Source organism: Hyla sarda, chromosome 6, assembly GCF_029499605.1.
Source record: "Hyla sarda isolate aHylSar1 chromosome 6, aHylSar1.hap1, whole genome shotgun sequence".
NCBI classification, from domain to species: domain Eukaryota; kingdom Metazoa; phylum Chordata; class Amphibia; order Anura; family Hylidae; genus Hyla; species Hyla sarda.
The window spans coordinates 270,253,358-270,397,536 of NC_079194.1; positions in this window are offsets into that span (position 1 = coordinate 270,253,358).

Below are 144,179 nucleotides of genomic sequence, written 5' to 3' on the forward strand. Positions count from 1 at the left end.
TTTAAACGTATTAATTTTCCTGCATGTAGTTATGATTTTTTCCAGAAGTCCGACAAAATCAAACCTATATAAGTAGGGTATCATTTTAATCATATGGACCTACAGAATAAAGAGAATGTGTAATTTTTACCGAAAAATGTACTACGTAGAAACTGAAGCCCCCAAAAGTTACAAAACAGCGTTTTTTTATTTTTATTTTGTCGCACAATGATTTTTTTTTTTCTGTTTCACCGTAGATTTTTGGGCAAAATGACTGATGTCATTACAAAGTAGAATTGGTGGCACAAAAAATAAGCCATCATATGGATTTTTAGGTGCAAAATTGAAAGAGTTACGATTTTTTAAAGGCAAGGAGCAAAAAACGAAAATGCAAAAACGGAAAAGCCCCCGGTCCTTAAGGGGTTAAGTACCAGAATGCGAGGACCTACCTGTACGCCCTCTATCCCCAACTGGTTAATACAATTATGACATATCCCATAAGAAGCACTGCATCTAGAAACATATTGGTGTTTCCCCTTCTGCTCTTTGCTTTCGTTGCTCCTCTGCGGTACATTTTTACATGCGGTATGGGATTTGATTGATCTATTACCGCCTCCTTTTGGAGAGAGGTGATGAGGTTTTTGGCAGACAACTTAGATTTTCCTTTTATTCTAATGCCTATGTTGTGCTTATTGGGAGTTATTAATGGGGTTGTTTATGGTTCCCATAGACTCTTATTAATTTGGTTTCTTCTCTTTTGTGCCCGTAAGGTAGTTGTGATGACCTGGAAGGATGCTTTCCATCCTCCTCTGTCCAGATGGCTTATCTTGGTCAACAAATATGTCCCGCTGTATCAGGCATTCTATGTGAGTCGCAAATGTCCCAAGAAAATTGATAAGGTGTGGACCCCCTGGCTTTTACTTGATACGTCGGCTGAGCCTCCAACTAGGTTGTTCCAGTAGGTGTCATATGCTGCAGTGCTGCTTTGATATGGGGTGCTGGGGGGGGGGGGGGGAAATGCCGGGATGTGTGTGATGTGCTTGTTTTTTGTCTGTCTGTGTTGGGCTTTCCTTCCTCTGGGTGCCGGCCCTGGCCATTACCTCCGGTTGAGTGTATGTCCGCTCCTTACTTAGTACTCAGCTTTTGTAATGCCACTTGTATTCCCCCTATTCTTCTCTATGGAGGTTGTTAATCTTGTTGGTACTTTATTTTGGTTTAAAATTGCAAAAGTTTATAAATAAATACTTAAAAAAAAAATAAATAAATAAAAGAAGCACTGCATCTAGAGGAGAATCCCTTTGTGCATGTGAAACCCCTTGAATTTTGTATGGAATCCCACACTGGTTGTATGGCTTCTTACTAGGAAGCCATACAGCCACCATGTACAGAACTCTGCAGTCTTATTGCTGTATATTCACCAAATTCCTCCATTGAATTATAGCATTTAAGACTTGTGATGCTGAAATACCCCAATATACAGTGCCAAAATTATAGCCTTTAGGACAACCCTTCCACAATATGTGTCAAGTCAGAACTGTCAATAGCATCCCAAAGAGGAAGGTCAGTCGCTACGTCCTTAAAGTCATGAAGCCGCTTAACTATTGTCCACACTTGTGAGGCCAGGCGATGTAAAGGTAAAAGTCTACCACTCCCGGAGGAAGGCCTGTCTAACCAGGCCCTTAAATGGGTCTGATGAGCATAATAGGCAAGGTGGTGCTCCGAGTTGGGTAGTGGTTCTGTCCTAACCCATGAGTGAATCAAACTCAATTGTCCAGCCAAGTAATACAACTGGAAGTCAGGGAGGGCATAACCCGCCCGGGCCTTCATGCGCTGCAAGGTCGCCAACTTCAGTTTAGAACGGGAATTGCCTCAGATAAATGAAGGTAAAAGCGAGTGGAGAGACTTAAAGAAGGACATGGGCACAGGGGTAGCGGCATGCTCCAAGATATAAAGACATTTAAGCAAGATGATCATTTTGATCAAATTTATCCGGCCCGGGACAGACAGAGGTAAACTACCCCAGACCTTGAACTTGTAAATGGGAAATTTTTAAATCAACTCTAAATAACTATACAGCTAAATATGTACCAAAGGGGAACAAATATAAACGATTAAAACTAAATCCTATATGGCTGACAAATGATGTTAAAAGAGCAATAAACAACAAAAAAATGGCTTTTAAAAAATACAAATCTGATAGGTCAGATATAACATTTAAACAGTACAAGGAGCTTAATAAAGTCTGTAAAAATGTAATAAAAACAGCAAAAAATCTAAATGAGAGACAGGTGGCCAAAGAAAGCAAAACTAATCCTAAATATTTTTTTAGATATATAAATACGAAAAAAACAAGGACAGAGCATGTAGGACCCTTTAATAATGATAATGGGGAGGTTGTCACAGGCGATCAAGAGAAGGCGGAGCTACTGAATGGGTTCTTTAGTTCTGTATATATTATGGAAAAAGGAGTGGCTGACATTGGACAGGTCAGTGCTGGTAACACATCATGTAATGTACTGAACTGGCTTAATGTAGAGATGGTACAAGGTAAGTTAAGTAATATAAATGTAAGCAAATCTCCAGGACCAGATGGACTACACCCAAGAGTTCTTAGAGAGGTAAGTTCAGTAATATCTGTACCCTTGTTCATGATATTTAGAGATTCTCTGGTGTCTGGTATTGTGCCAAGGGACTGGCACAAGGCGAATGTGATACCAATCTTCAAAAAGGGCTCTAGGTCTTCCCCAGGGAATTATAGACCGGTAAGTCTAACGTGCATTGTGGGTTAATTGTTTGAAGGACTTATAAGGGATTACATACAGGAATACATAGGGGATAATAGTATTATAAGTGATAACCAGCATGGGTTTACTAAGGATAGAAGTTGTCAAACCAATCTAATTTGCTTTTATGAAGATGTGAGTAGAAGCCTTGACAGAGGAATGGCTATGGATATAGTGTTTCTGGATTTTGCTAAAGCATTTGATACTGTCCCTCATAGTCCTCTGACAGGTAAGTTAAGGTCTTTGGGCTTGGAAACTTTAGTTTGTAACTGGATTGAACACTGGCTCATGGATCGTACCCAGAGAGTGGTGGTCAATAATTCGTACTCTGATTGGTCCCCGGTTATTAGTGGTGTACCCCAAGGTTCAGTACTGGGCCCGCTGTTGTTTAATTTATTTATCAATGATATAGAGGATGGCATTAGCAGCTCTGTTTCTATCTTTGCAGATGACACCAAGCTTTGTAGCACGGTACAGTCTATAGAGGATGTGTATAGGTTACAAGATGACTTGGATAGACTAAGTGTCTGGGCATCCACTTGGCAAATGAGGTTTAAAGTGGATAAATGTAAAGTTATGCATCTGGGTACTAATAACCTGCATGCGTCGTATGTCTTAGGGGGGGATTAAACTGGCAGAGTCACTGGTAGAGAAGGATCTGGGTGTACTTGTAGATCCCAGACTACAGAATAGCATGCAATGTCAGGCTGCTGCTTCCAAAGCCGTCAGAATATTGTCATGTATAAAAAGAGGCATGGACTCGAGGGACAGGGACATAATACTCCCCCTTTATAAAGCATTGGTACGGCCTCACCTGGAATATGCTGTTCAGTTTTGGTCGCCTGTCTATAAAAGGGACACTGTGGAGCTGGAAAGGGTGCAGAGACGTGCAACTAAACTAATATGGGGCATGGAACATTTTAGCTACGAGGAGTTAAAGGAGTTACAATTGTTTAGTCTTGAGAAGAGATGTTTAAGGGGGCATATAAAAAACGTATATAAGTATATAAATGGCCCATACAAAAAATATGGAGAAAAACTGTTCCAGGTTAAACCCTCCACCCCCCCAAAGGACGAGGGGGCACTCCCTCCGTCTGGAGAAGAAAAGGTTTAGTCTAAAGGGGCGACACGCCTTCTTTACCATAAGAACTGTGAATTTATGGAACAGTCTACCTCAGGAACTGGTCACAGCAGGAACAATTAATAGCTTTAAAACAGGGTTAGATACATTCCTGGAACAAAATAACATTAATGCTTATGCAGAATTATAAAACAACATCCCTTCCCCTTATCCCCTTACACCCTTCCCTTCAATTCCCTGGTTGAACTTGATGGACGTATGTCTTTTTTCAACCAAACTAACTATGTAGTGTAAAAAAATTGAGATTTTGATTTTTTTTCCTCCATTTTTCTGCTATTCCTGTGAAACACCTAAAGGGATAAATTTTTTTAATGTAATTTTGAATACTTTGAGGGGTCCATTATAGGGGATTTCCAACCTTAAGACTCTCATAATCACTTCAAAACTTAACTGGTCCCTGAAAAATTCTGATTTTGAAATTTGTAAAAAATTGGAAAATTGCTGCCATACTTTGAAGCCCTCTGATGTCTTCAAAAAGTATAAAAATGTAAACTTTATGATGCCAACATAAAGTTAACATATTGTATATGTGCAGGGCCGGTTTTAGTCTTAGTGTGGCCCTAGGCAAAATCAAAAGTGGGGCCCCAAAAGTCGTAATATTGCACTAACCAGATTTGCACATTTTAAGTCACTTCAAATACCATAAAAATATCTAAAAAGCAATTGAAAAGTCCCATCAAAACAAAAATGGTACCGATAAAAACCACAAATCACAGCGCAAAAAATGATCCTCATACATCCCCATATACAGAAAAATAAGAGTTATAGGGATCAGAATAGTACAGTTTTATATTTTTGTATAGTCCCCCCACATTAGGTTGGCAGTATAGTTCCCCCACGTTAGGTTGGCAGCATAGTTCCCCCAACATTAGGTTGGCAGCATAGTTCCCCCCACATTAGGTTGGCAGTATAGTTCCCCCACATTAGGTTGGCAGTATAGTTCCCCCACATTAGGTTGGCAGTATTGTTCCCCACATTAGGTTGTAGTTCCCCCACATTAGGTCCCTCCTCTCCCCCTGCTTTTTCTATTTTTCATATTTCCTTACCTGGTCGCGCTCGCAGAATCAGGTAATGTGGCGGGTCTTGTGGGCTGTGTGGATAATATGATCAGTGACGTCTCCTGCCGGCTCCTCTCCGTGGCGTCAGGGATGTCACTCATCATTTCCTGCAGCTGGACTGCTAAACTTAAGCAGCCGGCGCTGCAGGGAATGAGGTGTGACGTCTCTGACGCCGTGCAGAGGAGCCGGCAGTAGACGTCACTCATCATATTATCCACACAGCCCACAAGACCCGCCGCATTACCTGAGCCTGCCGGCCAGGTAAGGAAATATGAAAAATAGAAAAAGCAGGAGAAGTGTCCAGGCAGCCGGCAGGGGGCCCCCTGGGGGATGGGGGCCCTAGGCAATTGCCTGGTTTGCCCCACCCTCATGCCGGCCCTGTATACATGTAATTTATTTGACATGTTCCTTTTCCTTACAAGCAGAGTGCTTCAAAGTTAGAAAAATGCTAAATTTTCAATTTTTTCCTGAAATTTTTGAATTTTTCACCAAAAAATTATGCAAGTATCGACGAAAATTTACCACTAACATAAAGTAGAATATGTCATGAAAAAACTATCTCAGAATCAAATTTATAAGTAAAAGCATCCCAGAGATATTAATGCATAAAGTGATCGAGGTCAGATTTGAAAAAAATGCTCCTGTCCTTAGGGTCATAATGGGTTCCGTCCCCAAGGGGTTAATGTAAAATATGCACAAAATCTGAGGGAGATAAATAAAAACTAATTCTCAGACAGTGTATACTTCGATGACGCAGTCTGAAAAATGTGCCAGATTTGCACAGGCTGTGTAAAAATCTGGTGCATCTTTAGAATGTCTAGTCTAAGTTTGCAGCATCTATTAGTTTTTTGTTTTATGGCAAAAGTGTGTTTCAAAATCTGGCATAAGTGTCTTATAACAGTCACTTTCTGCAGGGAGTTAGAGCAATCAGCTTTTGCATGCTTTGCAGAAATGCTATTTCGACCAGTCATTCTCCAACTGTGGGGGAAGGTGATCTTCACTTTTGCAGAAGGACCGTTTTAGCTGCCTGCAGCAAGTGACGCATCCAAGACTTCTTAAATGTGGCTGAGGACATATCAAACATGAACAAGGTAGCCTTAGGGGAGTCAGGGACCACCACCCCCCTGATTGCACGGACCATGGCAAGGATGGTTTACCAAAAAGTACGAAGGGAGGGGCATGGCCATCTGACCTGTTTTTTGGCTCATCTTAATGGCCAAAGGCCATATCAGCTTAGGAAGAGCAGAGGATGTTCTAGCCATGGGGGCAGTGTCACTGTGGCCGCACAATTTAGCAGCAAGATCCTGGCTGTAAAACATAGCGGAGACCCTACTGTAACTGCTGGGAATGGAGAAGAGTCTGTTCCTACCAGCTCAACCCCTTATAGGCTGAGGTCAATAGCAACTGCATGTAAGGCATTTGACAGAGTAAGGGAATTCCATCTTACCATTGACACGCTGCAATTTAAAGTGAACACCAAGCCTGCCATAGTTGTATGCCTATTAGGATGTGGAAGGCTGCTTTCACACTATAAAATTCATCCGTTTTAAAGATCCGTTTGATGTTCCATTATGAAAACCCTGAAAATCATCCATTAAACGTCCGTTAGAAAATCCCATTATAGTCTATGGGATTTTTACATTATCCGCTTTAATAACGGACATTATTTTGTGACGGAAGATAGTAACGGGAGAAATAGTGCATGCACAATTTCTTCCGTTCATTCTCCCGTAACAAAATAAAGTCCGTTATTAATAACGGACTATAACGGATTAAAACGGATAATGTAAAAATCCGATAGACTATAATGGGATTTTCTAACGGACGTTTAATGGCCGATTTTCAGGATTTTCATAACGGAACATCAAACGGATCTTTAAAACGGATGAATTTTATAGTGTGAAAGCAGCCTAATACTGACAGACAATAATTTGGTATACTAAGTATATGAGTGATCAATGATCACAATGTAAAGTAACTTAGAGGGGCAAAAAAAAGTAATGTAAATAAAAACTATGATAAAAAATAAACTTTTTATGGCATACGAAGTGACCAAACCTATGCAATTCTGGACTTTGGAACATTTTAACGTATACTTAATTTACCGTGTGGTTTAATTAATTAAAGTTGTATTTTATTTCTCATTAAACTTGTGTTCGTTTTAAGATTATACAAGAACAAAAACAGCCGAAGAAAACACTGTAGTACGAATACCGCCTGCAATGTAACAAGCAGATGGCATAAGAACATAATGGGAGCATTAGAAAACAAAGTTTGACTGCAAGCAAAATCTAAACAGGGAGCATCTAGGGAGAGCATCTCTTGGGGTCCGGGGGTGGCTCTGCTGTCCCTCCACCCAGAAAAATTGTTACATTCTAGTCTACTTATTAGTTTTCACGTACTTTCTATTGCTAGAGTGTCTATAGCTAAAAATTGGAAGTCTCGGGACATGGCATCAATAACTGAGATTAGGAACCGTCTTCTTCATACGTGCACTATGGAAACTATGATATTAGATAGACTGCAGATGTCCAGGTCTAAATGTAGCCACATACCTTGTGTGGTCAGGATTGAAGGAGGGCTTACAGGTATGATGTATGATTGTTAGTGAGGTAGACAACCCTTACTTGTTGCTTAATATTTTACTGTCGCTTTTCCATTACGATTTCAAATGAGTTCCACGTACCTTTCTTTTATGTTATATCGGCTCATGTTCCGCTAGTGTTATTGTTTTTTATTTATTTCTTCCCTTTTCTTTTTCTTATTACCTTGGGACCTGCGTGTCCGAAATGTTTTGTAAAATATCCTTGCTGTATAAATAAAATATTGAATAAAAAAGAATATAACAGTTGCCACTTTCATAAATGGAAGAAAAACATTCCATTTGGCCAGTTTTACAGACTACGCAGAAATTGAACAAAATTAACAGATTTTGTAACACAAAGCAAAATTATGAAGAAGAGGTTTATGGAAAAAGGCTACCCAAAGACAATAATCCAAGATGCCTACCAGAAAGCATATACATCTAACAGTGGCACAAGAGGGGAAAAAAATGGAAATAAATCCAAGATATCTAATAGAGAAGAAAAAGGAGGTGAAAAATTCAGGTTTAACTTCATTACAGATTCTGCTGCAAAGAGGTACAAAATTAACGAAATAATAGAAAAACATTGGAAAGTTTTAATACAGGATCCAATTCTTAAAGAAACTTTGCCAAAAATATCAAAATATCAAAAATCAAAAATATGGTAGCCCCAAACCGCTTAAGTGGAGAAAAACAACCAAGAACGGAAACGGGGAATATCAATGAAAATGGCTGTTATAAATGTAGAGCAAAAACCTGTAAATCAAACGGGAGAGGACTTCAAAATTAAGAGCAAACTAGACTGTAACGCATCAGTTGTAATCTATTTAATCGAGTGTGGATGCCATTTGCAATATATAGGATGCACCTCTCAGACATTGAAAAACCGTATGAGCGGGCACCGCTATAATGTGACACACAAATTTCTGAAACAGTGTGTGTCCAGGCATGCAGCAGAAAAACATGATAGTAATTTTGGAGATTTGAAAGTCACTACGATTGAACAAATACCAGAAGACAGCAATGATAGATTCGGAAATTTATGCCCGAGGGAATCTTTCTGGATATATAAAATGAATTCATCATCTCCACTGGGTTTGAATGAAAACATTGATAACGTTTAAAACAACACACAACTGACAAACCTATATACACCATAGAGTTTAAATCCGTATATAGTTATGATCACAAATAAATACAACCAGGGACGTGCACACATAGGAGTGAAAGGGGGCTGGAGCCCCTGCCCTTTTCCTAACCTGCCCCTCTAGTGCCCTCACAAAAGGAGCTGCAGACTCAGGGTGACAGGTGAAGTAAAAAGGATCCGTTGCTGGGGAGATTTGTATGGGGTTTAATGGAGGGTGCTGTGCCCTCCCTGCAGCAAGGGGCGCCACTCACCCTGTCATTATCTGCCATTTATCTGCTTCTCTCCACACGAAGGAGACAGAAGCAAAGGAGGCAGAGAGAAGCCCCGCCCATAGCATGTCCGCCCACAAACTTCAGTCTATGCAGCCCTTACTGTAAGTAACTGTAAAAATATGTGTGTGTGTGTGTATGTATATATGTGAGTGATTGTATGTCAGTGTGTGTGTATGTATATATGTGAGTGATTGTATGTCAGTGTGTGTGTATGTGTATATATGAGTGATTGTATGTCAGTGTGTGTGTATATGTATATATGTGTGTGATTGTATGTAAGTGGGTGTGTATGTATATATGTGAGTGATTGTATGTCAGTGTGTGTGTATGTATATATGTGAGTGATTGTATGTCAGTGTGTGTGTGTGTGTGTGTATATGTGAGTGATTGTATGTCAGTGTGTGTGTATGTATATATGTGTGTGTATATGTATGTTTGTGATTGTATGTCAGTGTGTGTGTATGTATATATGTGAGTGATTGTATGTCAGTGTGTGTATGTATATATGTGAGTGATTGTATGTCAGTGTGTGTGTGTATATATATGTGAGTGATTGTATGTCAGTGTGTGTGTGTGTGTGTGTGTGTATATATGTGAGTGATTGTATGTCAGTGTGTGTGTATATGTATATATGTGAGTGATTGTATGTCAGTGTGTGTGTATGTATATATGTGAGTGATTGTATGTCAGTGTGTGTGTATGTATATATGTGAGTGATTGTATGTCAGTGTGTGTGTGTATATATGTGAGTGATTGTATGTCAGTGTGTGTGTGTATATATGTGAGTGATTGTATGTCAGTGTGTGTGTATGTATATATGTGAGTGATTGCATGTCAATGTGTGTGTATGTATATATGTGTGTGATTGTATGTCAGTATGTATATATGTGAGTGATTGTATGTCAGTGTGTGTGTATATGTATATATGTGAGTGATTGCATGTCAGTGTGTGTGTATGTATATATGTGAGTGATTGTATGTCAGTGTGTGTATGTATATATGTGAGTGATTGTATGTCAGTGTGTGTGTGTGTGTGTATGTATATATGTGAGTGATTGTATGTCAGTGTGTGTGTATATGTATATATGTGAGTGATTGTATGTCAGTGTGTGTATATGTATATATGTGAGTGATTGTATGTCAGTGTGTGTATGTATATATGTGAGTGATTGTATGTCAGTGTGTGTGTATGTGTATATATGAGTGATTGTATGTCAGTGTGTGTGTATATGTATATATGTGAGTGATTATATGTCAGTGTGTGTGTATATGTATATATGTGTGTGATTGTATGTAAGTGGGTGTGTATGTATATATGTGAGTGATTGTATGTCAGTGTGTGTGTATGTATATATGTGAGTGATTGTATGTCAGTGTGTGTGTGTGTGTGTGTATATATGTGAGTGATTGTATGTCAGTGTGTGTGTATGTATATATGTGTGTGTATATGTATGTTTGTGATTGTATGTCAGTGTGTGTGTATGTATATATGTGAGTGATTGTATGTCAGTGTGTGTATGTATATATGTGAGTGATTGTATGTCAGTATGTGTGTGTGTATATATGCGAGTGATTGTATGTCAGTGTGTGTGTGTGTGTGTATATATGTGAGTGATTGTATGTCAGTGTGTGTGTATATGTATATATGTGAATGATTGTATGTCAGTGTGTGTGTATGTATATATGTGAGGGATTGTATGTCAGTGTGTGTGTATGTATATATGTGAGTGATTGTATGTCAGTGTGTGTGTGTATATATGTGAGTGATTGTATGTCAGTGTGTGTGTATGTATATATGTGAGTGATTGCATGTCAGTGTGTGTATATGTATATATGTGAGTGATTGTATGTCAGTGTGTGTGTATATGTATATATGTGAGTGATTGCATGTCAGTGTGTGTGTATGTATATATGTGAGTGATTGTATGTCAGTGTGTGTATGTATATATGTGAGTGATTGTATGTCAGTGTGTGTGTGTGTGTATGTATATATGTGAGTGATTGTATGTCAGTGTGTGTGTATGTATATATGTGAGTGATTGTATGTCAGTGTGTGTGTATATGTATATATGTGAGTGATTGTATGTCAGTGTGTGTATATGTGTCACGATTCGGCTTCCAGGTAGTGGATCCTCTGTGTCAGCGAGGGATTGGCGTGGACCGTGCTGGTGGACCGGTTCTAAGAGGCTACTGGTGTTCACCAGAGCCCGCCGCAAAGCGGGATGGTCTTGCTGCGGCAGTAGCAACCAGGTCGTATCCACTAGCAACGGCTCTACCTCGCTGACTGCTGAGAAGGCGTGGGACAGAAGGACTAGGCAGAGGCAAGGTCAGACGTAGCAGAAGGTCGGGGGCAGGCGGCAAGGTTCGTAGTCAGGATGGATAGCAGAAGTTCAGGTAACACAGGCTTTGGACACACTAAACGCTTTCACTGGCACAAGGCAACAAGATCCGACAGGGGAGTACAGGGGCAGTGAGCAGATATAGCCAGGGAGCAGATGGAAGCAAATTAAGCTAATTGGGCCAGGCACCAATCATTGGTGCACTGGCCCTTTAAGTCTCAGAGAGCTGGCGCGCCCTAGAGAGCGGAGCCGCGCGCGCCAGCACAAGACAGCAGGGGACCGGGACGGGTAAGTGACCTGGGATGCGATTCGCGAGCGGGCGCGTCCCGCTGTGCGAATCGCATCCCCGACGGCCATGACAGTACAGCGCTCCCGGTCAGCGGGACTGACCGGGGCGCTGCAGGGAGAAAGACGCGTGAGCGCTCCGGGGAGGAGCGGGGACCCGGAGCGCTAGGCGTAACAATATGTATATATGTGAGTGATTGTATGTCAGTGTGTGTGTATGTATATATGTGAGTGATTGTATGTCAGTGTGTGTGTATGTATATATGTGAGTGATTGTATGTCAGTGTGTGTATATGTATATATGTGAGTGATTATATGTCAGTGTGTGTGTATATGTATATATGTGTGTGATTGTATGTAAGTGTGTGTGTATGTATATATGTGAGTGATTGTATGTCAGTGTGTGTATATGTATATATGTGAGTGATTATATGTCAGTGTGTGTGTATATGTATATATGTGTGTGATTGTATGTAAGTGTGTGTGTATGTATATATGTGAGTGATTGTATGTCAGTGTGTGTGTATGTATATATGTGAGTGATTGTATGTCAGTGTGTGTGTATGTATATATGTGTGTGATTGTATGTCAGTGTGTGTGTATGTATATATGTGAGTGATTGTATGTCAGTGTGTGTGTATATGTATGTTTGTGATTGTATGTCAGTGTGTGTGTATGTATATATGTGAGTGATTGTATGTCAGAGTGTGTGTGTGTATATATGTGAGTGATTGTATGTCAGTGTGTGTGTATATATGTGAGTGATTGTATGTCAGTGTGTGTGTATGTATATATGTGAGTGATTGTATGTCAGTGTGTGTGTATGTATATATGTGAGTGATTGTATGTCAGTGTGTGTGTATGTATATATGTGAGTGATTGTATGTCAGTGTGTGTGTGTATATATGTGAGTGATTGTATGTCAGTGTGTGTGTGTATGTATATATGTGAGTGATTGTATGTCAGTGTGTGTATGTATATATGTGAGTGATTGTATGTCAGTGTGTGTGTGTGTGTGTATGTATATATGTGAGTGATTGTATGTCAGTGTGTGTATGTATATATGTGAGTGATTGTATGTCAGTGTGTGTGTATATGTATATATGTGAGTGATTGTATGTCAGTGTGTGTGCATATGTATATATGTGAGTGATTGTATGTCAGTGTGTGTATGTATATATGTGTGTGATTGTATGTCAGTATGTATATATGTGAGTGATTGTATGTCAGTGTGTGTGTGTATGTATATATGTGAGTGATTGTATGTCAGTGTGTGTATGTATATATGTGAGTGATTGTATGTCAGTGTGTGTATATGTATATATGTGAGTGATTGTATGTCAGTGTGTGTGTGTATATGGATATATGTGAGTGATTGTATGTCAGTGTGTGTATGTATATATGTGAGTGATTGTATGTCAGTGTGTGTGTATGTGTATATATGAGTGATTGTATGTCAGTGTGTGTATATGTATATATGTGAGTGATTATATGTCAGTGTGTGTGTATATGTATATATGTGTGTGATTGTATGTAAGTGTGTGTGTATGTATATATGTGAGTGATTTTATGTCAGTGTGTGTGTATATATATATGTATGTGAGTGATTGTATGTCAGTGTGTGTGTATGTATATATGTGAGTGATTGTATGTCAGTGTGTGTGTATGTATATATGTGTGTGATTGTATGTCAGTGTGTGTGTATGTATATATGTGAGTGATTGTATGTCAGTGTGTGTATGTATATATGTGAGTGATTGTATGTCAGTGTGTGTGTGTATATATGTGAGTGATTGTATGTCAGTGTGTGTGTGTATATATATGTGAGTGATTGTATGTCAGTGTGTGTGTATGTATATATGTGTGTGATTGTATGTCAGTGTGTGTGTATGTATATATGTGAGTGATTGTATGTCAGTGTGTGTGTATGTATATATGTGTGTGATTGTATGTCAGTGTGTGTGTATGTATATATGTGAGTGATTGTATGTCAGTGTGTGTATGTATATATGTGAGTGATTGTATGTCAGTGTGTGTGTGTATATATGTGAGTGATTGTATGTCAGTGTGTGTATGTATATATGTGAGTGATTGTATGTCAGTGTGTGTATGTATATATGTGAGTGATTGTATGTCAGTGTGTGTGTATGTATATATGTGAGTGATTGTATGTCAGTGTGTGTGTATGTATATATGTGAGTGATTGTATGTCAGTGTGTGTGTGTATATATGTGAGTGATTGTATGTCAGTGTGTGTTTATGTATATATGTGAGTGATTGTATGTCAGTGTGTGTGTATGTATATATGTGTGTGATTGTATGTCAGTATGTATATATGTGAGTGATTGTATGTCAGTGTGTGTATATGTATATATATGAGTGATTGTATATCAGTGTGTGTGTACGTATATATGTGAATGATTGTATGTCAGTGTGTGTATGTATATATGTGAGTGATTGTATGCCAGTGTGTGTGTGTGTATGTATATATGTGAGTGATTGTATGTCAGTGTGTGTGTATGTATATATGTGAGTGATTGTATGTCAGTGTGTGTGTATGTATATATGTGAGTGATTGTATGTCAGTGTGTGTGTATGTATATATGTGAGTGATTGTTTGTCAGTGTGTGTGTATGTATATATGTGAGTGATTGTATGTCAGTGTGTGTGTATGTATATATGTGAGTGATTATATGACAGTGTGTGTGTGTATGTGTATATATGAGTAATTGTATGTCAGTGTGTGTGTATATGTGTATATGTGAGTGATTATATGTCAGTGTGTGTGTATATGTATATATGTGTGTGATTGTATGTAAGTGTGTGTGTGTATGTATATATGTGAGTGATTGTATGTCAGTGTGTGTGTATATATATATGTGAGTGATTGTATGTCAGTGTGTGTGCATGTATATATGTGTGTGATTGTATGTCAGTGTGTGTGTATGTACATATGTGAGTGATTGTATGTCAGTGTGTGTGCATGTATATATGTGTGTGATTGTATGTCAGTGTGTGTGTATGTATATATGTGAGTGATTGTATGTCAGTGTGTGTGTACATGTATGTTTGTGATTGTATGTCAGTGTGTGTGTATTTATATATGTGAGTGATTGTATGTCAGTGTGTGTATGTATATATGTGAGTGATTGTATGTCAGTGTGTGTGTGTGTATATATGTGAGTGATTGTATGTCAGTGTGTGTGTGTATATGTGTGAGTGATTGTATGTCAGTGTGTGTGTGTGTGTATATATGTGAGTGATTGTATGTCAGTGTGTGTATGTATATATGTGAGTGATTGTATGTCAGTGTGTGTATGTATATATGTGAGTGATTGTATGTCAGTGTGTGTGTGTGTGTGTGTATACATGTGAGTGATTGTATGTCAGTGTGTGTGTATGTATATATGTGAGTGATTGTATGTCAGTGTGTGTGTATATGTATATATGTGAGTGATTGTATGTCAGTGTGTGTGTATGTATATATGTGAGTGATTGTATGTCAGTGTGTGTATGTATATATGTGAGTGATTGTATGTCAGTGTGTGTGTATGTATATATGTGAGTGATTGTATGTCAGTGTGTGTGTATATGTATATATATGAGTGATTGTATGTCAGTGTGTGTATATGTATATATGTGAATGATTGTATGTCAGTGTGTGTGTATGTATATATGTGAGTGATTGTATGTCAGTGTGTGTGTATGTATATATGTGAGTGATTGTATGTCAGTGTGTGTGTATGTATATATGTGAGTGATTGTATGTCAGTGTGTGTGTATGTATATATGTGAGTGATTGTATGTCAGTGTGTGTGTATGTATATATGTGAGTGATTGTATGTCAGTGTGTGTGTATATGTATATATGTGAGTGATTGTATGTCAGTGTGTGTGTATGTATATGTGAGTGATTGTATGTCAGTGTGTGTGTGTGTGTGTGTATGTATACATATATGTGAGTGATTGTATGTCAGTGTGTGTGTGTATGTATATATGTGAGTGATTGCATGTCAGTGTGTGTATATGTATATATGTGAGTGATTGTATGTCAGTGTGTGTGTATGTATATATGTGGGTGATTGTATGTCAGTGTGTGTGTATGTATATATGTGAGTGGTTGTATGTCAGTGTGTGTATATGTATATATGTGAGTGATTGTATGTCAGTGTGTGTGTATATGTATATGTGAGTGATTGTATGCCAGTGTGTGTGTGTATGTATTGTGGCAGTGTGGCAAGGAAAGAGTGTATTTCCCTTGCTATCTCTGCAGAATGCTCCACCTGTGGCCTGATTAATGAGGTATCAGGAAGGGAAAGTGTGTTTAAAAGGAAAAAAACAGAAAAGTTGGGGCTCTCCCTGGGTAACAGCATGTCGCTGTAGGAGGAGACACGCGGACCCTGTTGAGGAAACAGCGAACTGTGAGCGGTCCAAGAAGTGAAGAAGTGGTGTGAACTGTGAGTAACAGGTTGCAGGGGCACATGTTCTATGCTGGCTGAGGGTAGCTCACCAGATAGTAGTCAGGGCATGCTGATATGTGTAGTCAGTGACCAGACGGTCTAGGACTTTGGTTTGTTCCTGAGTTATGTTTTGTTTTACCTGCAACCTGTCTAAATAAAGCTGGCAAGGTGCCAGGCGTGCATGAATAACCGTTGACTGCGGGTTTATTGAGTGGAAACGTGTCCCATGGCAGTGTCCAGGACGATCCCGGAGCTAATCCCCCAAGGAGGAATCCTTACAGTATATATATGTGAGCGATTGTATGTCAGTGTGTGTGTGTATGCATATATGTGAGTGATTGTATGTCAGTGTGTGTGTGTGTGTATGCATATATGTGAGTGATTGTATGTCAGTGTGTGTGTGTGTGTGTATGTATATGTGTGTGTGTGTCTATCTCTATGTATATGCCTATTTATGTGAGCAAGTGAATCTATGTATATATGTGTGTGTGTATGCATGTGTGTGTGTGTGTGTATATATATATATATATATATATATATATATATATATATATATATATATATATATATATATATATAAGCAAGTGAATCTATGTATGTGTGTATATATCTGTGAGTGATTGTATGTTTGTACCTGTATGTATGATGTGCTTATTGGCTATATCTTTTAGTATATATTCCATGTTATATTTGTGTCTGTGTTTCTTAATGTATATTTGTACCTGTATCTGTGTGTCAAAGTGTCTTTTTGTATGTGTGTATGTTACCTATGTACTGTATGTGCCTTTATGTTATGTGCTTGTATGTATTGTATGAAGCACATTATTAGGGAATTATTGGAGGAATGTAAGCACAGTATATAGGGAATTTATGGAAGCACATTATATATTTCATTATATTGGAACATTATATTTTTATGTATGCTGGCACTGTGTATAGATCCTTAGGGTGCGTTCACATGTGCCTATTTTTGCTGCAGATTTTGCTGCTGCAGATTTTGCTTCCCATTGACAATGGGAAGATAAATCTGCTAAAGCAAATCTGCAGCAGAAAATACGCACATGTGAACGCACCCTTAGTGGTGGCACAGTATAGTTAAATAATAGTGGCACAGTATATAGTTCATTAATGGTGGCACAGTATATAGGGAATTAATAGATGAATGGTGGCACAGTATATAGTTAATTAATGGTGGCACAGTATATAGGGAATTAATAGATGAATAGTGGCACAGTATATAGGTAATTAGATGAATGGGGCATGGTATAGTTAAATTATAGTGGCACAGTATATAGGTAATTAATAGATGAATAGTGGCACAGTATATAGGGAATTAATAGATGAATGGTGGCACAGTATATAGGGAATTAATAGATGAATGGTGGCACAGTATATAGGGAATTAATAGATGAATGGTGGCACAGTATATAGGGAATTAATAGATGAATGGTGGCACAGTATATAGGGAATTAATAGATGAATGGTGGCACAGTATATAGGGAATTAATAGATGAATGGTGGCACAGTATATAGGGAATTAAGGGGGGGTATGGTATATAATTAAAGGGAAACTGACAGGCTGTTTACTCGCACTAAACCCAATACACTAGGTTACAGTGCAGTATACAAAAATTGGTCTTTCCATTTTCTAGGTATTGTCCCACATTGCTAGTATGCGAAGTCAGTCTTGTGCGCAATGGATGCGGAGCTTCCCTGCCTCCATCCTGTATGCTGTGCTATGCCTGGCCGTCTTTGTATATTTATAATTCTTTTTTTTTTTTTTTTTGCCAACTCTAGTATATTGTAGACTGTAAGCATTTATTTGTGTGGTGCCCATTTCTTCAGTGTAAGAACCAGAGCTGTGTGGAGATTCTTGCATAAGGTGGGTGATTGGTGATGGGCAGGGGCTCAAATAAAATAAAGGGCACTTTTCAGTATAATTCTTTTTTTTTTTTTTTTTAATAAAAGCCTTACATATGTTTAAGGGGAACATCTTACTCTCTCCTACTCACAGGATAGGGGATAAGTATCTGATTACAAGGGATCCGACCACTGGGACCCCCTTCTATCTCCTGCCCAGCACCCCGGCTCTTCTCATGTATGGAGCGATCTAAGCACCGTGCATGGATTACTGTCGACCACTGCACAAAGCAGTGGCAAACACACCCCTCCATGTATCTCTGGCTCCCCCATGTATCTCTGGCTCCCCCATAAAGATACATAGAGGGTCATGTCGGCCACCTCTTCGCGCAGTGGTCGACAGTAATCCATGCACGGTGCTTAGATAGTTCAATACATGAGAAGAGCCGGGGTACTGGGAAGGAGAGAGTGGGGGAGGGGGGTCCCAGCGGTCGGACTCTGTGGATAGAGGATAAGATGTTCTGTATCAGAGTTGCCCTATAACAGAACACAATTCCTCAGGTAGGGGCTTCCGTTGTCATGTCAGCTAAATAGGACCCTGCATCACCCCACGTAGGTCCCGATCAGCCCCCCTAAAACCCACTGGCACCTGTAGTTTGCACTTTTAGATGGCGCAATCAAGTTTGATCACAGCATCTAAAGTGTTAGTGCCGGATATTGCTGTGATCACTGAGGTCTGGCATTAACTGTGTTCTGGCTGCTGATAACAGCCATTACTTACCGGCATTGAAGCAAATTCAGCTCCAGATCTCACTTCAAAGTCTAGTAGCATCCTCTAGGTCATGGGTCCTCAAACTTTTTAAACGGGGGGCCAGTTCACGGTCCCTGAGACCGTTGGAGGGCCGGACTATAGATATCAAAACATGAACACTATGCACACTTATATATCTTATTAGTGGACTACCACTTTAAGTACACAGCACAGTTCCCCCCCACATTAGGGTTGGCAGTACAGTCCCCCCCCCCACATTAGGTGCAGTATAGTCCCCCCACATTAGGTGCAGTATAGTCCCCCCACATTAGGTGCAGTATAGTCCCCCCACATTAGGTGCAGTACTATTTCCCCACATTAGGTGCAGTACTATTTCCCCACATTAGGTGCAGTATAATGTTCCCCCACATTAGGTGCAGTATAATGTTCCCCCACATTAGGTGCAGTATAATGTTCCCCCATATTAGGTGCAGTATAATGTTCCCCCATATTAGGTGCAGTATAATGTTCCCCCACATTAGGTGCAGTATAGTGTTCCCCCACATTAGGTGAAGTTTAGCTACCCACATTAGGTGCAGTATGTTTCCCCCACAGACATACAGCCTCTATAAACCACACCCTTTTAGGTAAATAAGGTAAAAAGAGAAATAATAAATTATGGTTGTATTGTTCTGATTGTTATAACATGAAATAAATACATTTTATTATCAAATTATCAAATATCAAAATTGAGTCACATGATGTTCTGTTCACTGCGGATACTAAACCATGGCAGCTCCAAGAAAGAAACAAAGAAACAAAGAGTCATGGTGATATCATCCTAGTGATGTCATAGACAGCTGGAGAAGTTACATTGCGCTGACAGCTGCCCCGGCCTTCAGTCTGTAGATTGTTACAGAGCGGTTTGCTTCTCTTAAGCGTTTTTTGCCTTTTTTTCGTCCTAGATGGAGATTAAAGGATTGGGGTTCATCCCCCTCTTTCTGGCCTTCTGGTGTGTGGTCTGGATCTCCACCAGTTACACCCTGACCATCATTAATGGCCATGCTGCTTCCCTACTGGTATACATCAGTGATACGGGGAAGAATTTTCCTGAACAGATCCTATTCTGTATAGGATTCATAGGGATGTCCATTGCTACTCTGGGTCTGACATTGCTGAATTATAAGTTCATCTTGTTTCATCGTGAAGCCTTTGGAGCCCATCAGCCCTGGATCCAGAAGAGCCTCCTGGCCATCGCTTGGTCATCCTGCATCCTGACAGCCATCATGTCTTTATGTTCAACTAAAGACTACCCCATGGTACACCGTGTCACCGCCTTTACTGCCTTCATCTGTGCTGGCACATACAACCTCTGGCAGTCCATCCTCCTATATAAAGTGCCCGGATCCACCAGAGTCATCTGCCACGTAAGAACCACCTTCAATGCTATGGGCCTCGCCTGTGTGTTTCTTTTTATTGGAAGTCGGGTCATAGTATACACCCACCTGTGTGCTGGGGGATGTGTAGTAACCAGTGAGGCCTTCGCCAAATTCATCGAGTGGTCAACGCTGGTCTTCATCCTGCTGACGTATGTGACCTACTATCCCATCATGCAGCGTTTATTGTTCACCTTGTCTTGGAACACCTGCAGCATCTCCCTAAGGATCAAGATCGATGACTTTGGAGTGTAGAAGACCATGGGGTACATCATATAAGCTTGTCATCTATATCATTATAACATTGTTATAATAGAAGTCTTATTTAAATAAATAAATAAGCAAACCTCCTGCTCATTTTTGTAGTCCTAAACTCTTTAGATGTATAAGAATATTTGTATTTTAAATGTTAGTGGGGCGGCACGATATATGGCAATCGCATCATGATTTTTGGTTATAGGATATATTGATTTCGCCCTGTGTAAAATTCTATGATTACCTAGGCGGTGCAGGGAGGAGAAACAGTGGGCCGCATCTAGCGAACATCTAATTTTTTCACCTCCCAGCAGTGCCTAGCGCTAGAAGGAGTTGCCTAGCGCTAGGAGGAGGTAACTCCTTCATGACTGGAGGAGGTGAGGGGACCCCTGAACTTATAGGTACAGGGGTAGTTAGAAGTTGTGCAAAAGCAGACCCTTAGGGGAGATTTATGAAAACCTGTGCAGAGGAAAAGTTGATCAGTTGCCGATGGCAACCAATCAGATCACTTTTTTCATTTTCCATAGGCCTTTTGGAAAATTAAAGTATCTGATTGGTTGCTATGGGCAACTGGTAACTTTTCCTCTGTATAGGATTGGATAAATCTCCCTCTTGGGGTCTATTCACAAGATTCTGCGCATATTTGATGTGCAGGATTTGAAGCTGTGTTCAGTCATTTAGTTTACATTGAAACCTGCAGCATCAAATCCTACGCATGAAATATACAAAGGATACTGTATGGTGAATGCATCCTTAGGGTACATTTACACCTAGAGTATCCTGCGCATATTTGACATGTAGGAATTGAAGCACAGGGTACTGCACGTGTGAATAGACCCTTACCCAGCTTTTTTTATCTCCTGCATCAGATCAGGGGTTACCTCATAGACAAGACATGCTATACATGGTTTACCAATATATTTTTCTTCGTCTGTTCAGTAATTTCCTTAGTACACAAAAAAAAAAAATGTCCCCTTGGGTTTTGTAACAGGAGTTTTTCTCCATGAAAAATAGAGGGGAGAGAAGGATAAGATGTATTTTGAAAATAAAGTAGTAAAGCAATGGAGACTGTAACATCTCCACCTCTCAGGCAACCTGTCCTGACCGGGATAGGAAAGACTATGGCGAGAGGAGGAAGGGGTAGGGTTTTAATCTCTGTGTTTTTCCTGCTCCGACCAGGATGGTCCAAGTTTATGGGCGCTGTAGTGGTGATTCGCTTTAACCCCTTAACGCATAACGACGGGTATATCTGTCGGCTGCTGAAGTGCGTTCGCGCAGAGCGAAGGGTATACCTGTTGTTTATATAGGCTGCTGCTGCTGCATCCCGGGGGCTGAACTTTTCACCTCTGGTTGTCTCCGGCAGGTGAGAAGTTCTGCTTCACCCCTTCGCGCTGAACACCGCATTTATATGGCGGATTATGCGATACCTTCACGCATTCTGCCGTATAAAGGCGGCGTTCATTAAGTGCGCGCTCCCGCAGTGCTGATCGGGTTAAGTAGCTAATGTCCCGGGGTGTCCGGCTGGAGACTACTCCCGCCCGTCACCCCAGGATCCCATTTGATTAACCCGATCAGCGATCGGGTGTGCATGGGCGGCCGGTGTGTGGCGGGTGCGCGGTGATCCGCTGGTCCGGCAGCGGCAATGGCGGGTGCGTGGCGATGGCAGGGGTAGGTGCCCCCGCCATCGCTGCTGCCGAACCTCCGCCCACGTGTGGAAGTCCAGGGAGAGCGGGGCACAGCGGGCTGAGAGGGAAGGGGAAGTCCTTACTTACCCGGTGGCGACATGTGGGGATCCGGCAGGCTTCGGAGGGATCTGACTAGCCAGTGAGTGGTCGACGGTGGCCCTCAAAAGCATGCAGACAGTCTGGCCATGCTGGGAATTATAGTTTTTGCAACATCTGGAGGACCACTGTTTGGAGACCACTCTGTAGTGGTCACCAAACTGTGATCCTCCAGATGTTGCAAAACTACAACTCCCAGCATGCCCAGACAGCAATTGGCTGTCTGGGCATGCGGGGAGTTGTAGTTTTGCAACAGCTGGAGGCACACAACTACAACTCCCAGCATGCCCAGACAGCCGTTTGCAGTCAGGCATGCTGGGAGTTGTAGTTTTGCAACATCTGGAGGACTACAGTTTGGAGACCACTGTGTAGTGGTCGCCAAACTGTGATCCTCCATTTGTTGCAAAACTACAACTCCCAGCATGCCTGACTGCAAACGGCTGTCTGGGCATACTGGGATTTGTAGTTTTGCAACATCTGGAGGGCCACAGTTTGGAGATCACTGTGCAGTGGTCTCTAAACTGTAGCCCTCCGGATGTTGCAACACTGCAAATCCCAGCATGCCCAAACAGCTGTCTCTGCATGCTGGGAGTTGTAGTTGCATACCTCCAGCTGTTGCATAACTAAATCTCCCAGCATGCCCTTCAGCGATCAGTACATGCTGGGAGTTGTAGTTTTGCAACAGCTGGAGGCACCCTGGTTGGAAAATACTGAATTAGGTAACAGAACATAACTGAAGGTTTTCCAACCAATGTGCCTCCAGCTGTTGCAAAAGTAGTTTTGCAACAGCTGGAGGTTTGCCCTCCCCCATGTGAATGTACAGGGTACATTCACGCAGGCAGGTTTACAGTAAGTTTCCTGCTTCCAGTTTGAGCTGCGGCAAATTTTCTCCGCGGCGCAAACTCCTAGCGGGAAACTCACTGTAAACCAGTCAGTGGGAATGTACCCTAAAAACCCTACACGGCACTACACTAACACATAATAAAGGGGAAAACAATACATATACACCCCCTTACACTGTCCCCCCGAATAAAAATAAAAAAACATATCGTATGGCAGTGTTTCCAAAACAGAGCCTCCAGCTGTTGCAAAACAACAACTCCCAGCATTTCTGGACAGCCACTGACTGTCCAGGCATGCTGGGAGTTTAGCAACAGCTGGAGGCACCCTGTTTGGGAATCACTGGCGTAGAATACCCCTATGCAATCCCTATTTTTGTCCTCAAATGCGCATGGCGCTCTCTCACTTCGGAGCCCTGTCGTATTTCAAGGAAACAGTTTACGGCCACATATGGGTTATTTCCGTACTCTGGAGCAATTGCGTTACAATGTGTTTTTTTTTTTTCTCCTTTTACGACTTAAGAAAAGGAAAAGTTGGGATCTACATCAGCCGGTTAATGTAAAACTTTTTTTACACTAACATGCTGGTGTTGCCCCATACTTTTTATATTCACAAAAGGTAAAAAGAAAAAAGACCCCCAAAATTTGTAATGCAAATTTCTCCTGAGTACGGAAAAACCCCATATGTGGGCGTAAAATGCTCTGCAGGCACACAATAAGGCTCAGGAGTGAGAGCGCACTATGTACATTTGAGGCCTAAAATGGTGATTTGCACAGGGGTGGCCGATTTTACAGCGGTTCTGACATAAACGCAAAAAAATAAATACCCACATATGACCCCATTTTGGAAACTACACCCCTCATAGAACGTAACAAGGGGTATAGTGAGCCTGAAGACCCCACAGGTTTTTGACAAATTTTCGTTAAAGTTGGATGGGAAAATGAAGAAAAAAGATTTTTTTCTCACTTAAATGCTGGTGTTACCCTAAATTAGAAAATACCCCATATGTGGATATAAAATGCTCTGCGGGCAAACTACAATGCTCAGAAGAGAAGGAGCGCCATTGGGATTTTGGAGAGAAAATTTTGTCCGGAATTGAAGGCCACTTGTGTTTACAAATCCCCCATGGTGCCAGAACAATGGACACCACCCCCCCCCCCCCCCACATGTGACCCCATTTTGGAAACTACACCCCTCATGGAATGTAATAAGGGGTGCAGTGAGCATTTATGCCCCACAGGTGTCTGACAGATTTTTGGAACAGTGGTCCGTGAAAATGAAAAATTTTAATTTTCATTTGCACAGCCCACTGTTCCAAGGATCTGTCAAACGTCAGTGGGGTTTAAATGCTCACTGCACCCCTTATTAAATTCTGTGGGGGGTGTAGTTTCCAAAATGTGGTCACATTCTAGCACGACGGGGGGAGGGGGGGTTTTTGGAAATGCACAAAGTCCTCGCCTTCTATTCCAACCAAATTATCTCTCCATAAGCTCAATGGCGCTCCTTCTCTTCTGAGCATTGTAGTGCGCCTGCAGTGCTCTTGACATCCACACATGGGGTATTTCCATACTCAGAAGAAATGGGGTTACAAATTTTGGGGGTCATTTTCTCCTATTACTCCTTGTAAAAATGTAAGTTTGGGAAAAAAGCAGCATTTTAGTGAAAAAGAAAAATTGACACGTCCAATTCTGTTCTGGCACCATAGGGGGCTTACTAAATGTAACATGACCCCCAAAAACCATTTCAGAAAAACTCACTCTCCAAAATCCTATTGTCGCTTCTTCCCTTCTGAGCCCTCTAGTGCACCCACAGAACACTTCACGTACACATATGAGGTATTTCCTTACTCAAGAGAAATTGGGTTAAACATTTTAGGAAGATTTTTCTCCTTTTGCCCCTTGTAAAAATTCAAAAACTGGGTCTACAAGAACATGCGAGTGTAAAAAATGAAGATTTTGAATTTTCTCCTTCACATTGCTGCTATTCCTGTGAAACACCTAAAGAGTTAACACACTTTCTGAAAATCATTATGAATACTTTGAGGGGTGCAGTTTTTATAATGGGGTCATTTGTGGGGTATTTCTAATATGAAGGCCCCTCAAATCCACTTCAAAACTGAACTGGTCCCTGAAAAATTCTGATTTTGAAAATTTTGTTAAAAATTGGAAAATTGCTGTTATACTTTGAAGCCCTCTGATGTCTTCCAAAAGTAAAAACACGCCAACTTTATGATGTAATCATAAAGTAGACATATTATATATGTGAATCAATATATAATTTATTCGGGTTGTCCATTTTCCTTATCAGCAGAGAGTTTCAAAGGTAAAAAAAAATGCACATTTTTCAAATTTTACATGAAATTTTGGAATTTTTCACCAAGAAATGATGCAAGTATCGACAAAATTTTACCACGAACATAAAGTAGAATATGTCACGAAAAAACATTCTCGGAATCAGAATGAAAGGTAAAAGCATCCCAGAGTTATTAATGCTTAAAGTGACAGTGGTCAGATGTGCAAAAAAGGCCTGCATCCTTAAAGTAAAAATGAGCTGCGTCCTTAAGGGGTTAAAATAAAAATATCTTATCACTTCAATGTATGCAACATCTGCCCACTACAGTAAATTGCTGGTGAGGCCAAATACTAACCAAACAAATCTACATATTTTTGTTATTTTACAAGCTGCATATTTGTTGTAGAAAAGAACATGTGTCTTCAGGGGCATAACTAAATGCTCAAGGGTTCAGCCTGGCCACCCCATATTCCCTGCAACTTTTACAGACACAACACGCTCATCACTGGGTCTCTGAGGATTCAGGGGGAAGCCATCTTAGGGCGCAATTACACTACAGAATTTCTTAACAGAATTTTGCTTGGAAATTCCATTGCAACGTGCACGGAATGTCAGAGGCGGAGAGAATGAACATGTTCATTCTTTTGGCAGTAATACATTGCCACATACAGGAACTGGCATTGTCTGTGCAGTACTAGCACCAACAGATTCATTTGTCTGGCCTCCCTTGGAATCTCCACAGTGTGCATGTGCCCTTATAGCAGTGTTTCCCAACCAGGGTGCCTCCAACTGTTGCAAAACTACAACTCCCAGCATGCCCGGACAGCCGAAGGCTAGGGCGGGGGTCCCCTCAGGATCGGTGGTGGCGACAGGAGCAGCAGGATCGATCCCGGCGGCAGGATACAGCTGCGGTGGTCCCGGCGGCAGGATACAACAGGAGGTGAGGCCTGTTCACCTCCTACTGTTGCTTAGCAACAACCGCAGTATGCAAAGCCGAAGGGCATGCTGGGAGTTTTAGTTTTGCAACAGCGGGAGTTCCAACTACAACTCCCAGCATGCCCTTTGGTAGTCTGTGCATGCTGGGGGTTGTAGTTTTTTCTATTAAAAAGTGTGCATTCAGCTGTTGCATAACTACAACTCTCAGCATGCACAGACTACCAAAGGCATGCTGGGAATTGTAGCAGTGTGCCTCCAGCTGTTGCAAAACTACAACTCTCAGCATGCCCTTCGACTGTCAATGCATGCTGATTGTTGCAGTTTTGCAACAGCTGGAGACACACTGGTTGTGAAACCGAATTTGTTACCTAACTCAGTGTTTCGCAACCACTGTGCCTCCACCTGTTGCAAAAATACAACTCCCAGCATGCACTGAGAGACTGTACATGCTGGGAGTTGTAGTTTAGGAAGTATCTGCGCTTGTCTTGGGCCAAAGGCTAGGATTCCAGTTGGTTTTTTGTGCTGCGTTTTTTGGGATTAAAAAAAACGTCTGAAAAAACGCCAGTGCAATGTCCTGTGTTGGGCTTTTTTTCTTGCAGTTTTTCATTTGTGTGGAAATTGCATTTTTGGCACCTTTTGGGGGGTTTTTTTGGTACCCAAAATTTGTTGGGTACTGAAAAAAAAAAAGGATGCTGCAGTGATGGAAAACATTTTATTAAACGAAATGTATATATTTTATTAGGGATCGACCGATATCGTTTTTTCGGGCCGATACCGATAATCGGTGCAGGTTAGGGCCAATAACTTATACCGATATTCCGGTATAAGTTATCGGCTATTTCACCCCCTGCGACACCGCTGCAGATCATTGATTTAAAGCGGGCGCTTTAAATCAATGATCTGCAGTGGCTTTTGCGGGGCCATAGGCCGCCGCCGCCGCCACCGCTTCTCTCCCCCTACCTGTCAGGGTGGTCCGGGACATCCATCCATCGTTCCTGTAGTGTCTGGGGGCGTTCCGGGTGGAGGGTGGTCCGGTCCGGGCTGTCCTTCTTCTCCGGCGGTCATCTTCTCCACTCCGGGCAGGCTCCGGCCTAGTACGCTGCATAGACGCCGCTGCGCAGCGACGCCCGTGCGCAGCGAAGCACCTGACGTCACGGCGTAGCGGCGTCTATGCAGCGTACTAGGCTGGATCCTGCCCGGAGTGGAGAAGAAGACCATGGGAGAAGGAAAGCCCGGACCGGTTCACTCTTCACCCGGAACGCCCCCGGACACTACAGGAAGGATGGATGGCCCGGACCACCCCCATTACGGGTAAGTTAAATTTTTTTATTGACTCGGAGGGTGGGGGAGGGGCAAAAATCCATACCGGTATACCGCCCAGCATCACGGTGGGGGGTGCGACGCGGTGCGGTGGGTCGGGGGTGCGCTGCGGCGGGTTGAGGCGGTGGCGGTGCGGTGGGGGCGGTGCGGGGGGCGGGGCATTATCGGCTTATCGGCAAGATAATTGCCGATACCGATAATGCCCCAAATCGTGATTATCGGCCGATAATATCAGCCATACCGATAATCGGTCGATCCCTATATTTTATAACCAACTTTTTATTATTTTTTAATAAAGTGTGTGTGTTTCACTTTTTTTTCTCTATTTTTAAATTTTTTAGGTAGTACTACTACTCCCAGCATGAAACAGACTGTTCCATGATGGGAGTAGTAGTACCTGTAGTAATAGACAGATCGCCCCGGGTCTCAGTCCTGACACCCGATGTGATCGTCCATTATATAGCAGAGATGCGGCTCTATACAGCGCTCACATCTCTGCACTATACTCCGGCCAGTGATGTAAATAGCAGGGACGTGCACAGACATTTTGGAGGGCAGGGGCTCAAATAAAATAAAGGGCACTTTTCATTATAAAAAAAAAATGTTAGTAAAAGCCTTACATATGTTTAAGGGGAACTCTAGTACAGAACATCTTACTCTCTCCTACTCACAGGATAGGGGATAAGTATCTGATTACAGGGGATCCGACCACTGGGACCCCCTTCTATCTCCTGCCCAGCACCCCGGCTCTTCTCATTTATGGAGCGATCTAAGCACCGTGCATGGATTACTGTCGACCACTGCACAAAGCAGTGGCAAACACACCCCTCCATGTATCTCTGGCTCCCCCATGTATCTCTGGCTCCCCCATAAAGATACATAGAGGGACATGTCGGCCACCTCTTCGCGCAGTGGTCGACAGTAATCCATGCACGGTGCTTAGATAGTTCAATACATGAGAAGAGTCGGGGTACTGGGAAGGAGAGAGTGGGGGAGGGGGGGTCCCAGCGGTCGGACTCTGTGGATAGGGGATAAGATGTTCTGTATCAGAGTTCCCCTATAACAGAACACAATTCCTCAGGTAGGGGCTTCCGTTGTCATGTCAGCTAAATAGGACCCTGCATCACCCCACGTAGGTCCCGATCAGCCCCCCTAAAACCCCCTGGCACCAGTAGTTTGCACTTTTAGATGCCGCAATCAAGTTTGATCACAGCATCTTAAGTTTTAGTGCCGGATATTGCTGTGATCACTGAGGTCTGGCATTAACTGTGTTCTGGCTGCTGCTAACAGCCATTACTTACCGGCATTGAAGCAAATTCAGCTCCAGATCTCACTTCAAAGTCTAGTAGCATCCTCTAGGTCATGGGTCCTCAAACTTTTTAAACGGGGGGCCAGTTCACGGTCCCTTAGACCGTTGGAGGGCCGGACTATAGATATCAAAACATGAACACTATGCACACTTATATATCTTATTAGTGGACTACCACTTTAAGTACACAGCACAGTTCCCCCCCACATTAGGTTGGCAGTATAGATCCCCCACATTAGGGTTGGCAGTACAGTTCCCCCACATTAGGGTTGGCAGTACAGTTCCCCCACATTAGGTGCAGTACAATTTCCCCACAATAGGTGCAGTACAGTTCCCCCACATTAGGTGCAGTATAGTCCCCCCACATTAGGTGCAGTACTATTTCCCCACATTAGGTGCAGTACAGTTCCCCCACATTAGGTGCAATACAGTTCCCCCACATTAGGTACAGTATGTTCCCCCACATTAGGTGCTGTACAGTTCCCCCACATTAGGTGCAGTATAGTTCCCCACATTAGGTGCAGTATAGTTCCCCCACATTAGGTGCAGTACAGTTCCCCCACATTAGGTGCAGTACAGTTCCCCCACTTTAGGTGCAGTACAGTTCCCCCACATTAGGTGCAGTACACTTCCCCCACATTAGGTGCAGTATAATGTTCCCCCACATTAGGTGCAGTATAATGTTCCCCCACATTAGGTGCAGTATAATGTTCCCCCACATTAGGTGCAGTATAATGTTCCCCCACATTAGGTGCAGTATAATGTTCCCCCACATTAGGTGCAGTATAATGTTCCCCCACATTAGGTGCAGCATGTACCCCCACATTAGGTGCAGTATAGATCCCCCAAATGAGGTGCAGTATAGCTCCCCACATTAGGTGCAGCATGTTCCCCTACATTAGGTGCAGTATAGTTCTCCCACATGAGGTGCAGTATAGTTCTCCAAATTAGGTGCAGTATAGCTCCCCACATTAGGTGCAGTATAGCTCCCCACATTAGGTGCAGTATAGCTCCCCACAATAGGTGCAGCATGTTCCCCCACATTAGGTGCAGTATAGCTCCCCACATTAGGTGCAGTATAATGTTCCCCCACATCAGGTGCAGTATAATGTTCCCCCACATCAGGTGCAGTACAATGTTCCCCCACATCAGGTGCAGTACAATGTTCCCCCACATCAGGTGCAGTATAATGTTCCCCCACATTAGGTGCAGTATAATGTTCCCCCACATTAGGTGCAGTATAATGTTCCCCCACATTAGGTGCAGTATAATGTTCCCCCACATTAGGTGCAGTATAATGTTCACCCACATTAGGTGCAGTATAATGTTCACCCACATTAGGTGCAGTATAATGTTCACCCACATTAGGTGCAGTATAATGTTCACCCACATTAGGTGCAGTATAATGTTCACCCACATTAGGTGCAGTATAATGTTCCCCCACATTAGGTGCAGTATAATGTTCCTCCACATTAGGTGCAGTATAATGTTCCCCCACGTTAGGTGCAGTATAATGTTCCCCCACGTTAGGTGCAGTATAATGTTCCCCCACGTTAGGTGCAGTATAATGTTCCCCCACGTTAGGTGCAGTATAATGTTCCCCCACGTTAGGTGCAGTATAATGTTCCCCCACATTAGGTGCAGTATAGATCCCCACATTAGGTGCAGCATGTTCCCCCACATTAGGTGCAGTATAAATCCCCCAAATAAGGTGCAGTATAGCTCCCCCACATTAGGTGCAGCATGTTCCCCCACATTAGGTGCAGCATGTTCCCCCACATTAGGTGCAGCATGTTACCCCACATTAGGTGCAGCATAGATCTCCCACATTAGGTGCAGTATAGCTCCCCACATTAGGTGCAGTATAGCTCCCACATTAGGTGCAGTATAGTTCCCCCATATTAGGTGCAGCATGTTCCCCCACATTAGGTGCAGTATAGATGACCCAAATTAGGTGCAGTATAGATCCCCCAAATTAGGTGAAGTATAGCTCCCCACATTAGGTGCAGTATGTTCCCCCACATTAGGTGCAGTATGTTTGCAGTATGTTCCCCCACAGACATACAGCCTCCAGCCATACAGTGTATGGGTGGAGGCTGTATGCCTGTGTTCTGCCCCACTTCCGTGCTCCGACCACCGCTCCTCCGGTCCGGACATAGCAGTAAGTCCCGGGACTGAAGGAGCGGTGGTCGGAGCACCGAAGCTGACGTGCCGCTGGTAACACTTACCTAGCTGGCCAGCGCACGTCCTCATCGCTGCCCCGCTCCTCCGCGCTCCGTTGCTATGGGCGCACGCACGGCGTCAGTGTCCTCGGCGGGCCGTATGTGGCCCTCGGGCCGTAGTTTGAGGACCCCTGCTCTAGGTGTTCAAAAATTATATGCATGCGATAATAAAAATGAACTATATAAGTTGAATTTCAAATTCAACTTAATATTAATAATATTACTTCACATTTGACAGGTTACACAGTCATGAATGATACCTCCAAATGTCTGCTGCAGCTGCACTCGGACAGCAGGCTCTCTCCCTGTATATGAGGGTCCCTACCTGCAGCCATCTCCGTCCGATCAGCGATCTGCTGTTCCATGCCGGCTCAGCAGGCTGGAGCAGCAGAGCGCAGATAACACTGATCAATGCTATGCTATGGCATAGCATTGAACAGTGTATACAATCAGAATATTGCATGTAATAATTCCCTAAGGGGACTAAAAAATGGTGTAAAAATAGTAAAAAAATTAAAGTTAATAAATATGATTTAACCCCTTCCCTAATAAAAAAAATGAAATGGCGTTTTTTTTCTTCAAATTTGTCCTACAAATAATTTTTGTAGATTTTGTGGTGAAATGACTGATGTCAATACAAAGTACTATTGTTAGCACATAAAAAAGTTCTGATATAGGTCTGTTGGTGGAAAACCGTTACGATTTTTAGAAAATGAGAAGGAAATTACAAAAGTGCAAAAAAGGAAAAACTCTCCTTTTTTCTGTTAATGTTTACTTATCCGTATGAGGGCTCATTTTTACGCCGTGATACGTAGTTTTTTATTGGAATTTGTATTCACTGTACATACATTTTTTTTCTCATACACAAAGTTATCAAAAATTTGCAATTCTGGACTTCAGATTTTTTTTTACTTTTATGCCATTGACGATTGGCGATACCACATGTTTATTTTTGTTGTTTATTTTGTATTACATTATTTAATTTGAAAAATGGGAAAAGTGGGGGTGATATAAACTTTTATTAGGGAAGGGGCTTATTCACATTTATTAACACTTTTTTGAAATATTTTATTTACTATTTTGTATTACCACCTCTAGTATTTGGGGCAACAATGCACTACAACTCCCAAGTGACAGTACATTACAAGCTCACAACCTCCAGCACACAAGGCAAGACTGTGTAGTGCCTTCTTGTTTTGTGTGCTGGAGGTTATGAGCTTGTAATGCACTGTAGTTTTACATACAGGGAGTTGTAGTGCATTGTCACTTTACATGCTGGGGGTTGTGGTGCATTGTCACTTTACATGCTGGGGGTTGTAGTGTTTTAACTTTTGCATATTTGAGTCTGTACTACAAACTTAAATATGTAAAGTGACAAAGCACTACAACCCCAGCATGTAAAGTGACAAAGCACTACAATCCCCAGCAAAGCACTACAACCCCCAATATGCAAAGGGACAAGGCACTACAATCCCCAGCATGTATAATGACAAAGCACTACAACCCCCAATATGCAAAGGGACAAGGCACTACAATTGTTGTAGTGTTTTGTTCCTTTGCATACTGAAAGTTACACACACATAAAAACACTAAATTAAAACTATTACCGTGGCAGGCAGGGCAGAGGGCAAAGGAGATCACCGGAGACACTTCAGGAATGCAGGCTCCTCTGCTGTAATGCTGTGGGGGTCACGCTACCTAGCAGACGTGAGCACGTCTTTTACCCAGGCAGCCCCTGCGCTCTAATGTAAGGAGGACTCCCGGAGGCCTTGGGATAGTTCAGGTACTGGCCGGACTTGAGATAGAGAGCGAGCAGACTGGAGGGGGAGGGGAAAGAGAAGGAGGGGGGCTTGTCTGGGTTGGTAATTATGTTATGTGAATCAAGTTCTGCTGACAACCTGTGGAGGTTGCGCTGTCCTGACTTGGGCAGTGCTGTAGATGTTTATTTAAAAAAATAAAAAAAATAAAAGGGCATTAAAGGGGCAGATGCAAAAAAGGGCAGGGGCTAGAGCCCCCTTTGAAGCCTATGTGTGCACGTCCCTGGTAAATAGAACATAATTCATTCATATTTCCCACAAAGAGCTGTGATTGGCCGGATGGTTGCAGCCAATCAGAGCTCTGAGGAAAATATCAATGAGGGAGTGTCAGGCCCGGAGTATAGTGCAGAGCAGGGATGCGAGTGCTGTATACAGTGGCTCCATCTCTGCTATAGACACGACGATCACAGCGGGTGTCAGTAGTGACATCCACTGTGATGTGTCCTTAAGCAGGCACTACTACTCCCAACATGGAGCACACTCTGCTCCATGCTGGGAGCTGTAGTACTTGCATTAATAGACAGATCGCAGCAAGTGTAACTTCTGACACCCGCTGCGATCTGTCTATTAATGCAGGTATTACAGCCCCCAGCATGAGGCAGAGTGTGCTCCATGTTGGGAGTAGTATTACCTGCAGTTATGGATCACTCCTGACACCCGCTGTGATCCTCCTGTATAATGTATAGATGCAGCCGCTCTCCTATGGTCCCCTGCACGCCGTATATATACACATATTCCTATTTCTCACAGAGAGCTGTGATTGGCTGGAACCATCTGGCCAATCACAGCCCTGCGGGAAATATGAATAGGTGTATATATACGTGAGTGAAGGGTCCATAGAAGAACACCCGCCGCATCTATACATTATACAGAAAGATCGCAGCGGGCGATCTGTCTATTAGTACAGGTACTACTACTCCCATCATGGAACAGTGTGTTCCATGCTGGGAGTAGTAGTACTAACTAAAAAAAAATTTAAAAAACTAAAGGAAAAAAGGTGAAAAACACACACACAATAATTTTTTTTTGTCGGCTACATTTTTATTTCCCCGCACACATCAATTGATCCCTGTTTAAAAAGTAATACAATGTTTTTTATAAAAAATATAAATTTCATTAGATACAATTTTTTCCTTCACTACTGTATCTTTTAAAAAAAAAAATTTTTTATGGCATCCTACGAAATTTTATTCAAAACAGGTATCTCCATGACTTTTTTGGATCGCTAAAGTCCAAAAAAGATTAAAAACCGCCCGCAAAAACGCCAAAGTTAAACCCCACATATTTTTCTTGGCGTTATCTCACTCCCATAGACTTCTATTGGAGCAAAACGCCACAATTTTGACTAAAAACGCCGGTTTGAGCGACATACAGTGTTTTTTTCAAAATGCCAAGGAGCTGAAAAAAAAACGCAAAAAAAGTTCAAAAACGCCAAAAGGATTAAAAAAAGCCAAAGTGAAAAAACGCCACGTGGAATAAGAATTTTGTGATTTCTCATTGATTTACAGCTAACATCTGGCCGCAGTGTTTTTTGGCCCAAAAAACGCCATGCGGCAGAATTGGTGTTTTTCTTGGGTTTTCACAAAAAAAAAAGTGGAATCCTAGCCTAATGGTTATGTTGTGAGATTATCATAACACTGTGTCTAGCTTTTTGTGAACTGGCATTTCCTTTTAGAGTTTTCTTCTTTGCCTACAAATCCCATAATTCCGTTTTCCTCCCTCCCACACATCAGCCACCCCACCCATTGAAACATAAATGAGTTGCAGCCATTCAAAAGACCTGTGGTTTTCAATCAGGGTCCATACAGCTGTTGCATTAGTTGCAGATTGATCACTCTCCCACCAAGCGATCGCTCCACCCGTTGAAGCAGACAGGGTCCCTGTCATCAGCTGACTAGGGAGTCAGGTCTCGGCCGGATTGCAACCTGGGAAAAATCTGAGACAACAGTTATTTTGTATGCTGGTAAAAATTAATATTGGGGTGAAAATCACATAAGAATTGTGAGAAAACCGTCACACACAGGTACAGACACTATATTATGAACTAAACTAACTTTACAGCCCCTGTAGCATAGTCAAATGAAAAAAAAATCCTGGAATACCCCTTTAAGGTCAAAATGGGCTTGGTCCCCAAAGGGTTAAGGACACAGCCCATTTTCACATTTAGGACACAGAAAATTTTCACTTTTGCATTTTTGTTTTTTCCTCCTTGGCTCTTAAAGGAGATATCCAGTGGTGAAAAACGTATCTCCTATCCTAAGGATAGGGGATAAGTTTCAGATCGCGGGGGGTCCGACCGCTGGGGCCCCCCGCGATCTCCTGTACGGGGCCCCGACAGCCTGCGGGACATGCCCCCTCATAATACAACTCTATGGCAGAGCAGAGCCGGAGCGCTGCCTGCGGAAATCTCCGGCTCTGCCATAGCGATAGCGAGGGGGCGTGTCGGCTCCCGCTTTGTGCGGTGGTCAACACGCGCTATCTGGCCAGCGAGCCGGGGCCCCATACAGAGATATCACAGGGGCCCCAGCGGTCGGATAAGATCTGAAACTTATCCCCTATCCTTAGGATAGGGGATAAGTTTTTATTTTTTTATATATTTTTTTTTTTTTTCAAATATCTGTTTATTAGTTTTTTACACAACATAGCAACTTAACGCAAAACAGACAGTAAGTAGGGTGACAAGCCCCAAACACATTACCGAAATATAACAAGTATGGTCAATAATAAGGTTAAGGGGAGAGGATGAGGTAAGAGGGAGTGGGAGAGGGAGCGGTGTATCAGAGGGTTTTGCGGCAATATATGGGTCTTCATAGCATAAGCAACAAGCTGAGGACCTGTTCAGAGAGAGGAAGGGGACACTAATGAAACATCCAGCAAGGCGATGCCGTGAGCCAATAACTGTGCCCACCACATTCACCCACCATCCAACAACATGCAAGCTGCCGATTAAAATTCTCGAGTAACTCAATGTTGGGAAACGTTATCTGTACAATATTCTGAGGATGGGATTCCATATTTTTAAAAATTTGTCATAAGTTCTCATTGATCTGTGTTGCATCCCCTCAAATCTACATATCTGGTGAACCTTGGAGAGCCATTCTGCCACAGTGGGAGGTTCAGTTTGAAGCCAATGTAGCGGAATAATAGATTTAGCCGCCATCAATAAGTGGGTAGTTAAGGAGTCTTTCCCTGCAGAGAAATTTAGACAAGGAAGGCCCAGTAACACGGCTGCAGGAGAGAGTAGGGTGGTCATTTTCATAATGGAATCTAGAATTTTGGTTATTTCCAACCAGAAAGGCTCTAAGGAAGGACATGTCCACCAGATATGTGCAAGTGTACCAACGTGAGCCCTACTTCTCCAACAAGTATTTGTAGCCGAGAGACCATGGTTGTAGAGGAATTCAGGTGTCTAATACCATCGAGATGTAAGTTTGTATTGCGTTTCCTGTAGCCTCACACACCTAGAGAAGCCATGTGAATGTTTAAGCATGAGGGATATGTCCGTGTCAGATAGTGTTAAATTTAATTCTTTGGCCCAAGAGGCTACATAGTGAGGCGTGGACTGAGGCACGACCCCTTCAATGGTGGTTAGATACCATTTTAACCTTCTTCTCGGTGTGTGTGTGGCAAGGAGTAATTCTTCAAATTTAGTGAGTGTCCTCAGCGGGCCATGCAGGTGCCAAAAAATATTGCAACATGAAACAAAGTGGTTGATATGCAAGAAAGAGTACCTTATGTGTGGAATAAGGGATTGTAGAGTCTCCGATGTCGGCTTCACCCCATCCCGGAACAACTGAGCGACTGAGATGTGGGACAACTTATCCCACATATTCTGGAATGTCTCTGACTCCCTGTGTACAACCGCAGGTATGAGACTGGCAGGAAGAAGAGGTGAGATAGAAGGAGCAAGGGTAGGCGAAAGAGCAGACCAGAAAGAGTAGATACCCTGAAAGAGGACATGAGGCGAGTCGTTCCTATACCTGCCTTTGGGCGGGATCCACAAGCTCTTCACCATATCGTGTGGATGAGATCTGGAAGGACTATGTAACATGTCATCTAAGGTTGCCCCCGGTGCCGCCAGGTCCACCCACATCTGCAGTTGAATGGCCCTATACATCTTCTGAACATCCGGTAAGCCAATTCCACCGCCCTCCGGACTCCTAATCAGTATACTATGAGCTAATCTAGGCTTTTGGGACTTCCAGACAAATTTGGAGAATGAGGATTTTATGTGTTTAAAGAAGGACTGAGGAAGTGCTATAGGTAGCATGCGCATGACATATCTAATTTTGGGCAGGACATAGCAGTTAAGGATGTTTTTTCTACCAAACCACGAGATTAAAGGTATATCATATTCCACCAGTAAGCTAGAGACCTCCTTTAGAAGTGGCGCATAATTGGCATCAAATATTTTGGGGATACTCTTTGGGATCCTTACCCCCAGGTAACTCAAGGATGATTTGGCCCAGGGGAAGGGAACAGACGTGGTCAGCTGTTCCTCTAGGGCATTAGGCTGGGACACATTCAAGAGTTCCGACTTTTGTACATTGACCTTAAAGTTAGATATCTCCCCAAACTGGGCAAATAGTGCTACGAGGTGAGGTAGACTTCTCCACGGGTCACTAAGGAGAAAGAGAAGGTCGTCTGCGAAGGCCAAAACTTTCAATTCGGCCCCCTGCGTGTGTACACCCTTGACCTCTACCATCTGACGAACTTTCTGTAGGAGAGTCTCCATTACTAAGATAAAGAGTGTGGGCGATAAGGGGCAACCTTGACGCGTTCCGTTTCCTATGGGGAACGGTGAGGAGATAACCTCATTTACTAATAGAGAGGCTGTTGGGTTTGAATATAGAGAGAAAACTGCGTCTATGTAAGGGAGAGGTATTGCAAATTTCATCAGGACTTCCCTCATAAAGGTCCAATTTACTCTATCGAACGCTTTTTCAGCGTCGATCCCAAGAAGAGCTAGGGGTGTGTTATGAGAATTAGCAGCATGCATGCATGCTAAGGAGCAGTTTCCACGTATTGATACGACCCTCCCTTCCAGGTACAAACCCCGACTGTTCAGTTCCGATCAGATGTGGTAGGGATAAGTTTTTCACCACTGGACTACCCCTTTAACCCCTTGGGGACGGAGCCCATTATGACCCTAAGGACGGGAGCATTTTTTGCAAATCTGACCACTGTCACTTTAAGCATTAATAACTCTAAAATGCTTTTACTTATAAATTTGATTCCGAGATTGTTTTTTCATGACATATTCTACTTTATGTTAGTGGTAAATTTTCGGCGATACTTGCATCCTTTCTAGGTGAAAAATGCAAAAATGTCATGAAAAATTTGAAAATTTTGCATTTTTCTAACTTTGAAGCTCTCTACATATAAGGAATATGGATATTCCAAATAAATTATGTATTGATTCACATATACAATTTGTCTACTTTATGTTTGCATCATAAAATTGACGAGTTTTTACTTTTGGAAGACACCAGAGGGCTTCAAAGCTCAGCAGCAATTTTCCAATTTTTCGCAAAATTTTCAAAATCGGAATTTTTCAGGGACCAGTTCGGTTTGAAGTGGATTTGAAGGGTCTTCTGGTTAGAAATACCCGATAAATGACCACATTATAAAAACTGCACCCCTCAAAGTATTCAAAATGACAATCAGTAAGTGTGTTAACCCTTTAGGTGTTTCACAGGAATAGCAGCAAAGTGAAGGAGAAAATTCAAAATCTTCATTTTTTACACTGGCATGTTCTTGTAGACCCAGTTTTTGAATTTTTACAAAGGGTAAAAGGAAAAAAATCCTCTCAAAATTTGTAACCCAATTTCTCTCGAGTAAGGAAATACCTCATATGTCTATGTCAAGTGTTCGGCGGGTGCACTAGAGGGCTCAGAAGCGAAGGAGCAACAATGGGATTTAGGAGAGTGAGTTTTTCTGAAATGGTTTTTGGGGGGTATATCCCATTTAGGAAGCCCCTATGGTGCCAGGACAGCAAAAAACCCCACATCGCACACTATTATGGAAACGACACCCCTCAAGGAACGTAACAAGGGGTACGGTGAGCCTTAACACCCCACAGGTGTTTGACAACTTTTTGTTAAAGTCGGATGTGTAAATGAAAAAAATATATTTTTCCACTAAAATGCTGGTTTTTCCCCAAATTTTACTTTTTTACAAAGGGTAATAGGAGAAAATGCCCCCAAAAATTTGTAACCCCATTTCTTCTGAGTATGGAAATACCCCATATGTGGACGTCAAGTGCACTGCGAGCGAACTACAATGCTCAGAAGAGAAGGAGCGCTATTGAGCTTTTAGAGAGATAATTTGTTTGGAATGGAAGTCGGGGGCCATGTGCATTTACAAAGCCCCCCGTGGTGCCAGAACAGTGGACCCCCCCACATGTGACCCCATTTTGGAAACTACACCCCTCACGGAATGTAATAAGGGGTGCAGCGAGCATTTACACCCCACTGGCGTTTGACAGATCTTTGGAACAGTGGGCTGTGCAAACAAAAAAATTAAATTTTTCATTTTCACAGACCACTGTTCCAAAAATCTGTCAGACACCTGTGGGGCGTAAATGCTCACTGTACCCCTTATTACATTCCGCTAGGGTGTAGTTTCCAAAATGGGGTCACATGTGGGTATTTATTATTTTGCATTTATGTCAGAACCGCTGTAAAATCAGCCACCCCTGTGCAAATCACCAATTTCGGCCTCAAATGTACATAGTGCGCTCTCACTCCTGAGCCTTGTTGTGCGCCCGCAGAGCATTTTATGCCCACATATGGGGTATTTACGTACTCAGGAGAAATTGCGTTACAAATTTTGGGGGTCTTTTTTTCCTTTTACCTCTTGTGAAAATAAAAAGTAAAGGGCAACACCAGCATGTTAGTGTAAAAATTTTTTACACTAACAGGCTGGTGTAGACCCCAACTTTTCCTTCTCATAAGGGGTAAAAGGAGAACAAGCCCCCCAAAATTTGTAGTGCAATTTCTCCCGAGTACGGAAATACCCCATATGTGGCCCTAAACTGTTTCCTTGAAATACGACAGGGCTCCAAAGTGAGAGAGCTCCATGCGCATTTGAGGACTAAATTAGGGATTGCACAGGGGTGGACATAGGAGTATTCTACGCCAGTGATTCCCAAACAGGGTGCCTCCAGCTGTTGCTAAACTCCCAGCATGCCTGGACAGTCAGTGGCTGTCCGGAAATGCTGGGAGTTGTTGTTTTGCAACAGCTGGAGGCTCCGTTTTGGAAACACTGCTGTACAATAGGTTTTTTATTTTTATTGGGGGGGACAGTGTAAGGGGGTGTATATGTAGTGTTTTACTCTTTATTAGGTGTTAGTGTAGTGTTTTTAGGGTACATTCACACTGGCGGGTTACGGTAAGTTTCCCGTTAGGAATTTGCGCTGCGGCGAAAAATTTGCCGCAGCTCATACTTGAAGCAGGAAACTTGCTGTAAACCCGCCCGTGTGAATGTACCCTGTACGTTCACATGGGGGGGGGGGGGAACCTCCAGCTGTTTCAAAACTACAACTCCCAGCATGCACGGTCTGTCAGTACATGCTGGGAGTTGTAGTTTTGCAACAGCTGGAGGCACACTGGTTGGAAAACCTTCAGTTAGTTTCAGTTACCTAACTCAGTATTTTCCAACCAGTGAGCCTCCAGCTGTTGCAAAACTACAACTCCCAGCATGCACGGTCTGTCAGTACATGCTGGGAGTTGTAGTTTTGCAACAGCTGGAGGCACACTGGTTGGAAAACCTTCAGTTAGGTTCTGTTACCTAACTCAGTATTTTCCAACCAGTGAGCCTCCAGCTGTTGCAAAACTACAACTCCCAGCATGCACGGTCTGTCAGTACATGCTGGGAGTTGTAGTTTTGAAACAGCTGGAGACACACTGGTTGGAAAATACTGAGTTGGGTTCTGTTACCTAACTCAGTATTTTCCAACCAGTGTGCCTCCAGCTGTTGCAAAACTACAATTCCCAGCATGTCTGATCACAGAAGGGCATGCTGGGAGATGTAGTTATGCAACAGCTGGAGGTACGCAACTACAACTCCCAGCATGCCGAGACAGCTGTTTGCTGTGTGGGCATGCTGGAATTTGTAGTTTTGCAACATCTGGAGTGCTACAATTTAGAGACCACTGAACAGTGATCTCCAAACTGTGGACCTCCAGATGTTGCAAAACTACAACTCCCAGCATGCCCAGACAGCAAACAGCTGTGTGGGCATGCTGGGAGTTGTAGTTTTGCAAGATCTAGAGGGCAGTATAGAGATCACTGTGCAGTGGTCTCTAAACTGCAGACCTCCAGCTGTTGCAAAACTACAAATTCCAGCATGCCCACACAGCAAACAGCTGTCTGGGCATGCTGGGAGTTGTAGTTTTGCAACATCTGGAGGGCTACAGTCTAGAGACCACTATAGTGGTCTCAGACTGTAGCCCTCTAGATGTTGCTATACGCCCTTCGTCCCCAACAGGTTAAGAGGCATAACTTTAATTTTTCCATCTATAGACCTACATGAGGGCTTGTATTTTGCGCGACCAATTGTACTTTGTAATGGCAACTTTCACTTTACCATAAAATGTACAGTGAAACTAAATAAAATGACTTAATTGTGTGGGGAAACTGATAAGAAAACCGTCATTTTGCTAATTTGGGGGGAGGGGGGGTTTCGTTTTTCAAGCTGTACACTCTACAGTAAAAATTACATGTTTTCTTTATTCTGTGCGTCAATACGATTGAAATGATACCTATGTTGATACCTATGTTTAGGTACTTTTCTCCTTTTAAAAACAACTTTACAAAATAAGTATGCTTAAACTTCCCTATTTTGACCACCTATAACTTTCTAATTTTTCTGTATATGGGGCTGTATGAGGGCTAATTTTTTGCACATTGATCTATTATTATTGGTACCACTTTTGCGTATACGTGACTTTCAATATGTTTAAAAAAAATTTAGGATGTAATGTGACAAAAACATATTTTTTTACTTCTTTTACATTTTCACCGTTCACCATACAGAATCATTAACATTATATTTTGATATGTTGGACATTTACGCACACGCTGATACAAAATATGTACATTTTTTAAGCTTTTTGGGATAAAATGGGAAAAAGAGGCAATCATACAATCTGAGTTTTTACTGGGGAAGAGGTTTTTCAAAAAAAAATATTTAAACTTATTTTATTTTTTTACTATTTTTACACTTTATGTCCTCATAGGATAGTGCTTTTATTAGAGACCCATTTCACAAAGGAAACATTGAGGGTAATGGATAAAAATTAGTGGGGTCATCAATATCACTCATGTTATCTGACTTTTTTCTAGGCTTGTTTCAGTTCCCAGTCACTGAAATATTGAATGGGGAGAGAGGGAAGTAGTAATAGGTAGCGGGGTCAGATTTTTTATTTTTTGTATGTTAAAACAGACAGACTTGAATGTGTGATGGCATTTGTCTATAAACCACACCCTTTTAGGTAAATAAGGTAAAAAGAGAAATAATAAATAATTATGGTTGTATTGTTCTGATTGTTATAACATTAAATAAATACATTTTATTATCAAATTATCAAATATTATCAAAATTGAGTCACATCAGGTTCTGTTCACTGCAGATACTAAACCATGGCAGCTCCAAGAAAGAAAGAAAGAAAGAAAGAGTCATGGTGATATCATCCTAGTGATGTCATAGACAGCTGGAGAAGTTACATTGCGCTGACAGCTGCCCCGGCCTTCAGTCTGTAGATTGTTACAGAGCGGTTTGCTTCTCTTAAGCGTTTTTTTGCCTTTTTTCGTCCTAGATGGAGATTAAAGGATTGGGGTTCATCCCCCTCTTTCTGGCCTTCTGGTGTGTGGTCTGGATCTCCACCAGCTACACCCTGACCATCATTAATGGCCATGCTGCTTCCCTACTGGTATACATCAGTGATACGGGGAAGAATTTTCCTGAACAGATCCTATTCTGTATAGGATTCATAGGGATGTCCATTGCTACTCTGGGTCTGACGTTGCTGAATTATAAGTTCATCTTGTTTCATCGTGAAGCCTTTGGAGCCCATCAGCCCTGGATCCAGAAGAGCCTCCTGGCCATCGCTTGGTCATCCTGCATCCTGACAGCCATCATGTCTTTATGTTCAACTAAAGACTACCCCATGGTTCACCGTGTCACCGCCTTTACTGCCTTCATCTGTGCTGGCACATACAACCTCTGGCAGTCCATCCTCCTATATAAAGTGCCCGGATCCACCAGAGTCATCTGCCACGTAAGAACCACCTTCAGTGCTATGGGCCTCGCCTGTGTGTTTCTTTTTATTGGAAGTCGGGTCATAGTATACACCCACCTGTGTGCTGGGGGATGTGTAGTAACCAGTGAGGCCTTCGCCAAATTCATCGAGTGGTCAACGCTGGTCTTCATCCTGCTGACGTATGTGACCTACTATCCCATCATGCAGCGTTTATTGTTCACCTTGTCTTGGAACACCTGCAGCATCTCCCTAAGGATCAAGATCGATGACTTTGGAATGTAGAAGACCATGGGGTACATCATATAAGCTTGTCATCTATATCATTATAACATTGTTATAATAGAAGTCTTATTTAAATAAATAAATAAGCAAACCTCTTGCTCTTTTTTGTATTCCTAAACTCTTTAGATGTATAAGAATATTTGTATTTTAAATGTTAGTGGGGCGGCACGATATATGGCAATCGCATCATGATTTTTGGTTATAGGATATATTGATTTCGCCCTGTGTAAAATTCTATGATTACCTAGGCGGTGCAGGGAGGAGAAACAGTGGGCCGCATCTAGCGAACATCTAATTTTTTCACCTTCCAGCAGTGCCTAGCGCTAGAAGGAGTTGCCTAGCGCTAGGAGGAGGTAACTCCTTCATGACTGGAGGAGGTGAGGGGACCCCTGAACTGATAGGTACAGGGGTAGTTAGAAGTTGTGCAAAAGCAGACCCTTAGGGGAGATTTATGAAAACCTGTGCAGAGGAAAAGTTGATCAGTTGCCGATGGCAACCAATCAGATCGCTTTTTTCATTTTCCACAGGCCTTTTGGAAAATTAATAAAAGAATCTGATTGGTTGCTATGGGCAACTGGTAACTTTTCCTCTGTATAGGTTTGGATAAATCTCCCTCTTGGGGTCTATTCACACGTACAAGATTCTGCGCATATTTGATGTGCAGGATTTGAAGCTGTGTTCAGTCATTTAGTTTACATTGAAACCTGCAGCATCAAATCCTACGCATGAAATATACAAAGGATACTGTATGGTGAATGCATCCTTAGGGTACATTTACACCTAGAGTATCCTGCGCATATTTGACATGTAGGAATTGAAGCACAGGGTACTGCACTTGTGAATAGACCCTTACCCAGCTTTTTTTATCTCCTGCATCAGATCAGGGGTTACCTCATAGACAAGACATGCTATACATGGTTTACCAATATATTTTTCTTAGTCTGTTCAGTAATTTCCTTAGTACACAAAAAAAAAAATGTCCCCTTGGGTTTTGTAACAGGAGTTTTTCTCCATGAAAAATAGAGGGGAGAGAAGGATAAGATGTATTTTGAAAATAAAGTAGTAAAGCAATGGAGACTGTAACATCTCCACCTCTCAGGCAACCTGTCCTGACCGGGATAGGAAAGACTATGGCGAGAGGAGGAAGGGGTAGGGTTTTAATCTCTGTGTTTTTCCTGCTCCGACCAGGATGGTCCAAGTTTATGGGCACTGTAGTGGTGATTCTCTTTAACCCCTTAACGCATAACGACGGGTATACCTGTCGGCTGCTGAAGTGCGTTCGCGCAGAGCGAAGGGTATACCTGTCGTTCATATTTGCAGCTGCTGCTGCATCCCGGGGGCTGAACTTTTCACCTCCAGTTGTCTCCGGCAGGTGAGAAGTTCTGCTTCACCCCTTCACGCTGCATTTATACGGCGGATAATGCGATACCTTCGCGCATTCTGCCGTATAAATTCGGCGTTCATTAAGTGCGCGCTCCCGCGGTGCTGATCGGGTTATTTAGCTAAAGTCCTGGGGTGTCCGGCTGGAGACTACTACCGCCCGTCACCCCAGGATCCCATTTGATTAAACCGATCAGCGATCGGGTGTGCATGGGCGGCCGGTGTGTGGCGTCTCTAGGGGGAGGCCAGAGGGGGCCACGGCCCCCCCTATATCATGATTGGCCCCCCCTTGTGCCCCCCCTAGCAGCAGTAGGTCACTAGCAGCTCTCATGGCCATCAGGGGGGTACAGCTAGTTCACCAGTAAGGAGCCCGAGCCCCCGCTGCCCCCCGGAGCCATCTACTCCGCCATCCTTTTTTTTAATATAAACCTTCAGCCTGCAGCCCTGTCACCACGCAGGGGCCGCGCTATGCAGACTGGGAAGAGCAGACAGGAAGCTCCTCCCCCTCTCTCACTCCCCTGTATACTGGACCTTGTGGAGCAGGCCCGCTGTGTGTATACAGGCCCGGACACCACCAGTATGGAAGACTTACCTGCCCAGTGCCCACTGCTCATGCTGCCCTTTTAAAGTAAGTAACTTGCTTGGGGGAGAGGGGGAAAGTTGTAGTTCCTTTGGCTTTATGAGCATACTGGGAGTTGTAGTTTTGCAACAGCTGGAGGCCCCCATGTTGGGAAACACTGATCTATCTATCAATCTCCTATCTATCTATTTCCTATCTATCTATCTATCTAACTCATATCTATCTCCTATCTATCATCTATCTATCTATCTTTCTCATATCTATCTATCTATCTATCTTTCTCATATCTATCTATCTCATATCTATCTATCTAACTCAGATAGATGAGAGATAGATAGATGAGAGATAGATAGATGAAAGATAGATAGATATGAGAGATAGATAGGTAGATAGATGATATATAGATAGATACATAAATATAGATAGATAGATAGATAGATAGATAGATATGAGATAGATAGAAAGATAGATAAATAGATGATATATAGATAGAGAGATGATATATAGAAAGATACATAAATAGATGATAGATAAATGATAGATACATAGATATGATATAGATAGATAGATGATAGATAGATACGATATAGACAGATAGATAGATAGGAGATAGAATAGATAGATAGATAGATAGATAGGAGATAGATGGATATGATATAGATACATTTATATAATATAGATAGATAGGAGAAAGATAGATAGATCAGTTTCCCAACCAGGGGGCCTCCAGCTGTTGCAAAACTACAACTCCCAGCATTCCTTTGGCTTTATGAGCATACTGGGAGTTGTAGTTTTGCAACAGCTGGAGGCCCCCCCCTAGTTGGGAAACACTGATCTATCTATCAATCATCTATCTATCTATCTATCTCTCATCTATCATCTATCTATCCATCCATCTATCTCCTATCTATCTATCTCTCTCATATCTATCTCATATCTATCTATCTCATATCTATCTATCTCATATCTATCTATCTATCTATCCATCTATTTATGTATCTATCTTTCTATTTATCTATCTATCTCATATCTATCTCAGATAGATGAGAGATGAATGAAAGATAGATAGATACATAAATAGATGGATAGATAGAGAGATATGGGATAGATAGAAAGATAGATAGATAGATAGATAGATAGATAGATAGATAGATAGATAGATAGATAGATATGAGATAGATAGATAGATAGGAGATAGATGGATATGATATAGATAGATTGATATGATATAGATAGATAGGATATAGAAAGAGAGATAGATAGATAAAGAACAATATGATGCAGCATGCCACAAGTTTGCAGAAAATAGTGGTTTATTCCATCATGTGCATAGACTATGCTGCATCATATTGTTCTTTGTCTGGATTGAGGAACCTGTGGACCCAGGTTCCAAGTATGCGAGCACCCTGACTTCTCTCTAATCTCTGGATTTTGGTTGTGCCGTTTTTATTTGTTATAGATAGATAGAAAGAGATAGTATCTATCTATCATCTATTTATCTATCTTTCTATCTATCTCATATCTATCTATATATCCATCTATTTATGTATCTATCTATCTATATTTCATCTATCTATCTCTCATATCTATCTATCTTTCATCTATCTATCTATCTCTCATCTATCTGAGATAGATATGAGATAGATAGATAAATAGAAAGATAGATAAATACATAAATAGATAGATGGAGATAGATAGATAGATGATTGATAGATAGATAGATCAGTGTTTCCCAACCAGGGGGCCTCCAGCTGTTGCAAAACTACAACTCCGAGTATGCTCATAAAGTCAGACATGCTGGGAGTTGTCGTTTTGGAATAGCTAGAGGCCCCCTGATTGGGATACACTGATCTATCTATCTATCTATCTATCTATTAATCTATATTATCTAAGGGGGAGATGTATCAATGTTGTTTTTGGTAGACGTTTTTTGTAGATCATTTTGGTTGGTCTAAATTTGGAGCAATTTCTCCAAATTTATCAAACTTGTGCAAGCCCCATGATAAATTTCGTGCAATGGTCTAAATCTCCACAAAGTTCTATTCGTAGACCTGTTCTACACCTCACAGGAATAGTGGTGTATCCTGGACGTTGGGATTTTGTTCTATTGTTTTTCAGGATTCCACTGAGGTTTTTTTTTTGTCCACCAGCAAAAACGCCTGAAAAACGGTCCCAGCTTTTCCTGCATTTTGGTAATTTTTCTTGGGGGAGATTTATCAAAAACTGTACAGAGGAAGAGTAGTGCAGTTGCCCATGGCAACCAATCAGATTGCTTCTTTACAAAAATGAAAGGAGCAATCTGATAGGTTGCTATGGGCAACTGCACCGCTCTTCCTCTACATAGGTTTTGATTAATCTCCCCCCCCCCTTGTGTTTTTTCTTGCATTTTTGCTGGTGTGCGGAAACAAACATTTTTGTACCCTGTGTGCATTTTTTTCACTGCAGGTACTACTCCATGGGTCGGATGCAGAGCGCCCGCCCCACGGAGTGTAAGGAGGTGAGGAGTGATGTATAGCATATACATATACAGGGTGCAGAGCGCCCGCCCCACGGAGTGTAAGGAGTGATGTATAGCATATACATATACAGGGTGCAGAGCGCCCGCCCCACGGAGTGTAAGGAGGTGAGGAGTGATGTATAGCATATACATATACAGGGTGCAGAGCGCCCGCCCCACGGAGTGTAAGGAGTGATGTATAGCATATACATATACAGGGTGCAGAGCGCCCGCCCCACGGAGTGTAAGGAGGTGAGGAGTGATGTATAGCATATACATATACAGGGTGCAGAGCGCCCGCCCCACGGAGTGTAAGGAGTGATGTATAGCATATACATATACAGGGTGCAGAGCATCACTACTTACCTCCGCCCGCTGTATAGTATACAGGGGGCATAGTGTATCCATGTATACTATACAGGAGCCCAGCAAGGAAAGAGTTAACCCACACTGCAGCTCTGAGTTAAATCTTTGTGCGCTCTCCTGTATATACAGCCATCTATAGATGACTGTATATACAGGATACAGTAGGCAGACAAGAACAGTTGGAGGCTCCCTGTTACACACTGCAGAATGGGCGCACTCCCCAGGTGAGATCGCAAATGATGTCCTAACCTTTTTTTTTTCTCATTTCAGATACGTGAATGGGGAGGACTACGTCAGATTCAGTGTATTGCGATGATGACCAGCTTTTTTTTAATGTCAATAAAAGGTTTAATGAGGGCTGTGTGGGGAGTGTTTTTTTTTTTTTAAATACATTTATTTTTCAATGCCGGGCTTAGCGTTAGCCACAAAAACAGCTAGCGCTAACCCCCAATTATTACCCCGTTACCCGCCGCCACAGGGTTGCCGGGAAGAGCCAGTACCAACAGGCCTGGAGTGTCAAAAATAGCGCTCCTGGCTGGGGTTATTTAGGTTGGGGAGAGCCAGTAACAATGGTCCTCGCCCACCCTGGTAACGTCAGGCTGTTGCTGATTGGTTGGTATCTGACTGACACTGAAAATATGGGGAACCACACACTTTTTTTTATTACAAAAAAAAACAACACATAGGCTTCCCCATATTTTCAGTGTCAATCAGACACCAACCAATCAGCAACAGCCTGACATTACCAGGATGGGCGAGGACCATTGTTACTGGCCCTCCCCAGCCTAAATAACCCCAGCCTGTTACCGCCTAGGCCAAGGAGCGCTATTTTTGATGCTCCGGGCCTGTTGGTAACGGCTCTTCCCGGCACCCCTGTGGCGGTTAGTACCGGGGTAATAATTGGGGGTTAGCGCTAGCTGTTTTCGGGGCTAACGCTAAGCCCAGCTTAGTAATAGATTCCGTCTACAAGACGGCTTCCACTACTAAGCCTGAAATTTCAATTATAAAAAACACAACACATGAAATAAAAAATGGATTTAAAAAAACACTCCCCCACAGCCCTCGTTAACCCTTTTATTGACATTAAAAAAATGCTAGTCATCGTCACACTCCACCGAATCTCAGGTAGTCCTCTGCATTCACTTATCTGAAATTACATTTTTGGCGCTCTCCCCTGGGTAGAGCGCACATAATGCAGTGTGTTCCTAAAGAGGGAGCCTCCAATTGTTGCTAAACTACAACTCCCATCATGGGGGCTGTAGGTAAACAACAGCTGGAGTCTCCCTGTTTGGGAACACACTGCCAAAAAGGCTCTGTTCCCATTATGCAAAACGCATAATGAGAACAGAGCCATACTTACCACCCTGGCTTCAGGCCTGGACTGTGAAGCTCCGCCCCCTAATGATGTCATCACTAGGGGGCAGGGGCGGAGAAGTTGCAAGGGGTCTCAAGAGTGAGACCCCTGAGATCCGTCAGTCTGCCCTTGGACTACTACTCCCATCATGGGAAATTTTGTGTCCCATGATGGGAGTAGTTGTAGTACCGCAGTGCTGAGGGATGGCTCTTACACATCCCCCAGCTGCGAAACTGTATTGTGACTGTTAGGACTACTACTCCCATCATGGACAGACGCTGTCCATGATGGGAGTTGTAGTCCTCGGGCTGAAGGACAGATCGCAGCAGGTCATTCTCCAGAGACCCGCTGCGATCTGCATTTATTAATTTAAAAAGCCAGCGGCAACACTGCACTCCCCGCCGCCTCCTGTATACAGATGTCATCACGATTCATAATCCCCGCCACCGGGAGAGGGGAGCTCTGATTGGTGGAAAGCTATTCACCACTATACACCAATCAGAGCTCCTGTCTTCTGGCGGGGATTATGAATTGTGACAGGTCTATACAGGGGAGCGAGTGGAGCCGCTTCTACAGTACAGTATATAATTGTTATGTGTACTGTACCCCCCCCCCCCCAGACTAATACTGACCCCTTCTATAGTATATAATTGTTATGTGTATTGTACCCCCCCAGACTAATACTGACCCCTTCTATAGTATATAATTGTTATGTGTATTGTACCCCCCCCCAGACTAATACTGACCCCTTCTATAGTATATAATTGTTATGTGTATTGTACCCCCCCCCAGACTAATACTGACCCCTTCTATAGTATATAATTGTTATGTGTATTGTACCCCCCCCCCCCCCAGACTAATACTGACCCCTTCTATAGTATATAATTGTTATGTGTATTGTACCCCCCCCCCAGACTAATACTGACCCCTTCTATAGTATATAATTGTTATGTGTATTGTACCCCCCCCCCCAGACTAATACTGACCCCTTCTATAGTATATAATTGTTATGTGTATTGTACCCCCCCCCCCAGACTAATACTGACCCCTTCTATAGTATATAATTGTTATGTGTATTGTACCCCCCCCCCCAGACTAATACTGACCCCTTCTATAGTATATAATTGTTATGTGTATTGTACCCCCCCCCCCAGACTAATACTGACCCCTTCTATAGTATATAATTGTTATGTGTATTGTACCCCCCCCCCCAGACTAATACTGACCCCTTCTATAGTATATAATTGTTATGTGTATTGTACCCCCCCCCCAGACTAATACTGACCCCTTCTATAGTATATAATTGTTATGTGTATTGTACCCCCCCCCCCAGACTAATACTGACCCCTTCTATAGTGAGCGCTGGGACCGCTGTGTGATTGACAGGTCCCCAGCACAAGTGTCCGGCCCCACTGACCTTGTTATAAATCTTTATGATACACACTGCCCGTCCTCCTCTTCATTCTTCTGATCCCGGAGACGCGCGGCTTCTGTATCATAGTCTATAGACAGAGCGCCCCCTCCCGGCCTCCACACTGCACGGGGCTGGGGTCAGACAACGGCAGGGGGCGCTCTGACTATAGTGAAAGCAGAAGCCGCGCGTCTCCGGTATGAGAAGAATGAAGAGGAGGACGGGCAGTGTGTATCATAAAGATTTATAACATGTAAAGGTCAGTGGGGCCGGACACTTGCGCTGGGGACCTGTCAATCACACAGCGGTCCCAGCGCTCACTATAGAAGGGGTCAGTATTAGTCTGGGGGGGGGGGGTTCTGTACACATAACAATTTATATACTATAGAAGGGGTCAGTATTAGTCTGGGGGGGGGTACAATACACATAACAATTATATACTGTAGAAGGGGTCAGTATTAGTCTGGGGGGGGGGGGGGTACAGTACACATAACAATTATATACTGTACTGTAGAAGCGGCTCCACTCGCTCCCCTGTATAGACCTGTCACAATTCATAATCCCCACCAGAAGACAGGAGCTCTGATTGGTGTATAGTGGTGAATAGCTTTCCACCAATCAGAGCTCCCCTCTCCCGGAGGCGGGGATTATGAATCGTGACATCTGTATACAGGAGCCGGCGGCAGTGCAGTGGAGCCGCATATACCGCCGGCTTTTTAAGTTAATAAATGCAGATTGCAGCGGGTCTCTGGAGAATGACCTGCTGCGATCTGTCCTTCAGCCCCAGGACTACAACTCCCATCATGGACAGAGTCTGTCCATGATGGGAGTAGTAGTCCTAACAGTCACAATAGAGTCCCGCAGACAGGGGATGTTCGTCTCTCAGCGCTCCGGTACTACAACTACTCCCATTATGGGACAGATTCTGTCCCATGATGGAAGTAGTTGTAGTACTGCAGTGCTGAGAGACGGCTCCTGCATCCCCCACCTGCATCTTCCACCGTCTGCCATTTTCTACGAGTCCTTGCTAGCACTCTTAGGTTTAGACTACTTTTCTTGCAAAAAAGCGCAATTGCGCAAAAAAAACCATCTACTTTTTTTTTGCGCAATTGATAAATACCAGTCCACTGGATTAGTTGGTGTACGGTAGACCAAACTGGTGACAACTTTAGAAAACTGTCCACCAAAAAAAACGCAGCTCTATGCAAAAAAAGCGCAATTGCGCAAAATTTGTAGACGGGAAAAATGGTCTAAATGCAATGATACATGTCCCCCTAAGTGTTTTATTCCCCCATGTATGTGTGACGTTTCGATAGCATCCCGCCATCTTCATCATACGTACAGTTGTACATTCTGTAGTCTCTATGACATCACTGTGCTTCATAATAAACTGTGACATCACTGTGCTTCATAATAAACTGTGACATCACTGTGCTTCATAATAAACTGTTCACAACTATTTTAGGGGAAACCCCCTAAGGGGAACCCTTAAACTAAGTACCTCCTAAAATGTAACTTTTATTTGTCCTATTAAAATATTAAACTAAATAGTAATGTGTAATTTTCCTTATGGTGTAATCTACACCACTGATTATTTAAAATCACAACCTCAGATCAGCTCCCCTTGTAATATTATAGTAGTGACTGCAATTAATGACAGAATAATTGCACAGCGATCATCATCTTTGGATATGATGAACTGTTTTTGGGGAGTTGTTAGTGGCTGCTAATTAAAAAATCCAAGCATTAGCCAGCGCCTCCAACGTTTCGCTGGCACCCCAGCTTCGTCAGGAAGGGCTGGTGGCTAATGGCCAGCGGGTGTCCCGTGGTTCCTTATATACTACGGCGTCTGATGTCATTAAAATTCGCCGCGGCTCACGTACAGAAGAGGACCTAATCTGAAATATATTCTGGTCCATAGTCATCTGACAACACAGAAGACCACTACAGGCACATGGCTTCCATCGAAACCACAGGGATCTTTTCCCTGTGGCCATTGTATCATGTGTCAGTATACACGGAAAACCAAAAACTTCATCAATCCCCAAAATGGGAACAGCTATACTATTTATGATTTCATAAATTGCTCTAGCAAAAATGTAATCTATGCATTACAATGTACATGTCCCTACATTTATGTAGGTAAAACCACTCAAGAACTGCGACGACGCATAGGGAAACATTTGAGTACCAATAGGACCTTAACAGATACCCCAGTGGCTAGACACATGAAAGAAAAACATCAGAACAACCTAAAAGAACTTACCTTTTGGGGTATCCGACAAATGAAACTTGGACCAAGGAAGGGCGATATTGATGGAATTCTGTTAAGAGAGGAAGCTAGATGGATTTATCGTTTGAATTGTAGACACCCTCATGGTCTTAATGAGGGCTTTTCTTTTTCCGCATTTTTAGAATAGTAGTGACATATATTAATATATCTACACCTTTATTATGATCCCGATGAGTTCAATAATATCATAGTCCTTTCTCATTATATAGTTCTCACCTTCTTTCCCAATTAGGGATTTTGTTCAATTAAACTTTTTCATATGTAATAACATGATGAGAAGTATTATAATTATCAATCGGCCTGATCTCATAATAAATAGCCTTCTCCTAATGTTGAGGTAACCTATCATAGCATATCATACCTGGTCACTTATAACAACAATAACTACTTATTATTTAGTGCTGGCACAGTCATGTAGTAGATAATTGCACACTCAATTGTACTTTAAATAGTATCTCCATGTTGGTACATATATGTACATGCAATTGTATTCAAAATAGTATATCTATAATGATTTACCTATATGTATTCACACTATCAATTAAGGGAATTGTAGGTCCCCCAATTCAACCTCCTTTCCTCCCCTTCCTTCCCTCCCCCCTTCTCTTTCTTTTCTTTGTTTATAAAGGAATAACACTTATTTTTTACATTTAAGCTCATCACAATTGTGTAACAGTATATTTATAATGATTTACCTTTATGTATTTACACTAACACAAAAAGGAATTATAGGTTCCCCAACTCACATCCCCTCCCCTCTTCCCTCCCTTCCCTCCCCTTTCCTCCCCTGTCTATAATATAATCACATTCACATCACACTTAAGGTTATCACAAGTGAAAAATAATATAGGATATAATCAAAATCACAATCGTGAAATTATACAGGATATAACTAAAATATTGTGCCCCCATATATATACATATATAAGTTATTTAGAGCTCGAGCCATAACAAACACAATCATAGTACATAGACATGTGTTGTATACCTGGTTCTATGTAGTTAAAGTAATGACAACACAGGTACACTAAGTCCGGTTACATGCACAGAAACAACAACGGCAGTAGAAATAAACTAAATCCGGCGGCATGCGCACAAACATCCATGTCAGTGGAATAATATTAAGTCCGCTGGCATGCGCAGTGACCCCAACGAAAATAAAATAGAATCAAAGTCCAGTGTCATGCGCACGAGCAACTCGTTTACTCACGTGACGCACTTAGGAACATATTGTGATTGGCCATGAGAACAACAACAAACAAACATGTGACTTGAATACCCTGCTATGATAGGCTAATACATGAGAAGTGGAGATAGGCTGAGGGGCCGCAGCGAATTTTAATGACATCAGACGCCGTAGTATATAAGGAACCACGGGACACCCGCTGGCCATTAGCCACCAGCCCTTCCTGACGAAGCTGGGGTGCCAGCGAAACGTTGGAGGCGCTGGCTAATGCTTGGATTTTTTAATTAGCAGCCACTAACAACTCCCCAAAAACAGTTCATCATATCCAAAGATGATGATCGCTGTGCAATTATTCTGTCATTAATTGCAGTCACTACTATAATATTACAAGGGGAGCTGATCTGAGGCTATGATTTTAAATAATCAGTGGTGTAGATTACACCATAAGGAAAATTACACATTACTATTTAGTTTAATATTTTAATAGGACAAATAAAAGTTACATTTTAGGAGGTACTTAGTTTTAGGGTTCCCCTTAGGGGGTTTCCCCTAAAATAGTTGTGAATATATTATCACCCTGGTACCCCCTGTGGGGCATTTGTTGTGATATAGTATAATTGAGAAGTATATTCTCATTATTCCCACTCCAGCATGTCTGGTTTCTTGTCACAACCTATCAATGCGGAAATATTCAATACAGAAGCTACACATGTTTTTTTCCACATCCAATTTACCATTAAATCAAGTTGATATTAATCAGGCGTTTAAGACCCTAAATAAAACATATAAATCATATATACGATCCTGGTGGGAAGTCTCCAGTTTAGAGACGTACTCTCAGCAGAGATTAGTAAATAGGGGTCTCAGGTCACATCTCATCCCAAATTCACATAAGGAGGACGATTCGTTTATAAGAGGGTGGGAGACCCTACAAACAGAAAACTTCCTTATAATTATCTACTACTTATTGGAATACGAGAGGGGCTATTTGGTGAAAATCCCGGAACAACTTGATACAGAGATAAAACAAATTTCAACTTTGAATAACAATCCAGAATTTGTTAACCTAGAACAAAAACTACAGAAAGATCTTGAGAGTTATAAAAGTGAACTAAAAGACAGAAAACACAATAAATACATCAGAGATTATACCGACTTTGCTACAGGCAGAATATACGATTATAAAGAAAAGAATACATCTAGGACTAATTATTCAAGTACACAAATACGCCACCGACTCGATTCCGATACTTCTGGAACTGAATATCACTCAGATTCCAGTAATTAATCTAGTACAGGTACTAAACGCAAATACAAAGATCAAAATAAAGGTTCTAGAAAACCACCATTTAAACGTAATCCTCGTCCCAACAGTAATAAACCACAAACATGGACCCCCAATTCTGCTTCCTCCTCCTACTCTGTTTCCAATCCATCACAGAATGGGAATCAAGCACATACAAATACTTCTGCGGCCCATCTTCCATCAAACGGCCAGACACAGGTGAATTTGACTTTGCCTGTCTCGAGAAATACTGTGCCAATACCAACAAATCCACCACATTTTTTAGGGGTACAGACCCCTCACTTACACCCTCCCAATCTTATACATCCTCAAACCTCCATAGCACCACCAATCAATACGTGGGCTCTTCAGGCTGCACCTCTAACTCCAGCCCCCACTCCATTCAGACCGAGAATGATGTAGAGATTGACAGGATGGAGATACAAGATAGTGTAGAAAATAAACATACAATGCAAATTTTCAACCTTTCCTCACATGTTCTTGGCCCATCTGAAAAATCATTACTACTAAAAGGACTTTCCTTTACTCCAGTACGAAAGTTTGATGAATTCGGATGGGTCAAGGACATTAATCTCTTCGCAAGAAAACTATCTTTGCATAAATGGCATGCACAACATGCAAGTGAAGAAAGAGCTAATAGCATACAGGAGTCAAGAGCTATAGAGACTTTGGAATCTCTCTTGTGTGAGAATGAAGGCAATGAGGTACATTTACCTGTCCTCTTCACAAATCTTCGGCCACGATCCAGGATGACACCACCATTTTCCCAATACTCTGCAATAGATACCTTTGTGAACTTAGTTACACAAGACATCAAAAAATTTAAACCCAAATCACGGTTCAGACATTCCAATTTGACATGTGAGGAACAGAAAGCCCTCAAATCCTTACAATCTAACGAGGAACTTATAATTAAGCAGTCCGATCAGGGCGGCAATATTGTCCTCCTGGATCGTGACCTATATATCAATATTGCTCTTGACATTTTTCAAGATGTGGAGACTTACCGTACGTTAGAGCGAGATCCAACTGAAGAGTTCCTGGTTGAGTTGTGAACACTGCTAACAGATGCAGAACAAGAGGGATTAATCACTGAAGATGAATTCAAAACCATTTATAAGCCACATCCTACAGTATCAACTTTTTACATCTTACCAAAAACTCATAAAGGGCTAAACCCAATGAAAGGACGCCCAATTGTGTCTGGAAATAACAACCTTACGCAGGGCGCCAGCATTTAAGCGGATAAAATCCTAGCACCTTTTGTTACCTCCCTCCCTTCATTCCTTAAGGACACTAAGGACACGGTTCTCAAGATCAATGATCTCACAGTCACTGATAACACTCTTTTGATGAGTTTGGATGTTGAGAATTTATACAGCAACATCCAACACCACTTAGGCATCACAGCTATCACTAGTTTTCTTGACACAAAAAGCAGATTATTCACAAAACACAATTCTTTTGTTACACAACTACTTTATTTTGTACTTACTCACAATTTCTTTCTCTTTGGCGGTGCCCTCTACCAGCAGATGAAGGGCACTGCCATGGGGACTTCTTGTGCACCGTCCTATGTTAATTTATTTTTGGGGTGGTGGGAGCACAATATTGTTTTTGGTGATGATCTTTCTCTTTACACTGAGCACATTATTTATTGGGGGAGGTATATTGACGACATTTTGATTTTTTGGGATGTGGAAGTTTCTTTACTTTTGGATTTCGTACAGAAACTGAACTCTAATTCTATTGGCATGAGGTTCACCTCTGAAATTGGGGAAAAAAAACTCAATTTCTTGGACCTGACGATTTACATTGATAATGACAACCATATTCAAACTAACATTTTTCGCAAATACACTGCTACCAATAGTCTACTTCATTGGACAAGTCATCATCCAGTTTCCCTCAAAAAAAAAGCATACCTATAGGTCAGTACCTGAGGGCAAAACGCAACTGCTCAGAAGAATATCAGTTCCGACAGGAAAGCCAGCAGCTTATGTCACGATTTACCAATCGGGGGTACCCCAAAAAACATCTTAGAACAGCATATAATCGTGCAACACTGCACAGCAATAGGACTGACCTATTATCATCTAACACTCTTCCGAGTAGTCCTGATGACATCATCAGATGTATAGGGACCTTTGATTCATACACTACACAGATTAAAAACATAATGGAACATCATTGACACATTTTGAGATCTGACCCTGATCTTCAACAACGGATAGGCCCTAAACCAAGTATCACGTACAGAAGAGGACCTAATCTGAAAGATATTCTGGTCCATAGTCATCTGACAACACAGAAGACCACTACAGGCACATGGCTTCCATCGAAACCACAGGGATCTTTTCCCTGTGGCCATTGTACCATGTGTCAGTATACACGGAAAACCAAAAACTTCATCAATCCCCAAAATGGGAACAGCTATACTATTTATGATTTCATAAATTGCTCTAGCAAAAATGTAATCTATGCATTACAATGTACATGTCCCTACATTTATGTAGGTAAAACCACTCAAGAACTGCGACGACGCATAGGGAAAGATTTGAGTACCATTAGGACCTTAACAGATACCCCAGTGGCTAGACACATGAAAGAAAAACATCAGAACAACCTTAAAGAACTTACCTTTTGGGGTATCCAACAAATGAAACTTGGACCAAGGAAGGGCGATATTGATGGAATTCTGTTAAGAGAGGAAGCTAGATGGATTTATCGTTTGAATTGTAGACACCCTCATGGTCTTAATGAGGGCTTTTCTTTTTCCGCATTTTTAGAATAGTAGTGACATATATTAATATATCTACACCTTTATTATGATCCCGATGAGTTCAATAATATCATAGTCCTTTCTCATTATATAGTTCTCACCTTCTTTCCCAATTAGGGATTTTGTTCAATTAAACTTTTTCATATATAATAACATGATGAGAACTATTATAATTATCAATCGGCCTGATCTCATAATAAATAGCCTTCTCCTAATGTTGAGGTAACCTATCATAGCATATCATACCTGGTCACTTATAACAACAATAACTACTTATTATTTAGTGCTGGCACAGTCATGTAGCAGATAATTGCACACTCAATTGTACTTTAAATAGTATCTTCATGTTGGTACATATATGTACATGCAATTGTATTCAAAATAGTATATCTATAATAATTTACCTATATGTATTCACACTATCAATTAAGGGAATTGTAGGTCCCACAATTCAACCTCCTTTCCTCCCCTTCCTTCCTTTCTTCCTTCCCTCCCCCCTTCTCTTTCTTTTCTTTGTTTATAAAGGAATAACACTTATTTTTTACATTTAAGCTCATCACAATTTTGTAACAGTATATTTATAATGATTTACCTTTATGTATTTACACTAACACAAAAAGGAATTATAGGTTCCCCAACTCACATCCCCTCCCCTCTTCCCTCCCTTCCCTTTCCTCCCCTGTCTATAATATAATCACATTCACATCACACTTAAGGTTATCACAAGTGAAAAATAATATAGGATATAATCAAAATCACAATCGTGAAATTATACAGGTTATAACTAAAATATTGTGCCCCCATATATATATACATATATAAATTATTTAGAGCTCAAGCCATAACGAACACAATCATAGTACATAGACATGTGTTGTATACCTGGTTCTATGTAGTTAAAGTAATGACAACACAGGTACACTAAGTCCGGTTACATGCACAGAAACAACAACGGCAGTAGAAATAAACTAAGTCCGGCGGCATGCGCACAAACATCCATGTCAGTGGAATAATATTAAGTCCGCTGGCATGCGCAGTGACCCCAACGAAAATAAAATAGAATCAAAGTCCAGTGTCATGCGCACGAGCAACTCGTGAACACAGTGAGTATATACAGGGTTTCAATAAAGTTGGACGACATGCGCGTCGCTTGTCAGTGACGCGCGTGTTTACTCACGTGACGCACTTAGTAACATATTGTGATTGGCCATGAGAACAACAACAAACAAACATGTGACTTGAATACCCTGCTATGATAGGCTAATACATGAGAAGTGGAGATAGGCTGAGGGGCCGCGGCGAATTTTAATGACATCAGACGCCGTAGTATATAAGGAACCACGGGACACCCGCTGGCCATTAGCCACCAGCCCGTCCTGACGAAGCTGGGGTGCCTGCGAAACGTTGTAGGCGCTGGCTAATGCTTGGATTTTTTAATTAGCAGCCACTAACAACTCCCCAAAAACAGTTCATCATATCCAAAGATGATGATCGCTGTGCAATTATTCTGTCATTAATTGCAGTCACTACTATAATATTACAAGGGGAGCTGATCTGAGGCTGTGATTTTAAATAATCAGTGGTGTAGATTACACCATAAGGAAAATTACACATTACTATTTAGTTTAATATTTTAATAGGACAAATAAAAGTTACATTTTAGGAGGTACTTAGTTTAAGGGTTCCCCTTAGGGGGTTTCCCCTAAAATAGTTGTGAATATATTATGACCCTGGTACCCCCTGTGGGGCATTTGTTGTGATATATCATAATAAACTGTGACATCACTGTGCTTCATAATAAACTGTGACATCACTGTGCTTCATAATAAACTGTGACATCACTGTGCTTCATAATAAACTGTGACATCACTGTGCTTCATAATAAACTGTGACATCACTGTGCTTCATAATAAACTGTGACATCACTGTGCTTCATAATAAACTGTGACATCACTGTGCTTCATAATAAACTGTGACATCACTGTGCTTCATAATAAACTGTGACATCACTGTGCTTCATAATAAACTGTGACATCACTGTGCTTCATAATAAACTGTGACATCACTGTGCTTCATCCTGTAATTTGATGTCACTGTGTATAACAACCCTGTAGTGACATCACAGTTTATTATTCTTGAACGCTGACTTCACTGTGTATATTTTCCCGGTACAATGACATCACTGTATAGTTACCCTCTACTGTGACAACAGTGCGTTTATTAACCCTGTAGTGGCAAAACTGTTTATTGTCCCTGTACAGAGACATTACTGTTTATGTTAACTCTGAACTGTGATGTCACTGTGCATATTTACCCTGTATTGTCACTCGCAGTGCAAGGTAAATATGTACAGTGGCATTAGGGTATACAGGCTTAATATATACAGTGATGTCATAGTGCAGTGTAAGTATCAACAGTGATGTTGCAGTATAGAGATAACACACAGTGATATTATAGTTCAGAGATAATATACACAGTTATGTCACAGTACAGGAATAATACACAGTGATGTCACAGTACATGGATAATACACACAGTGATGTCACAGTACAGGGATAATACACACACAGTGATGTCACAGTACAGGGATAACACACAGTGATGTCACAGTACAGGAATAATACACAGTGATGTAACAGTACATGGATAATACACACATTGATGTCACAGTACAGGGATAATACACACAGTGATGTCACAGTACAGGGATAATACACACACTGATGTCACAGTACAGGGATAATACACACAGTGATGTCACAGTACAGGGATAATACACACAGTGATGTCACAGTACAGGGATAATACACACAGTGATGTCACAGTACAGGGATAATATACACAGTGATGTCACAGTACAGGGATAATACACAGTGATGTCACAGTACATGGATAATACACACAGTGATGTCACAGTACAGGGATAATACACAGTGATGTCACAGTACAGGGATAATACATACAGTGATGTCACAGTACAGGGATAATACACACAGTGATGTCACAGTACAGGGATAATACACACAGTGATGTCACAGTACAGGGATAATACACACAGTGATGTCACAGTACAGGGATAATACACACACTGATGTCACAGTACAGGGATAATACACACAGTGATGTCACAGTACAGGGATAATACACACAGTGATGTCACAGTACAGGGATAATACACACAGTGATGTCACAGTACAGGGATAATATACACAGTGATGTCACAGTACAGGGATAATACACAGTGATGTCACAGTACAGGGATAATACACACAGTGATGTCACAGTACAGGGATAATACACAGTGATGTCACAGTACAGGGATAATACATACAGTGATGTCACAGTACAGGGATAATACACACAGTGATGTCACAGTACAGGGATAATACACACAGTGATGTCACAGTACAGGGATAATACACACAGTGATGTCACAGTATAGGGATAATACACAGTGATGTCACAGTACAGGGATAATACATACAGTGATGTCACAGTACAGGGATAATATACACAGTGATGTCACAGCACATGGATAATACACAGTGATGTCACAGTACAGGGATAAGACACACAGTGATGTCACAGTGCAGGGATAATACACACAGTGATGTCACAGCACATGGATAATACACAGTGATGTCACAGTACAGGAATAATACACACAGTGATGTCATAGTACAGAGATAATACACAGTTATGTCACAGTACAGGGATAATACACACAGTGATGTCACAGTACAGGGATAGTACACAGTGATGTCACAGTACAGGGATAATACACACAGTGATGTCACAGTACAGGGATAATGCACAGTGATGTCACAGTACAGGAATAATACACAGTGATGTCACAGTAAGGAGCTAATGCACAGTGATGTCACAGTACAGGGATAATACACACAGTGATATCACAGTACAGGGATAATGCACAGTGATGTCACAGTACAGGGATAATGCACAGTGATGTCACAGTACAGGGATAGTACACAGTGATATCACAGTACAGGGATAATACACAGTTATGTCACAGTACAGAGATAATACACAGTGATGTCACAGTACAGGGATAATATACACAGTGATGTCACAGTACAGGGATAATGCACAGTGATGTCACAGTACAGGGATAATACACAGTGATGTCACAATACAGGGATAATACACAGTGATGTCACAGTACAGTGATAATACACAGTAATGTCACAGTACAGGGATAATACACACTGTGATGTGTACAGCTGGTATCTACCACTATAAGGCCAGTGTATGTGGGAGTATTGGTAATTGTAAAATGAATTTTATACAGTAACAATTGGTGTTAGTCGGTCATTAGTCAGTCACAATGGTAGTCGTGGTCATGGTGTGGCAGTATTATTGGTTTCTTGCTAGTAACGCACACAACTAACAGTAAGCACCTTTTGTCTGGAGGTGCTGACCATTTTTATTTTTTTGTACTGGTATTATCAGTAATATCGGTGTCAGTAACAGTATGACCATAATATGTATGATGACAATATTTCCTCCCTGTATGCTGGTATTATTGGTAATATTGGTCTCAGTATACAGGATTTGGTCAGTTACAGTATGATGGTAATATGTATGGTGATAATATTCCTCCTTGTATACATATATTATATGTAATATTAGTCTCAGTATACAGGTCATTGTTCGCACTAGCGTCTAGCTCACCGGTGCGGCATGGAGCCGCTTTGCCTGCACACCCTGGAATTAAAGCATGAAGTCTTGCAAAAGATTGGTGAGTTGCCTGTAATTTTTCTACATCATTGCGATTGAATGAACTGTCTTTACCTATATTACATGAGCACCACCATATTACAAGCCTGTGCTGTCTGATACTTTAGAGTCCGGATTATAGGAAGAACGTATTTTTTGTGAACCACACAATACAGGTAGTGCCAGCACGCTTCTATCTACACATATATTACTTATGTTAATGTTTGACAGGGAACTGGCCAAAAAATAAGTGACATGTCACTTCTTCTCCACGTAGACACATGCTGAAGCTGCCTTTGAAGTCAATGAGATCTTCATGGTCCCCCGATGCTGCCCTTGGCTTGGATATAATTTGCACGTGCAATGTATAAATGTGGTGTTGTTATAATTGCCCCCCCTACTTTTGTCCTGGCCCCCAGTGTGCCCCCCCAAAATTTGAAAGCTGGAGACGCCACTGTGTGGCGGGTGCGCGGTGATCCGCTGGTCCGGCAGCGGCAATGGCGGGTGTGTGACGATGGCAGGGGTAGGTGCCCACTCCATTGCCAAGCACCCGCCATCACTGCTGCCAGACCTCCGCCCACGTGTGGAAGTCCAGGGAGAGCGGGGCACAGCGGGCTGAGAGGGAAGGGGAAGTCCTTACTTACCCGGTGGCGACATGTGGGGATCCGGCAGGCTTCGGAGGCATCTGACTAGCCAGTGAGTGGTCGACGGTGGCCCTCAAAAGCATGCAGACAGTCTGGCCATGCTGGGAATTGTAGTTTTGCAACATCTGGAGGACCACTGTTTGGAGACCACTGTGTAGTGGCCGCCAAACTGTGATCCTCCAGATGTTGCAAAACTACAACTCCCAGCATGCCCAGACAGCAATTGGCTGTCTGGGCATGCTGGGAGTTGTAGTTTTGCAACAGCTGGAGGCACACAACTACAACTCCCAGCATGCCCAGACAGCCGTTTGCAACCAGGCATGCTGGGAGTTGTAGTTTTGCAACATCTGGAGGACCACAGTTTGGAGACCACTGTGTAGCGGTCGCCAAACTGTGATCCTCCATTTGTTGCAAAACTACAACTCCCAGCATGCCCAGACAGCCAATTGCTGTCTGGGCATGCTGGGAGTTGTAGTTTTGCAACATCTGGAGGATCACAGTTTGGCGACCACTTCACAGTGGTCTCCAAACAATGGTCCTCCAGATATTGCAAAACTACAATTCCCAGCATGGCCAGACTGTCTGGACATGCTGGGAGTTGTAGTTTTGCATGCTCTTGAGGGCCACCGTCGACCACTCACCGGCCAGTCAGATCCCTCTGAAGCCTGCCGGATCCCCACATGCCGCCAGTTTTGCAACATCTGGAGGATCACAGTTTGGAGACCACTACACAGTGGTCTCCAAACTGTAGTCCTCCAGATGTTGCGAAACTATAACTCCCAGCATGCCTGGCTGCAAATGGCTGTCTGGGCACGCTGGGAGTTGTAGTTGTGTGGCTTCAGCTGTTGCAAAACTACAACTCCCAGCATGCCCGACAGCCAATTGCTGTCTGTGCATGGTGGGATTTGTAGTTTTGCAACATCTGGAGGGCCACAGTTTGGAGATCACTGTGCAGTGGTCTCTAAACTGTAGCCCTCCGGATGTTGCAACACTGCAAATCCCAGCATGCCCAAACAGCTGATTTGGCATGCTGGGAGTTGTAGTTGCATACCTCCAGCTGTTGCATAACTACATTTCCCAGCATGCCCTTCAGCGATCAGTACATGCTGGGAGTTGTAGTTTTTCAACAGCTGGAGGCACCCTGCTTGGAAAATACTGAATCATGTAACAGAACCTAACTGAAGGTTTTCCAACCAATGTGCCTCCAGCTGTTGCAAAAGTAGTTTTGCAACAGCTGGAGGTTTGCCCCCCCCCCCCCCCCATGTGAATGTACAGGGTACATTCACGCGGGCAGGTTTACAGTAAGTTTCCTGCTTCCAGTTTGAGCTGCAGCAAATTTTCTGCCGCGGCGCAAACTCCTAGCGGGAAACTCACTGTAAACCCGTCAGTGGGGAAAACAATACATATACACCCCCTTACTCTGTCCCCCCGAATAAAAATAAAAAACATATTGTATGGCAGTGTTTCCAAAACAGAGCCTCCAGCTGTTGCAAAACAACAACTCCAAGCATTTCTGGACAGCCACTGACTGTCCAGGCATGCTGGGAGTTTAGCAACAGCTGGAGGCACCCTGTTTGGGAATCCCTGGCGTAGAATACCCCTATGTCCCACCCTATGCAATCCCTATTTTTGTCCTCAAATGCGCATAGCGCTCTCTCACTTCTGAGCCCTGTCGTATTTCAAGGAAACAGTTTAGGGCCACATATGGGTTATTTCCATACTCTGGAGCAATTGCGTTACAATGTGTTTTTTTCTCCTTTTACCCCTTATGAAAAGGAAAAGTTGGGGTCTACATCAGCCGGTTAGTGTAAAACTTTTTTTACACTAACATGCTGGTGGTGCCCCATACTTTTTATATTCACAAGAGGTAAAAAGAAAAAAGACCCCGGAAATTTGTAACGCAAATTTCTCCTGAGTACGGAAATACCCCATATGTGGGCGTAAAATGCTCTGCGGGCACACAATAAGGCTCAGGAGTGAGAGCGCACTATGTACATTTGAGGCCTAAAATGGTGATTTGCACAGGGGTGGCTGATTTTACAGCGGTTCTGACATAAACGCAAAAAAATAAATACCCACATATGACCCCATTTTGGAAACTACACCCCTCACAGAACGCAAAAAGGGGTATAGTGAGCCTGAACACCCCACAGGTTTTTGACAAATTTTCGTTAAAGTTGGATGGGAAAATGAAGAAAAAAGATTTTTTCTCACTTAAATGCTGGTGTTACCCTAAATTAGAAAATACCCCATATGTGGATATAAAATGCTCTGCGGGCAAACTAAAATGCTCAGAAGAGAAGGAGCGCCATTGGGATTTTGGAGAGAAAATTTGTCCGGAATTGAAGGCCACTTGTGTTTACAAATCCCCCATGGTGCCAGAACAATGGACACCCCCCCCCCCCCCACTTGTGACCCAATTTTGGAACTACACCCCTCATGGAATGTAATAAGGGGTGCAGTGAGCATTTATGCCCCACAGGTGTCTGACAGATTTTTGGATCAGTGGTCCGCAAAGATGAAAATTTTTTATTTTCATTTGCACAGCCCACTGTTCCAAGGATCTGTCAAACGTCAGTGGGGTTTAAATGCTCACTGCGCCCCTTATTAAATTCTGTGGGGGGTGTAGTTTCCAAAATGTGGTCACATTCTAGCACGACGGGGGGAGGGGAGGGGGGTTTGGAAATGCACAAAGCCCTCGCCTTCTATTCCAACCAAATTATCTCTCCATAAGCTCAATGGCGCTCCTTCTCTTCTGAGCATTGTAGTGCGCCTGCAGTGCTCTTGACATCCACACATGGGGTATTTCCATACTCAGAAGAAATGGGGTTACAAATTTTGGGGGTCATTTTCTCCTATTACTCCTTGTAAAAATGTAAAATTTGGGAAAAAAGCTGCATTTTAGTGAAAAATAAAAATTGACACGTCCAATTCTGTTCTGGCACCATAGGAGGCTTACTAAATGTAACATGCCCCCCAAAAACCATTTAAGAAAAACTCAATCTCCAAAATCCTATTGTCGCTCCTTCCCTTCTGAGCCCTCTAGTGCACCCACAGAACACTTCACATACACATATGAGGTATTTCCTTACTCAAGAGAAATTGGGTTAAAAATTTTAAGAAGATTTTTCTCCTTTTGCACCTTGTAAAAATTCAAAAACTGGGTCTACAAGAACATGCGAGTGTAAAAAATGAAGATTTTGAATTTTCTCCTTCACATTGCTGCTATTCCTGTGAAACACCTAAAGAGTTAACACACTTACTGAAAATCATTCTGAATACTTTGAGGAGTGCAGTTTTTATAATGGGGTCATTTGTGGGGTATTTCTAATATGAAGGCCCCTCAAATCCACTTCAAAACTGAACTGGTCCCTGAAAAATTCTGATTTTGAAAATTTTGTGAAAAATTGGAAAATTGCTGTTATACTTTGAAGCCCTCTGATGTCTTCCAAAAGTAAAAACATGTCAACTTTATGATGTAATCATAAAGTAGACATATTATATATGTGAATCAATATATAATTTATTTGGGATGTCCATTTTCCTTATCAGCAGAGAGTTTCAAAGGTAAAAGAATGCAAATTTTTCAAATTTTACATGAAATTTTGGAATTTTTCACCAAGAAATGATGCAAGTATCGACAAAATTTTACCGCGAACATAAAGTAGAATATGTCACGAAAAAACATTCTCGGAATCAGAATGAAAGGTAAAAGCATCCCAGAGTTATTAATGCTTAAAGTGACAGTGGTCAGATGTGCAAAAAAGGCCTGCATCCTTAAAGTAAAAATGAGCTGCGTCCTTAAGGGGTTAAAATAAAAATATCTTATCACTTCAATGTATGCAACATCTGCCCACTACAGTAAATTGCTGGTGAGGCCAAATACTAACCAAACAAATCTACATATTTTTGTTATTTTACAAGCTGCATATTTGTTGTAGAAAAGAACATCTGTCTTCAGGGGCATAGCTAAATGCTCAAGGGTTCAGCCTGGCCACCCCATATTCCCTGCAACTTTTACAGACACAACACGTTCATCACTGGGTCTCTGAGGATTCAGGGGGAAGCCGTCTTAGGGCGCAATTACACTATAGAATTTCTTGACAGAATTTTGCTTGGAAATTCCATTGCAACGTGCACGGAATGTCAGAGGCGGAGAGAATGAACATGTTCATTCTTTTGGCAGTAATACATTGCCACATACAGGAACTGGCATTGTCTGTGCAGTACTAGCGCCAACAGATTCATTTGTCTGGCCTCCCTTGGAATCTCCACAGTGTGCATGTGCCCTTATAGCAGTGTTTCCCAACCAGGGTGCCTCCAACTGTTGCAAAACTACAACTCCCAGCATGCCCGGACAGCCGAAGGCTAGGGCGGGGGTCCCCTCAGGATCGGTGGTGGCGACAGGAGCAGCAGGATCGATCCCGGCGGCAGGATACAGCGGCGGTGGTCCCGGCGGCAGAATACAACAGGAGGTGAGGCCTGTTCACCTCCTACTGTTGCTTAGCAACAACTCGCAGTATGCAAAGCCGAAGGGCATGCTGGGAGTTTTAGTTTTGCAACAGCTGGAGTTCCAACTACAACTCCCAGCATGCCCTTTGGTAGTCTGTGCATGCTGGGGGTTGTAGTTATGCAACAGCTGGAGGCACGTTTTTTCTATTAAAAAGTGTGCATTCAGCTGTTGCATAACTACAACTCCCAGCATGCACAGACTACCAAAGGGCATGCTGGGAGTTGTAGCAGTGTGCCTCAAGCTGTTGCAAAACAACAACTCTCAGCATGCCCTTCAACTGTCAATGCATGCTGATTGTTGCAGTTTTGCAACAGCTGGAGACACACTGGTTGTGAAACCGAGTTTGTTACCTAACTCAGTGTTTCGCAACCACTGTGCCTCCACCTGTTGCAAAAATACAACTCCCAGCATGCACTGAGAGACTGTACATGCTTGGAGTTGTAGTTTTGCAACAGCTGGAGGCACACTGGTTGCAAAACACTGAGTTAAGTAACAAACTCTCAGTGTTTTGTAACCAGTGTGCCTCCAGCTGTCGCAGATATACAACTCCCTGCATGCACTGAGAGACTGCACATGCTGGGAGTTGTAGTTTTACAACAGCTGGAGGTTTGCCCCCCCCCCCCCCCATGTGAATATGGTGGGTTTACAGCAGCAAGTTTTCTGCTGTAAGTTTGAGATGCGGAAAATTTTCAGCCGCAGCTCAAACTCGCAGCGAGAAACTTACTGCAAACCCAACCGTGTGAATGTATCCTAAACACACTACACTACACTTCACCTACACAAAATAAAAAGTAAAACACTACATCAGCATTTTAGTAAAAAAAATTCCTTTTCATGTCCAACTTCAACGCAAAGTCGTCAAACCACTGTGGGGTGTTAAGGCTCACTGTACCACTTGTCACGTTCCTTGAGGGGTGTAGTTCCCCAAATAGTATGCCATGTGGGGTGTTTTTTGCTGTTCTGGCACCATGTGGGCTTCCTAAATGCGACATGCCCTGAAAAATTTGCTCTCCAAAATCCTATTGTCGCTCCTTCTCTTCTGAGTCCTCTAGTGCGCCCACAAAGCACTTTACATCCACATATGAGGTATTTCTTTACTCAAGAGAAATTGGTTTACAAACTTTGGGGGACTTTTTCTCCTCTTACCCCTTGTAAAAATAAAAAATATGGGTCTACAAGAACATGTTAGTGTAAAAAATGAAGATTTTGAATTTTCACCTCCACTTTGCTTCTATCCTTTTGAAACACCTAAAGGCTTAACAAACTTTCTCAATGTAATTTTGAATACGTTGAGGGTGCAGTTTTCATAATGGGTCCATTGTGGGGTATTTCTAACATAAAGACCCTCAAATTCCCTTAAAAACTGAACTGGTCCCTGAAAAATTCAGATTTTGAAATTTAAATAAAGTAGACATATTGTATTTGTAAATCAGTATATAATTTATTTGGGACGTCTATTTTCCTTACAAGTAGAGAGCTTCAAAGTTATAAAAATGCTCAATTTTAAATTTTTTCATGAAATTTTGGGTTTTTTTACGAAGAAATTATCGACGAAAATTTACCACTAACATAAAGTAGAATATGTCACTAAAAAACTGAGTTATTAATGCTTAAAAGTGACAGTGGTCAGAATTCCAAAAACATGCTCTGGTCCTTAACCCCTTCCCGCTATTGGACGTATGCATATGTCCAGGCGAACTACACGTTCGCGCAAATGGACGTATGCATACGTCCAAGCGATCTCCTGCTCTGCCGCGGGCAGCGCAGGAGATCGTGGGTATGACTCAGCTGTCAATCACAGCCGGAGTCCCACCGCAGCTGCCGGGGCCAAGATCGCGCCGGTCCCGGCAGCATTAACCCCATAGATGCCGTGATCAGTTCTGATCACGGCATCTATGGTGTTTGCAGGGGGAGCGCTCTCCCCCTGCCCATCAACGTCGGCGTCGCGATAAAATAAGGGGGATCGGGGGTGTCCAAGACTTACTCAAGTATAAATTTTATCCTTTTTCCCTTTGTAAAAATTCAAAAATTGGGTCTACAAGAACATGCAAGTGTAAAAAATTAAGATTTAGAATTTTCTCCTTCACTTTGCTGCTTTTCCTGTGAAACACCTAAAGGGTTAAAGCACTTACTGAATGTAATTTTAAATACTTTGGGGGGTGAAGTTTTTGTAATGGGGTCATTTATGGGGTATTTCTAATATGAAGACCTTTCAAATCCACTTCAAACCTGAAATGGTCCATGAAAAATAGCGAGTTTGAAAATTTTGTGAAAAATTGTAAAATTGCTGCTGAACTTTTAAGCCCTCTGATGTCTTCAAATAGTAAAAACATGTCAATTTTATGATGAAAATATAAAGTAGACATATTGTATATGTGAATCAAAAAAAATAATATTTGGAATATCCATTTTCCTTACAGGCAGAGAGCTTCAAAGTTAGAAAAATGCAAAATTTTCAATTTTTTCGTCAAATTTGGGAATTTTTCACCAAGAAAGGATGCAAGTTACCACAAAAATTTACCACTATGCTAAAGTAGAATATGTCACGAAAAAACAATCTCGGAATCAGATTGATAAGTAAAAGCATTCCAGAGTTATTAATGTTTAAAGTGACAGTGGTCAGATGTGCAAAAAAGGGCTGCGTCCTAGAGGTGAAAATGGGCTGTGTCCTTAAGGGGTGACAGTCCTTAAAAGTAACAGTGGTCAGAATTCCAAAAACATGCTCTGGTCCTTAAAGGGGTTATCCACCCTAAGATGATTTTAGTACGTACCTGGCAGTAATAAACATGCTTAGGAAGTGCTGCGTTTTTTGGGATTAAAAAAACGCCTGAAAAAACACCAGTGCAATGTCCTGTGTTTGGCGTTTTTTCTTGCAGTTTTTCATTTGTGTGGAAATTGCATTTTTGGTACCTTTTGGCGTTTTTTTTTGGTACCCAAAATTTGTTGGGTACCAAAAAAAAAAGGATGCTGCAGTGATGGAAAACATTTTATTAAACGAAATGTATATATTTTATAACCAACTTTTTATTATTTTTTAATAAAGTGTGTGTGTTTCACTTTTTTTTCTCTATTTTTTACATTTTTTAGGTAGTACTACTACTCCCAGCATGAAACAGGCTGTTCCATGATGGGAGTAGTAGTAACTGTAGTAATAGACAGATCGCCCCGGGTCTCAGTCCTGACACCCGATGTGATCGTCCATTATATAGCAGAGATGCGGCTCTATACAGCACTCACATCTCTGCACTATACTCCGGCCAGTGATGTAAATAGCAGGGACGTGCACAGACATTTTGGAGGGCAGGGGCTCAAATAAAATAAAGGGCACTTTTCATTATATAAAAAAAAAATAAAAAAAATGTTAGTAAAAGCCTTACATATGTTTAAGGGGAACTCTAGTACAGAACATCTTACTCTCTTCTACTCACAGGATAGGGGATAAGTATCTGATCACAGGGGATCTGACCACTGGGACCCCCTTCTATCTCCTGCCCAGCACCCCGGCTCTTCTCATGTATGGAGCGATCTAAGCACCGTGCATGGATTACTGTCGACCACTGCACAAAGCAGTGGCAAACACACCCCTCCATGTATTTCTGGCTCCACCATGTATCTCTGGCTCCCCCATAAAGATACATAGAGGAACATGTCGGCCACCTCTTCGCGCAATGGTCAACAGTATTCCATGCACGGTGCTTAGATAGTTCAATACATGAGACGAGTCGGGGTACTGGGAAGGAGAGAGTGGGGGAGGGGGGTCCCAGCGGTCGGACTCTGTGGATAGGGGATAAGATGTTCTGTATCAGAGTTCCCCTATAACAGAACACAATTCCTCAGGTAGGGGCTTCCGTTGTCATGTCAGCTAAATAGGACCCTGCATCACCCCACGTAGGTCCCGATCAGCCCCCTAAAACCCACTGGCACCAGTAGTTTGCACTTTTAGATGCCGCAATCAAGTTTGATCACAGCATCTAAAGTGTTAGTGCGGGATATTGCTGTGATCACTGAGGTCTGGCATTAACTGTGTTCTGGCTGCTGATAACAGCCATTACTTACCGGCATTGAAGCAAATTCAGCTCCAGATCTCACTTCAAAGTCTAGTAGCATCCTCTAGGTCATGGGTCCTCAAACTTTTTAAACGGGGGGCCAGTTCACGGTCCCTCAGACCGTTGGAGGGCCTGGACTATAGATATCAAAACATAAACACTATGCACACTTATATATCTTATTAGTGGACTACCACTTTAAGTACACAGCACAGTTCCCCCCACATTAGGTTGGCAGTATAGATCCCCCACATTAGGGTTGGCAGTACAGTTCCCCCACTTTAGGGTTGGCAGTACAGTTCCCCAACATTAGGTGCAGTACAATTCCCCCACATTAGGTGCAGTACAATTCCCACACAATAGGTGCAGTACAGTTCCCCCACATTAGGTGCAGTATAGTCCCCCCCACATTAGGTGCAGTATAGTCCCCCCCACATTAGGTGCAGTATAGTCTCCCCACATTAGGTGCAGTATAATGTTCCCCCACATTAGGTGCAGCATGTACCCCCACATTAGGTGCAGCCATCTCCGTCCGATCAGCGATCTGCTGTTCCATGCCGGCTCAGCAGGCTGGAGCAGCAGAGCGCAGATAACACTGATCAATGCTATGCTATGGCATAGCATTGAACAGTGTATACAATCAGAATATTGCATGTAATAATTCCCTAAGGGGACAAAAAAATGGTGTAAAAATAGTAAAAAAATTAAAGTTAATAAATATGATTTAACCCCTTCCCTAATAAAAAAAAAAAAAAATGAAATGGCGTTTTTTTTCTTCAAATTTGTCCTACAAATAATTTTTGTAGATTTTGTGGTGAAATGACTGATGTCAATACAAAGTACTATTGGTAGCACATAAAAAAGTTCTGATATAGGTCTGTTGGTGGAAAACTGTTACGATTTTTAGAAAATGAGAAGGAAAATACAAAAGTGCAAAAAAGGAAAAACGCTCATTTTTTCTGTTAATGTTTACTTATCCGTATGAGGGCTCATTTTTACGCCGTGATACGTAGTTTTTTATTGGAATTTTTATTCACTGTTTATACATTTTTTTTCTCATACACAAAGTTATCAAAAATTTGCAATTCTGGACTTCAGATTTTTTTTTACTTTTATGCCGTTGACGATTGGAGATACCACATGTTTATTTTTGTTGTTTATTTTGTATTACATTATTTAATTTGAAAAATGGGAAAAGTGGGGGTGATAGAGCTGAAAAAAACGCAAAAAAAGTTCAAAAACGCCAAAAGGATTAACCTCTTCAGGACACAGGGCGTATGGATACGCCCTGCATTCCGAGTCCTTAAGGACTGAGGGCGTATCCTTACGCCCGTGAGAAATCCGGTCCCCACCGCTAGCCGGTTGGGGACCGGAGCCGGATGCCTGCTGAAATCATTCAGCAGGTACCCTGGCACATCGCCCAGGGGGGTCCTGAGACCGCCCCGCCCCCCCCCCCCCCCCCCCCCATGTCGGCGATCGGAGAAAATCGCATTTCAATTCAGACATGCGATTTTCTCCAATTCCGGGCTGATCGGGTCTCTGGTGACCCGTTCACCCGGAAAATGGGGCTGATCGGAGTTGTCAGCAACACCCCCGATCAGCCTTAAGGATTGGAGTGAGATCGCAAAGCTGCGATCTACTCCTATCCCCTGGCATTAGTCAGAACAGAGTTCCGACCAATGGCAGCGCAGGACAGGGGGTTGCCATGGCAACCCCCCGTTCTGCCCGCCCCTGGATGTAGAGGGGCTCTGGGAAGAAGATGGAGGCCGTACCTGCAGGAGAAGATGCCTGGGGACCTGGGATCTTCGCTGGAGCATGCATGATCCTGATCAGGTAGGGAATCGACAGTGGGGGGGAATTGAAAGTGAAAGTAAATCGATCTTTACTGTGGCAACCACTAGGGGGGCCAAACTGCAACTCCCAGCATGCCCAGAGAGCCAAAGGCTGTCTGGGAATGCTGGGAGTTGTAGTTTTGCAACATCTGGAGGGTCACAGTTTGGAGACCACTGTTACAGTGGTGCCCAAACAGTAGCCCTCCAGATGTTGCCAAACTACAACTCTCAGCATGCCTCGACTGCCCAGGCATGCTGGGAGTTGTAGTTCTGTAACATCTGTCCCTTCAGATTTAGCAATTTTCATGACATTTTTGAAAATTGCTGCTCTACTTTGAAGCCCTCTAATTTTTTCAAAAAGCAAAAGTATGTCCATTTTATGATGCCAACATAAAGTGGACATATTGTGTTTGTGAAGAAAAATAAAATTTATTTGGAATATCCATTTTCCTTACAAGCAGAGAGCTTCAAAGTTAGAAAAATGCAACATTTTCAAAATTTTCATGAAATTTTGGGATTTTTCACCAAAAAAGGATGCAATTAACGCCGAAAATTTACCACCAAAATAAAGTAGAACATGTCACGAAAAAACAATCTCAGAATCAGAATATTCGGTAAAAGCGTTTTCGCGTTATTAATTTGTAAAGTGACGGTGGTCAGAATTGCGAAAAAGGGCTCAGTCCTTAAGGGGAAAAAGGGCTGCGTCCTTAAGGGGTTAAAAAACGCCACGTGGAATAAGAATTTTGTGATTTCTCATTGATTTACAGCTAACATCTGGCCGCAGCGTTTTTTGGCCCAAAAAACGCCATGCGGCAGAATTGGCGTTTTTCTTGGCGTTTTCACAAAAAAAAAAGTGGAATCCTAGCCTAATGGATATGTTGTGAGATTATCATAACACTGTGTCTAGCTTTTTGTGAACTGGCATTTCCTTTTAGAGTTTTCTTCTTTGCCTGCAAATCCCATAATTCCGTTTTCCTCCCTCCCACACATCAGCCACTCCACCCATTGAAACATAAATGAGCTGCAGCCATTCAAAAGACCTGTGGTTTTCAATCAGGGTGCATACAGCTGTTGCATTAGTTGCAGATTGATCACTCTCCCACCAAGCGAAGCAGACAGGGTCCCTGTCATCAGCTGACTAGGGAGTCAGGTCTCGGCCGCATTGCAACCTGGGAAAAATCTGAGACAACAGTTATTTTGTATGCTGGTAAAAATAAATATTGGGGTGAAAATCACATAAGAATTGTGAGAAAACCGTCACACACAGGTACAGACACTATATTATGAACTAAACTAATTTTACAGCCCCTGTAGCATAGTCAAATGAAAAAAAAATCCTGGAATACCCCTTTAAGGTCAAAATGGGCTTGGTCCCCAAAGGGTTAAGGATACAGCCCATTTTCACATTTAGGACACAGAAAATTTTCACTTTTGCATTTTTGTTTTTTCCTCCTTGGCTCTTAAAGGAGATATCCAGTGGTGAAAAACGTATCCCCTATCCTAAGGATAGGGGATAAGTTTCAGATCGCGGGGGGTCCGACCGCTGGGGCCCCCCGCGATCTCCTGTACGGGGCCCAGACAGCCTGCGGGAAGGGGGCGTGTTGACCACCACACGAAGCGGTGGCTGACATGCCCCCTCATAATACAACTCTATGGCAGAGCAGAGCCGGAGCGCTGCCTGCGGCAATCTCCGGCTCTGCCATAGCGATGTATTGAGGGGGCGTGTCGGCTCCCGCTTTGTGCGGTGGTCAACGCGCGCTATCTGGCCAGCGAGCCGGGGCCCCATACAGAGATATCACAGGGGCCCCAACGGTCGGATAAGATCTGAAACTTATCCCCTATCCTTAGGATAGGGGATAAGTTTTTCACCACTGGACTACCCCTTTAAGAGGCATAACTTTAATTTTTCCATCTATAGACCTACATGAGGGCTTGTATTTTGCGCGACCAATTGTACTTTGTAATGGCAACTTTCACTTTACCATAAAATGTACAGTGAAACTAAATAAAATGACTTAATTGTGGGGGGAAACTGATAAGAAAACCGCAATTTTGCTAATTTGGGGGGAGGGGAGGGGGGTTTCGTTTTTCAAGCTGTACGCTCTACAGTAAAAATGACGTTTTCTTTATTCTGTGGGTCAATACGATTGAAATGATACCTATGTTGATACCTATGTTTAGGTACTTTTCTCCTTTTAAAAACAACTTTACAAAATAAGTATGCTTAAACTTCCCTATTTTGCCCACCTATAACTTTCTCATTTTTCTGTATATGGGGCTGTATGAGGGCTCATTTTTTGCACATTGATCTATTATTATTGGTACCACTTTTGCGTATACGTGAATTTCAATATGTTTAAAAAAAATTTAGGATGTAATGTGACAAAAACATTTTTTTACTTCTTTTACATTTTCACCGTTCACCATACGGAATCATTAACATTATATTTTGATATGTTGGACATTTACGCACACGCTGATACAAAATATGTACATTTTTTACACTTTTTGGGATAAAATGGGAAAAAGAGGCAATCATACAATCTGAGTTTTTACTGGGGAAGAGGTTTTTCAAAAAAAAATGTAAACTTATTTTATTTTATTTTTTTACTATTTTTACACTTTATGTCCTCATAGGATAGTGCTTTTATTAGAGACCCATTTCATAAAGGAAACATTGAGGGTAATGGATAAAAATTAGTGGGGTCATCAATATCACTCATGTTATCTGACTTTTTTCTAGGCTTGTTTCAGTTCCCAGTCACTGAAATATTGAATGGGGAGAGAGGGAAGTAGTAATAGGTAGCGGGGGCAGATTTTTTATTTTTTGTATGTTAAAACAGACAGACTTGAATGGGTGATGGCATTTGTCTATAAACCACACCCTTTTAGGTAAATAAGATAAAAAGAGAAATAATAAATAATTATGGTTGTATTATGGTTGTATTGTTCTGATTGTTATAACATGAAATAAATACATTTTATTATCAAATTATCAAATATTATCAAAATTGAGTCACATCAGGTTCTGTTCACTGCAGATACTAAACCATGGCAGCTCCAAGAAAGAAAGAAAGAGTCATGGTGATCTCATCCTAGTGATGTCATAGACAGCTGGAGAAGTTACATTGCGCTGACAGCTGCCCCGGCCTTCAGTCTGTAGATTGTTACAGAGCGGTTTGCTTCTCTTAAGCGTTTTTTGCCTTATTTCGTCCTAGATGGAGATTAAAGGATTGGGGTTCATCCCCCTCTTTCTGGCCTTCTGGTGTGTGGTCTGGATCTCCACCAGTTACACCCTGACCATCATCCATGGCCATGCTGCTTCCCTACTGGTATACATCAGTGATACGGGGAAGAATTTTCCTGAACAGATCCTATTCTGTATAGGATTCATAGGGATGTCCATTGCTACTCTGGGTCTGACATTGCTGAATTATAAGTTCATCTTGTTTCATCGTGAAGCCTTTGGAGCCCATCAGCCCTGGATCCAGAAGAGCCTCCTGGCCATCGCTTGGTCATCCTGCATCCTGACAGCCATCATGTCTTTATGTTCAACTAAAGACTACCCCATGGTTCACCGTGTCACCGCCTTTACTGCCTTCATCTGTGCTGGCACATACAACCTCTGGCAGTCCATCCTCCTATATAAAGTGCCCGGATCCACCAGAGTCATCTGCCACGTAAGAACCACCTTCAGTGCTATGGGCCTCGCCTGTGTGTTTCTTTTTATTGGAAGTCGGGTCATAGTATACACCCACCTGTGTGCTGGGGGATGTGTAGTAACCAGTGAGGCCTTCGCCAAATTCATCGAGTGGTCAACGCTGGTCTTCATCCTGCTGACGTATGTGACCTACTATCCCATCATGCAGCGTTTATTGTTCACCTTGTCTTGGAACACCTGCAGCATCTCCCTAAGGATCAAGATCGATGACTTTGGAGTGTAGAAGACCATGGGGTACATCATATAAGCTTGTCATCTATATCATTATAACATTGTTATAATAGAAGTCTTATTTAAATAAATAAATAAATAAGCAAACCTCTTTCTCTTTTTTGTAGTCCTAAAATCTTTAGATGTATAAGAATATTTGTATTTTAAATTTTAGTGGGGCGGCACGATATATGGCAATCGCATCATGATTTTTGGTTATAGGATATATTGATGCAGGGAGGAGAAACAGTGGGCCGCATCTAGCGAACATCTAATTTTTTCACCTTCCAGCAGTGCCTAGCGCTAGAAGGAGTTGCCTAGCGCTAGGAGGAGGTAACTCCTTCATGACTGGAGGAGGTGAGGGGACCCCTGAACTCATAGGTACAGGAGTAGTTAGAAGTTGTGCAAAAGCAGACCCTTAGGGGAGATTTATGAAAACCTGTGCAGAGGAAAAGTTGATCAGTTGCCGATGGCAACCAATCAGATCGCTTTTTTCATTTTCCACTGGCCTCTTGGAAAATTAATAAAATAATCTGATTGGTTGCTATGGGCAACTGGTAACTTTTCCTCTGTATAGGTTTGGATAAATCTCCCTCTTGGGGTCTATTCACACGTACAAGATTCTGCGCATATTTGATGTGCAGGATTTGAAGCTGTGTTCAGTCATTTAGTTTACATTGAAACCTGCAGCATCAAATCCTACGCATGAAATATACAAAGGATACTGTATGGTGAATGCATCCTTAGGGTACATTTACACCTAGAGTATCCTGCGCATATTTGACATGTAGGAATTGAAGCACAGGGTACTGCACGTGTGAATAGACCCTTACCCAGCTTTTTTTATCTCCTGCATCAGATCAGGGGTTACCTCATAGACAAGACATGCTATACATGGTTTACCAATATATTTTTCTTCGTCTGTTCAGTAATTTCCTTAGTACACAAAAAAAAATGTCCCCTTGGGTTTTGTAACAGGAGTTTTTCTCCATGAAAAATAGAGGGGAGAGAAGGATAAGATGTATTTTGAAAATAAAGTCGTAAAGCAATGGAGACTGTAACATCTCCACCTCTCAGGCAACCTGTCCTGACCGGGATAGGAAAGACTATGGCGAGAGGAGGAAGGGGTAGGGTTTTAATCTCTGTGTTTTTCCTGCTCCGACCAGGATGGTCCAAGTTTATGGGCGCTGTAGTGGTGATTCTCTTTAACCCCTTAACGCATAACGACGGGTATACCTGTCGGCTGCTGAAGTGCGTTCGCGCAAAGCGAAGGGTATACCTGTCGTTCATATTTGCAGCTGCTGCTGCATCTCGGGGGCTGAACTTTTCACCTCCAGTTGTCTCCGGCAGGTGAGAAGTTCTGCTTCACCCCTTCACGCTGAACACAGCATTTATACGGCGGATAATGCGATACCTTCGCGCATTCTGCCGTATAAAGTCGGCGTTCATTAAGTGCGCGCTCCCGTGGTGCTGATCGGGTTATTTAGCTAAAGTCCTGGGGTGTCTGGCGAGAGACCACTCCCGTCCGTCACCCCAGGATCCCATTTGATTAACCCGATCAGCGATCGGGTGTGCATGGGCGGCCGGTGTGTGGCGGCAGTGGCGTCTGTAGGGGGGGCCAGAGGGGGCCACGCCCCCCCCTATATCATGATTGGCCCCCCCTTGTGCCCCCCCTTAGCAGCAGTAGGTCACTAGCAGCTCTCATGGCCATCAGGGGGGTACAGCTAGTTCACCAGTAAGGGTCCCGAGCCCCCGCTGTACCCCCTGCCCCCCGGAGCCATCTACTCCGCCATCCTTTTTTTTTATATAAACCTTCAGCCTGCAGCCCTGTCACCACGCAGGGGCCGCGCTATGCAGACTGGGAAGAGTAGACAGGAAGCTCCTCCCCCTCTCTCACTCCCCTGTATACTGGACCTTGTGGAGCAGGCCCGCTGTGTGTATACAGGCCCGGACACCACCAGTATGGAAGACTTACCTGCCCAGTGCCCACTGCTCATGCTGCCCTTTTAAAGTAAGTAACTTGCTTGGGGGAGAGGGGGAAAGTTGTAGTTCGGGAGACAGTGGGGGGTAGTTCAGTGTTTCCCAACCAGGGGGCCTCCAGCTGTTGCAAAACTACAACTCCCAGCATTCCTTTGGCTTTATGAGCATAGTGGGAGTTGTAGTTTTGCAACAGCTGGAGGCTCCCAGGTTGGGAAACACTGATCTATCTATCTATCAATCTCCTATCTATCTATTTCCTATATATCTATCTCATATTTATCTCCTATCTATCTATCTATCTATCTATCTGTCTATCTATCTATCTATCTTTCTCATATCTATCTATCTATCTCATATCTATCTATCTAACTCAGATAGATGAGAGATAGATAGATGAAAGATAGATAGATATGAGAGATAGATAGGTAGATAGATGATATATAGATAGATACATAAATATATAGATAGATAGATAGAAAGATAGATATGAGATAGATAAATAGATGATATATAGATAGAGAGATGATATATAGAAAGATACATAAATAGATGATAGATAGATGATAGATACATAGATATGATATAGATAGATAGATAGATAGATAGATAGGAGATAGATGGATATGATATAGATACATTTATATGATATAGATAGATAGGAGAAAGATAGATAGATCGGTTTCCCAACCAGGGGGCCTCCAGCTGTTGCAAAACTACAACTCCCAGCATTCCTTTGGCTTTATGAGCATACTGGGAGTTGTAGTTTTGCAACAGCTGGAGGCCCCCCTAGTTGGGAAACACTGATCTATCTATCTATCTATCTATCTATATATCTATCAATCATCTATCCAGGGACGTGCACAGACATTATAGAGGGCAGGGGCTCAAGTAAAAAAAAGAGGGCACTTATCATTTAAAAAAACGTCTGCCAGACTTAATGGGCTGCGGCCCAGGGACACAGTGGACCTCTGGCCAGGCCCCTTGACATTCCTAGTCCCATAAAAGTTGGTGCTTTTGTAAAATAAGGTCAAGAACAGTTTCTCTGAGGTCTGCCATGTGTATATACACTTTGGCTGTGCTGTCAGTCTTATTTACAGAAAACATGTGACAGCTGCCCTATAATATACTGAATTATAGAGGAGATTTATCAAATGTGTGCAGAGAAAGAGCGGTGCAGTCACCCATAGCAACCAATCAGATCGCTGCTTTCATTTTGCAGAAGGCTTTTCCTCTGCAAAGGTTTTAATAAATCTCCCCCTATATGCCCCGGTCTGACCTCTATATGACAGAACGTGCACTGTATCTGGCCTCACCCAGCACCCATCCCCAATCACTCAGCACCCATCCCCAATCACCCAGCACCCATCCCCAATCACTCAGCACCCATCACCCAGCACCCATCCCCAATCACCCAGCACCCATCCCCAATCACCCAGCACCCATCCCCAATCACCCAGCACCCATCCCCAATCACCCATCCCCAATCACCCAGCACCCATCCCCAATCACCCATCACCAATCACACAGCGCCCATCCCCAATCACCCAGCACCCATCCCCAATCACACAGCACCCATCCCCAATCACCCATCCCCAATCACCCATCACCAATCACACAGCGCCCATCCCCAATCACCCAGCACCCATCCCCAATCACACAGCACCCATCCCCAATCACCCAGCACCCATCCCCAATCACACAGCACCCATCCCCAATCACACAGCACCCATCCCCAATCACCCAGCACCCATCCCCAATCACCCATCCCCAATCACCCAGCACCCAGCACCCACCTTATGCAGGAATCTCCACACAGCTCTGGTTCTTACACCGAAGAGATGGACACCACACTAATATATGCTTACATGCTGCAATATACAAGTTGGCAAAAAAAGAATTATAATTATACAAAGACGGCCGGGCATAGCACAGCATACAGGATGGAGGCAGGGAAGCTCCGCCTCCATTGTGCACAAGACTGAATTTGCATACTAGCAATGTGGGGCAATACCTAGAAAATGGAAAGACCAATTTTTGTATACTGCACTGTAACCTAGTGTATTGGGCTTAGGGCGAGTAAACAGCCTGTCAGTTTCCCTTTAATTTTATACCATACCCCCCCTTAATTCCCTATATACTGTGCCACCATTCATCTATTAATTACCTATATACTGTGCCACCATTCATCTATTAATTCCCTATATGCTGTGCCACCATTCATCTATTAATTCCCTATATGCTGTGCCACTATTATTTAACTATACCATGCCACCATTCATCTATTAACCCCTTAAGAACTCAGGGTTTTTCTGTTTTTGCACTTTCGTTTTTTCCTCCTTACCTTTTAAAAATCATAACCCTTTCAATTTTCCACCTAAAAATCCATATTATGGCTTATTTTTTGCGTCGCCAATTCTACTTTGCAGTGACATTAGTCATTTTACCCAAAAATGCACGGCGAAACGGAAAAAAAAATCATTGTGCGACAAAATCGAAAAAAAAACGCCATTTTGTAATTTTGGGGGCTTCCGTTTCTACGCAGTGCATATTTTGGTAAAAATTACACCTTATCATTATTCTGTAGGTCCATACGGTTAAAATGATACCCTACTTATATAGGTTTGACTTTGTCGCACTTTTGGAAAAAATCATAACTACGTGCAGGAAAATTTATACGTTTAAAAATGTCATCTTCTGACCCCTATAACTTTTTTATTTTTCCACGTAAGGGGCGGTATGAGGACTAATTTTTTGCGCGTGATCTGAAGTTTGTATTGGTATGATTTTTGTTTTGATCTGACCTTTTGATCACTTTTTATTCATTTTTTAATGTTATAAAAAGTTACCAAAATACGCTTTTTTGGACTTTGGAATTTTTTTGCGCGTACGCCATTGACCGTACGGCTTAATTAATTATATATTTTTATAGTTCGGACATTTACGCACACGGCGATACCACATATGTTTATTTTTATTTTTTTACACTTTTTTATTTTTTTTATGGGAAAAGGGGGGTGATTCAAACTTTTATTAGGGAAGGGGTTAAATGACCTTTATTAACACTTTTTTTTTGCAGTGTTATAGGTCCCATAGGGATACAGTTCCCCCACATTAGGTGCAGTATGTTCCCCCACATTAGGTGCAGTATTGTTCCCCACATTAGGTGCAGTATAGCTCCCCACAATAGGTGCAGCATGTTCCCCCACATTAGGTGCAGTATAGCTCCCCACATTAGGTGCAGTATAATGTTCCCCCACATTAGGGGCAGTATAATGTTCCCCCACATTAGGTGCAGTATAATGTTCCCCCACATTAGGTGCAGTATAATGTTCCCCCACATTAGGTGCAGTATAATGTTCCCCCACATTAGGTGCAGCATGTACCCCCACATTAGGTGCAGTATAGATCCCCCAAATGAGGTGCAGTATAGCTCCCCACATTAGGTGCAGCATGTTCCCCTACATTAGGTGCAGTATAGATCTCCCACATTAGGTGCAGTATAGTTCCCCAAATAAGATGCAGTATAGCTCCCCACATTAGGTGCAGTATAGCTCCCCACAATAGGTGCAGCATGTTCCCCCACATTAGGTGCAGTATAGTTCCCCAAATTAGGTGCAGTATAGCTCCCCACATTAGGTGCTGTATAATGTTCCCCCACATCAGGTGCAGTATAATGTTCCCCCACATTAGGTGCAGTACAGTTCCCCCACATTAGGTGCAGTATAATGTTCCCCCACATTAGGTGCAGTATAATGTTCCCCCACATTAGGTGCACTATAATGTTCCCCCACATTAGGTGCAGTATAATGTTCCCCCACATTAGGTGCAGTATAATGTTCCCCCACATTAGGTGCAGCATGTACCCCCACAATAGGTGCAGTATAGATGCCCCAAATGAGGTGCGGTATAGCTCCCCACATTAGGTGCAGCATGTTCCCCTACATTAGGTGCAGTATAGATCTCCCACATTAGGTGCAGTGTAGATCCCCAAATTAGGTGCAGTATAGCTCCCCACATTAGGTGCAGTATAGCTCCCCACAATAGGTGCAGCATGTTCCCCCACATTAGGTGCAGTATAGTTCCCCAAATTAGGTGCAGTATAGCTCCCCACATTAGGTGCAGTATAATGTTCCCCCACATTAGGTGCAGTATAATGTTCCCCCACATTAGGTGCAGTGTAATGTTCCCCCACATTAGGTGCAGTATAATGTTCCCCCACATTAGGTGCAGTATAGCTCCCCACATTAGGTGCAGCATGTTCCCCCACATTAGGTGCAGTATAGATCTCCCACATTAGATGCAGTATAGTTCCCCAAATTAGGTGCAGTATAGCTCCCCACAATAGGTGCAGCATGTTCCCCTACATTAGGTGCAGTATAGTTCCCCAAATTAGGTTCAGTATAGCTCCCCACATTAGGTGCAGTATAATGTTCCCCCACATTAGGTGCAGTATAATGTTCCCCCACATTAGGTGCAGTGTAATGTTCCCCCACATTAGGTGCAGTATAATGTTCCCCCACATTAGGTGCAGTATAATGTTCCCCCACATTCGGTGCAGTATAATGTTCCCCCACATTAGGTGCAGTATAATGTTCCCCCACATTAGGTGCAGTATAATGTTCCCCCACATTAGGTGCAGTATAATGTTCCCCCACATTAGGTGCAGTATAATGTTCCCCCACATTAGGTGCAGTATAATGTTCCCCCACATTAGGTGCAGTATAGTCCCCCACATTAGGTGCAGCATGTTCCCCCACATTAGGTGCAGTATAGATCTCCCACATTAGGTGCAGTATAGTTCCCCAAATTAGGTGCAGTATAGTTCCCCAAATTAGGTGCAGTTTAGCTCCCACATTAGATGCAGTATAGTTCCCCCATATTAGGTTCAACATGTTCCCCCACATTAGGTGCAGTATAGATCCCCCAAATTAGGTGCAGTATAGATCCCCCAAATTAGGTGAAGTATAGCTCCCCACATTAGATGCAGTATGTTCCCCCACATTAGGTGCAGTATGTTCCCCCACAGACATACAGCCTCCAGCCATACAGTGTATGGGTGGAGGCTGTATGCCTGTGTTCTGCCCCACTTCCGTGCTCCGACCACCGCTCCTACGGTCCAGACATAGCAGTAAGTCCCGGGACCGAAGGAGCGGTGGTTGGAGCACCGAAGCTGACGTGCCACTGGTAACACTTACCTAGCACGTCCTCATCGCTGCCCCGCTCCTCCGCGCTCTGTTGCTATGGGCGCACGCATGGCGTCAGTGATGTCTCTGCGTGCGCCACCTTCCTGGCGACCCCTGTGTTTTTAAAATAAACGCAGGGTCTCCGATAGCACATCCCTGTGTCCCGAAAACATCTTTTAGGACACAGGGATGTCCCAGGCAGCAGCGGGCCGGATAAATGTCCTCGGCGGGCCGTAGTTTGAGGACCTCTGCTCTAGGTGTTCAAAAATTATATGCATGCGATAATAAAAATGAACTATATAAGATGAATTTCAAATTCAACTTAATATTAATAATATTACTTCACATTTGACAGGTTACACAGTCATGAATGATATCTCCAAATGTCTGCTGCAGCTGCACTCGGACAGCAGGCTCTCTCGCTGTATATGAGGGTCCCTACCTGCAGCCATCTCCGTCCGATCAGCGATCTGCTGTTCCATGCCGCCTCAGCAGGCTGGAGCAGCAGAGCGCAGATAACACTGATCAATGCTATGCTATGGCATAGCATTGAACAGTGTATACAATCAGAATATTGCATGTAATAATTCCCTAAGGGGACTAAAAAATGGTGTAAAAATAGTAAAAAAAATTAAAGTTAATAAATATAATTTAACCCCTTCCCTAATAAAAAAAAAAAAAAAATGAAATGGCGTTTTTTTTCTTCAAATTTGTCCTACAAATAATTTTTGTAGATTTTGTGGTGAAATGACTGATGTCAATACAAAGTACTATTGGTAGCACATAAAAAAGTTCTCATATAGGTCTGTTGGTGGAAAACCGTTACGATATTTAGAAAATGAGAAGGAAAATACAAAAGTGCAAAAAAGGAAAAACGCTCCTTTTTTCTGTTAATGTTTACTTATCCGTATGAGGGCTCATTTTTATGCCGTGATACGTAGTTTTTTATTGGAATTTTTATTCATTTTTTTTCTCATACACAAAGTTATCAAAAATTTGCAATTCTGGACTTCAGATTTTTTTTTTACTTTTATGCCATTGACAATTGGTGATACCACATGTTTATTTTTGTTGTTTATTTTGTATTACATTATTTAATTTGAAAAATGGGAAAAGTGGGGGTGATATAAACTTTTATTAGGGAAGGGGCTTATTCACATTTATTAACACTTTTTTGAAATACGTTATTTACTATTTTGTATTACCACCTCTAGTATCTGGGGCAACAATGCACTACAACTCCCAAGTGACAGTGCATTACAAGCTCACAACCTCCAGCACACAAGGCAAGAAGGCACTACAGACTGTGTAGTGCATTCTTGTTTTGTGTGCTGGAGGTTATGAGCTTGTAATGCACTGTAGTTTTACATACTGGGAGTTGTAGTGCATTGTCACTTTACATGCTGGGGGTTGTAGTGCATTGTCACTTTACATGCTGGGGGTTGTAGTGTTTCAACCTTGTAAAGTGACAAAGCACTACAACCCCCAGCATGTAAAGTGACAAAGCACTACAATCCCCAGCAAAGCACTACAACCCCCAATATGCAAAGGGACAAGGCACTACAATCCCCAGCATGTATAATGACAAAGCACTACAACCCCCAATATGCAAAGGGACAAGGCACTACAATTGTTGTAGTGTTTTGTTCCTTTGCATACTGAAAGTTACACACACACACACAAAAACACTAAATTAAAACTATTACCGTGGCAGGCAGGGCAGAGGGCAAAGGAGATCACCGGAGACACTTCAGGAATGCAGACTCCTCTGCTGTAATGCTGTTACCTAGCAGACGTGAGCACGTCTTTTACCCAGGCAGCCCCTGCGCTCTAATGTAAGGAGGACTCCCGGAGGCCTTGGGATAGTTCAGGTACTGGCCGGACTTGAGATAGAGAGCGAGCAGACTGGAGGGGGAGGGGAAAGAGAAGGAGGGGGGCTTGTCGGGGTTGGTAATTATGTTATGTGAATAAAGTTCTGCTGACAACCTGTGGAGGTTGCGCTGCCCTGACTTGGGCAGTGCTGTAGATATTTGTTTAAAAAAAAAATAAAAGGGCATTAAAGGGGCAGATGCAAAAAAGGGCAGGGGCTAGAGCCCCCTTTGAAGCCTATGTGTGCACGTCCCTGGTAAATAGAACATACCGTATTTATCGGGGTATACCACGCACCGGCCTATAACACACACCCTCATTTTATCAAGGATATTTGGGTAAAAAAAGTTTTTTACCCAAATATCCATGGTAAAATGAGGGTGCGTGTGTGCGCGTGTATACCCCGATACACCCCCAGGAAAGGGAGGGGGAGAGAGGCCATCGCTGCCCGCTTCTCTCCCCCTGCCTTTCCTGGGGTCTAGAGCCCTGCTGCCGGCCCTACTAACGTCATGCGCCGCGCCGTGCAGCGAATAGCAACGACGCAGGGGACGCACGCCGGAGGCCTGAAGCAGCGTGGACCCGACCCCGGCAACAGGTAATTATGCCACCTGGGATGGGGGGAGGCAACGGGGCAGCGGCGCCGGCATTGCCGGCGCCGCTTCTCTCCCCCTGGCTATCGGCGCCGGCAATGGGGCGCCGGCACCGATAGTCAGGGGGACAGAATGGGCAGCGGCGCCGATAGCCAGGGAGAGAGAAGCGGCGGCAGCAGGGCTCTAGACCCCAGGAAAGGCAGGGGGAGAGAAGCGGGCAGCGACGGCCTCTCTCCCCCTGCCTTTCCTGGGGGTGTATCGGCGTATAACACGCACATAGACTTTAGGCTAAAAATTTTAGCCTAAAAAGTGCGTGTTATACGCCGATAAATACGGTAATTCATTCATATTTCCCACCCAGAGCTGTGATTGGCCGGATGGTTGCAGCCAATCACAGCTCTGACGAAATTATCAATGAGTGAGTGTCTGGCCCGGAGTATAGTGCAGAGTAGGGATGCGAGTGCTGTATACAGTGGCTCCATCTCTGCTCTAGACAGGACAATCAAAGCGGGTGTCAGTAGTGACATCCACTGTGATGTGTCCTTAAGCAGGCACTACTACTCCCAACATGGAGCACACTCTGCTCCATGCTGGGAGCTGTAGTACTTGCATTAATAGACAGATCGCAGCAAGTGTAACTTCTGACACCCGCTGTGATCCTCCTGTATAATGTATAGATGCGGCCGCTCTCCTATGGTCCCCTGCATGCCGTATATATACACATATTCCTATTTCTCACAGAGAGCTGTGATTGGCTGGAACCATCTGGCCAATCACAGCTCTGCGGGAAATATGAATAGGTGTATATATACGTGAGTGCAGGGGACCATAGAAGAGCACCCGCCGCATCTATACATTATACAGAAAGATCGCAGCAGGCGATCTGTCTATTAGTACAATTACTACTACTCCCATCATGGAACAGTGTGTTCCATGCTGGGAGTAGTAGTACTAACTAAAAAAAATGTAAAAAATAAAGAAAAAAGGTGAAAAACACACACACAATACATTTTTATAATTGTCGGCTACATTTTTATTTCCCTGCACACATCAATTGATCCCTGTTTAAAAAGTAATACAATGTTTTTAATAAAAAATATAAATTTCATTAGATACAATTTTTTCCTTCACTACTGTATCTTTTAAAAAAAAAAAATGTTAATGGTATCCTACAAAATTTTATTCAAAACAGGTATCTCCATGACTTTTTTGGATCGCTTAAGTCCAAAAAAGATTAAAAACTGCCCGCAAAAACGCCAAAGTTAAACCCCACATATCATTTTTCTTGGCGTTTTCTCACTCCCATAGACTTCTATTGGAGCAAAACGCCACAATTTTGACTAAAAACGCCGGTTTGAGCGACATACAGCGTTTTTTTTCAAAATGCCAAGGAGCTGAAAAAAACGCAAAAAAAGTTCAAAAACGCCAAAAGGATTAAAAAACGCCAAAGTGAAAAAATGCCATGTGGAATAAGAATTTTGTGATTTCTCATTGATTTACAGCTAACATCTGGCCGTAGCGTTTTTTGGCCCAGAAAACGCCATGCGGCAGAATTGGCGTTTTTCTTGCCGTTTTCACAAAAAAAAAAAAAAAAAAGTGGAATCCTAGCCTAATGGTTATGTTGTGAGATTATCATAACACTGTGTCTAGCTTTTTGTGAACTGGCATTTCCTTTTAGAGTTTTCTTCTTTGCCTGCAAATCCCATAAGTTCCGTTTTCCTCCCTCCCACACATCAGCCACTCCACCCATTGAAACATAAATGAGCTGCAGCCATTCAAAAGACCTGTGGTTTTCAATCAGGGTGCGTACAGCTGTTGCATTAGTTGCAGATTGATCACTCTTGTCACGATGCCGGCTGGCAGGTAGTGGACCCTCTGTGCCAGAGAGGGATTGGCGTGGACCGTGCTAGTGGACCGGTTCTAAGCCACTACTGGTTTTCACCAGAGCCCGCCGCAAAGCGGGATGGTCTTGCTGCGGCGGTAGTGACCAGGTCGTATCCACTAGCAACGGCTCACCTCTCTGGCTGCTGAAGATAGGCGCGGTACAAGGGAGTAGGCAGAAGCAAGGTCGGACGTAGCAGAAGGTCGGGGCAGGCAGCAAGGATCGTAGTCAGGGGCAACGGCAGAAGGTCTGGAAACACTGGCAAGGGACACACAAGGAACGCTTTCACTGGCACTAAGGCAACAAGATCCGGCAAGGGAGTGCAAGGGAAGTGAGGTAATATAGGGAGTGCACAGGTGATAACTCTAATTGGAACCACTGCGCCAATCAGCGGCGCAGTGGCCCTTTAAATCGCAGAGACCCGGCGCGCGCGCGCCCTAGGGAGCGGGGCCGCGCGCGCCGGGACAGAACAGACGGGGAGCGAGTCAGGTAGGAGAGCCGGGGTGCGCATCGCGAGCGGGCGCTACCCGCATCGCGAATCGCATCCCGGCTAGCAGCAGGATCGCAGCGCCCCGGGTCAGAGGACGTGACCGGGGCGCTGCAGCGGAGGAGGTGAAGCGAGCGCTCCGGGGAGGAGCGGGGACCCGGAGCGCTCGGCGTAACAGTACCCCCCCCCTTGGGTCTCCCCCTCTTCTTGGAGCCTGAGAACCTGAGGAGCAGACTTTTGTCAAGGATGTTGTCCTCAGGTTCCCAGGATCTCTCTTCAGGACCACAACCCTCCCAGTCTACTAAAAAAAAATTTTTTCCTCTGACCTTTTTGGCAGCCAAAATCTCCTTGACCGAGAAGACGTCCGAGGAGCCGGAAACAGGAGTGGGAGGAACAGATTTGGGAGAAAAACGGTTGAGGATGAGTGGTTTGAGAAGAGAGACGTGAAAGGCATTAGGGATACGAAGAGAAGGAGGAAGAAGAAGTTTATAAGAGACAGGATTAATTTGACACAGAATTTTGAAAGGACCAAGATAGCGTGGTCCCAACTTGTAGCTAGGGACACGGAAGCGGACATATTTAGCGGAGAGCCATACCTTGTCTCCAGGGGAAAAAACGGGGGGAGCTCTTCTTTTCTTATCCGCGAACCTCTTCATGCGTGAAGAAGCCTGTAAGAGAGAATTTTGGGTCTCTCTCCATATAATGGAAAGGTCACGAGAAATTTCATCCACAGCGGGCAGACCAGAGGGCAAGGGGGTAGGGAGGGGGGGAAGAGGGTGACGGCCGTACACCACGAAAAATGGGGATTTGGAGGAAGATTCAGAGACCCTGAAGTTATACGAGAATTCGGCCCATGGAAGGAGATCTGCCCAGTCATCCTGGCGGGAGGAAACAAAATGTCGCAAATAATCACCCAGGATCTGGTTAATTCTTTCTACTTGTCCATTGGACTGGGGATGATATGCAGAGGAAAAATTTAATTTAATCTTGAGTTGTTTACAGAGAGCTCTCCAGAATTTAGACACGAATTGGACCCCTCTATCCGAGACAATCTGCGTAGGCAACCCGTGAAGACGAAAAATGTGTACAAAAAATTGTTTAGCCAACTGAGGCGCAGAAGGAAGACCAGGAAGAGGAATGAAATGTGCCATTTTGGAGAATCGATCAACGACCACCCAAATAACGGTGTTGCCACGGGAAGGGGGTAAATCAGTAATAAAATCCATACCAATCAGAGACCAAGGCTGTTCGGGGACAGGCAGAGGATGAAGAAAACCAGCGGGCTTCTGGCGAGGAGTCTTATCCCGGGCACAGATAGTGCAGGCTCGCACAAAGTCCCCAACATCCGTCTCCAGAGTTGGCCACCAATAGAAGCGGGAGATGAGTTGCACAGATTTCTTGATGCCCGCATGACCTGCGAGATGGGAGGAGTGACCCCATTTGAGGATTCCGAGGCGTTGGCGTGGAGAAACAAAGGTCTTTCCTGGAGGAGTCTGTCTGATGGAGGCAGGAGAAGTGGAGATCAGGCAGTCAGGTGGAATGATGTGTTGCGGAGGGAGATCAACTTCTGAGGCATCCGAGGAACGAGAGAGAGCATCGGCTCTAATGTTCTTATCGGCAGGACGAAAGTGAATCTCAAAATTAAATCGGGCAAAGAACAGAGACCACCGGGCCTGGCGAGGATTCAGCCGTTGGGCCGACTGGAGGTAGGAGAGGTTCTTGTGGTCGGTGTAGATAATAACAGGAAATCTTGATCCCTCCAGCAGATGCCTCCATTCCTCAAGTGCTAATTTAATGGCTAGAAGTTCTCGATCCCCGATGGAGTAGTTCCTCTCCGCTGGAGAGAAGGTCCTAGAGAAAAAACCACAAGTGACAGCATGCCCGGAAGGATTTTTTTGTAGAAGAACAGCTCCAGCTCCTACTGAGGAGGCATCAACCTCCAATAGGAAGGGTTTGGAAGGGTCAGGTCTGGAGAGCACGGGAGCCGAAGAAAAGGCAGACTTGAGTTGTTTAAAGGAGTCTTCTGCTTGAGGAGGCCAGGACTTGGGATCAGCATTTTTCTTGGTTAAAGCCACGATAGGAGCCACAATGGTAGAAAAATGTGGAATAAATTGCCTGTAATAATTGGCGAACCCCAAAAAGCGTTGGATAGCACGGAGTCCGGAGGGGCGTGGCCAATTTAAGACGGCAGAGAGTTTGTCTGGATCCATCTGTAGTCCCTGGCCAGAGACCAAATATCCTAGAAAAGGAAGAGATTGGCATTCAAACAGACATTTCTCAATTTTGGCATAGAGTTGGTTGTCACGAAGTCTCTGAAGAACCATACGGACATGCCGGCGGTGTTCCTCTAGATTGGCAGAAAAAATTAGGATATCGTCCAGATATACCACAACACAGGAGTATAATAGATCACGAAAAATTTCATTGACAAAGTCTTGGAAGACGGCAGGGGCATTGCACAGTCCAAAGGGCATGACCAGATACTCAAAGTGTCCATCTCTGGTGTTAAATGCCGTTTTCCACTCGTCCCCCTCTCTGATGCGGATGAGGTTATAGGCGCCTCTTAAGTCCAATTTAGTGAAGATGTGGGCACCTTGGAGGCGATCAAAGAGTTCAGAGATGAGGGGTAAGGGGTAGCGGTTCTTAACCGTGATTTTATTAAGACCGCGGTAGTCAATGCAAGGACGTAGGGAGCCATCTTTTTTGGAGACAAAGAAAAATCCGGCTCCGGCAGGAGAGGAGGATTTACGGATAAAGCCCCTTTTTAGATTCTCCTGGACGTATTCGGACATGGCAAGAGTCTCTGGGGCAGAGAGAGGATAAATTCTGCCCCGGGGTGGAGTAGTACCCGGGAGGAGGTCGATAGGGCAATCATAAGGCCTGTGAGGAGGTAGAGTCTCAGCTTGTTTTTTGCAGAAAACATCCGCGAAGTCCATATAGGCCTTGGGGAGACCGGTTACTGGAGGAACCACAGAGTTACGGCAAGGGTTACTGGGAACCGGTTTTAGACAGTTCTTGGAACAAGAGGACCCCCAACTCTTGATCTCCCCAGTGGACCAATCCAGGGTTGGGGAATGAAGTTGAAGCCAGGGAAGTCCAAGGAGAATCTCCGAGGTGCAATTGGGGAGGACCAAAAGTTCAATCCTCTCATGATGAGATCCGATGCTCATAAGAAGGGGCTCCGTGCGGAAACGTATGGTACAGTCCAATCTTTCATTATTTACACAATTGATGTAGAGGGGTCTGGCGAGACTGGTCACTGGGATGTTGAACCTGTTGACGAGAGAGGCCAAAATAAAATTTCCTGCAGAACCAGAGTCCAAGAAGGCCACTGTAGAGAAGGAGAAGGCAGAAGCAGACATCCGCACAGGCACAGTAAGACGTGGAGAAGCAGAGTAGACATCAAGGACTGTCTCACCCTTGTGCGGAGTCAGCGTACGTCTTTCCAGGCGGGGAGGACGGATAGGACAATCCCTCAGGAAGTGTTCGGTACTAGCACAGTACAGGCAGAGGTTCTCCATACGGCGTCGTGTCCTCTCTTGAGGTGTCAGGCGAGACCGGTCGACCTGCATAGCCTCCACGGCGGGAGGCACAGGAACAGATTGCAGGGGACCAGAGGAGAGAGGAGCCGAGGAGACGAAACGCCTCGTGCGAACAGAGTCCATATCTTGGCGGAGTTCCTGACGCCTTTCAGAAAAACGCATGTCAATGCGAGTGGCTAGGTGAATAAGTTCATGTAGATTAGCAGGAATTTCTCGTGCGGCCAGAACATCTTTAATGTTGCTGGATAGGCCTTTTTTGAAGGTCGCGCAGAGGGCCTCATTATTCCAGGACAATTCTGAAGCAAGTGTACGGAATTGTACGGCATACTCGCCAACGGAAGAATTACCCTGGACCAGGTTCAACAGGGCAGTCTCAGCAGAAGAGGCTCGGGCAGGTTCCTCAAAGACACTTCGGATTTCCGAGAAGAAGGAGTGTACTGAGGCAGTGACGGGGTCATTGCGGTCCCAGAGCGGTGTGGCCCATGACAGGGCTTTTCCGGACAGAAGACTGACTACGAACGCCACCTTAGACCTTTCAGTGGGAAACAGGTCCGACATCATCTCCAGATGCAGGGAACATTGGGAAAGGAAGCCACGGCAAAACTTAGAGTCCCCATCAAACTTATCCGGCAAGGATAAGCGTATCCCAGGAGCGGCCACTCGCTGCGGAGGAGGTGCAGGAGCTGGCGGAGGAGATGACTGCTGAAGCTGTGGTAGCAACTGTTGTAGCATAACGGTCAGTTGAGACAGCTGTTGGCCTTGTTGCGCAATCTGTTGTGACTGCTGGGCGACCACCGTGGTGAGGTCAGCGACAACTGGCAGAGGAACTTCAGCGGGATCCATGGCCGGATCTACTGTCACGATGCCGGCTGGCAGGTAGTGGACCCTCTGTGCCAGAGAGGGATTGGCGTGGACCGTGCTAGTGGACCGGTTCTAAGCCACTACTGGTTTTCACCAGAGCCCGCCGCAAAGCGGGATGGTCTTGCTGCGGCGGTAGTGACCAGGTCGTATCCACTAGCAACGGCTCACCTCTCTGGCTGCTGAAGATAGGCGCGGTACAAGGGAGTAGGCAGAAGCAAGGTCGGACGTAGCAGAAGGTCGGGGCAGGCAGCAAGGATCGTAGTCAGGGGCAACGGCAGAAGGTCTGGAAACACTGGCAAGGGACACACAAGGAACGCTTTCACTGGCACTAAGGCAACAAGATCCGGCAAGGGAGTGCAAGGGAAGTGAGGTAATATAGGGAGTGCACAGGTGATAACTCTAATTGGAACCACTGCGCCAATCAGCGGCGCAGTGGCCCTTTAAATCGCAGAGACCCGGCGCGCGCGCGCCCTAGGGAGCGGGGCCGCGCGCGCCGGGACAGAACAGACGGGGAGCGAGTCAGGTAGGAGAGCCGGGGTGCGCATCGCGAGCGGGCGCTACCCGCATCGCGAATCGCATCCCGGCTAGCAGCAGGATCGCAGCGCCCCGGGTCAGAGGACGTGACCGGGGCGCTGCAGCGGAGGAGGTGAAGCGAGCGCTCCGGGGAGGAGCGGGGACCCGGAGCGCTCGGCGTAACAACTCTCCCACCAAGCGATCGCTCCAACCGTTGAAGCAGACAGGCTCCCTGTCATCAGCTGACTAGGGAGGCAGGTCTCGGCCGCATTGCAACCTGGGAAAAATCTGAGACAACAGTTATTTTGTATGCTGGTAAAAATAAATATTGGGGTGAAAATCACATAAGAATTGTGAGAAAACCGTCACACACAGGTACAGACACTATATTATGAACTAAACTAACTTTACAGCCCCTGTAGCATAGTCAAATGAAAAAAAATCCTGGAATACCCCTTTAAGGTCAAAATGGGCTTGGTCCCCAAAGGGTTAAGGACACAGCCCATTTTCACATTTAGGACACAGAAAATTTTCACTTTTGCATTTTTGTTTTTTCCTCCTTGGCTCTTAAAGGAGATATCCAGTGGTGAAAAACTTATCCCCTATCCTAAGTATAGGGGATAAGTTTCAGATCGCGGAGGGTCCGACCGCTGGGGGGAGGGGGGGTTTCGTTTTTCAAGCTGTACACTCTACAGTAAAAATGACATGTTTTCTTTATTCTGTGGGTCAATACGATTGAAATTATACCTATGTTGATACCTATGTTTAGGTACTTTTCTCCTTACTTTACAAAATAAGTATGCTTAAACTTCTCTATTTTGACCACCTATAACTTTCTCATTTTTCTGTATATGGGGCTGTATGAGGGCTCATTTTTTGCACATTGATCTATTATTATTGGTACCACTTTTGCGTATACGTGACTTTCAATATGTTTAAAAAAAGTTTTTAGGATGTAATGTGACAAAAACATTTTTTTACTTCTTTTACATTTTCGCCGTTCACCATACGGAATCATTAACATTATATTTTGATATGTTGGACATTTACGCACACGCTGATACAAAATATGTACATTTTTTAACGCTTTTTGGGATAAAATGGGAAAAAGAGGCAATCATACAATCTGAGTTTTTTCTGGGGAAGAGGCTTTTCCTTTCAAAAAAAAAAATGTAAACTTATTTTATTTTTTTACTATTTTTACACTTTATGTCCTCATAGGATAGTGCTTTTATTAGAGACCCATTTCATAAAGGAAACATTGAGGGTAATGGATAAAAATTAGTGGGGTCATCAATATCACTCATGTTATCTGACTTTTTTTCTAGGCTTGTTTCAGTTCCCAGTCACTGAAATATTGAATGGGGAGAGAGGGAAGTAGTAATAGGTAGCGGGGGCAGATTTTTTATTTTTTGTATGTTAAAACAGACAGACTTGAATGTGTGATGGCATTTGTCTATAAACCACACCCTTTTAGGTAAATAAGGTAAAAAGAGAAATAATAAATAATTATGGTTGTATTATGGTTGTATTGTTCTGATTGTTATAACATGAAATAGATACATTTTATTATCAAATTATCAAATATTATCAAAATTGAGTCACATGAGGTTCTGTTCACTGCAGATACTAAACCATGGCAGCTCCAAGAAAGAAAGAAAGAAAGAAAGAGTCATGGTGATATCATCCTAGTGATGTCATAGACAGCTGGAGAAGTTACATTGCGCTGACAGCTGCCCCGGCCTTCAGTCTGTAGATTGTTACAGAGCGGTTTGCTTCTCTTAAGCGTTTTTTGCCTTTTTTCATCCTAGATGGAGATTAAAGGATTGGGGTTCATCCCCCTCTTTCTGGCCTTCTGGTGTGTGGCCTGGATCTCCACCAGTTACACCCTGACCATCATTAATGGCCATGCTGCTTCCCTACTGGTATACATCAGTGATACGGGGAAGAATTTTCCTGAACAGATCCTATTCTGTATAGGATTCATAGGGATGTCCATTGCTACTCTGGGTCTGACATTGCTGAATAATAAGTTCATCTTGTTTCATCGTGAAGCCTTTGGAGCCCATCAGCCCTGGATCCAGAAGAGCCTCCTGGCCATCGCTTGGTCATCCTGCATCCTGACAGCCATCATGTCTTTATGTTCAACTAAAGACTACCCCATGGTTCACCGTGTCACCGCCTTTACTGCCTTCATCTGTGCTGGCACATACAACCTCTGGCAGTCCATCCTCCTATATAAAGTGCCCGGATCCACCAGAGTCATCTGCCACGTAAGAACCACCTTCAGTGCTATGGGCCTCGCCTGTGTGTTTCTTTTTATTGGAAGTCGGGTCATAGTATACACCCACCTGTGTGCTGGGGGATGTGTAGTAACCAGTGAGGCCTTCGCCAAATTCATCGAGTGGTCAACGCTGGTCTTCATCCTGCTGACGTATGTGACCTACTATCCCATCATGCAGCGTTTATTGTTCACCTTGTCTTGGAACACCTGCAGCATCTCCCTAAGGATCAAGATCGATGACTTTGGAGTGTAGAAGACCATGGGGTACATCATATAAGCTTGTCATCTATATCATTATAACATTGTTATAATAGAAGTCTTATTTAAATAAATAAATAAATAAGCAAACCTCTTGCTCATTTTTGTAGTCCTAAAATCTTTAGATGTATAAGAATATTTGTATTTTAAATTTTAGTGGGGCAGCACGATTTATGGCAATCGCACCATGATTTTTGGTTATAGGATATATTGATTTCGCCCTGTGTAAAATTCTATGATTACCTAGGGGGTGCAGGGAGGAGAAACAGTGGGCCGCATCTAGCGAACATCTAATTTTTTCACCTCCCAGCAGTGCCTAGCGCTAGAAGGAGTTGCCTAGCGTTAGGAGGAGGTAACTCCTTCATGACTGGAGGAGGTGAGGGGACCTCTGAACTCATAGGTACAGGGGTAGTTAGAAGGTGTGCAAAAGCAGACCCTTAGGGGAGATTTATGAAAACCTGTGCAGAGGAAAAGTTGATCAGTTGCAGATGGCAACCAATCAGATCGCTTTTTTCATTTTCCTCAGGCCTTTTGGAAAATTAATAAAAGAATCTGGTTGCTATGGGCAACTGGTAACTTTTCCTCTGTATAGGTTTGGATAAATCTCCCTCTTGGGGTCTATTCACACGTACAAGATTCTGCGCATATTTGATGTGCAGGATTTGAAGCTGTGTTCAGTCATTTAGTTTACATTGAAACCTGCAGCATCAAATCCTACACATGAAATATACAAAGGATACTGTATGGTGAATGCATCCTTAGGGTACATTTACACCTAGAGTATCCTGCGCATATTTGACATGTAGGAATTGAAGCACAGGGTACTGCACTTGTGAATAGACCCTTACCCAGCTTTTTTTTATCTCCTGCATCAGATCAGGGGTTACCTCATAGACAAGACATGCTATACATGGTTTACCAATATATTTTTCTTCGTCTGTTCAATAATTTCCTTAGTACACAAAAAAAAAACATGTCCCCTTGGGTTTTGTAGCAGGAGTTTTTCTCCATGAAAAATAGAGGGGAGAGAAGGATAAGATGTATTTTGAAAATAAAGTAGTAAAGCAATGGAGACTGTAACATCTCCACCTCTCAGGCAACCTGTCCTGACCGGGATAGGAAAGACTATGGCGAGAGGAGGAAGGGGTAGGGTTTTAATCTCTGTGTTTTTCCTGCTCCGACCAGGATGGTCCAAGTTTATGGGCGCTGTAGTGGTGATTCTCTTTAACCCCTTAACGCATAACAATGGGTATACCTGTCGGCTGCTGAAGTGCGTTCGCGCAGAGTGAAGGGTATACCTGTCGTTCATATTTGCAGCTGCTGCTGCATCCCGGGGGCTGAACTTTTCACCTCCAGTTGTCTCCGGCAGGTGAGAAGTTCTGCTTCACCTATTCACGCTGCATTTATACGGCGGATAATGCGATACCTTCACGCATTCTGCTGTATAAAGGCGGCGTTTATTAAGTGCGCGCTCCCGCGGTGCTGATCGGGTTAATTAGCTAAAGTCCCGGGGTGTCCGGCTGGAGACTACTACCGCCCGTCACCCCAGGATCCCATTTGATTAACCCGATCAGCGATCGGGTGTGCATGGGCGGCCGGTGTGTGGCGTCTCTAGGGTGGGGCCAGAGGGGGCCACGGCCCCCCCTATATCATGATTGGCCCCCCCCTTGTGCCCCCCTAGCAGCAGTAGGTCACTAGCAGCTCTCATGGCCATCAGGGGGGTACAGCTAGTTCACCAGTAAGGGGCCCGAGCCCCCGCTGCACCCCCCCCCCCGCCCCCCGGAGCCATCTACTCCGCCATCCTTTTTTTTATATAAATCTTCAGCCTGCAGCCCTGTCACCACGCAGGGGCCGCGCTATGCAGACTGGGAAGAGCAGACAGGAAGCTCCTCCCCCTCTCTCACTCCCTTGTATACTGGACCTTGTGGAGCAGGCCCGCTGTGTGTATACAGGCCCGGACACCACCAGTATGGAAGACTTACCTGCCCAGTGCCCACTGCTCATGCTGCCCTTTTAAAGTAAGTAACTTGCTTGGGGGAGAGGGGGAAAGTTGTAGGAGACAGTGGGAGGTAGTTCAGTGTTTCCCAACCAGGGGGCCTCCAGCTGTTGCAAAACTACAACTCCCAGCATTCCTTTGGCTTTATGAGCATACTGGGAGTTGTAGTTTTGCAACAGCTGGAGGCCCCCATGTTGGGAAACACTGATCTATCGATCAATCTCCTATCTATCTATTTCCTATCTATCTATCTCATATCTATCATCTATCTATCTATCTATCTATCTCATATCTATCTATCCATCCATGCATCTATCTGTCTATCTATCTTTCTCATATCTATCTATCTATCTTTCTCATATCTATCTATCTCATATCTATCTATCTAACTCAGATAGATGAGAGATAGATAGATGAAAGATAGATAGATATGAGAGATAGAAAGGTAGATAGATGATATATAGATAGATAGAGGGAGATTGATCAAACCTGTGCAGAGGGAAAGTTGCCCAGTTGCCCATAGCAACCAATCAGATCACTTCTTTAATTTTGCAGAGGCCTTGTTAAAAATTAAAGAAGCGATCTGATTGGTTGCTATGGGCAACTGGACAACTTTCCCTCTGCACAGGTTTTAATAAATCTCCCCCATAGATACATAAATATAGATAGATAGATAGATAGATAGATAGATAAATAGATGATATATAGATAGAGAGATGATATATAGAAAGATACATAAATAGATGATAGATAGATGATAGATACATAGATATGAGATAGATAGATAGATAGAAGATAGATGGATATGATATAGATACATTTATATAATATAGATAGATAGGAGAAAGATAGATAGATCAGTTTCCCAACCAGGGGGCCTCCAGCTGTTGCAAAACTACAACTCCCAGTATTCCTTTGGCTTTATGAGCATACTGGGAGTTGTAGTTTTGCAACAGCTGGAGGCCCCCCTAGTTGGGAAACACTGATCTATCAATCATCTATCTATCTCTCATCTATCTATTATCTAGCTATCTATCTATCCATCCATCTATCTCCTATCTATCTATCTCTCTCATATCTATCTCATATCTATCTATATCATATCTATCTATCTCATATCTATCCATCTATTTATGTATCTATCTATCTTTCTATTTATCTATCTATCTATCTATCTATCTCATATCTATCTCAGATAGATGAGAGATGGATGAAAGATAGATATATAGATAGATACATAAATAGATGGATATATAGAGAGATATGAGATAGATAGAAAGATAGATAGATAGATATGATATAGATAGATAGGAGATAGATGGATATGATATATGATATAGATAGATAGGATATAGATAGATAGATAGGAGATAGATGGATATGATATAGATAGATAGGATATAGAAAGAGAGATAGATAGATAAAGAACAATATGATGCAGCATGCCACAAGTTTGCAGAAAATGGTGGTTTATTCCATCATGTGCATAGACTATGCTGCATCATATTGTTCTTTGTCTGGATTGAGGAACCAGTGGACCCAGGTTCCAAGTATGCGAGCACCCCGACTTCTCTCTAATCTCTGGATTTTGGTTGTGCCGTTTTTATTTGTGATAGATAGATAGGACTGTTGAGACCCAATTAGCTCCTAGCAGGCTATAACTACCCCTCCCCCTTACTACAATAATTAATTAAATAATAACTGACACAACAACAATTAAACTTTTCCGTGGGTGGGAATCGGCCACAGCTTTATTTATAAAATTACTTATATAAATAACAATTTAACTGTAACAAAGACACCGATTGTTTTCTTACCAACCCGAGAGGTGCTGCCACACCGTCCTGTGTGGAGGTCTACCCCGGGTTGACCCCGCTTTCACCGTCTTCTCACCGCCAAGCTGTGACTTACAATAAACAGAGATACAAAAAGGGAGGGAGGGAGGGCAAAACTCCGGGTCCTGGGCAGATTGAGGGGGGGAAGCGAGGCACCACAGCTATAAATACCCAGGGGAGGGCCCCTGAAAGCCCGGGAAACTATTAAACCCCTGATTGGTGCACTCCTTCCCCCCTACCCATGGGACATACCACTGTAGGCACTGGCAAGTTTTACAGGCGGGGGAGGGGGCTAAAAAACCTTGCCTGTATATTTCTTAACCCCTTAACTGCTCACCAGTCAGGGGGCAAGCTAGTTATGCACAGCTTGCCCCTCCAAAAGAGATAGTATCTATCTATCTATCATCTATTTATCTATCTTTCTATCTATCTCATATCTATTGTCACGATGCCGGCTGGCAGGAGGTGGATCCTCTGTGCCAGAGAGGGATTGGCGTGGACCGTGCTAGTGGACCGGTTCTAAGTCACTACTGGTGTTCACCAGAGCCCGCCGCAAAGCGGGATGGTCTTGCTGCGGCGGTAGTGACCAGGTCGTATCCACTAGCAACGGCTCAACCTCTCTGACTGCTGAAGATAGGCGCGGTACAAGGGAGTAGACAAAGCAAGGTCGGACGTAGCAGAAGGTCGGGGCAGGCAGCAAGAATCGTAGTCAATAAGGAATAGCAGGAGGTCAAATACACAGTATGGAGAAACACAGTAACGCTTTCACTAGGCTCTAAGGCAACAAGATCCGGCAGGGGAGTGCAGGGACAGAGAACAGATATAGTCTGGGAGCAGGTGGAAGCCAATTAAGCTAATTGGGCCAGGCACCAATCATTGGTGCACTGGCCCTTTAAGTCTCAGGGAGCTGGCGCGCGCGCGCCCTAGAGAGCGGAGCCGCGCGCGCCAGCACATGACAGCAGGGGACGGGTAAGTGACCTGGGATGCGATTCGCGAGCGGGCGCGTCCCGCTGTGCGAATCGCATCCCCGACGGCCATGACAGTGCAGCGCTCCCGGTCAGCGGGACCGACCGGGGCGCTGCGGAGAGAGAGACGCCGTAAGCGCTCCGGGGAGGAGCGGGGACCCGGAGCGCTAGGCGTAACATCTATCTATATATCCATCTATTTATGTATCTATCTATCTATATTTCATCTATCTATCTCTCATATCTATCTATCTTTCATCTATCTATCTATCTCTCATCTATCTGAGATAGATATGAGATAGATAGATAGATAGCTAAATAGAAAGATAGATAAATACATAAATAGATAGATGGAGATAGATAGATAGATGGATAGATAGACAGATGATTGATAGATCAGTGTTTCCCAACCAGGGGGCCTCCAGCTGTTGCAAAACTACAACTCCCAGTATGCTCATAAAGTCAAAGACATGCTGGGAGTTGTCGTTTTGGTATAGCTAGAGGCCCCCTGATTGGGATACACTGATCTATCTATCTATCTATCTCATATCTATCTATCTATCTATCTATCTATCTATCATCTATCTATCTCTCATATCTATCTATTAATCTATATTATCTAAGTGTTTTATTCCCCCATGTATGTGTGACGTTTCAATAGCATCCCGCCATCTTTATCATACGTACAGTTGTACATTCTGTAGTCTCTGTGACATCACTGTGCTTCATAATAAACTGTGACATCACTGTGCTTCATAATAAACTGTTCACAACTATTTTAGGGGAAACCCCCTAAGGGGAACCCTTAAACTAAGTACCTCCTAAAATGTAACTTTTATTTGTCCTATTAAAATATTAAACTAAATAGTAATGTGTAATTTTCCTTATGGTGTAATCTACACCACTGATTATTTAAAATCACAGCCTCAGATCAGCTCCCCTTGTAATATTATAGTAGTGACTGCAATTAATGACAGAATAATTGCACAGCGATCATCATCTTTGGATATGATGAACTGTTTTTGGGGAGTTGTTAGTGGCTGCTAATTAAAAATCCAAGCATTAGCCAGACCCTCCAACGTTTCGCTGGCACCCCAGCTTCGTCAGGAAGGGCTGGTGGCTAATGGCCAGCGGGTGTCCCGTGGTTCCTTATATACTACGGCGTTGATTCATACACTACACAGATTAAAAACATAATGGAACATCATTGGCACATTTTGAGATCTGACCCTGATCTTCAACAACGTATAGGCCCTAAACCAAGTATCACGTACAGAAGAGGACCTAATCTGAAAGATATTCTGGTCCATAGTCATCTGACAACACAGAAGACCACTACAGGCACATGGCTTCCATCGAAACCACAGGGATCTTTTCCCTGTGGCCATTGTACCATGTGTCAGTATACACGGAAAACCAAAAACTTCATCAATCCCCAAAATGGGAACAGCTATACTATTTATGATTTCATAAATTGCTCTAGCAAAAATGTAATCTATGCATTACAATGTACATGTCCCTACATTTATGTAGGTAAAACCACTCAAGAACTGCGAGGACGCATAGGGAAACATTTGAGTACCATTAGGACCTTAACAGATACCCCAGTGGCTAGACACATGAAAGAAAAACATCAGAACAACCTAAAAGAACTTACCTTTTGGGGTATCCAACAAATGAAACTTGGACCAAGGAAGGGCGATATTGATGGAATTCTGTTAAGAGAGGAAGCTAGATGGATTTATCATTTGAATTGTAGACACCCTCATGGTCTTAATGAGGGCTTTTCTTTTTCCGCATTTTTAGAATAGTAGTGACATATATTAATATATCTACACCTTTATTATGATCCCGATGAGTTCAATAATATCATAGTCCTTTCTCATTATATAGTTCTCACCTTCTTTCCCAATTAGGGATTTTGTTCAATTAAACTTTTTCATATATAATAACATGATGAGAACTATTATAATTATCAATCGGCCTGATCTCATAATAAATAGCCTTCTCCTAATGTTCAGGTAACCTATCATAGCATATCATACCTGGTCACTTATAACAACAATAACTACTTATTATTTAGTGCTGGCACAGTCATGTAGTAGATAATTGCACACTCAATTGTACTTTAAATAGTATCTCCATGTTGGTACATATATGTACATGCAATTGTATTCAAAATAGTATATCTATAATGATTTACCTATATGTATTCACACTATCAATTAAGGGAATTGTAGGTCCCCCAATTCAACCTCCTTTCCTCCCCTTCCTTCCCTCCCCCCTTCTCTTTCTTTTCTTTGTTTATAAAGGAATAACACTTATTTTTTACATTTAAGCTCATCACAATTGTGTAACAGTATATTTATAATGATTTACCTTTATGTATTTACACTAACACAAAAAGGAATTATAGGTTCCCCAACTCACATCCCCTCCCCTCTTCCCTCCCCTTTCCTCCCCTGTCTATAATATAATCACATTCACATCACACTTAAGGTTATCACAAGTGAAAAATAATATAGGATATAATCAAAATCACAATCGTGAAATAATACAGGATATAACTAAAATATTGTGCCCCCATATATATTCATATATAAGTTATTTAGAGCTCGAGCCATAACGAACACAATCATAGTACATAGACATGTGTTGTATACCTGGTTCTATGTAGTTAAAGTAATGACAACACAGGTACACTAAGTCCGATTACATGCACAGAAACAACAACGGCAGTAGAAATAAACTAAGTCCGGCGGCATGCGCACAAACATCCATGTCAGTGGAATAATATTAAGTCCGCTGGCATGCGCAGTGACCCCAACGAAAATAAAATAGAATCAAAGTCCAGTGTCATGCGCACGAGCAACTCGTGAACACAGTGAGTATATACAGGGTTTCAATAAAGTTGGACGACATGCGCGTCGTTTGTCAGTGACGCGCGTGTTTACTCACGTGACGCACTTAGGAACATATTGTGATTGGCCATGAGAACAACAACAAACAAACATGTGACTTGAATTCCCTGCTATGATAGGCTAATACATGAGAAGTGGAGATAGGCTGAGGGGCCGCGGCGAATTTTAATGACATCAGACGCCGTAGTATATAAGGAACCACGGGACACCCGCTGGCCATTAGCCACCAGCCCTTCCTGACGAAGCTGGGGTGCCAGCGAAACGTTGGAGGCGCTGGCTAATGCTTGGATTTTTTAATTAGCAGCCACTAACAACTCCCCAAAAACAGCTCATCATATCCAAAGATGATGATCGCTGTGCAATTATTCTGTCATTAATTGCAGTCACTACTATAATATTACAAGGGGAGCTAATCTGAGGCTGTGATTTTAAATAATCAGTGGTGTAGATTACAACATAAGGAAAATTACACATTACTATTTAGTTTAATATTTTAATAGGACAAATAAAAGTAACATTTTAGGAGGTACTTAGTTTAAGGGTTCCCCTTAGGGGGTTTCCCCTAAAATAGTTGTGAATATATTATGACCCTGGTACCCCCTGTGGGGCATTTGTTGTGATATATCATAATAAACTGTGACATCACTGTGCTTCATAATAAACTGTGACATCACTGTGCTTCATAATAAACTGTGACATCACTGTGCTTCATAATAAACTGTGACATCACTGTGCTTCATAATAAACTGTGACATCACTGTGCTTCATAATAAACTGTGACATCACTGTGCTTCATAATAAACTGTGACATCACTGTGCTTTATCCTGTAATTTGATGTCACTGTGTATAACAACCCTGTAATGACATCACAGTTTATTATTCTTGAACGCTGACTTCACTGTGTATATTTTCCCGATACAATGACATCACTGTATAGTTACCCTCTACTGTGACAACACTGCGTTTATTAACCCTGTAGTGGCAAAACTGTTTATTGTCCCAGTACAGAGACATTACTGTTTATGTTAACTCTGAACTGTGATGTCACTGTGCATATTTACCCTGTATTGTCACTCGCAGTGCAAGGTAAATATGTACAGTGACATTAGGGTATACAGGCTTAATATATACAGTGATGTCACAGTGCAGTGTAAGTATCAACAGTGATGTTGCAGTATAGAGATAACACACAGTGATGTTATAGTTCAGAGATAATATACACAGTTATGTCACAGTACAGGGATAATATACAGTTATGTCACAGTACAGGGATAATACACTCAGTGATGTCACAGTACAGGGATAATACACAGTGATGTCACAGTACAGGGATAACACACACAGTGATGTCACAGTACAGGGATAATACACACAGTTATGTCACAGTACAGGGATAACACACAGTGATGTCACAGTACATGGATAATACACACAGTGATGTCACAGTACAGGGATAATACACACAGTGATGTCACAGTACAGGGATAATACACACAGTGATGTCACAGTACAGGGATAATACACACAATGATGTCACAGTACAGGGATAATACACAGTGATGTCACAGTACAGGGATAATACATACAGTGATGTCACAGTACAGGGATAATATACACAGTGATGTCACAGCACATGGATAATACACAGTGATGTCACAGTACAGGGATAAGACACACAGTGATGTCACAGTGCAGGGATAATACACACAGTGATGTCACAGCACATGGATAATACACAGTGATGTCACAGTACAGGGATAATACACAGTGTTGTCACAGTACAGAGATAATACACAGTTATTTCACAGTACAGGGATAATACACACAGTGATGTCACAGTACAGGGATAATACACAGTGATGTCACAGTACAGGGATAATACACACAGTGACGTCACAGTACAGGGACAATGCACAGTGATGTCACAGTACAGGGATAATACACAGTGATGTCACAGTACAGGGATAATACACAGTGATGTCCCAGTACAGAGCTAATACACAGTGATGTCACAGTACAGGGATAATACACACAGTTATGTCACAGTACAGGGATAATGCACAGTGATGTCACAGTACAGAGATAATGCACAGTGATGTCACAGTACAGGGATAATACACAGTGATGTCACAATACAGAGATTATACACAGTGATGTCACAATACAGGGATAATGCAGAGTGATGTCACAGTACAGGGATAATACACAGTGATGTCACAGTACAGGGATAATACACAGTGATGTCACAGTACAGGGATAATACACACAGTGATGTCACAGTACAGGGATAATACACAGTGATGTCACAGTACAGGGATAATACACAGTGATGTCACAGTACAGGGATAATACACAGTGATGTCACAGTACAGGGATAATACACACAGTGATGTCACAGTACAGGTATAATACACACTGTGATGTGTACAGCTGGTATCTACCACTATAAGGCCAGTGTATGTGGGAGTATTGGTAATTGTAAAATGAATTTTATACAGTAACAATTGGTGTTAGTCGGTCATTAGTCAGTCACAATGGTAGTCGTGGTCATGGTGTGGCAGTATTATTTGTTTCTTGCTAGTAACGCACACAACTAACAGTAAGCACCTTTTGTCCTGTTTTTTATTTTTTTGTACTGGTATTATCAGTAATATTGGTGTCAGTAACAGTATGACCATAATATGTATGATGACAATATTTCCTCCCTGTATGCTGGTATTATTGGTAATATTGGTCTCAGTATACAGGATTTGGTCAGTTACAGTATGATGTAATATGTATGGTGATAATATTCCTCCTTATATACTGATATTATTTGTAATATTAGTCTCAGTATACAGGTCATTGTTCGCACTAGCGTCTAGCTCACCGGTGCGGCATGGAGCCGCTTTGCCTGCACACCCTGGAATTAAAGCATGAAGTCTTGCAAAAGATTGGTGAGTTGCCTGTAATTTTTCTACATCATTGCGATTGAATGAACTGTCTTTACCTATATTACATGAGCACCACCATATTACAAGCCTGTGCTGTCTGATACTTTAGAGTCCGGATTATAGGACGAACGTATTTTTTGTGAACCACACAATACAGGTAGTGCCAGCACGCTTCTATCTACACATATATTACTTATGTTAATGTTTGACAGGGAACTGGCCAAAAAATAAGTGACATGTCACTTCTTCTCCACGTAGACACATGCTGAAGCTGCCTTTGAAGTCAATGAGATCTTCATGGTCCCCCGATGCTGCCCTTGGCTTGGATATAATTTGCACGTGCAATGTATAAATGTGGTGTTGTTATAATTGCCCCCCCTACTTTTGTCCTGGCCCCCAGTGTGCCCCCCCCCAAAATTTGAAAGCTGTAGACGCCACTGTGTGGCGGGTGCGCGGTGATCCGCTGGTCCGGCAGTGGCAATGGCGGGTGCGTGGCGATGGCAGGGGTAGGCAGTGGCGTTGCGACCCGGGTGCGGGGGGTGCGGCCCGCACGGGGTGACACCAACCTAATGGGGTGACACCAAGACGTTCTGCAGCCCCACCCCCCCTCCCCAGCTACACCGACACCCCCCATCTGTGCCCGACCGGCCTCCCATCAGTCATCCGTCAGCACCCCCCCCCACCCCCGCGCTGTGTGTGCGGTGCGCCCGTCCGTCAGCAACCCCCCTCTTTCACCTGCACTGTGCGCCCGTTCGTCATCACCCCCCCACCCCACGGCGCCTGGTGAGAAGGAGCGCTGCGCTGGATGGGTGAGTGTGTGTCTGTCTCTCTGTCTGTCTCTATCTATGCTTGTGTGTGTGAGACTCGTGTGTGTGTGTGTGTGTATGTGACTGTGTGTATGTGACTGTGTGTGTGACTGTGTGTGTGACTGTGTGTGTTTGTGTGACTCTGTGTGTTTGTGTGACTCTCTGAGTGTGTGTGTGACTGTGTGTGTGTTTGTGCGACTCTGTGTGTTTGTGTGACTGTGTGTGTGTGACTGTGTGTGTCTGTCTGTGAGTGTGTGTCTCTCTGACTGTGTTTGTGTGTGTGTCTCTGTGTTGTATGTGTTTTTTTTTTGTGTGTGTGTGTGTGGGGGGGGGGGGGGGGTATAACCAGCGATCTATTGTTGGGAGACTTTGACCCATTGTGGGGAACCTGCGGCCTAATGTGGGGAAACTACTACCAAATGTGGGGAGTCTATACTACCAAATGTGGGGAGTCTATGCTACCTAATGTGGGGAGTCTATGCTACCTAATGTGGGGAATCTGTGCTACCTAATGTGGGAAATCTGTGCTACCAAATGTGGGGAATCTGTGCTACTGAATGTGGGGGATCTGTGCTACCGAATGTGGGGAATCTGTGCTACCTAATGTGGGGAAATTGCTACCTAATGTGGGGTAACTGGTACCTACCTAATGTGGGGGAACTGGTACCAAATGTGGGGAATCTATGCTGCCTAATGTGGGGAACAGATGCTACCTAATGTGGGGAAACTGCGACCTACCTAATGTGGGGGGGAACTGCTGCCTACCTAATGCTCCCCCCTGGCAGTAGCACCCTCATCATCCACCAGCATCACCCCCCCCCCCCAGCAGCACCTCCATCAGCAGATCCTGATGGTGGATGATGGCGGTGCTCCTGCCAGGAGGATGATCCTGCCGATGAATGATGGGGGTGATACTGCCAGGGGGGATGGCTAGTAGCACCCTTATCATCCTCCTGCAACACCCCCCCAGTAGTAGCACCCCCATCATCCACTGGCAACACCACCAATACCCCCCTCCCGTGGTAATAGCATCAGCTAACGGATGTTGAGGGGTGTTACTGCGGTTGTGGTATTATATTCAGAGGGTGCACTGTATGGCAACGTTATATTCAGAGGGCACAGTTTGTGGTAGTATTATATTCAGAGGGTGCAGTGGGTGGTAGTATTATATTCAGAGGGCGCAGTTTGTGGTAGTATTATTAGGGATGAGCGAACTTACAGTAAATTTGATTCGTCACGAACTTCTCTGCTCGGCAGTTGATCACTTTTCCTGCGTAAATTAGTTCAGCCTTCAGGTGCTCCGGTGGGCTGGAAAAGGTGGATACATTCCTAGGAAAGAGTCTCCTAGGACTGTATCCACCTTTTCCAGCCCACGGGAGCACCTGAAAGCTGAACTAATTTATGCAAGAAAAGTTATCAACTGCAGAGAAGTTTGTGACGAGTTGAATTTACTGTAGTTTGCTCATCTCTAAGTATTATATTCTGGGGTACAGTATGTGGTAGTATTATATTCAGTGGGTACAGTGTGTGGCGGTATTATATTCAGAGGGTACAGTTTGTGGTAGTATTATATTCAGAAGGTGAAGTTTTTGGTAGTATTATATTCAGAGGGTGCACTGTATGGCAACATTATATTCAGAGGGTACAGTATGTGGTAGTATTATATTCAGTGGGTACAGTGTGTGGCGGTATTATATTCAGGGGTGCAGTATGTGGCAGATTTATATTCAGAGGGTACAGTATGTGTTGGTATTATATTCAGAATGTACAGTGTGTGGTAGTATTATATTTAGAGGATACAGTGTCTGTCAGGTTTATAATAATACTTGTTTTCATATAGAGGATGTTAATGCGCTGACATAGTGAGGAGACGTCTGGGCGTCACATTCTGCAGAGAGAAGTTTTAGCTGGAACAAGTCCCGGCGGTATGTACCATCTGAATTAGATAAGGGAAGACTATAGAGAAGACGTCACCTGTAGTCACTGATATCATTGTGTATTCACCTCACTATAGTGAAGACGTCACCTGTAGTCACTGATATCATTGTGTATTCTCCTCACTATAGAGAAGACGTCACCTGTAGTCACTGATATCATTGTGTATTCTCCTCACTATAGAAAAGACGTCACCTGTAATCACTGATATCATTGTGTATTCTCCTCACTATAGATAAGACTTCACCTGTAGTCACTGATATCATTGTGTATTCTCCTCACTATAGAAAAGACGTCACCTGTAGTCACTGATATCATTGTGTATTCCCCTCACTATAGAGAAGATGTCACCTGTAGTCACTGATATCTTTGTGTATTCCCCTCACTATAGAGAAGACGTCACCTGTAGTCACTGATATCATTCTGTATTCTCCTCACTATAGAGAAGACGTCACCTGTAGTCACTGATATCATTGTGTATTCTCCTCACTATAGAAAAGACGTCACCTGTAGCCACTGATATCATTGTGTATCCTCCTCACTATAGAGAAGACGTCACCTGTAGTCACTGATATCATTGTGTATTGTCCTCTCTACATCAGAGCTGTAGTCACTTGTCAGTTCTACAGTTAGGTCAGTGAAACTACAACTCCCAGCATAACATCATCACTGCTCAAAGGGGTACTCTACTGGAAAACATTTTTTTTAATCAGCTTGTGCTACAAAGTTAAACAGATTTGTAAATTACTTCTATTTAAAAATCTTAATCCTTCCAGTACTTATTAGCTGCTGTATAAGCGATTCACAGGAAGTTATTTTCTTTTTTAATTTATTTTCTGTCTGACCACAGTGCTCTGTGCTGACACCTCTGTCCATGTCAAGAACTGTCCATAGTAGGAGCAAATCCCCATAGCAAACCTATCCTGCTCTGGACAGTTCCTGACATGGACAGAGGTGTCAGCAAATATCTGTGGCCAGACTGGAAAGAACTACACAACTTCCCGTGGAGCATACACCAGCTTATAAGTACTGTAAGTATTAAGATTTTAAATAGAAGTAATTAAAAAATCGGTTTAACTTTCTGGCACCAGTTGATATAAAAGTAAATGTTTTCCAGTGGAGTACCCCTTTAAGTAATTCTGGGAGCTGTATATTTCAATGGTGAAAACTTTTTTAACACTTTCCTATTCTGTGGCAACTGGTATATCTGATTATTATACCGGACTTTCTCACAATGCGCTACACCACTGGTGTCTGTCACAACAGTCTAAAAACTTACTGGGGGGAGGGGGTAGGTATGGGGATGACCCAATTTTCTACCGCACCGGGTGACACCAACCCTAGCAACGCCACTGGGGGGTAGGTGCCCACTCCATTGCCAAGCACCTGCCATCACTGCTGCAGGACCTCCGCCCACGTGTGGAAGTCCAGGGAGAGCGGGGCACAGCGGGCTGAGAGGGAAGGGGAAGTCCTTACTTACCCGGTGGCGACATGTGGGGATCCAGCAGGCTTCGGCGGGATCTGACTAGCCAGTGAGTGGTCGACGGTGGCCCTCAAAAGCATGCAGACAGTCTGGCCATGCTGGGAATTGTAGTTTTGCAACATCTGGAGGACCACTGTTTGGAGACCACTGTGTAGTGGTCACCAAACTGTCATCCTCCAACTGTTGCAAAACTACAACTCCCAGCATGCCCAGACAGCAATTGGCTGTATGGGCTTGCTGGGAGTTGTAGTTTTGCAACAGCTGGAGGCACACAACTACAACTCCCAGCATGCCCAGACAGCCGATTGCAGCCAGGCATGCTGGGAGTTGTAGTTTTGCAACCTCTGGAGGACTACAGTTTGGAGACCACTGTGTAGTGGTTGCCAAACTGTGATCCTCCATTTGTTGCAAAACTACAACTCCCAGCATGCCCAGACAGCCAATTGCTGTCTGGGCATGCTGGGAGTTGTAGTTTTGCAACAAATGGAGGATCACAGTTTGGCGACCACTTCACAGTGGTCTCCAAACAGTGGTCCTCCAGATATTGCAAAACTACAATTCCCAGCATGGCCAGACTGTCTGGACATGCTGGGAGTTGTAGTTTTGCATGCTCTTGAGGGCCACCGTCGACCACTCACCGGCCAGTCAGATCCCTCTGAAGCCTGCCGGATCCCCACATGCCGCCAGTTTTGCAACATCTGGAGGATCACAGTTTGGAGACCACAACACAGTGGTCTCCAAACTGTAGTCCTCCAGATGTTGCAAAACTACAACTCCCAGCATGCCTGGCTGCAAATGGCTGTCTGGGCACGCTGGGAGGTGTAGTTGTGTGGCTCCAGCTGTTGCAAAACTACAACTCCCAGCATGCCCGACAGCCAATTGCTGTCTGTGCATGCTGGGATTTGTAGTTTTGCAACATCTGGAGGGTCACAGTTTGGAGATCACTGTGCAGTGGTCGCTAAACTGTAGCCCTCCGGATGTTGCAACACTGCAAATCCCAGCATGCCCAAACAGCTGTCTCGGCATGCTGGGAGTTGTAGTTGCATACCTCCAGCTGTTGCATAACTACATTTCCCAGCATGCCCTTCAGCGATCAGTACATGCTGGGGTTGTAGTTTTGCAACTGCTGGAGGCACCCTGGTTGGAAAATACTGAATTAGGTAACAGAACCTAACTGAAGGCTTGCCCCCCCCCCCCCCCCCCATGTGAATGTACAGGGTACATTCACGCGGGCAGGTTTACAGTAAGTTTCCTGCTTCCAGTTTGAGCAGCGGCAAATTTTCTGACGCGGCGCAAACTCCTAGCGGGAAACTCACTATAAACCCGTCAGTGGGAGTGTACCCTAAAAACCCTACACGACACTACACTAACACATAATAAAGGGGAAAACAATACATATACACCCCCTTACACTGTCCCCCTGAATAAAAATAAAAAACATATCGTATGGCAGTGATTCCAAAACAGAGCCTCCAGCTGTTGCAAAACAACAACTCCCAGCATTTCTGGACAGCCACTGACTGTCCAGGCATGCTGGGAGTTTAGCAACAGCTGGAGGCACCCTGTTTGGGAATCACCCCTATGCAATCCCTATTTTTGTCCTCAAATGCGCATGGCGCTCTCTCACTTCGGAGCCCTGTCGTATTTCAAGGAAACAGTTTAGGGCCACATATGGGTTATTTCCGTACTCTGTAGCAATTGCGTTACAATGTGTTTTTTTTTTCTCCTTTTACCCCTTATGAAAAGGAAAAGTTGGGGTCTACATCAGCCGGTTAGTGTAAAACTTTTTTTACACTAACATGCTGGTGTTGCCCCATACTTTTTATATTCACAAGAGGTAAAAAGAAAAAAGACCCCCAAAATTTGTAACGCAAATTTCTCCTGAGTACGGAAATACCCCATATGTGGGCGTAAAATGCTCTGCGGGCACACAATAAGGCTCAGGAGTGAGAGCGCACTATGTACATTTGAGGCCTAAAATGGTGATTTGCACAGGGGTGGCTGATTTTACAGCGGTTCTGACATAAACGCAAAAAAATAAATACCCACATATGACCCCATTTTGGAAACTACACCCCTCACAGAACGTAACAAGGGGTATAGTGAGCCTGAACACCCCACAGGTTTTTGACAAATTTTCGCTAAAGTTGGATGGGAAAATGAAGAAAAAATATTTTTTCTCACTTAAATGCTGGTGTTACCCTAAATTAAAAAAATGCCCTATATGTGGATATAAAATGCTCTGCGGGCAAACTACAATGCTCAGAAGAGAAGGAGCGCCATTGGGATTTTGGAGAGAAAATTTGTCCGGAATGAAAGGCCATGTCCATGGTGCCAGAACAATGGACACCCCCCCCCCACACATGTGACCCCATTTTGGAAACTACACCCCTCACGGATTGTAATAAGGGGTGCAGGGAGCATTTATGCCCCACAGGTGTCTGACAGATTTTTGGAACAGTGGTCCGTGAAAATGAAAAATTTTAAATTTTTATTTGCACAGCCCACTGTTCCAAGGATCTGTCAAACGTCAGTGGGGTTTAAATGCTCACTGCACCCCTTATTAAATTCTGTGGGGGGTGTAGTTTCCAAAATGTGGTCACATTCTAGCACGACGGGGGGAGGGGGGGGGGTTTGGAAATGCACAAAGCCCTCGACTTCTATTCCAACCAAATTATCTCTCCATAAGCTCAATGGCGCTCCTTCTCTTCTGAGCATTGTAGTGCGCCTGCAGTGCTCTTGACATCCACACATGGGGTATTTCCATACTCAGAAGAAATGGGGTTACAAATTTTGGGGGTCATTTTCTCCTATTACTCCTTGTAAAAATGTAAAATTTGGGAAAAAAAGCAGCATTTTAGTGAAAAAGAAAAATTGACACGTCCAATTCTGTTCTGGCACCATAGGAGGCTTACTAAATGTGACATGCCCCCCAAAAACCATTTCAGAAAAACTCACTCTCCAAAATCCTATTGTCGCTCCTTCCCTTCTGAGCCCTCTAGTGCACCCACAGAACCCTTCACATACACATATGAGGTATTTCCTTACTCAAGAGAAATTGGGTTAAACATTTTAGGAAGATTTTTCTCCTTTTGCCCCTTGTAAAAATTCAAAAACTGGGTCTACAAGAACATGCGAGTGTAAAAAATGAAGATTTTGAATTTTCTCCTTCACATTGCTGCTATTCCTGTGAAACACCTAAAGAGTTAACACACTTACTGAAAATCATTCTGAATACTTTGAGGGGTGCAGTTTTTATAATGGGGTCATTTGTGGGGTATTTCTAATATTAAGGCCCCTCAAATCCACTTCAAAACTGAACTGGTCCCTGAAAATTCAGATTTTGAAAATTTCGTGAAAAATTGGAAAATTGCTGTTATACTTTGAAGCCCTCTGATGTCTTCCAAAAGTAAAAACACGTCAACTTTATGATGTAATCATAAAGTAGACATATTATATATGTGAATCAATATATAATTTATTTGGGATGTCCATTTTCCTTATCAGCAGAGAGTTTCAAAGGTAAAAGAATGCAAATTTTTCAAATTTTACATGAAATTTTGGAATTTTTCACCAAGAAATGATGCAAGTATCGACAAAATTTTACCACGAACATAAAGTAGAATATGTCACGAAAAAACAATCTCGGAATCAGAATGAAAGGTAAAAGCATCCCAGAGTTATTAATGCTTAAAGTGACAGTGGTCAGATGTGCAAAAAAGGCCTGCATCCTTAAAGTAAAAATGAGCTGTGTCCTTAAGGGGTTAAAATAAAAATATCTTATCACTTCAATGTATGCAACATCTGCCCACTACAGTAAATTGCTGGTGAGGCCAAATACTAACTAAACAAATCTACATATTTTTGTTATTTTACAAGCTGCATATTTGTTGTACAAAAGAACATGTGTCTTCAGGGGCATAGCTAAATGCTCAAGGGTTCAGCCTGGCCACCCCATATTCCCTGCAACTTTTACAGACACAACACGCTCATCACTGGGTCTCTGAGGATTCAGGGGGAAGCCGTCTTAGGGCGCAATTACACTACAGAATTTCTTGACAGAATATTGCTTGGAAATTCCATTGCAACGTGCACGGAATGTCAGAGGCGGAGAGAATGAACATGTTCATTCTTTTGGCAGTAATACATTGCCACATACAGGAACTGGCATAGTCTGTGCAGTACTAGCGCCAACAGATTCATTTGTCTGGCCTCCCTTGGAATCTCCACAGTGTGCATTTGCCCTTATAGCAGTGTTTCCCAACCAGGGTGCCTCCAACTGTTGCAAAACTACAACTCCTAGCATGCCCGGACAGCCAAAGGCTAGGGCGGGGGTCCCCTCTGGATCGGTGGTGGCGACAGGAGCAGCAGGAGCTATCCCGGCGGCAGGATACAACAGGAGGTGAGGCCTGTTCACCTCCTACTGTTGCTTAGCAACAACTAGAAGTATGCAAAGCCGAAGGGCATGCTGAGAGTTTTAGTTTTGCTATAGATGGAGTTCCAACTACAACTCCCAGCATGCCCTTTGGTAGTCTGTGCATGCTGGGGGTTGTAGTTATGCAACAGCTGGAGGCACATTTTTTCTATTAAAAAGTGTGCATTCAGCTGTTGCATAACTACAACTCCCAGCATGCACAGACTACCAAAGGACATGCTGGGAGTTGTAGCAGTGTGCCTCCAGCTGTTGCAAAACTACAACTTTCAGCATGCCCTTCGACTGTCAATGCATGCTGATTGTTGCAGTTTTGCAACAGCTGGAGACACACTGGTTGTGAAACCGAGTTTGTTACCTAACTCAGTGTTTCGCAACCACTGTGCCTCCACCTGTTGCAAAAATACAACTCCCAGCATGCAATGAGAGACTGTACATGCTGGGAGTTGTAGTTTTGCAACAGCTGGAGGCAGACTGGTTGCGAAACACTGAGTTAAGTAACAAACTCTCAGTGTTTTGTAACCAGTGTGCCTCCAGCTGTCGCAGATATACAACTCCCTGCATGCACTGAGAGACTGCACATGCTGGGAGTTGTAGTTTTACAACAGCTGGAGGTTTGCCCCCCCCCCCCCCCATGTGAATATGGTGGGTTTACAGCAGCAAGTTTTCTGCTGTAAGTTTGAGATGCGGAAAATTTTCACTCGCAGCTCAAACTCGCAGCGAGAAACTTACTGCAAACCCAACCGTGTGAATGTATCCTAAACACACTACACTACACTTCACCTACACAAAATAAAAAGTAAAACACTACATCAGCATTTTAGTAAAAAAAAAAAAAAAGATTCCTTTTCATGTCCAACTTCAACGCAAAGTCGTGGGGTGTTAAGGCTCACTGTACCACTTGTGCCATTCCTTGAGGGGTGTAGTTCCCCAAATATTATGCCATGTGGGGTGTTTTTTGCTGTTCTGGCACCATGTGGGCTTCCTAAATGCGACATGCCCTGCAAAGACCATTTCAGAAAAATTTGCTCTCCAAAATGCTATTGTCGCTCCTTCTCTTCTGAGTCCTCTAGTGCGCCCACAAAGCACTTTACATCCACATATGAGGTATTTCCTTACTCAAGAGAAATTGGTTTACAAACTTTGGGGGACTTTTTCTCCTCTTACCCCTTGTAAAAATAAAAAATATGGGTCTATAAGAACATGTTAGTGTGAAAAAAGATTTTGAATTTTCACCTCCACTTTGCTTCTATCCTTTTGAAACACCTAAAGGGTTAACAAACTTTCTCAATGTCATTTTGAATACGTTGAGGGTGCAGTTTTCATAATGGGTCCATTGTGGGGTATTTCTAACATAAAGAACCTCAAATTTCCTTAAAAACTGAACTGGTCCCTGAAAAATTCAGATTTTGAAATGTAAATAAAGTAGACATTGTATATGTGAATCTGTATATAATTTATTTGGTATGTCTATTTTCCTTACAACCAGAGAGCTTCAAAGTTATAAAAATGCTAAATTTTAAATTTTTTCATGAAATTTTGGCATTTTTCACGAAGAAATTATGCAAGTATCGACGAAAATTTACCACTAACATAAAGTAGAATATGTCACTAAAAAACAGAGTTATTAATGCTTAAAAGTGACAGTGGTCAGAATTCCAAAAACATGCTCTGGTCCTTAAAGGGGTTACATAGTTACATAGTTAATACGGTCGAAAAAAGACATATGTCCATCAAGTTCAACCAGGGAATTAAGGGGTAGGGGTGTGGCGCGATATTGGGGAAGGGGTGGGATTTTATATTTCTTCATAAGCATTAATGTTATTTTGTTCCAGGAATGTATCTAATCCTGTTTTAAAGCTGTTAATTGTTCCTGCTGTGACCAGTTCCTGAGGTAGACCGTTCCATAAATTCACAGTCCTCACGGTAAAGAAGGCGTGTCGCCCCTTGAGACTAAACTTTTTCTTCTCCAGACGGAGGGAGTGCCCCCGCGTCCTTTGGGGGGGTTTAACCTGGAACAGTTTTTCTCCATATTTTTTGTATGGGCCATTAATATACTTATATACGTTTATCATATCCCCCCCTTAAACGTCTCTTCTCAAGACTAAACAATTGTAACTCCTTTAATCGCACCTCATAGCTAAGATGATCCATGCCCCATATTAGTTTAGTCGCGCGTCTCTGCACCCTTTCCAACTCCGCAGTGTCCCTTTCATGGACAGGTGCCCAAAACTGAACAGCATATTCCAGGTGAGGCCGTACCAATGCTTTATAAAGGGGGAGTATTATGTCCCTGTCCCTTGAGTCCATGCCTCTTTTGATACATGACAATATCCTGCCGGCTTTGGAAGCAGCAGCCTGACATTGCATGCTATTCTGTAGTCTGTGATCTACAAGTACACCCAGATCCTTCTCTACCAGTGACTCTGCCAGTTTAATCCCCCCTAAGACATACGATGCATGCAGGTTATTAGTACCCAGATGCATAACTTTACATTTATCCACATTGAACCTCATTTGCCAAGTGGATGCCCAGACACTTAGTCTATCCAAGTCATCTTGTAACTTCTACACCTCCTCTATAGACTGTACTGTGCTACAAAACTTGGTGTCATCTGCAAAGATAGAAACAGAGCTGTTAATACCATCCTCTATATCATTGATAAATAAATTAAACAACAGCGGTCCCAGTACAGAACCTTGGGGTACACAACTAATTACCGGGGACCAATCAGAGTACGAATCATTGACCACCACTCTCTGGGTACGATCCATGAGCCAGTGTTCAATCCAGTTACAAACTAAAATTTCCAAACCCAAAGACCTTAACTTACCTGTCAGACGTCTGTGAGGGACAGTATCAAACGCTTTAGCAAAATCCAGAAACACAGCCATTCCTTTGTCAAGGCTTCTACTCACCTCTTCATAAAAGCAAATTAGATTGGTTTGACAACTTCTATCCTTAGTAAACCCATGCTGGCTATCACTTATAATACAATTATCCCCTATGTATTCCTGTATGTAATCCCTTATAAGTCCTTCAAACAATTTACCCACAATGCACGTTAAACTTACCGGTCTATAGTTTCCTGGGGAAGACCTAGAGCCCTTCTTGAAGATTGGTACCACATTCGCCTTGCGCCAGTCCCTTGGCACAATACCAGACACCAGAGAATCTCTAAATATCATGAACAAGGGTACAGATATTACTGAACTTACCTCTCTAAGAACTCTTGGGTGCAATCCATCCGGCCCTGTAGATTTGCTTACATTTATATTACTTAACTTACCTTGTACCATCTCTACATTAAGCCAGTTCAGTACATTACATGATGTGTTACCAGCACTGACCTGGCCAATGTCAGCTCCTTTTTCCATAGTGTATACAGAACTAAAGAACCCATTCAGTAGCTCCGCCTTCTCTTGATCGCCCGTGACAACCTCCCCATTATCATTATTAAGGGGTCCTACATGCTCTGTCCTTGTTTTTTTTGCATTTATATATCTAAAAAAATATTTAGGATTAGTTTTGCTTTCTTTGGCCACCTGTCTCTCGTTTTGAATTTTTGCTGTTTTTATTACATTTTTACAGATTTTATTAAGCTCTTTGTACTGTTTAAATGTTATCGCTGACCCATCAGATTTGTATTTTTTGAAGGCTATTTTTTTGTTGTTTATTGCTCTTTTAACATAATTTGTCAGCCATGTAGGATTTAGTTTTAATCGTTTATATTTGTTCCCCTTTGGTATATATTTAGCTGTATAGTTATTTAGAGTTGATTTAAAGATGTCCCATTTACCTTCTGTATCAGTATTTGAGAACACCTCCCCCCAGTCTATGTCCTGTAGTGCAGCCCTCAGCCCAGGGAAGTTTGTGTCACGATTCGGCTCACAGGTTGTGGATCCACTGTGTCAGCGAGGGATTGGCGTGGACAGTGCTGGTGGACCGGTTCTAAGAGGCTACTGGTTTTCACCAGAGCCCGCCGCAAAGCGGGATGGTCTTGCTGCGGCAGTAGCAACCAGGTCGTATCCACTAGCAACGGCTCAACCTCGCTGACTGCTGAGAAGGCGTGGGACAGAAGGACTAGGCAGAGGCAAGGTCAGACGTAGCAGAAGGTCGGGGCAGGCGGCAAGGTTCGTAGTCAATATGGATAGCAGGAGTTCAGGTAACACAGGCTTGGACAACACTAAACGCTTTCACTGGCACAAGGCAACAAGATCCGGCAAGGGAGTGCAGGGGAGGTGATCAGATATAGCCAGGGAGCAGGTGGAAGCCAATTAAGCTAATTGGGCCAGGCACCAATCATTGGTGCACTGGCCCTTTAAGTCTCAGAGAGCTGGCGCGCGCGCGCGCGCCCTAGAGAGCGGAGCCGCGCGCGCCAGCACATGACAGGAGGGGTCCGGGACGGGTAAGTGACCTGGGATGCGATTCGCGAGCGGGCGCGTCCCGCTGTGCGAATCGGATCCCCGATGGCCATGTCAGTGCAGCGCTCCCGGTCAGCGGGACTGACCGGGGCGCTGCAGGGAGAGAGACGCCGTGAGCGCTCCGGGGAGGAGCGGGGACCCGGAGCGCTAGGCGTAACAGTACCCCCCCCCTTAGGTCTCCCCCTTTTTTTGTCCGACAACTGCTTTACCTGGGACGAGGACACCGGGAGTGAATGGAGAGTTTCCTCAAAGGCAGGCAGTACAGCAGGAGTGGGAATGGGGAGGGAGGGCAGAGGGTGAAGCTTGGCACGGGGCAGGGTGATACAAGGACGTGGGCCATGAGGAGGCACTGAGGCTTGCCTGACGGGACTGGGAGGGGGGGAGAGGCATCTCTTGTGGCAAGCAGAGTCCCAGTTCTTGATCTCCCCGGTGGTCCAGTCAAGGGTGGGAGAATGAAGCTGGAGCCATGGCAGACCGAGGAGGACCTCAGAGGTGCAGTTGGGGAGGACGAAAAATTCAATCCTTTCGTGGTGGGGTCCAATGCACATCAAGAGGGGTTCTGTGCGGTAACGCACGGTGCAATCCAATCTGACTCCGTTGACCGCGGAAATGTAGAGCGGCTTGACGAGACGGGTCACCGGGATGCGGAATTTATTCACAAAAGAATCCAGAATAAAATTCCCAGAGGCACCAGAGTCCGAGCAGGCCACGGCTGAGAGGGAGGAGTTGGCTGAAGAAGAAATCCGCACGGGCACCGTGAGACGTGGAGAAGCAGACTTTGAACCAAGAGACGCCACACCCACGTGAGCTGGGTGCGTGCGTGCGTTTCCCAGACGTGGAGGACGAATAGGGCAATCCACCAAGAAATGCTCGGTACTGGCACAGTACAGACAAAGATTTTCTTCCCTACGGCGATTCCTCTCTTCCTGGGTCAGGCGAGACCGATCCACTTGCATGGCCTCCTCGGCGGGAGGCCCAGGCGTAGATTGCAGCGGATACTGTGGGAGAGGTGCCCAGAGATCTAAGTCTTTTTCCTGGCGGAGCTCTTGATGTCTCTCATAAAAACGCATGTCAATGCGGGTGGCCAAATGGATAAGTTCTTGCAGGTTGGCAGGAATCTCTCGTGCGGCCAGCACATCCTTGATGCGACTGGATAGGCCTTTTTTAAAGGTCACGCAGAGAGCCTCGTTATTCCATGATAATTCGGAAGCAAGAGTACGAAATTGGATGGCGTACTCGCCCACTGAAGAATTACCCTGGACCAGGTTCAGCAGGGCAGTCTCGGCAGAAGAAGCTCGGGCTGGCTCCTCGAAGACACTACGGACCTCAGCGAAGAAGGACTGGACTGTGGCTGTGGCAGGATCATTGCGGTCCCAGAGCGGTGTGGCCCAAGACAAGGCCTTTCCTGAAAGAAGGCTCACTACGAACGCCACCTTAGACCGTTCTGTAGGAAACAAGTCCGACAACATCTCCATATGCAGGGAACACTGAGACAAAAATCCACGGCAGAGTCTAGAGTCCCCATCAAATTTGTCCGGCAGGGACAAGCGGAGGCTAGGAGCGGCCACTCGCTGCGGAGGAGGTGCAGGAGCTGACGGAGGAGATGGTTGCTGCTGTAGCAGAGGCAGAAGTTGCTGTAACGTGGTGGTCAACTGCGACAGCTGCTGTCCTTGTTGGGCAATATGCTGCGATTGCTGAGCGACCACCGTGGTAAGGTCAGCGAGACTTGGCAGCGGCACCTCAGCGGGATCCATGGCCGGATCTACTGTCACGATTCGGCTCACAGGTTGTGGATCCACTGTGTCAGCGAGGGATTGGCGTGGACCGTGCTGGTGGACCGGTTCTAAGAGGCTACTGGTTTTCACCAGAGCCCGCCGCAAAGCTGGATGGTCTTGCTGCGGCAGTAGCAACCAGGTCGTATCCACTAGCAACGGCTCAACCTCGCTGACTGCTGAGAAGGTGTGGGACAGAAGGACTAGGCAGAGGCAAGGTCAGACGTAGAAGAAGGTGGGGGCAGGCGGCAAGGTTCGTAGTCAATATGGATAGCAGGAGTTCAGGTAACACAGGCTTGGACAACACTAAACGCTTTCACTGGCACAAGGCAACAAGATCTGGCAAGGGAGTGCAAGGGAGGTGATCAGATATAGCCAGGGAGCAGGTGGAAGCCAATTAAGCTAATTGGGCCAGGCACCAATCATTGGTGCACTGGCCCTTTAAGTCTGAGAGAGCTGGCGCGCGCGCGCCCTAGAGAGCGGAGCCGCGCGCGCCAGCACATGACAGGAGGGGTCCGGGACGGGTAAGTGACCTGGGATGTGATTCGCAAGCGGGCGCGTCCCGCTGTGCGAATCGCATCCCCGACGGCCATGTCAGTGCAGCGCTCCCGGTCAGCGGGACTGATCGGGGCGCTGCAGGGAGAGAGACGCTGTGAGCGCTCCGGGGAGGAGCGGGGACCCGAAGCGCTAGGCGTAACAGTTTGCCTTTTTAAAGTTATATGTTTTTGCCTTCCCCGCCTGTCTTTGTTTTCTACATTTTAAGTCAAAAGTAACTATATTGTGGTCGCTATTACCAAGGTTTTCCCGCACAGTTACATTACCAACCAGCTCTGCGTTGTTGGAAATGATCAGATCCAACAAGGCATCACTTCTTGTTGGGTCCTCCACAAACTGGCCCATAAAATTATCCTGCAATAAATTTAGGAATTGTCGCCCCTTTGTAGTTTTAGCCAACCCCGGACCCCAATCTATATCTGGATAGTTAAAATCTCCCATTATTACCACTGTACCTGCCCGGGCGGCCCTCTCTATTTGTTTATACAGCCGACCATCTATCTCTTCAGTGATATTAGGGGGTCTGTAGATTACACCAAATATTATTTTTTCAGTATTTCCCTCCTTTTGTAATTCTACCCACAGTGATTCCACCTCCTCAGAATCATCACACACTATGGCATCGTTCACACTGACTTTCATACCACTTCTTACATACAGACAGACTCCACCACCTTTTCTGTTCATTCTATCCTTGCGAAACAATGTAAACCCCTGCAGATTGACAGCCCAGTCATGCGAGGAGTCCAGCCATGTCTCAGTGACCCCAACTATATCAATATGTTCCTCCAGTATCAAGGCCTCAAGCGCCCCAATTTTATTTGCTAGGCTTCTGGCATTTGTGAACATACACTTTACATTTCCATCCTTTATGCTATTGGGGTTAATGGGATTCAAGGGTGTAAGTTTTATTTTCCTATGAAGCCTATTCCTATTAACTATTCTAACCCCTCCCTCCGCTCCACCCCCAGGTACATTTATAATTCCCACCTCTCTATCTACACTATCTTCCCCCTCTTTGCTGTAGGTTCCCTCCCCCCAAGTCCCTAGTTTAAACACTCCTCCACCCTTCTAGCCATCTTCTCCCCAAGCAAAGCTGCACCCTCCCCATTGAGGTGCAGCCCGTCCCTACGGTAGAGCCGGTAACCGACAGCGAAGTCAGCCCAGTTCTCCATGAACCCAAACCCTTCCTTCCTACACCAGCTTCTGAGCCACTTGTTTACCTCCCTGATCTCCCGCTTCCTCTCTGGTGTGGCTCGTGGTACTGGTAGTATTTCAGAAAATACTACCTTGGAGGTCCTTGCCTTAAGCTTGCGGCCTAAGTCTCTGAAATCATTTTTAAGGACACTCCGCCTACCTCTTACTTTGTCATTGGTGCCAATATGTACCATGACTGCTGGGTCCTCTCCAGCCCCGCCCAGAAACCCGTCAACCCGATCCGCGATGTGCCGAACTCGTGTGCCAGGCAGACAACACACTGTTCGGCGATCCCGGTCTTTGTGACAGATTGCCCTGTCTGTCCCCCTAATAATTGAGTCCCCCACCACTAGTACCTGTCTGGCCTGCCCTGTACTCCTCCCTCCCTCCTTACTGGAGCAGACACCCCCCTGGCGGTCAGAGGCGGTATCCTGCTGCAGTTCTGCTAGCTCTGTAATGGCATCCCCCTCATCTGCCAAGCGGGCAAACTTGTTGGGGTGTGCCAATTCAGGACTAGCCTCCCTGACACTTTTTCCCCTACCCCTCTTTCTAACTGTAACCCAGCTAACTGCCTGACTGTCCTGCAACTCCGTCCCACTGTCCTCCCCCACCTCTATTCCCGAGAGTGCCTGCTCAGTGAGCAGGAGACTCCTCTCTATGTTGTTAATGCTTCTCATTGTTGCCAGTCGCCCCTCTAGATGCAGGATCTGGGCTTCCAAACGGACAACTGGCACACATATCGCACAACAATATGCACCCTCAAACTGTTGTTCAAGGATTGCATACATTGAACAGGATGTACATTGGACTGCATTTTCCAACATGGAGGCCATCTAGTTATGGGGATTTCACAAATGTATAGGCAAAAACAGACAGTCAAAATTACACTTAAAATTTTTTGTAGACCTTGTGGGTTCAGAAATTAACACTCACAGCGATCTGAACCTCCTGCTTTCAAACTCCTGTTTTTGTAACTCCTCTTTCACGCCCCCTCTTACACAGCAACACTCAGAAGAGCAAGCTCTCAATAAGAGTCCCAAGCTAAGATTTATACACCTGTGCCCAATCTACTCCTCCTCCCCCCAAAATATGAATGTGGACTATAGGCAGTCGCACCCACTCCACAGATTCACTCCGCACAACAGATAATCACAGTTTTTGTAACTCCTCTTTCACGCCCCCTCTTACACAGCAACACTCAGAAGAGCAAGCTGGTTATCCACCCTAAGATGATTTTAGTACGTACCTGGCAGTAATAAACATGCTTAGGAAGTATCTGCGCTTGTCTTGGGCCAAAGGCTAGGATTCCACTTGGTTTTTTGTGCTGCGTTTTTTGGGATTAAAAAAACACCTGAAAAAATGCCAGTGCAATGTACTGTGTTTGGCGTTTTTTCTTGCAGTTTTTCATTTGTGTGGAAATTGCATTTTTGGCACCTTTTGGCGTTTTTTTTGGTACCCAAAATTTGTTGGGTACCAAAAAAAAAAGGATGCTGCAGTGATGGAAAACATTTTATTAAACGAAATGTATATATTTTATTACCAACTTTTTATTATTTTTTAATAAAGTGTGTGTGTTTCACTTTTTTTTCTCTATTTTTTACATTTTTTAGGTAGTACTACTACTCCCAGCATGAAACAGACTGTTCCATGATGGGAGTAGTAGTACCTGTAGAAATAGACAGATCGCCCCGGGTCTCAGTCCTGACACCCGATGTGATCGTCCATTATATAGCAGAGATGCGGCTCTATACAGCGCTCACATCTCTGCACTATACTCCGGCCAGTGATGTAAATAGCAGGGACGTGCACAGACATTTTGGAGGGCAGGGGCTCAAATAAAATAAAGGGCACTTTTCATTATAAAAAAACAAAAATAAAAAATGTTAGTAAAAGCCTTACATATGTTTAAGGGGAACTCTAGTACAGAACATCTTACTCTCTCCTACTCACAGGATAGGGGATAAGTATCTGATTACAGGGGATCCGACCACTGGGACCCCCTTCTATCTCCTGCCCAGCACCCCGGCTCTTCTCATGTATGGAGCGATCTAAGCACCGTGCATGGATTACTGTCGACCACTGCACAAAGCAGTGGCAAACACACCCCTCCATGTATCTCTGGTTCCCCCATGTATCTCTGGCTCCCCCATAAAGATACATAGAGGAACATGTCGGCCACCTCTTCACGCAGTGGTCGACAGTAATCCATGCACGGTGCTTAGATAGTTCAATACATGAGAAGAGCCGGGGTACTGGGAAGGAGAGAGTGGGGGAGGGGGGTCCCAGCGGTCGGACTCTGTGGATAGGGGATAAGATGTTCTGTATCAGAGTTCCCCTATAACAGAACACAATTCCTCAGGTAGGGGCTTCCGTTGTCATGTCAGCTAAATAGGACCCTGCATCACCCCACGTAGGTCCCGATCAGCCCCCCTAAAACCCCCTGGCACCAGTAGTTTGCACTTTTAGATGCCGCAATCAAGTTTGATCACAGCATCTAAAGTGTTAGTGCCGGATATTGCTGTGATCACTGAGGTCTGGCATTAACTGTGTTCTGGCTGCTGATAACAGCCATTACTTACCGGCATTGAAGCAAATTCAGCTCCAGATCTCACTTCAAAGTCTAATAGCATCCTCTAGGTCATGGGTCCTCAAACTTTTTAAACGGGGGGCCAGTTCACGATCCCTCAGACTGTTGGAGGGCCGGACTATAGATATCAAAACATGAACACTATGCACACTTATATATCTTATTAGTGGACTACCACTTTAAGTACACAGCACAGTTCCCCCCACATTAGGTTGGCAGTACAGTTCCCCCACATTAGGGTTGGCAGTACAGTTCCCCCACATTAGGTGCAGTACAGTTCCCCCACATTAGGTGCAGTACAATTCCCCCACATTAGGTGCAGTACAATTCCCCCACATTAGGTGCAGTACAATTCCCCCACATTAGGTGCAGTACAGTTCCCCCACATTAGGTGCAGTATAGTCCCCCCCACATTAGGTGCAGTACAATTCCCCCACATTAGGTGCAGTATAATGTTCCCCCACATTAGGTGCAGTATAATGTTCCCCCACATTAGGTGCAGTACTATTTCCCCACATTAGGTGCAGTACAATTCCCCCACATTAGGTGCAGTACAGTTCCCCCACATTAGGTGCAGTACAGTTCCCCCACATTAGGTGCAGTATAATGTTCCCCCACATTAGGTGCAGTATAATGTTCCCCCACATTAGGTGCAGTATAATGTTCCCCCACATTAGGTGCAGTATAATGTTCCCCCACATTAGGCGCAGTATAATGTTCCCCCACATTAGGTGCAGTATAATGTTCCCCCACATTAGGTGCAGTATAATGTTCCCCCACATTAGGTGCAGTATAATGTTCCCCCACATTAGGTGCAGTATAATGTTCCCCCACATTAGGTGCAGTATAATGTTCCCCCACATTAGGTGCAGTATAATGTTCCCCCACATTAGGTGCAGTATAATGTTCCCACACATTAGGTGCAGTATAATGTTCCCACACATTAGGTGCAGTATAGATCCCCCAAATGAGGTGCAGTATAGCTCCCCACATTAGGTGCAGCATGTTCCCCCACATTAGGTGCAGTATAGTCTCCCACATTAGGTGCAGTATAGTTCCCCAAATTAGGTGCAGTATAGCTCCCCACATTAGGTGCAGTATAGCTCCCACATTAGGTGCAGTATAGCTCCCACATTAGATGCAGTATAGCTCCCCCATATTAGGTTCAGCATGTTCCCCCACATTAGGTGCAGTATAGATCCCCCAAATTAGGTGCAGTATAGATCACCCAAATTAGGTGAAGTATAGCTCCCCACATTAGGTGCAGTATGTTCCCCCACATTAGTTGCAGTATGTTCCCCCACAGACATGCAGCCTCCAGCCATACAGTGTATGGGTGGAGGCTGTATGCCTGTGTTCTGCCCCACTTCCGTGCTTCGGACATAGCAGTAAGTCCCTGGACCGAAGGAGCGGTGGTCGGAGCACCGAAGCTGACGTGCCGCTGGTAACGCTTACCTAGCTGGCCAGCGCACGTCCTCATCGCTGCCCCGCTCCTCCGCGCTCCGTTGCTATGGGCGCACGCACGGCGTCAGTGACGTCCCTGCGTGCGCCACCTTCCCGGCGGCCCCTGTGTTTTTAAAATAAACGCGGTGTCTCCGAGAGCACATCCCTGTGTCCCGAAAACATCTATCGGGACACAGGGATGTCCCAGGCAGCAGCGGGCCGGATAAATGTCCTCGGCGGGCCGTAGTTTGAGGACCCCTGCTCTAGGTGTTCAAAAATGATATGCATGCGATAATAAAAATGAACTATATAAGTTGAATTTCAAATTCAACTTAATATTAATGATATTACTTCACATTTGACAGGTAACACAGTCATGAATGATACCTCCAAATGTCTGCTGCAGCTGCACTCGGACAGCAGGCTCTCTCCCTGTATATGAGGGTCCCTACCTGCAGCCATCTCCGTCCGATCAGCGATCTGCTGTTCCATGCCGGCTCAGCAGGCTGGAGCAGCAGAGCACAGATAACACTGATCAATGCTATGCTATGGCATAGCATTGAACAGTGTATACAATCAGAATATTGCATGTAATAATTCCCTAAGGGGACTAAAAAATGGTGTAAAAATAGTAAAACAATTAAAGTTAATAAATATGATTTAACCCCTTCCCTAATAAAATAAAAAAATGAAATGGCGTTTTTTTTCTTCAAATTTGTCCTACAAATAATTTTTGTAGATTTTGTGGTGAAATGACTGATGTCAATACAAAGTACTATTGGTAGCACATAAAAATGTTCTCATATAGGTCTGTTGGTGGAAAACCGTTACGATTTTTAGAAAATGAGTAGGAAAATACAAAAGTGCAAAAAAGGAAAAACGCTCCTTTTTTCTGTTAATGTTTACTTATCCGTATGAGGGCTCATTTTTATGCCGTGATACGTAGTTTTTTATTGGAATTTTTATTCACTGTTTATACATTTTTTTTATCATACACAAAGTTATCAAAAATTTGCAATTCTGGACTTCAGATTTTTTTTACTTTTATGCCATTGACGATTGGCGATACCACATGTTTATTTTTGTTGTTTATTTTGTATTACATTATTTAATTTGAAAAATGGGAAAAGTGGGGGTGATATAAACTTTTATTAGGGAAGGGGCTTATTCACATTTATTAACACTTTTTTGAAATATTTTATTTACTATTTTGTATTACCACCTCTAGTATCTGGGGCAACAATGCACTACAACTCCCAAGTGACAGTGCATTACAAGCTCACAACCTCCAGCACACAAGGCAAGAAGGCACTACAGACTGTGTAGTGCCTTCTTGTTTTGTGTGCTGGAGGTTATGAGCTTGTAATGCACTGTAGTTTTACATACTGGGAGTTTGTAGTGCATTGTCACTTTACATGCTGGGGGTTGTAGTGCATTGTCATTTTACATGCTGGGGGTTGTAGTGTTTTAACCTTTTGCATATTAGAGTCTGTACTACAAACTTCAATATGTAAAGTGACAAAGCACTACAACCCCCAGCATGTAAAGTGACAAAGCACTACAATCCCCAGCAAAGCACTACAACCCCCAATATGCAAAGGGACAAGGCACTACAATTGTTGTAGTGTTTTGTTCCTTTGCATACTGAAAGTTACACACACATAAAAACACTAAATTAAAACTATTACCGTGGCAGGCAGGGCAGAGGGCAAAGGAGATCACCGGAGACACTTCAGGAATGCAGACTCCTCTGCTGTAATGCTGTTACCTAGCAGACGTGAGCACGTCTTTTACCCAGGCAGCCCCTGCGCTCTAATGTAAGGAGGAAAGAAAAGGAGGGGGGCTTGTCGGGGTTGGTAATTATGTTATGTGAATAAAGTTCTGCTGACAACCTGTGGAGGTTGCGCTGCCCTGACTTGGGCAGTGCTGTAGATATTTGTTTTAAAAAAAAATAAAAAATAAAAGGGCATTAAAGGGGCAGATGCAAAAAAGGGCAGGGGCTAGAGCCCCCCTTTGAAGCCTATGTGTGCACGTCCCTGGTAAATAGAACATACCGTATTTTTTGGGGTATACCACGCACCGGCCTATAACACGCACCCTCATTTTACCAAGGATATTTGGGTAAAAAAAGTTTTTTACCCAAATATCCATGGTAAAATGAGGGTGCGTGTGTGCGCGTGTATACCCGATACATCCCCAGGAAAGGGAGGGGGAGAGAGGCCGTCGCTGCCCGCTTCTCTCCCCCTGCCTTTCCTGGGGTCTAGAGCCCTGCTGCCAGCCCTACTAACGTCATGCGCCGCGACGCAGGGGACACATGCCGGAGGCCTGAAGCAGCGTGGACCCGACCCCGGCAACAGGTAATTATGCCACCGGGGATGGGGGGAGGCAACGGGGCAGCGGCGCCGGCTGCCCCTTCGGCGCCGCTTCTCTCCCCCTGGCTATCGGCGCCGGCAACGGGGCGCCGGCACCGATAATCAGGGGGACAGAACGGGCAGTGGCGCCGATAGCCAGGGAGAGAGAAGCAGCGGCAGCAGGGCTCTAGACCCCAGGAAAGGCAGGGGGGGAGAAGCAGGCAGCGACGGCCTCTCTCCCCCTCCCTTTCCTGGGGGTGTATCGGCGTATAACACACACATAGACTTTAGGCTAAAAAATTTAGCCTAAAAAGTGCGTGTTATACGCCGATAAATACGGTAATTCATTCATATTTCCCACCCAGAGCTGTGATTGGCCGGATGGTTGCAGCCAATCACAGCTCTGAGGAAAATATCAATGAGTGAGTGTCTGGCCCGGAGTATAGTGCAGAGCAGGGATGTGAGTGCTGTATACAGTGGCTCCATCTCTGCTATAGACAGGATGATCACAGTGGGTGTCAGTAGTGACATCCACTGTGATGTGTCCTTAGGCAGGCACTACTACTCCCAACATGGAGCACACTCTGCTCCATGCTGGGAGCTGTAGTACTTGCGTTAATAGACAGATCGCAGCAAGTGTAACTTCTGACACCCGCTGCGATCTGTCTATTAATGCAGGTACTACAGCTCCCAGCATGAGGCAGAGTGTGCTCCATGTTGGGAGTAGTATTACCTGCAGTTATGGAAAGATCACAGCGGGTATCACTCCTGACACCCGCTGTGATCCTCCTGTATAATGTATAGATGCGGCCGCTCTCCTATGGTCCCCTGCACGCCGTATATATACACATATTCCTATTTCTCACAGAGAGCTGTGATTGGCTGGAACCATCTGGCCAATCATAGCTCTGCAGGAAATATGAATAGGTGTATATATACGTGAGTGCAGGGGACCATAGAAGAGCACCCGCCGCATCTATACATTATACAGAAAGATCGCAGTGGGCGATCTGTCTATTAGTACAGTTACTACTACTCCCATCATGGAAGTGTGTTCCATGCTGGGAGTAGTAGTACTAACTAAAAAAATGTAAAAAATAAAGAAAAAAGGTGAAAAACACACACACAATACATTTTTATAATTGTCGGCTACATTTTTATTTCCCTGCACACATCAATTGATCCCTGTTTAAAAAGTAATACAATGTATATTATAAAAAATATAAATTTCATTAGATACAATTTTTTCCTTCACTACTGTATCTTTAAAAAAAAAAAAAATGTTAATGGTATCCTACGAAATTTTATTCAAAACAGGTATCTCCATGACTTTTTTGGATCGCTAAAGTCCCAAAAAGATTAAAAACTGCCCGCAAAAACGCCAAAGTTAAACCCCACATATCATTTTTCTTGGCATTTTCTCACTCCCATAGACTTCTATTGGAGCAAAATGCCACAATTTTGACTAAAAACGCCGGTTTGAGCGACATACAGCGTTTTTTTTTCAAAATGCCAAGGAGCTGAAAAAAAACGCAAAAAAAGTTCAAAAACGCCAAAAGGATTAAAAAACGCCAAAGTGAAAAAATGCCATGTGGAATAAGAATTTTGTGATTTCTCATTGATTTACAACTAACATCTGGCCGCAGCGTTTTTTGGCCCAAAAAACGCCATGCGGCAGAATTGGCATTTTTCTTGGCGTTTTCACCCAAAAAAAAAAAGTGGAATCCTAGCCTAATGGTTATGTTGTGAGATTATCATAACACTGTGTCTAGCTTTTTGTGAACTGGCATTTCCTTTTAGAGTTTTCTTCTTTGCCTGCAAATCCCATAATTCCGTTTTCCTCCCTCCCACACATCAGCCACTCCACCCATTGAAACATAAATGAGCTGCAGCCATTCAAAAGACCTGTGGTTTTCAATCAGGGTACATACAGCTGTTGCATTAGTTGCAGATTGATCACTCTCCCACCAAGCGATCGCTCCACCCGTTGAAGCAGACAGGCTCCCTCTCGGCCGCATTGCAACCTGGGAAAAATCTGAGACAACAGTTATTTTGTATGCTGGTAAAAATAAATATTGGGGTGAAAATCACATAAGAATTGTGAGAAAACTGTCACACACAGGTACAGACACTATATTATGAACTAAACTAACTTTACAGCCCCTGTAGCATAGTCAAATGAAAAAAAAATCCTGGAATACCCCTTTAAGATCAAAATGGGCTTGGTCCCAAAGGGTTAAGGACACAGCCCATTTTCACATTTAGGACACAGAAAATTTTCACTTTTGCATTTTAGTTTTTTCCTCCTTGGCTCTTAACCCCTTAAGGACCCAGCCATTTTACACCTCAGGACCCGGCCATTTTTTGCAATTCTGACCACTGTCACTTTAAACATTAATAACTCTGGAATGCTTTTAGTTATCATTCTGATTCCGAGATTGTTTTTTCGTGACATATTCTACTTTAACATAGTGGTAAAATTTTGTGGTATCTTGCATCCTTTCTTGGTGAAAAATCCCAAAATTGGATGAAAAATTTGAAAATTTAGCATTTTTCTAACTTTGAAGCTCTCTGCTTGTAAGGAAAATGGATATTCTAAATAAAAAAAATTTTATTCACATATACAATATGTCTATTTTATGTTTGCATCATAAAATTTACGTGTTTTTACTTTTGGAAGACACCAGAGGGCTTCAAAGTTCAGCAGCAATTTTCCAATTTTTCACAAAATTTCCAAACTCACAATTTTTCATGGACCAGTTCAGGTTTGAAGTGGATTTGAAGGGTCTTCATCTTAGAAATACCCCACAAATGACCCCATTATAAAAACTGCACCCCCCAAAGTATTCAAAATGACATTCAGTCCGCGTTTTAACCCTTTAGGTGTTTCACAGGAATAACAGCAAAGTGAAGGAGAAAATTCACAATCTCCATATTTTTACACTCGCATGTTCATGTAGACCCAATTTTTGAATTTTTACAAGGGGAAAAAGGAGAAAATTTATACTTATATTTGTAGCCCAATTTCTCTCGAGTAAGCACATACCTCATATGTCTATGTAAAGTGTTCGGCGGGCGCAATAGAGGGCTCAGAAGCGAAGGAGCGACAAGGGGATTTTGGAGAGTACGTTTTTTTGAAATGGTTTTTGGGGGGCATGTTGCATTTAGGAAGCCCCTATGGTGCCAGAACAGCAAAAATCCCCCACATGGCATACCATTTTGGAAACTAGACCCCTTGAGGTACGTAACAAGGAATAAAGTGAACCTTAATACCCCACAGGAGTTTCACGACTTTTGCATATGTAAAAAAATAAAAATAAAATTTCACTAAAATTTGTGTTTCCCCCGAAATTTCACACTTTTTCAAGGGTTAATAGCAGAAAATACCCCCCAAACATTGTAACCCCATCTCTTCTGAGTATGAAGGTACCCCATAAGTTGACCTGAGGTGTACTATGGGTGAACTACAATGCTCAGAAGAGAAGGAGTCATATTTGGCTTTTTGAGAGCAAATTTTGCTCGGGGGCATGTCGCATTTAGGAAGCCCCTATGGTGCCAGAACAGCAAAAAAAAAAAACACATGGCATACCATTTTGGAAACTAGACCCCTTGTGGAACGTAACAAGAAATAAAGTGAGCCTTAATACCCCACAGGGGTTGCACGACTTTTGCATACGTAAAAAAAAAAAAAAAAAAAAATCACTAAAAGGTGTGTTTCCCCCCCAAATTTCACATTTTTGCAAGGGTTAATAGCAGAAAATACCCCCCAAAATTTGTAACCACATCTCTTCTGAGTATGGAGGTACCCCATAAGTTGACCTGAAGTGCACTACGGGCGAACTACAATGATCAGAAGAGAAGGAGTCATATTTGGCTTTTTGAGAGCAAATTTTGCTCGGGGGGCGTGTCGCATTTAGGAAGCCCCTATGGTGCCAGAACAGCAAAATAACCCCCACATGGCATACCATTTTGGAAACTAGACCCCTTGAGGAACGTAAGAAGGCGTAAAGTGAGCATTTACCCCCCACTGGTGTCTGTCATATCTTTGGAACAGTGGGCTGTACAACATTTTTAATTTGCACAGCCCACTCTTCCAAAGATCTGTCAGACACCTGTGGGGTGTAAATTCTCACTGCACCCCTCATTACATTCCGTGAGGGGTGTAGTTTCCGAAATGGGGTCACATGTGGGGTTTTTTTTTTTTTTGCGTTTGTCAAAACCGCTGTAACAATCAGCCACCCCTGTGCAAATCACCTCAAATGTACATGGCGCACTCTCCCTTCAGGGCCTTGTTGTGCACGCCCAGAGCACTTTGCGCCCACATATGGGGTATCTCCGTACTCGGGAGAAATTGCATTACAAATTTTGGGGGGCTTTTTTCCCCTTTACCTCTTGTCAAAATGAAAAGTATAGGGCAACACCAGCATGTTAGTGTAAAAAAATTAACTTTTTACACTAACATGCTGGTGTAGACCCCAACTTCACCTTTTCATAAGGGGTGAAAGGAGAAAAAGACCCCCAAGATTTGTTATTCAATTTCTCCCGAGTACGGCGATACCCCATATGTGACCCTAAACTGTTGCCTTGAAATACGACAGGGCTCCAAAGTGAGAGCGCCATGCGCATTTTAGGCCTGAATTAGGGATTTGCATAGGGGTGGACATAGGGGTATTCTACGCCAGTGATTCCCAAACAGGGTGCCTCCAGCTGTTGCAAAACTCCCAGCATGCCTGGACAGTCAAAGGCTGTTCGGCAATACTGGGAGTTGTTGTTTTGCAACAGCTGGAGGCTCCATTTTGGAAAGAGTGGCGTACCAGGCGTTTTTCATTTTTATTGGGGAGGGAGGGGGGCTGTGTAGTGGTATGTGTATATGTAGTGTTTTTTACTTTTTATTTTATTTTGTGTAAGTGTAGTGTTTTTAGGGTACAGTCACATGGGCTGGGGATTACAGCGAGTTTGAGCTGCCGCGCAAAATTTGCTGCATTGCAAACTTGCAGCCCGATACTCACTGTAAGCCCCCTGCCCATGTGAATGTACCCTGTACATTCACAGGGGGGGGGGGGGGGGGGACCTCCAGCTGTTGCAAAACTACTACTCCCAGCATGCCTGAGAATGTTTGGGAGTTGTGGTTTTGCAACAGCCGGAGGCACACGGGTTGGGAACACTGAGTTGGGAAACAATGTTTCCCAACCAGTGTGCCTCCAGCTGTTGCAAAACCACAACTCCCAAACATTCTCAGGCATGCTGGAAGTAGTAGTTCGGCAACATCTTTGGAGCCAGATGTTGCCGAACTACAACTCCCAGCATGCTTGGAGTTGTAGTTTTGCAACATCTGGAGGACTACAGTTTGCAGACCACTAATACAGTGGTTCCCAATCTGTGCCCTTCCAGATGTTGCAAAACTACAACCCCCAGTATGCCAAAACTGTCCAGGCATGCTGGGAGTTGTAGTTCTGCAACATCTGAAGGGCCAGATGTTACAGCACTACAACTCCCAGCATGCCTGGACAGTAAGGGCATGCTGAGGATGTGTAGTTTTGCAACATCTGGAAGGGCACAGTGGTCCAAAAACTGTGGACCTCCAGAAGTTGCAAAACTGCAACTCCCAGCATGCCCAGACGCCAAGGGCTGTCTGGGCATGCTGGGAGTTGTAGTTTACAGGGTCCTATTACAGCAATGCATGTCGCTTTACGGCGACGTGCATTGCTGTAAAGGGCCCGACCGCGGCTGAAGATATACTCACCTGTCGCCGCCGCCATCTTCATCGTCTGGATCCGGGTCTTCAGGGACGAGGTAAGTACCGGGGCCGGGCCCCAGCACTCCCCCGTCCCCCGCCGCGTCCTCCGGTCTTCCTCCCGTCCTCTCCGGACTTCAAGGGGCCGGGCAGGACGGGAGGAAGTAACCGCCCCCCCTCCTGCGATTGGTCGGTTAACTAACCGACAGATCGCAGGGTATAGGAGGAGGTGGCAGGCTTGCCACCTCGCTCCTATACGTTAGCATGGTCCTGGCTGTCTGTGACAGCCGGGATCATGCGAAATTACCGGGCGGTCGGGTCCCAGAGACCCGATCAGCCCGGTATCGCCGCAGATCGCAAGGGCGATTTCCCTTGCGATTTGCGGCGATCGCCGACATGGGGGGACTACATGGCCACCCTCGGCGTTTGCCCTGGATGCCTGCTGAAGGATTTCAGCAGGCATCCGGTTCCGATCTCTGCCCGGCGAGCGGCAGAGACCGGAAAACGCCAGGACGTACGGGGACGTCCTGGGTCCTTAAGGCCCAGGGTGCGGGGACGTCCCCGTACGTCCTGGGTCCTTAAGAGGTTAAAGGAGATATCCAGTGGTGAAAAACGTATCCCCTATCCTAAGGATAGGGGATAAGTTTCAGATCGTGGGGGGTCCGACCGCTGGGGCCCCCCGCGATCTCCTGTACGGGGCCCCAACAGCCTGCGGGAAGGGGGAGTGTTGACCACCGCACGAAGCGGTGGCTGACATGCCCCCTCATAATACAACTCTATGGCAGAGCAGAGCCGGAGCGCTGCCTGCGGCAATCTCCGGCTCTGCCATAGCGATGTATTGAGGGGGCGTGTCGGCTCCCGCTTTGTGCGGTGATCAACACGCGCTCTCTGGCCAGCGAGCCGGGGCCCCATACAGAGATATCACAGGGGCCCCAGCGGTCGGATAAGATCTGAAACTTATCCCCTATCCGTTTTTCACCACTGGACTACCCCTTTAAGGGGCATAACTTTAACTTAAATTTTTTTATTTTTAATTGTACTTTCTGTATATGGGCCTGTATGAGGGCTCATTCTTTGCACATTGATCTATTATTATTGGTACCACTTTTGCGTATACGTGACTTTCAATATGTTTAAAAAAAAGTTTTTAGGATGTAATGTGCCAAAAACATTTTTTTACTGCTTTTACTTTTTCAAAAAAAAAATTTTAACTTATTTTATTTTTTTACTATTTTTACACTTTATGTCCTCATAGGATAGTGCTTTTATTAGAGACCCATTTCACAAAGGAAACATTGAGGGTAATGGATAAAAATTAGTGGGGTCATCAATATCACTCATGTTATCTGACTTTTTTTCTAGGCTTGTTTCAGTTCCCAGTCACTGAAATATTGAATGGGGAGAGAGGGAAGTAGTAATAGGTAGCGGGGGCAGATTTTTTATTTTTTGTATGTTAAAACAGACAGACTTGAATGCGTGATGGCATTTGTCTATAAACCACACCCTTTTAGGTAAATAAGATAAAAAGAGAAATAAATAATTATGGTTGTATTATGGTTGTATTGTTCTGATTGTTATAACATGAAATAAATATATTTTATTATCAAATTATCAAATATTATCAAAATTGAGTCACATGAGGTTTTGTTCACTGCAGTTACTAAACCATGGCAGCTCCAAGAAAGAAAGAAAGAAAGAAAGAGTCATGGTGATATCATCCTAGTGATGTCATAGACAGCTGGAGAAGTTACATTGCGCTGACAGCTGCCCCGGCCTTCAGTCTGTAGATTGTTACAGAGCGGTTTGCTTCTCTTAAGCATTTTTTGCCTTTTTTCGTCCTAGATGGAGATTAAAGGATTGGGGTTCATCCCCCTCTTTCTGGCCTTCTGGTGTGTGGTCTGGATCTCCACCAGTTACACCCTGACCCTCATCCATGGCCATGCTGCTTCCCTACTGGTATACATCAGTGATACGGGGAAGAATTTTCCTGAACAGATCCTATTCTGTATAGGATTCATAGGGATGTCCATTGCTACTCTGGGTCTGACATTGCTGAATTATAAGTTCATCTTGTTTCATCGTGAAGCCTTTGGAGCCCATCAGCCCTGGATCCAGAAGAGCCTCCTGGCCATCGCTTGGTCATCCTGCATCCTGACAGCCATCATGTCTTTATGTTCAACTAAAGACTACCCCATGGTTCACCGTGTCACCGCCTTTACTGCCTTCATCTGTGCTGGCACATACAACCTCTGGCAGTCCATCCTCCTATATAAAGTGCCCGGATCCACCAGAGTCATCTGCCACGTAAGAACCACCTTCAGTGCTATGGGCCTCGCCTGTGTGTTTCTTTTTATTGGAAGTCGGGTCATAGTATACACCCACCTGTGTGCTGGGGGATGTGTAGTAACCAGTGAGGCCTTCGCCAAATTCATCGAGTGGTCAACGCTGGTCTTCATCCTGCTGACGTATGTGACCTACTATCCCATCATGCAGCGTTTATTGTTCACCTTGTCTTGGAACACCTGCAGCATCTCCCTAAGGATCAAGATCGATGACTTTGGAGTGTAGAAGACCATGGGGTACATCATATAAGCTTGTCATCTATATCATTATAACATTGTTATAATAGAAGTCTTATTTAAATAAATAAATAAATAAGCAAACCTCTTGCTCTTTTTTGTAGTCCTAAAATCTTTAGATGTATAAGAATATTTGTATTTTAAATGTTATTGGGGCGGCACGATATATGGCAATCGCATCATGATTTTTGGTTATAGGATATATTGATTTCGCCCTGTGTAAAATTCTATGATTACCTAGGGGGTGCAGGGAGGAGAAACAGTGGGCCGCATCTAGCGAACATCTAATTTTTTCACCTCCCAGCAGTGCCTAGCGCTAGAAGGAGTTGCCTAGCGCTAGGAGGAGGTAACTCCTTCATGACTGGAGGAGGTGAGGGGACCCCTGAACTGATAGGTACAGGGGTAGTTAGAAGTTGTGCAAAAGCAGACCCTTAGGGGAGATTTATGAAAACCTGTGCAGAGGAAAAGTTGATCAGTTGCCGATGGCAACCAATCAGATCGCTTTTTTCATTTTCCACAGGCCTTTTGGAAAATTAATAAAAGAATCTGATTGGTTGCTATGGGCAACTGGTAACTATTCCTCTGTATAGGTTTGGATAAATCTCCCTCTTGGGGTCTATTCACACGTACAAGATTCTGCGCATATTTGATGTGCAGGATTTGAAGCTGTGTTCAGTCATTTAGTTTACAGTGAAACCTGCAGCATCAAATCCTACGCATGAAATATACAAAGGATACTGTATGGTGAATGCATCCTTAGGGTACATTTACACCTAGAGTATCCTGCGCATATTTGACATGTAGGAATTGAAGCACAGGGTACTGCACTTGTGAATAGACCCTTACACAGCTTTTTTTATCTCCTGCATCAGATCAGGGGTTACCTCATAGACAAGACATGCTATACATGGTTTACCAATATATTTTTCTTCGTCTGTTCAGTAATTTCCTTAGTACACAAAATAACATGTCCCCTTGGGTTTTGTAGCAGGAGTTTTTCTCCATGAAAAATAGAGGGGAGAGAAGGATAAGATGTATTTTGAAAATAAAGTAGTAAAGCAATGGAGACTGTAACATCTCCACCTCTCAGGCAACCTGTCCTGACCGGGATAGGAAAGACTATGGCGAGAGGAGGAAGGGGTAGGGTTTTATTCTCTGTGTTTTTCCTGCTCCGACCAGGATGGTCCAAGTTTATGGGCGCTGTAGTGGTGATTCTCTTTAACCCCTTAACGCATAACGACGGGTATACCTGTCGGCTGCTGAAGTGCGTTCGCGCAGAGCGAAGGGTATACCTGTCGTTCATATTTGTAGCTGCTGCTGCATCCCGGGGGCTGAACTTTTCACCTCCAGTTGTCTCCGGCAGGTGAGAAGTTCTGCTTCACCCCTTCGCGCTGAACACCGCATTTATACGGCGGATAATGCGATACCTTCGCGCATTCTGCCGTATAAAGGCGGCGTTCATTAAGTGCGCGCTCCCGCGGTGCTGATCGGGTTATTTAGCTAAAGTCCTGGGGTGTCTGGCGAGAGACCACTCCCGTCCGTTACCCCAGGATCCCATTTGATTAACCCGATCAGCGATCGGGTGTGCATGGGCGGCCGGTGTGTGGCGCCAGTGGCGTCTCTAGGGGGGGGCCAGAGGGGGCCATGCCCCCCCCCCCCTATATCATGATTGGCCCCCCCTTGTGCCCCCCTAGCAGCAGTAGGTCACTAGCAGCTCTCATGGCCATCAGGGGGGTACAGCTAGTTCACCAGTAAGGGGCCCGAGCCCCCGCTGCCATCTACTCCGCCATCCTTTTTTAAAAAATAAATCTTCAGCCAGCAGCCCTGTCACCGCGCAGGGGCCGCGCTATGCAGACTGGGAAGAGCAGACAGGAAGCTCCTCCCCCTCTCTCACTCCCTTGTATACTGGACCTTGTGGAGCAGGCCCGCTGTGTGTATACAGGCCCGGACACCACCAGTATGGAAGACTTACCTGCCCAGTGCCCACTGCTCATGCTGCCCTTTTAAAGTAAGTAACTTGCTTGGGGGAGAGGGGGAAAGTTGTAGTTCGGGAGACAGTGGGAGGTAGTTCAGTGTTTCCCAACCAGGGGGCCTCCAGCTGTTGGAAAACTACAACTCCCAGCATTCCTTTGGCTTTATGAGCATACTGGGAGTTGTAGTTTTGCAACAGCTGGAGGCCCCCAGGTTGGGAAACACTGATCTATCTATCTATCAATCTCCTATCTGTCTATCTATTTCCTATCTATCTCTCATATTTATCTCCTATCTATCTATTTCCTATCTATCTATCTCATATCTATCTATCTATCTATCTCATATCTATCTAACTCAGATAGATGAGAGATAGATAGATGAAAGATAGATAGATATGAGAGATAGATAGGTAGATAGATGATATATAGATAGATAGATACATAAATATATATATATAGATAGATAGATAAATAGATGATATATAGATAGAGAGATGATAGATACATAGATATGATATAGATAAATAGATAGATGATAGATATGATATAGACAGATAGATAGATAGATAGATAGATAGATAGATAGATAGATAGATAGATAGATAGGAGATAGGATAGATAGATAGATAGGAGATAGATGGATATGATATAGATACATTTATATGAGTGGTAGCGGGGAAAAAGGAATCCGATCCTGGCGCTCACCCGTGCGGCAGCTGAGGAAATGATGTCAGGAGCCGTGATGAGGTAAAAGATGCACTTTATTTTGGATAAAGGAGGGACTACGCGTTGCGAGGGGACAGGCTCCCCTCTTCTTCAGGTCCAATCAACAAGATGATTGGACCTGAGGAAGAGGGGAGCCTGTCCCCTCGCAACGCATAGTCCCTGCTTTATCCAAAATAAGACCGTCCGGCCGGACGGGTGGATCCGGGCAGCACACCGTGGATTTCCACTTACCCACACCAGTTGGGCCCCTTCAAGCTGCAACAGGTGTTATGCTCTCAGCATAACACCACCAGGTGAGAGCATTCCTTACGCTTCCTCACCTGTCACTTGTAATAAGGATAACGGCACACAGATAGGCGCATTGTCCCTTTTTGTCTTTCATACTTCTCTAGATACATTTATAGATAGATAGGAGAAAGATAGATAGATAGATAGATCAGTTTCCCAACCAGGGGGCCTCCAGCTGTTGCAAAACTACAACTCCCAGCATTCCTTTGGCTTTATGAGCATACTGGGAGTTGTAGTTTTGCAACAGCTGGAGGCCCCCCTAGTTGGGAAACACTGATCTATCTATCAATCATCTATCTATTATCTATCTATCCATCTATCTCCTATCTATCCATCTGTCTATCTATCTATCTCATATCTATCTCATATCTATCTATCCATCTATTTATGTATCTATCTATCTTTCTATTTATTTATCTATCTATCTCATATCTATCTCAGATAGATGAGAGATAGATGAAAGATAGATAGATACATAAATAGATGGATATATAGATAGATATGATATAGATAGATAGATAGGAGATAGATGGATATGATATAGATAGATAGGATATAGAAAGATAGATAGATAGATAGATAAAGAACAATATGATGCAGCATGCCACAAGTTTGCAGAAAATGGTGGTTTATTCCATCATGTGCATAGACTATGCTGCATCATATTGTTCTTTGTCTGGATTGAGGAACCTGTGGACCCAGGTTCCAAGTATGCGAGCACCCCGACTTCTCTCTAATCTCTGGATTTTGGTTGTGCCGTTTTTATTTGTTATAGATAGATAGAAAGAGATAGATAAATAGATGATAGATAGATACTATCTTTTTATCTATATATCCATCTATTTATGTATCTATCCATCTATATTTCATCTATCTATCTCTCATATCTATCTATCTTTCATCTATCTATCTATCTAGCTCTCATCTATCTGAGATAGATATGAGATACATAGATAGATAAATATAACGATAGATAAATACATAAATAGATAGATGGAGATAGATAGATGGATAGATAGATGATTGATAGATAGATCAGTGTTTCCCAACCAGAGGGCCTCCAGCTGTTGCAAAACTACAACTCCCAGTATGCTCATAAAGCCAAAGACATGTTGGGAGTTGTCGTTTTGGAATAGCTAGAGGCCCCCTGATTGGGATACACTGATCTATCTATCTATCTATCTATCTCATATCTATCTATCTATCATCTATCTATCTCATATCTATCTATTAATCTATATTATCTAAGTGTTTTATTCCCCCATGTATGTGTGACGTTTCGATAGCATCCCGCCATCTTTATCATACGTACAGTTATACATTCTGTAGTCTCTGTGACATCACTGTGCTCCATAATAAACTGTGACGTCACTGTGCTTCATAATAAACTGTGACGTCACTGTGCTTCATAATAAACTGTGACGTCACTGTGCTTCATAATAAACTGTGACGTCACTGTGCTTCATAATAAACTGTGACTTCACTGTGCTTCATAATAAACTGTGACTTCACTGTGCTTCATA